This window comes from Oxyura jamaicensis, chromosome 11 (assembly GCF_011077185.1).
Source record: "Oxyura jamaicensis isolate SHBP4307 breed ruddy duck chromosome 11, BPBGC_Ojam_1.0, whole genome shotgun sequence".
Taxonomy (NCBI): Eukaryota; Metazoa; Chordata; class Aves; order Anseriformes; family Anatidae; genus Oxyura; species Oxyura jamaicensis.
In genome coordinates, this window is record NC_048903.1 from 3,472,408 (window position 1) to 3,594,303 (window position 121,896).

At 45.7% G+C, this 121,896-nt stretch overlaps 1 protein-coding gene and 1 long non-coding RNA gene across 2 annotated transcripts; one reads left to right on the forward strand and one right to left on the reverse strand.

The window, feature by feature from the left end:
• Positions 1 to 27,542: 27,542 nt before the first annotated feature.
• IRX6 (iroquois homeobox 6) lies at positions 27,543 to 31,343 on the reverse strand. Its single transcript, XM_035337127.1, is given in 6 exon segments — positions 27,543 to 28,204; positions 28,330 to 28,987; positions 29,069 to 29,353; positions 29,451 to 29,563; positions 30,082 to 30,303; positions 31,189 to 31,343. Coding segments are annotated over 5 exon segments (750 nt in total). The 5' UTR covers positions 31,258 to 31,343; the 3' UTR covers positions 27,543 to 28,204; positions 28,330 to 28,926.
• A 7,039-nt stretch (positions 31,344 to 38,382) lies between these two features.
• Positions 38,383 to 121,344, forward strand: LOC118172930. The gene is made up of 3 exons (XR_004753907.1): positions 38,383 to 38,583; positions 117,871 to 117,937; positions 121,258 to 121,344. It is a non-coding gene; the product is annotated as an uncharacterized LOC118172930 (long non-coding RNA).
• The last annotated feature ends 552 nt before the right edge of the window (positions 121,345 to 121,896 follow it).

Sequence of the window (121,896 nt, forward strand, 5' to 3'; positions counted from 1 at the left end):
TCAGATAACTCCAAGAGGAATAGTAGGAACAAAAAAGCCTAACAGCAGCCCGAACTTAGTTATCCACGGGTTAACTGTCTGAGTTTCAGACCAATGGTACTACAGACACAGAGGCATCTGAACTGGCTCTCTAAAGAGCCAGGTCGTGTCCGACCGGGCTGGACATCCATGGCGTGAGCACAACCATCCTGCTGCCGGTGGTGAGCTGCAGCTAATTAAGCCCTGCTGGACCTGAGCTCAACGTAGCGAGGCACTGGGTTGTCTCTGCTCCATGAGCTGCACCGTGTCCCTTAATAGCTATTTTTTCTACTTTTCCCCATTTCACGCTCTGTCCTAGCATCCCTTGTTTCCATGGATAACGGAGCCTGATCAGATTGTTTCATCTGAGGTCCTTAAAGTAGTTATTAATGGCAGCAGTGACTCTAGAGACCTCATGGTCTCACATTTTCTGCTTAGAAAGCATCCAGACAGACAGTTTCATATCTGCCTTTGTCAGTATTTGCTGTACCAGCCCATGGGCAGCGTGGGCTGCCCACCACTGCCAGGGCTGGGACGTGGTGGGCTCCTGTCCCGGCCGGTGCCTGCTGGGCTTCTGCCCCGGTCACTGCCACAGGAACTGCTGCACGAAGCTGGCGGCTGCAGTCTGTGCTTCTGCGGCTTTCCCATATTTCATGTGCCCCTATGTTTTCATCTGACATTTCTTTTTGGAAAATATTTGTGGCAGAGTGTTATGGAGGGGAGCCTATGTTACATCAGAGGCTCTGGTGGGTTTATGCCCACCATTTATTTCCTGCTATTCCTGTATTATTATTATTTTTTTTTTACAAAAGAAAAGCAAGGTGACTGTGTAAAGGAAGAAAAAGGTCTTGAGCAGAATTGAAATGTGCCAGTTCAGAGTCACCTACCCAAATATTTGAGAGGCAGGAAACATGCTTAGAGGATCAGCGGGGCTGTGATGCTGCCAGGAAGGTGCGACTTAGAAAAACTTGGTTTTGATAACCCAGGCTGCAGCACAGTTAGTTTCAGAGATACCATATCATTGTCTCGTTAGCTTCTGATAGCGATGCGAGAGAATGGTCTGCTGACAGTCGGTCAGGTCTTCTCTCCGATCTTCCTGATGCTCCCTTTTATCAGCAAGCACCGCAGCATTTCTTTTTCTGCGGCCTGATCCAATACTTGCTGAAGACCATGGAAAAATTCCTGGGATCTATATACTGCTGGGCCAAAAGCATGGGTTTTAGAGCCCACTGCCTCTGGTTCTTTAGATGCTGAAATGAGTTTTGTCAGCAAATGATGGGTGCCTCCCTGGTCTGGGTGTTGGGTTCCTCGCTGCTGGAAATCAGCAGAGCTCCAGCTTTGCCATAAAATGTCCTGAGATGGGTATGGCTTGGGTTGTTTTTAGAAATGATATTTTATTAATGAGAAAATATTAGAGAGTCTTTAATGAGTAGACTTAGTTTAAGTAAGTGTACAGAGCGGGGGGGGGAGGGGGGAGATAACCTGCAGCTGTTTCTGCAATGAATGTGATTCTAGGATTTTAAAGGTCTGTACGGCTTACTGAGAATAGTAGATGCACCCTAGCAGCAATGTATGCATCGTATTCAGCTGTGTCTTACTGGCTTGGCTGCCTGTTTTTGAGGCACTGTATCAACAACGGAGAGACTGCTGCCGTATTGCTGGCATGGCACATCAGGTATTAAAGACAATTAATGGGCTTTAACTCCCCAAATTACTTGAAAGCCGTTCAGAAGAAATCCAGTGAATAATTTTCAGTCTCTGGAATGGAAATGTCACAGTTTTGTGCTTTGGTAAATAACCGGTTCACAGAGATGTCTTACTTATCACTGTGGTATGCTTATTCATTAAGGGCTAATTGCAGAGGTCTCTAAATGAAACACCGCAAACCACATTCCACTCCAGTGCCAGTTTGTTTAAAGTCTGCAAAGCTTTATTATTAGCACGATTTAATTATGAAAATGGCAACCATGGAGAATTCTGAACACATTCTTTCCCTTGATCATTAGTTACAGGGCAAAAATGAAACACTTTCAACAATGAAGGGTTCATATTTCAAGCTTATACAGTAGCTGCTAAAAGGCTATACTCAGAAAATCAATTTTATTAAAGTCCTTCAAGCACTAAAGGGACTTCCATGCAACTAAGCAATTTTAAAAACATGTCCACAAGCAGTGACTTTTTGATTCATGTTTTTAGCAGGGTTATATTTTCACTGTTTTCAATATTGTCCCCCAAAGCAGGGTCAGAAATGGTTTGAGGGGGGGAGAAGAGGTGAGCAAAGCATGTTCTGACATAGCCGGGACTTGCATCCTTTACCTTGAGGTACTTAAAGGAGGGAGGACTATCAACTGGAGCTGGGAAGCCTGGCATGCTCCTAGCTAAAACTGATCAAAGTCACTAGTGTTTTCTCCTTTTTCAGCCTGCTTTTGCAGCCCAGGAAATTAAGTTGGGGGTACTACTAAAAACCAGTGTAGACTGTTTTTTTTTGGTTGGTTGGTTGGTTGTTTTTAAATAAGCTGTGACTTGAGCTAAAAATAACAGGAAAATACTTTTATAGAGATAAAAGGGAATGACATGGATGGTGAAAGGATGAAAAGAGTTCACGTGTTGCTCTGATCCTGAGCAGATGAGAGTGGATGAGAGCTGTGTATGTATTTCAGGGCAGCACGGGACCAATGGAGAATGACTGCAAGTCCACTCAAGTCACTGAGTTATAAAGTAAATTATTGTCCTGATCCACAGCCCTTTGACTTCCATGCATCAAAACTCCCCCAGTTAATAGATATTCCTGGCCAAGGGTAAGAAGGTGACAATCTCCCAACTGGGGATGTCGGCCCCCAACATCTCAGGGGACAAAATAATCTTTGTACTTACATGTGTGTGTGTGGATAGCTGAGTTAGTTTTTTAAATGTAAATAGGTAGCGCATTGGTTGCCCACAAGACAAAAAATGCCATAATCTAAAACTATAAATAAAACTTTGCTAATGAAGTAAAAGACACAGGCAATAAGAAGTGAGAGCAAAAGAAATAGGTGCCTTGGAAGTTTTGTCTCTGCTACTAAGGGACAATGGTCTGAAACAACTGTTTACCTATGTAAATAGTTTCCATTGTACATTTACTGAGAGCAAACAAACAAACCAAAACCACCACAAAGCCTCAAGGCAGAATACCTCAGGCCCCCAAAACTGTGGCTGTATTTGTAATACAGGGGCAGGATTTTCAAGTGCACCGCGTTTGGCCTAGTGAACTTTCCATTTAACATCATCAGCTCCGTGGGAACAAACAGAAGCAAGCTGGTGGTGAATTAGAGGAATTATGCACAAGTCTGTGCTTGTATAGATGTCCAGTATTCCAGACAGTCCCCACTGCAGCCATCGAGGTCAGTCCAACACATTTTACCAATTTTAACGTGTGAATTAATCCAAATTCCCCACGTACTTCAGGAAAGTCATTAAATTCTTTTTTTTTTTCTATTTTTATGTGATGGGATTGTTAGACCTTAAGCCGCTGGTGACAGCAATAAATACCCTTCATTAGGTATGAGTAATTATGACAGGCTATTCTATTTCTGTGTACGAAAGATCATTTCCTTCTGGGAACCGTAAGGAATGTAATTGATGGGTGAAAAAAAAGGTTCTTGGTAAACTTAAAATGCATAAATCTGATTTTTTGACCCCAGTGTTGGTTGTGGTTCTCAGGAACATAAAACTATGCACCAATATTGTCTGTTTTTGCCAGATCTGCAGATGCTGTTGGGGACACCCCAGTGTCAGCGCTGGTGCCGATGGCCACGGCGTTGCCCTCCCTGTCCCTGCCACCTGCGCCCCTGGGGAGTGCTCAGCTCCTTCAGGAGCGATAAGCAGAGGCTTTCAGGGCTCAGCCCTGGCCCCCTCTGGGTGTGTGCGGCTCCCCTGGGCTGCCAGCAGCGTTTTGGCATTGCTGGTGGCAGGGGGCAAGAAGGGGCACAGCATGAGGTGCCCGTCCCTTAGGCACAGTGCGAGGTGCCCATCCTGTCCTGCTGCCCGTGAAGCCCCTCTCGAGGTAGCAGCTGGCTGCGGGGCCTTATCCCATCCAGCCCAAGCCTTTCTATGTCTCTGAGGTTGTTCAGGACACAGAAATCCTCTGCCCTTCTCCTTCCTCCCCCCACCCTCACTGTCTGGCTGCCCCTGTCTTTGACTGCATGCTTTCCTCGGCTAATTTATGTGAGCGCTGGCGGCTCGTGCCACCTTCCCCTTCCCCTTGTTGATGTTATTGACCATCTGGGGCTGTGACAAACAACTGAACGATATCAATACCAATTTATTGCATACTCTAATTAATGAATTTACCCTGTGACCCAGCGTGTGCTCAGGGTAAGCCTGCAGAGCCGTACCCACAGACCAAGGGGCTGGCTTCACAAAGAGCTTCCTATAAGCTCCTCTTAACATTTCAGAAGACCAAGGAACACAAAAACCTCACAAATTTCCACAGTTCTGTTGATTTCATGAGTGGAAATTCAGAACAAACCACTTGGGTTATTGGTAGGTGCTCTAACAAGGACCACAACCTACAAAAAACGATTCCGTCTGGCTACAACTTAATTTTCGCTTCACTTGAGGAACAAGCAGGTGAACTACTGTGAATATACAAATGGTGAGTTTAAAATAAAATGCTGCAACTGGGACAACTTTGACATGGTAGCAAATGGGAAAAAAAAAAAAAAAAAAAAAAAAAAAGCTGATAAATCACAGTAAACTCCACAGCTGGAGCTGAAGAAGCTCTTAGAGCTGCAAGGGGTTGTCCCCACTTACCCAAACATGCTGCACCTGCCCTCGCCCTCCCCCAGGTAAGGTTTTGCTATCCTGTTATAAACGCTTCTCTTTCCCTGCCTCAGTCTGGTCTCAGTCATGCTTGTGCAGCCATCCTGGGGCTGAGCCCTGCTGTGGCACCATGGGGCAGGGGGAGCTGGGGGCCTGGCAAGTGCTGCCTGGTTGCTGCTTGCTGTGTGAACAGGGCCGTGCATGGGTGCAGCGGTGCTCTTCCTTCTCTGCTTTCTTTCTCACCTGCCCAGGAGGAAAAACCCCAATGCAGGGCAGGCTCAGCCCTGCTGTTGCTGGCAGATTAAGAGCAGGGAAGGAGATTGCTGGCGCTTGATTCCTGCACAGGTCAGCTGAGTTTTATATGTGTGAGTGGACATGGATGGATGCCTACGTTCTGCCATGGGAGGGAAAGTTTGGGCTTGATTTGCGCTCGCTTTACCCTCAAGAGCAGCACCACTAGTTCTGGGCCCTATTACGCCTTTCATCACGTTCCCATTGAATATTTTTTGGTTAATCCTTTCTGTAGGTATTTCATTGTCTTAGTGGAAAGGAAATTCAATAGAGTTTGATTTTTTTTTTTTTTTATAATGTTATTTTTACCTGAACTTTCAAACTCACAGTACTCACGTGGATTAGAAATTAGGCAAAGTGAGTTCACCTAGGGGTTGCCTGCATGCGTTCTGCACAAATGAAAGCCCTGACCCTGCAAATGCACTCCTGTCAGGAGTCCTTGATCTCATGGTAGTCCTTGGGAGTGCTCGGATTAGCAAAGAATTGCAGGATTAAGTCTTAGCAGTTCATTTGAAATATAAGACATTTGTTGCTTAATCTTGCAAAACAAGGCTCTCAAGTTTTCTTTTTCTTTAAAACAATATAAATATTCATTGAGTCATGAAACTCAATGGCCTCTTTCAGGAGGTTCCTCTAACCATGTGAAACAGAGGCAGCTGCATAAAAGCTGGGATGATTTTTAATCTCCTCCCACCGATACAGCAGTGGAATTATTTGCCGAGTGATAAATACATGATCCATTTGTGAAATGCCTAAAGGCTACCTGTGGAAAACCAAATAACAAATTCCCACGTGGGGCCCTGTGGCTGTGCTCTCAGAAAGGTTGAGCACATCGTTTCGGGTGGAATTGGCACCCGAGCAGGGCCAGCTGGGAGCCCAAGGGGATTGCCAGGGCCCCACAGCCGGACTGCGGGCCGTGCGATGGGACGGGCTCTGGTGTGTCTTTAAATGGATGAACTACCCATGTATTTGAGAGCTGTGGGGCTCTCATGTAAACAGTTATGAAACCATTATTTCTTCATTGTGTTTGTTTTTTATGTGTAATATGAGAAATTTGGGCTTCATCGTTGTAAGGGCTTGACTGAGATTGATAAAGCAGAGCGCTTTGCAGCCTGACACTCCATCCTTCATTCGTGTCACCACTCTGCTTCGGTTTTGTTTCCCAGATCTGTCAGAGTTAAATCCAGACCATCAGTTATAACTTTGAAGTTCCTGGCTTTTCTTACAACACTACATGGCTCTTTTTTTCCCCCTGTATATTGATCTGTGGTCCAACCTCTGAAAGAGAGCTCAGGAGGCTGCAGAGGGAGCCACGCCGGGACGCAGCGAGGGAGCTGCAGAGCTGGGGGCTGCTGCCCTGCACCTGCAGGGATGTGCTGGGTGCCCGTGAAGCACCCAGAGCACCAGGCAAGGCCAGAAAGCTGCCAGCAGGGACCGATAGCAAAAGTGGCATCACACAGCACTAATCGATTTAGGAAGCAGTCGACATATTCTGGGTGCCTAGCCAAGGTGTGTCGGGTGCGATCATGTTATTTAACTTTCCAGCGCCGTCATACTGTACATATAAGGCTGCTCCGGGCCTGCCCTACTGGAAAATAAACCTCAGCACAACATGAAAATACATCAAAAAGTTAATATAGAGCAGCAAGCTGGCACCGGGTGGGCTTTTATAAAGCCCCTGCTTGAGGCTCAGCTCCTTGCTAGGACTGAGTGAGCCCTGAAAGACAGAAAAGATGAAAGAAAAGATGCATTAGTAAATAAAATAATACTAAAGAAAGAGTTTTATTTGAACTTATATTGGTAAATTGTTTTCTTTTGCTAATCGAAGACGTTTGGTTAATAGACATACTGGTGTTATGCCATAATGTTCTGCTTGGTCCCAATCTTGCCTTACCGTGAGAGTATCCTGAAAATACCCCCACGCAGGTTCAGAATTCTCTGACATGGCTGAAGTTTACTCAGCGTCAGACAAATCAAAATAACACCCTGTAGGTCCAGCAGTAAAGCAAACATGCCAAGAGGCTTCTGCTCCCTGCTTTAAAAGCTTTCAGGATTTTAGCTATGAAAACAGTTTATGCAAAGCACGCCCAGCGAGCCGAGCTGGCGGGAGGCAGGGTATCGGAAGTGCCGTTGTACGTAGCGTGACGGTGGCAGACGGTGCTTTTAGCCTGAGTGGTTGCAAGTCTGTATGGCTTGCAATACCCTTAGTAGTAATTTAAAGTACTATTAACTACAGTTAATTTAAATTAATAAGTTAATTTAAACTAAACAGCCAGTTGCTGAATTCAGTTTATGAATCTCATCACCTGTTGTTAACAAACAATATAAATGGTGAGTGGTGTATCTGAGTATCAGGTCAGTTGTTACTACAGAGCAAACTTACTTGGTTGCCATAAGCAAACTGGCTGTGACTGTTCTCTGGCTGTGCTCTATCAAAAGTAGCATCCCCAGTACCTGCACTTTTAACACCATGTTGTTCTCACCAGCTGGATTAGTGGAATTTGTCGTGTCATCTTTAGGCCTCCATTTCTCACGTTCAGTGTTCCTGGTGCAGGAGTGCTGCTGAAAACCCACCTCAATTTTGCCTTTCCTGTGCAACACCAACGTCAGCCAGTAAATATGTGGCTGCCTGTAGCAGAGCTTGGGCATGTAGCACTGTGTGGACACTTTCCCATTTTTCATGGCTTTTTTTTTTTTTAAATAATTTTATTTTTAAAGCTTCTGTTGACTATTTTCAAAAGAAGACAGATTCCAGAATGAATCAGCGGAGCCATTTCCAAAGAGCCCTTGATGGTGCTGGTTCAGTCCCGTTCCCTGACCTCTGTCCCTGGGAGGACATGCTGTGTTATTGCTGCTTTGCTGAAGCCCCAGGCTCAAGGTTTCAGCATCAGCAAGCAGGAGTGGCTCTGCTTGCATTTCTCTTGATTTACATGAGGGTAACTGAGCCCGGCATCTTTTTTTCAAAGACTAGCCGTGCCTTTAAAGTGGTCTCCCTGCCAGAGTGCAACATGAAACGTGCACTTGCTGCCTGCTCTCTAAGTTTATGCTGGGAGTTAGCAACTTTGCATGCTTTTGCAACAGCTACAGCTGCTCCCATATCCCGATCCCATGGTGCTGTGGCAGGGACTGTACCCGTGCCTCGCCCAGAAGCCAGAATCCTTACTATTTCACTAACACCTTAACTGAATTAAGGGATTTACGTATCGCAATGGCACTAACTCCACGCGTGGCATTGCTTGGGAGCAGTTACTGCTGGCTACTACCAGCGTTACCAGCAGTACTTGGCTCCCCACAGCCCTGCCTTGCCCAACCTGCGTGCGCAAACGGGTCACGGGTACCGTCGAAGCGCTCTTTATCCTCTATTCCCCTCACCATATCCCCGGTGCGTGCAGCAGACGGGTGCCGCTGGGTGCCGCTGGGTGCCGGTGCCGCGCCTCCAAGAGCCGCTAGGGCGCAGCCTGGCTCCGCCACCGGCGGCCCCGGCGCGTTCGTGCTTTAATGAGCGAGAAACAAGGGCAGCGGCGGAGAGGATATTGCATTCTTCCACAAAGGGCTGCTCGGCTTTCTTTTATACACTTTTTTCTCTCTTCCCTGCGCCAGCGGAACGGGCCTGTTATTTTAAATTACTCTCCCCGCTTTCCTCCCCTTCCCCCCCTTTAGTTAAATGAATGTATTGATTAGAGCCCATTAGTGCGTAATCAATTGTTAATTTGACTCATCTTACAAATCATGTTTATCTCTGTCAATGAAAAAATGTATATATTTCGGGTCTCATGGCTGCAAGATGACAAAAAGCCAGGGATCCAGAACTAAGGCTGCGGATGAAAAGACACAGACAGCGATGCCCTGCAGTACCAAACAAGACAAAACTAGGCACAGGTTGTAAGCAGGTCATTAGAGAAGAGATGGAGTAACTAGGATGAGTAGGCAAGCGTTGAGGGAAATGAGATTTATTTTTTTAATTCTTTCATTTATTTTTCCTCTTTGCCAAATGGACGACCCTGGACATTGTGATATCTCTGAAATACGGCAGGCGTACTGCTTGGTGCAGCCGCAGGCTGGCACCCATCCCTTCGGATGTGTCCGGATGCAGAGCCACGCTCCTTCCCGCGGGTGCTGAGTGCTCCTGCTCCGGCCACCCCAAGGGCCTTCTGTGCAGCTGCAGGTTTTCTTTGACCTAGCAAGACCAAAAGATTTTAAATATTGACATTATTTTTGAATACTGAGCCCAGAAGGCATATGATGCTTTTTCAAAGGCTAGTGGAGGAGCTATCAACATTCAGGCAATAATCTGAGAGCTTTATATGGGCAGGATCCATGCAGATACCAACTAATCCCCTCCACTGAGGCAAGTATAGCCAGCATTATTATCCCTGTGGCACGGATCAGAAAATTGAGATGAGTAGTTAGCAAAAGGGCATAAATTTGTGTCAAAGTTACTATAAGAAGCCCATACCAGGAGAGCTTTTCATATAATGGGTAGTAACTGATAAAAATTTAGCTGAAGTCTTGGGGTTTGCATCTTTTTAAAATCTTTATTTTGGACGCTGGAGCTAGACTTGCTGGTGGGTTGTTCTTGGTGGTCTTTCCCCTTGTATTTATAGTAAACGATGTGTAAAATCGCTGAAAATGCAGCGATGACTGAAGGGGAAGAGAGGAATGCTATGGGTGAGATCTGTTGAATTGTGTTGAGCAGAAAGTCCCTTTTCCTAAAAGCCTGAAGTATTTTCCAAACAAGGTATTTTGAGATAACATTTCCACTTCAGAGTCTAACAAGCTCAATTAAAATACTCCTAAAAGGACATGAAGGCCTTGGATGAGTAGGGTGAACCTATTCCTACACAAACCTTTTTTAATTCTTTCCCTTCAGCATTCTTCAGCCCAGACAGGAGAAAAGGAAAAATAAAAATAAAAATCAATTCTTCTCACAGCTCTCCTATAGATGGCTTCATTTTTCTCCAAGTACGTTTTAGCAGCAGCCTCTGTGATCATCTAGCGCTGGGTAGATACAATCCATATGTTTCTCCTTTTAGGAAATATGACTCTTATATAACAGCTAAAAAGTAAAGGCCAGGAAGATTTGCAGAACCGTATAGCTTATTAGCCCGTAATCCATATTGGAAAGGACATTTGTACAGAACAAGCTCTGCTGTGCATGTGCGCATGCAGGCCGATCGGTCTCTAGCAAGTCTGCATAGCTGAAATTTCTCACCAAGAGAAGTTGCTCAGGAAGCGGATATAGGACATGAAGGGCCAAATAAAACTGGGAAAAAAATGCTTTTTCAGTTCAGCCCTGCAAAAAAATTCGCTAATGCAATCTGAAAAAACAGCACGTTCCTCGGACATGAACCTAAACGGAGACGTTGGATCACGTCTGCTGGTGTCTGGGGAAGCTTGGTGGAGAGGTGGGATGGGAATGGTGTACAAGTTGATGGATTTTGCAGAGCTCAGGCAAGGTTTTCCTTGCTGGGTGCACTGACGTGCCTCTGGGTACAGCTCTGGTGCCTGTGGGCAGCCAGCTGGGCGACGCCGGCCCGTGGCAGGCAAGAGCCAACGGTCCCCGTTAGAAACTGCTGGTTCTTACCTAGCACAAAGTTGTGCACGAGAGAAAATGCAAGAGTCTCCGCTGCGGTTTGTCGGAGGTGCCAGCATACCTGTGCTACGGCATTCAGCCTGGTAACCCCACGCTGCAGCTCGGAGACGTCCTTGTCAAGCTCTTCATGGCAAGGTCTTCAATTAGTGCTTGCGGAGCACGGCAATACCGCGGCACCGTGCTACTGCTACTAATGAAAATAAACCCGGACTTGTGTTCCTTGGTCTGTTGACATTTACAGCCGTGAAGCCTGAGCCGGGCTGGGAGTTGCTGCTCCCGTGCGGGTGAAATTTGGGTGCGGCAAGGTGCTGCCAGGTGTCCCCTTGCTTCAGACCCGTGGCACGAGGTGATGGGGCAGCGGCTGCCGCGCTGGCTGTGCCATGGGGCTGCCCTTGCTGGAGGAAACCTCGGGGCTTAAACAATGCTCCTGGATTGTAGTTATTTGTTTCTACACTTAAACAGACAAATAACGTAACACCAGAAAGCTTAATTTGTGTAAAATGTGGGAGAAGGGGGGGAGAAAGGAAAAGTTTCACAGACTAAAAGAAGTGCAAAAATATTTGTGCTGTATTTTAGTCTTTTGGCTTTCTTTTTGGCTTTGTCTTGTGGCATTAGCAGGTAGGCCCTACCAATTTTGCTGGCATGCGATTGTAACCCAGGAATGCTTTTTGGCAGAGGCGCAATTAGAAACAAACCTCACGTGTTCTGCAGTGCCCTCCAGTGCCATGGGGCACAGGAACAGAGTGTGTGGCTTTGTCAGGACTCCAGGAAACCACGAAGAAACAGATTACCATCAAAATAGGAGAAATAAATTAAAAAATAATAATAATTAAAAAATGTTGCAGATGTGGTGTGGTAGGGGAGTGTAGTACAAAGCCCTCCTTGCTACTTGGAGCAGGTGGCAGAGCCCTTGGTGTGGTGGGAAACAAGTGCATCTTAGGGCATCTTCAGAGGCAGGCTTCCAGGGTTTCAAGGGAAGCTGATGCTCCTGCTCTTACCTGTCCACGTTCAGGGACGGAAACAAATAGCATGCTGCTGCCCTCCCCCTGGCAGGGTGGGAACGCTGCACGTGCAGCCCATCAAATTCAGCGCAGGCAGGTTTTCGTTTCCAAGCCCATGTGTTGGGAGATGATGGATGGGGAGACGGATGTCTCTGTAATGAGGGTTTCATTAGGAATATTTTGAAATGTGCAGCATGGCTTTTCATTTCCCAACAAGAAGTGTCATCCGCTTGCTTGAAGCTCTTGGGCCCAGTATGGGTGATATTGCCCAAGGAAGTGGTTGCATAACCACTCAATATATTGATTTAATATAAAGTTATATTTGCTCCCGTGTTAATGCAAAGCATCAGAAAACCGGAACGACACAATAAACTGCAAAAATAAAAATGGGAAGGGGTTATTATAAGGAGATTAGGGGTGACTGATCAGCGGCATCATTGGTTCACAAGTATTCAAAAAGATTTGTAATGGGCTTGGCTTTGGCGTCTTGATGCCCTGCTGCCCCCTGCCTATGAACAGTCCAGTGACCAAAGTGTGCTGACGAATGCTTACAGAAGGCCAGTTTCCAAGCTTGCACACGTGGGTGTGCAAGCAGCACTTGAAATGAAGACACAGGTGAACTCATGAAAGAAACTCAGTGGTTTATCAAGTGGTTTTTATTTGCACAATGGCAACAAAACATTTTAAATGTTCAAGGTCAGTTTGAGTACAGAATGTTTAGAAGCTTCTCATAATAAAAACAAATAAATAAAATCCAGTACTTGCATGTGTTGATGGAGAGCATCAGGAAGCCCGTCACGAGGGACTTTAAGCCAAACTTGTGCCAGGAAAGCTGGATGGCCTGTGGGGTTGCTTGTATGTTCAGGAGGGCAAGCAGGGAGTGGGGAAATGGAGCTGAGGGATGCTGTGCCCCAGAAGCAGGCAGAGCAGTGCTGGGAGGTCTCATCCAGGTGGGGTGTGCTGATGGCAGCTGGATGAGCAGGAGGAGAACCTCTGTAAAATAACCCAGCAGCTTTCCTGTGATTATCAGCCCGGCTTTGTTAGCTGCTTTTCACCTTACCTTCTCTCCTCAGCTTCCTGAGGGATTTTATTTTAACTTCAGTTTTCACCTATGTGTGCTATATAAAAGTGTCTTGATCTCTGCAAGGTTCTCTCTGTGCTGCTGTAAATGTTTCGCCCTCCACGTGCAAGAAGGACTTTGGGGCCCTGGCATCGCCTGGTGTCAGGATGTGATGGTTCAAGTAGCACTGTGCGATTCCCTGGTGGTGCTTCGCGTAGTCCTCGGTGCAGGTAGGAAAGAGGCAGGCTTCTAGGAGAAACCCAGCAGCACCACTTCTCTCTGCCCCATCACCTGCTCCCTGTTAAAAATTCATTATGCACTAGCACTAAAGGGACAAATTAAACCCACCCCGACAGCTTTAGGTTGTGCAGTTGAGGGCTGAACCCAGCGGTGGAGAGCTGGGCTTTCCTGCGGCTGGCCGTGCTGCTGGGTGCATGGAGAGCCTCTTGATGCCATCCTGGTGCCCGTGCTTAGGGTCACTGTGGCTGTTTTCGTCTAGTTCTTTGGTGGAGGAGCAGACCCAGCCTCTCCTTGCTTAATCATTGAGTTGACAGAGTGCTTCCCAGTAATGCTGCCTGAATTTGACCCCACAATTTGGGGGCTTCTCTGTAGGATTGTCTCCACTGGACGCTGCTGTACGCTAGGAGAAAAGTGGCCAAGTATTTGATACTAATCTTAGAGATGTTTCATTTTGGGCTTTCACTGAAAGTTGATTAAATGTAGCGTGTCATCCCGTTCCTGTCTCAAGAAGCAATAAGCTGTGCTGCTGGCACGAGAAGATCTTATCGCAGAGCCTCTTCCACCGCCGTGGCAGCGCCGTACCCAAGCGCTCGTTCCACCTGAGGGTACAGGAGTTACCACAGGACCGGACAGATAACAGAGGCCGGCAGACTTACCTCAATTAGTCTGTAGTAAACAGGGGCTTGCAACAGAGAAGTGGCTTCGTGGGGCAGGATGAGAGGGTGTATGGGGCAGGGTTAGGTAAATAGTAGCTGAAACTTCTGTGTGATGAGCGTCCCTTCCCTTGTAGCAGGGTGCCTGAGCCGGCCCTGCAGTCCCACAGTTAGCATGGAAAGGTTTCACTGCGTTGTAAAGAGCTGCAAATCTGGTATGGGGATGAAGATGGATCATACGAATAGCCTTTTAAAGGAAGGAGAACAAGTGGAAATATCATAAAGCTCCTTTATAGCTGTATAGGTACATTTGCACTGGCAAGATAATAATGGCATAGCCATATTTTGGGGCTTTGCACCTCTAACTGAAAATAGCAACGCTGCTAGAAGCAGGTGTGCAGAGCTGCCAGGGCTCGGGGAGGCTGATCCCAAATGGGGGCTATGGCTCGGTCCTCACCCGAGCCCTCTTCTCCCCCAGAACCTGGCTTTGTAGCCGATGCTGTGGCTATAATAGCCACGTTCCCTGTGGCTATACAAATGTGGCTTTACAAAATGTTAAAATAAAAGGAAATTTCCCTGAAAGACTGGAATCCTGACAAAAGAGAGAGCACCACCCGAGATGGTGCCGCTGTGGTCAGTTTAGGGGCTGTATGTTCATGAGCTCTGTGAGATGCATGCTCTGTATTCAAGCTCTGATAAGGTGGATTGCTGACAGGGAAAGCCACAGGCTGCTTCAGACTCAATAGTTACTTGTTTCCTTGTACTAATACGGATCCAGTAAGTTTTTAAAAAGTGAAATTTATCCTCTCCTGTAGGAACCAAATGGGTGGAGAGCTGGACGTGAGATCAGAGCGCTCAGGAGCAGGTGGCAACTAGAGCTCTAGGAAAAGGGGCACCCTCTTTTCTCTTCCTAAATGCCTGGGGGATGCTTGCCTCTGCATCTCCACACATGAAATGGACCTGCTTAGTTGTGGTTTATTTTATTTCAAAGCCTGTTAGGGTGTTGTATGCTGTATGCTGAAAACACAAAGTGAAATGTGTGGAACTTGCTGAGGTTATCCCTGGTGCTGTGTTCCCTTCTGGTACTGCACTGCTCGCGGCGCTGGCACCACCAGCTCTAGCTGCTCGCCAAGCTCAAAACCTAAATTTGACTCACTTTTCTGATGAAAGCAAGTAAAGTAGGCAGGTTAGGGGTCCTGTGGTGCTCCAGTGGGCAGGTCTTGCTTCTTTGTAGCACAAAACTTGGGTTAAGTCATTTTGAGGGGAAAAACAGAAGGTGAGCTCCCTGCGGGCTGTGCTGCCAGTGAGTGCACCTGCGGGATACAGCCGGTGTGCTGAGCCAGCACGGGATGGTCTGCCTGCTGCCCGACAGCAGCAGATTGAAATATTTGGTTGACTGTGCACTAGCTCATTCCCAAGGGTGCGATAGGATGGTGCCCTGCCATGGGAATTCCTTGCTCCCGGAGTTTTCGCAAGAGAAGAGCAGCACAGAGGGGTCACCCAGCCTGTCCCTGCCTTGGCTGGTTGGACAGAGCAGCTCCAGGATGGCAGTCCCTGTGGCAGCTTTCTGAAGGGAGCTTTGGACATCCTGAAGGCTGCCAGAGACAGTGGGTTTGAGATTCCCTTGCACTTGTTAGAGCTCCTCGAGTCATCACGCCTCCTCCAAGCGCAGCCTCCCCATCCCCAGTCCTGTGCTTCCTCCCCTGCTATCGCACAGCTCCGAGAGACCAAGAAAACCGGGCTGGCATCAGGAGCTGCTGGAGGGCAATAATAAAATAAAAGTGAGGGTATTCCTGGTCTGCAGACACATCCGGAGCTTGCTCGGAAAAGGCTTGCCCCGTTTCCTAGGCGTGTTGTTCAAGTGGGTGCCGGAGGATTGCTCCCTGCAGGACACTGGCTGGTGTACGAGGAACCAAGAGAAGCCCGTGACTCTTGGTGGGTTGTGCTGTAACTCAGAATAATGCCAGATGTTTCATTATGTATCAGCTGGCTATAAAACTGCTTCTCTGAGCCATTGAACAAAGACAGTTGACAAAAGAAAAATTAATGTTGTGTCTTTGATCTCATGTTTTAAATTTGTCTTTTATAAATAATGATGGGTTCTGGTTAAAAACACTCTAACAATTTGTTAAATATGCAAATGTCTGAAGTTTCTTAGCAACAGAACAAATAAGTGTTTTTCTTCTAATATAATATGTATGCTAGTTTAGTAAGCACACAATAAGTTAATTAGGCTGCGGTTAGGTATTATTTGTAAATGTCATATTAGCATGCTGTTTTGTTTCTTTGTTGCAACCAAAAGCCTCAAACTCACTGATGTCACTTATTGCATGTTGGGTTTTTTTTTTCCTCCGGTTTTGAAACGAGTTTATTTTTTAACACACTTGCGGGCAGAATAATGATTTATGAAGTTGTGTGTTTGTTATTGTTGTGCTTGGTTGTAATGTCTCATTGTCTTTACGTTGTTAGCAATGTCAGAGATTTTTACAGGGAAATCAAGGAAAGTACACATTACATGTGTAATAAAGCTGCCGCAGTTTACTATGATTAATGCTGTTACGATGAATACCGAATGAATTAATAATGATGGGGCCACTTAATTTTAAGATGTTGGCATTTGTCTAAATGCTGCTCGGAGAGAGGGTGGAGGCGCTTGGCACGGCAGGAACTGGATGAAGCAGTCATGCTGCTGCCAGCATCCTAGCAGCTTGTTTCTCTCCAACAGTTACGGTCAGCTCCACCAGACTGGCTGCCAAGCAGGCTTATATAAATCCAGGGAACCTTTTCCTCTACCTGTAGAATTTCACTGTATGGTCTTGTGTTTTCCCTCTCCTCTAAGAAAACGTTGTTTCAACAGCTGTGCTGCCTGCAGGGGCTTGCTTGAGCTGATGGGGGGAACCACGGGCGGTCACCCCCTGTTCCGTGCATGGACCGACTGCTGCAGGACCGATTGGACGATTTTGTGGAGGAAGGGGAAAGGAGCACCCCAGCAAAGGTGAAATAGGATTGTCACGTCAGTGAGAAAGGGGAAAGTGCTTTGAAGGCAGCGGTTGTGGACCCTAAGGTCTTGAGGTCTCAGGAATATTTGGCAGTGTTTCCCCTTTTAGTCTTTGTTGTACATGGGAGAAAATTCTGGTAGTAGCACAGTTATTTTAGACCTATTTTGAAACGTGAACAGAAACCCTATAGCAAACCCTAGGCGGTGAGGACTCTTCCACTTCGGTGCTGCAAACTTGAAATCTTTCAGAGTTTGTAGTTTGGAGTATTTCAGCCCACTGGCCCTGCACTGTAATGAACATTTGACATTTTTGGCATGCTCTCGACACCTGTGTGTTCGGTGACCCATTCCATGCACCCCCCAGCAGTGATGTGGCACTGTATGGGTGGCTGAGTTACTGCAGTACTTGTCACTGGAGCCATCGCTCCTCCTTTGCATTCCTGTGTCGCTTTGGTCCTTCCCTCCTGTTTGGTCAGTGGCAGTGCTGTAGGAAGCATCTGGACCCCTTCTCTCTTTTTATTTTCACGCAAGGGAAACTTTCTCAAAGCCATTACTGATGTGCAGTAGCAGAAACAAGTGGATCTTAACCTAAGAGCCTTTTGGGCTACTTGTCCCAAATATGACTTATGGGGTTTTTGTTGCTCTTGTGGCTTGCCTACGCTGGCCAGGTGCGATGGTGTCGCTGGGCGCAGCTCTCGCAGCAGTGTTATCACATTTGGATCCCGACCAGCTTGTGACAAACTTCATTACTGCAGCATCCTGGGGAGATGAAGGGGATTCGACTTCTGGGTCTTGCAAAAATTTCATCGCATCAGCAAAGCAGCAATTGTACAGGGAGAAAATAGTCTGAACACCTAGATCTACAGGCTGTCTGTAGAACGCGGTGTGGTTTTGTCTTTTCACTGAGCACCCCCAGCTTGGAGCTGAATGAAGGCAGGCCAGGCAGTTTATTTTGTAGGGATTCTGGAGCACGTTGAATGGCGGATCTCCTCCTCAGTCAGTCTGCTCCATGTATTAATTATCTCCACCAGTAATTTTTTCAGAGGCTTTCATTTTCGGAAGAACCCGACGCCTGTGTTGCACATCGGCTGTCGGTTGCATTTCCCCCAGGGGTCCTAGCAGGGCCACCCGCAGCAGCCGGGCCGTGTTTCTGCCCGGACGACCCACGTGGGCTGAGTCCCTGCCCCCTGGGCACCAGGACACACGGACGGCTGCGGTCCTCACCACTCTGACAGCGCTTCTGAGCAGGGCAGCGGAGGGGAGCTCTGTAAAGAGGACTCATCCTGGGGCTGGACAACAGTAATGGCCTGAAGAAGTGCACAAGGACCCTCTCTGCCGTGTGGACACTTCCAGCTGCTACCAGACCTTGTGGGAAGAGGTAGGGGACAAGAGCAGGATGCGGCCCGGCTCACAAGCAGCTCTGCGGCCCCGCATACAAATGAGCAGCGCAGGAATGCACACGTGCGTTTGGTTAATATCCTAAAACCCAGCTTAATGAAAAATCCAAGTTCCATCATAAACCGCCCGCTTGCTAACTTAATGAGACGGTAACCCGGCTGTCCCTGCCAGCTCGAGGACCTTTATGGGGCTTCAGCTGGGCTGGGCGTTTTGGCCAACCGGGTTTTGTTGTTCCCTCGTTAGGGATGAGGGCTCTGTCTGAGGTGGCAGCACACCTCCAGGAGGGCGTCCCAGAGTTTGCAGTCCTCAACATTTCAGTCTTCAAACAGAACCCGCTCGTGCAAGGCAAACCTCATGTCCTGCTAGAGCTGTGCCTGGCACCGTGGAGCTAAAGTTTTCCAGCATGTGCTCATTAAGCTCAGGTAGACAGCGAGCAAGCACTGCACGTGCTAATGAAGAGGTGACGCTAACGAGCTCGGAGGCTGCCACAGGACCGCGCTCTCCTGCCGCCTCCAGCAGTGCACGTAGGGAAGCCCCCGTGGTGGAGAGGCGCCGAGCCGGCAGGACGGAGTGTGCGTGGTCCTGCTGGACGGACGGACGGACGGACGCGTGGCAGACGCCGTGCTATTGTTATCCTGTCCCTGTGCCATTGGCTGCGCACGGAGCCTTTTGTCTGCCGCAGCCAATGGGGAGGGGCCCGGCCACAAAAGAACAGTTTGGTTCAGGCGCTCCCGTGTTTTATGAATAAATTGGATTCTCCTTACGGCATTATTAACCTGCTGTATCCTGACGGGCTTAGGGGAGATTATCGTGCGCTTGAACAAATCAGCATCCCCAGATCCACACAAATACTGGGTTTTAACAAAAATATACTGTGATTAAGGCGCACAGCGGATCAAGTGCAGCCCCGACTTACACCAGGTGCAATCTCATTGATATCTGTGGGTTAAAAAGCAATTTTTACAACTTAAAGCAATCAGAAATCAGCTTAGCGTACAGACGTACCAGACCAAAATAAGGCCCAAGAGACTGTACGCTAAGCTGATTTCTGATTGCTTTAATTTTTTTAAACTTTTATCAAAGATTAATGGTCAATTATCTGGCAATCTGATTTTCTGGTACAGATTCCATTTGCATAATTTCATAGACACTTAAAATATGACCAGACTCTAATCATTTTGAAATGGGTTGAGGCATGGCTTGGTATGACTGATCAGAATCAGCCACAATCCCTGGAAATGCATGTTATTGCTGCAGTAACGAGGGGGGTTTAATAGGCTCTCGTCTGAGCAGTAAACAATCGGTTTCGATCTTTTTTTGTTCACTGCATGGCTAAATATGACTCCGGGGCTAATGGGCAGAAGTACGCATTCCCATCTTGCTTTCCTTCGGGTTTTTCATTATGTGCTTGAGCACCGCCGTTTCCACAGATATTCCTGCCATTTATTTGCATTTGCTGCAGCCCTTGCAAAAATGTCCATCAAACTGCACGCGCAGGTTTCCCGTGTCAAGTGGAAAATCCTTTGCAATATTTGCCCTCCGGAGGAATCTTTCCTTAACTCAGATGAGCGCTGAGTGCCGGTGTTTTGTAATGTACATGCAGGTTGCTGTATGAGAAGTCAAAAAAAAGAACAGTAAGTCTCAAAAAGTTGATAGCAAGCTATTTTCAGGCAAGGAAGGGCAGTCAGATTCCCCACGTCTGCATCCTGTGAAGGTAGTGGGCCAGATAATGCTCTGGCAGCTGGATGAAGCTGCTGGAAGGCGTCTTCTAGAGACACCCGGTCTTGATTTGGAGGTGTCAAAAACTGGAGAATTTACCACCCCCTTTGATCATCCCATCGAGCGTTTAATTACTCCTCTGTTACAATGTGTTCCTTATTTTGCAGATCCTCTTGCTTTAGCCCCAGCCTGCTGGGATTTTCTCAGGTACCTGGCCACGACGCCCCGTGCTACCTCTGCCTCCTTTTCAGCCCAGCCAAACCCATCCAGTTCCTCCAGGAGCCGTCAGAGCGGCTCTCACGGTGCATCCACGCCGCCTTTAATCCGCTCCACTTAGCAACAGAAGCAACTGAGGCAGCAAAAGGACGGGGCTGAAGCTGCCGCGTGGTGGGCGGGCTCGTGCAGTGAGTGCTGCAACCTGCTGCAGCGCTGACATCTCCCCGGCACTGCCAGGCCAAAGGAGACAAAACCCTACCCCGCGTTCTCAGCCCTGCATCGCTCGGCTCTGCTGTTCATGTGGGGACTGCCCGACGAGGAGGGGATGTGGGTCCCCTGGTTTCTTTCCCGCTGGAATATCCGCAGCTGATGTGGCTAGGGAACATCAAAAAGGACGCAGCAAATTGGTGAGGAGTGCCAGAGTCATAAATCCTGAATTGGCTGAATTCATCCGTGAGACAGCTTCTGCCTGGGAGCAGCGAGCTGTCTGCTGGGCAGCGCTCGTACCCTCTAAATCCTTTTCACCTCCTTGGACACTTCTTGGGAGGGAAGTTTAAATAGGCCCAGTCCTTTCCATTCCATTTTATCCATAGATACTATTTTTTATATATATGAAAGTAAATGCAGGTGTTTTCACCCATCTTTTGCTCTTTTCAGAGGTCACAGTGCTCATTACTCCTCTGTCCCATAGGTACGATTTGCACATTCATAGAGAAGCGGGTCAAGGTAAAACTGATGTCACCGGAAGACATGAATAAACTTGGGGCTTTTTCTTCGGTGGTGCTTTTTAAATCCTGGTTTGATTTTTAAATCAGGTGAGCTTCTGAACATCAGGAGCGCGGTGGCAGAACCCTGGGGCAGGTGCCAGCATGAAACAAAAAGAGATGAGAGGACTCAAATTGAAACAAATAGTAAAACAATGGTTTTCTGGTTATCAAAAACAATACGAGTGGGTGTGCGTAAGTAAAACTCCATTCGCTCACTTCTTTCCACCAGGGACCCCCTTACAGAGCTTTCTCCTGGCTGTATTAATTTATTTTGTTGTTTTGCAGCATCTCTTTGGGGGTGGGTTGTTTTTTTTTTGTGCAGCACCATTTCTTTGTACTGCTGATGTTTCCTCCCAAAACATAAACAAAAGGAAGAGAAAAGCCTTACGGGAAAATGTCCTCTGAATTATAAAGACACTTGGAATTTCTTCTCAGGTTTTGGAACTGCCTGATAAAATTAAATATATTTATCCATCTAATACTAAACTACCGCGGAGTGCATCTTGAAGTTTAATAGAAATTCATCTGTTCTCTTTGTCCTCCATTTAACTCCACAAGATCTTTCTGCAAAGATGCAAGTGAGTAATGTGGATCTGGATCTTAATGTATAATGTCTTAAATTTTGGATATTCGGGGCCAGCTACCAACGTTTTATGGTGGTGGTCAGGTTTCTGAGAAAGAGGCTCTGAAGATTTTGGTCTGATCCTGGCCAAGTCCCCTCTGGTGGAAGTCTCGCTTATATGAAGCAGACAGGAGTGGGTGAAGTTCACGTTCACTTATTCACTGTCTTGTGTTTTTTGTTATTGTTGTTTGTTTCTAATTTTAAAATACAATGAAGTGAAATACAGCTATGGAATATTGTTGTAATCTTTGCAGCAGAGAGACAAAAACCCCAACTGCAACCCTGACGCATGTGAGCGCTTGCAGCCTTTCCGTTCTGTGTTTTGCAAACTGTCCCTTTCATTCCATCACGAGAAAGCTTCACAGGACTTTGACTTTATAAAAATGCCTACTTAGAGTAAGCACAGGTGTATGTTTAGGTTACCACCCCACAAACTTTATGTGTTAAAGACTCAAACCTGTGTCCGAGCAGCTGCTGCCAACACTGCCTCAGCTGGACATGGGGACAGAAGTGTGACCGGTTCCGAGATGTGTGTCTGCAACATACGCCAGTGCTCGGGGGGATTCCCGTGTGGCTCTGTTAAAGAACAGGGGTTTCTTTTTGCTTCTCACTTATGCAAGTAAAAGGTGAACAGGAAAAGACATCAATAAGAGTTAAGTGGCGATATGAAGTCAGTTTTATTGCCAGGTCACTCAGTCCCCAACAAATCAAGTAGGAAAAATGTGTCATTTATCAATATAATAAACAGGTATGTCATTCACAAAGCCAAACAGCTCTCTTGAAACCCTCCCTCTGAGCAGACAACCACATCCTTTGCAGGACACTGAGCAGGACCTCTCTGCAGTGCTCTGCAGGCAGTGCCGCTGGGCACAGAGCTGCCCGTGCAGGATTTTAGTGTGCTGTGAGCCCGCAGGAGCGTGGCAGCTCGTGGATTGCCTCTCCGGGCAACAGACAGAGGGAAAGGGATGGGTTTTCTCTCCGCTTTACACAGGGTAGAACTGTGATCTGGGGTTTGGGCTAATAACCAGAACTAGCAGAGTCTTGTGGACACGTTGGTGTAGAAGGAAAATGGGAGAGCTCTGCAGCAGATTTCATTACACCTCCTGGTTTGGGGAGCTTTGTTTCTTGCTCTCCTCCATATTTCCCCAACCTTCTGCCTCAAATAATTTTTGTTGAAAAATCATTTTAGTCCTTTCAAGTATTTTCCATCCCACTATTGCATATCACAGGCTCTTATAAAAACGTCTCCCGGGTGTGTTTTAAACTGTGCACATCACTGCAGGGATGTGTGGGATCAGTCCCAGCGACAGCGGGTAGGAGGGAAAAGCCCCGCACAGCAGCGAGGCGTAGACCACCACGGCGTGCAGGACTTCACAGGTAGCAGCACAAACAGAGCTAATTCTGTAAGGCCACCTGCAGGTGCCATCACTGGGCTGTGGCAGCCTGCCCCGGTCCGCTCGGAGACTCGCACGTGGGGCACGTGGCTTTACAAGATGTGGGATGACAGCGTCACTGCTGCATCCCCCAGCCCTAAAGGTGTCACGTGTGAGCCTTTGCACGGGAAACCAATCCTAACGCCACCCTGAGTGGGGCTGGAAGGGGTGCAGCGCTTGGTCAGCCCCAGGATTCGGGGTGAAAAGCGAACTGGAGACCGTCTCCGTTATTAACTCGGAGTTGTGCTCCAAGTTCAATTGCCCCCAAGACTACACTCCCACACTGTAATTACATCTGATTCATTTATGGAGTACCATGTATTATATTTGTAGCCTGAGTTTTAAATGTGTGTGGAGAGAAAGTGAGGTTATATTATTGCTGTAATTGAGAGGAACTAGGACAGGTCTTATTAATTTCCTGCCACAGAATACTGAGTAAGCCAATATTTTATGGGAAAGTTCAGGGGGAAGAGTAATATATGTTACATTTCTGAATTCCACAGGATACTGGGAGAGTTTTACTGGCAATTCATTTTTCTATGGGTAAACTGTAATCCTTGATAGGCAGATGTGCCCCAAATGCAGTGCCTCCAGTAAGGGCACGGTGAGTGGAAGCAGGAGGTGCGTCAGCTCCGCAGTGAGGAACGGGAAATGGGAACTCCTGCCCATACAGGCTCCCCTTCCCTCAGCTGAGGCAGCTAGCACTGCTGGGGCTAAATTACTCTGGGCACTGAAGGTTCACAGAAATATTTAGTGTAGGATTATCTGATTAAAAAATCGCTTGTTTGGTTTGAGGACTTACTTCCCTTCGAGGACATACCTTATCCTGGTCTGTGGGGACTTCTACATCCCATTATTTTCTCTCATTCCCTCATTGCACTGTGTTGTTTTAAGTCTCCTGCTACCTCTGTTTCTGTGCAATACCAAGTACAGATTAAAAAATAAACTAGAAAGAAAAGCACTTGAGGTCTGCTGGATGCCCCGGTCTCACAGCCCTTGGCAAACGAGCTCAGGTAGTTGGAGGGCGAGCATCTCGGCACCGCCCATGTCCCTGCGCTGGGTGGCCGTGGTGGCAGCAAGAAGAGTGGGAGGGATGGGCCCTGTGGTGGAGACCTGCCTCAGTTTCTGCACATTTTGGTTTTCTAGGCAGGTCACTGGGAAGATTGCTGTGCTGCTCTTGGCTTTGTACACTCTGGGGGTGATGGGGGCTTCACTGGGTCAGGTGCAAATACACCCGTGTGATGGAAACCTGCTGGTGCGATGGGCGCAGTGACAGCTCTGTGCATTTTTTCTTTTCTTTTAAGTGGTAATGTCACGGAAAGACTTCGCTGATGCTGAAGTCAAGGTAGTAACACCAGTGTAAAAGCTGTAAATAGGAGTCCGTGGCACAGCCTTGCCCTCCAGCAGCACAGTTTCTCACCTTGCTGTGGGAGGGAATTGCTGCTGTGAGACCACGAGACGAGCAGCCGCGGAGCTGCCAAGCACCCGGGCAGAGAAATGAGATTTAACCAGGAAGCGCCAATCCCTGGCAGGCTGCTGACTCAGCTCCTCCTTGGCCGGTCCCTCGTGTGCCTAACCCATTAACACCGTGCCTCACATGATTTGCGCAGGGAGAACCCAAAGGCAGTGATGTGCAGGTCACATTTGGCTGTCACCTCCGGGGAGCAACAGCGGGATCAGCTGCGGCAGCAGGAGCTGCTCGCGTCGGGGCTGCTGGAGGAGCGTGCGGCGCTCACTGAGCAGCTGGCTGCCGAGGCACCTTGGAGGTGTTGTGTGTGGCTGACGGGTGCGCTGAGCAGCCAGGAGAGAATTTGACTTGAGTGGCTCATCTGAGCCAGCTGGAGGACATGGGTGTAAGGGCTTGGGACTGTAGCATCACATTGGATTTAAAGCAAGTCTGAAGTCCTGTTTACCTTAATTTGGTTCCTTAAGCTCAGCTGGACAGTCACGCAGGAGGGAAATATTGCCTTCGTGCTTCGCCACAGCACTTGTGCTGGTGCACGAGGCTGCCCTGCTGAAGGGCAGAGCTGGAGTGCGGTCGTCCTCGTAGTCCCCAGACCTGCATGGGTTAAGATTTAAGGGACAGTGCCTGTGTGCTACGTGAGCTCTTACTACCCGGACGCTGTATGGAAAAGGGCAGATAGCATCTAAAGCTCTAGGCAGGTGGCAAGGAGCAAAAGAAAATTAGAATCTTCTGCTTGCTTTTCTCGAGGTTTTCTCCTCAGGCCTCTGAGCAGACCCAAAGTTACCGAGTTGTCACTGACGGCACGGGGGAGCACACCTGGATGGCATCAGAGCAGTGGGCTGCGGTATTTTCTTTTCTTTAGATGAAAAACCCAGCTTGTGGATTCAGGCTAAAAAAAAAAGTATTCATCCTGCTAAGTAGATTGAAAGAGAATCCAGATTAAATAAATCATTAAATCATTCCCGAATGTTATCCACCTGTTCTGGCCTGTAATTTATTTTCAGATGAATAGTAGGTTAAAAAAAAAAAAAAAAAAAAAGTAATACAATGACAAAAATGACTTTCCCCTAGCAGATGCTTTGGTCCAGAAATGGCACCTGGCCTGCTCACGCTGCTCAAGAGATTGTTGTGAAATACCTGCTCCTCGCCATTGCTTCGTGGCTGCAGTAGCTGCGTAGCTGTAAAACTTCTGCTGGAGCCACCTTCAAAGGGGATCTCCGAGGGCTGTACTGCTGCCAGGCCGGGAGACATCATCCCTTCAGGACAGAATGGGAAGTCCTGTGCTGTGTCAGACTTCTTGGGAAGTCTGGGAAGCATGAGTCGAGCTGGCTTGGAAGCATCGCCCAAAGCTCCCTCACCGTGACCCAGTGGAGCTGCCGGGTTCCTCCTGTCCCGCAGCACGGTACAGCCAGCTCTGTCCTGCTGTCCTGGGGCAGCTCCGTCCCTCGGGGGCAGGAGGAACAACTCTTGCTTTGTGGGGCTGGTCAAGCACCAGTGGTGCTAAGGGGTGATGCTCTGTTGAAGTGCCGCTCTCCAGATGTGCTGGTGCAGGAGCAGAGGAAGGTTTCCTCTCCCCCATTCCCGAAAGGGGCTGGAAAGGGCCCGGGAGCAGTGAGCTGGGTGCCCGGCCCCCCAACACCCACCCACGATCCCGTGGAGAAGCAGATGGGGGAGCAGGGGGGACAAGTGCTGGGAGCAGGTGCCTGAGAACTGGAGATGGCGAGGGTGGGGACTCACAGCACGGGGGCTTTGGGGCCTGGGGGGCATTCCCCTATTCCCCTATTCGCGTGTTCCCCGGCCCTTCCCAACCTCCTCGCCCAGCCGCAGCCTTCCCCGGGGCCGGGCCGCCGAGGGGGTCACGGCGGGGCCGCAGGAAGCCGGGGGGGGGGGGGGGGGGGGGGGGGCGGCGGGGACACGACACGACGACACGGGATGGGAGCCGCTCCGTCTCGGCCGCACAAAGCCGCCCTTTGAGCGGCCCCCCCGGTCCTGGGGGGCCCCTAATTGTCTTGGAGAAAAGTTCATTAGCGGGAGCAGCGGAGTGTGCGCGGCCCCGGCCCCTGCGCGCCCCGGCCGGCCGCTAATTGGGGGCGGCCCCGCTGTTCTCCCGGCCCCGGCTCTGGGGTTTTAATCAAAAGGGTTTTCGGAAGATGCCCGCCGGAGATTACAGGGGGAGAGCTTTGCGATACGTATCTTGATGGCGCGACAGATTGCAGGGTGTCCTGGCCGGGCGGGATAATCCGCAGCGTGCTCGCTTGGCCTTTAATGAAAGGGGAGACAAGGGAATAAAAAAAGGAAAATACCCCAAAGTCGAAGGAATTAATAATAATAATAATAATAATAACAACCAGTGATAGGACCCGCGGGAATAGTGTTAAGCTGAGGCAGGGGAGGTTTAGGCTGGGCATCAGGAAGAGGTTCTTCACCAAGAGAGTGGTCGCACACTGGAACAGGCTCCCCAGTGAAGCAGTCACTGCACCGAGCCTGTCTGAATTTAAGAAGCGATTGGGCTGTGCACTGAGTCACATGGTCTGGAATTTTGGGTAGACCTGTGCGGTGCCAGGAGTTGGACTTGATCCTTATGGGTCCCTTCCAACTCGGGATCTTCTATGATTCTCTGATAATAATAAAGTCTTGGGCACCCGGAGGTTCCCTTCGAGCTGCCGTATGCAGACCCCGAAGCCGGCAGGGGCTGGCGAGGTTTCTCCTCCCGTGGGCAGGTGCCGAGGCCGCCTCTGCTGGAGCCTCCCCGGGAGCCTCCCCCGGGGCAAAGGGAGCCAGAGGGAGCCGGGGAGGCTGCGAGGCCACGCGTTGGGAGGCTGCGCCTTGCTCCCGGGCCGGGCGGTACCTGGCCCTGCGGAGGCAGGGGAGGGGAAGCAAAGTCTCCCCGCAAGAACCCTCCGGAAGGCCCTAATGCTCTTTATGACAAGCCCTAAATCCTTCAAATCCCCCTTGAAATAACGTTTAGCTTTTCGCAGCTTAATTTCCCCTAGCCCAAGCTGGAGGGGCACGGCACCAGGCAGAGGCGATGCTCGCCCACCGCCAACCGGGGCACCCCGTTACCCCGGTCCTGGGCACCCCACTACCCCTGGGACCGGGCATCCTGTTACCCCCAGTCCTGGGCACCCCATTACCCCTGGGACTGGGCACCCCGTTACTCTGGGCACCCTATTACCACCAGTACCGGGCACTCTGTTACTCCGGGCACCCCACTACTCCGGGCACCCCGTTCCTGGTGACCATAGAGGAGTCCACGCGGTAGTCAAGATTGATTTCCCTGATTTATTAAGGCAGAATTCATCGGACTCTATTGACCACAAATGACTTAATGTAAATGTTGACCCTGGTGAACTTGGAAATAGCAGGTATCGGGTTGATCTATAGATGACCTCTTAATTACCACAGTTATTAATTTAAATTATTGCCACTGCTTCTAGACACGGGAACAAAGAAACATTCTTTCCTCATCCCTGCGTGGTTTATTAGTCTGAACACAAAGTGTTTGACGACACTTTTAATTAAACAGCGATGAAGCAGAGATCCGCTTTCCCTTTCTCGCCTGTCCTGTAAAGTGCAGCGCTGCTCCTCGCCGGGGCTGGGGGGGCCGGGACGGGGAAACGGGGGGGTTAAATGAAAGTAGGAGGTGTGGGAGGGGGAGAAAAAAAATAAACCGAAAGCACAACGACGACAGCACGACATGGGGAAGGAGAGGAGCGCAGCCCCGGCTTGGCACCGCCGCCCCGGCCGGGCGCGCACGGTGCCCGCTAGCCCCCCTTGGGGCGGGGAAGGGCCGAGCCGAGCCGGGCCAGGCAGGGCCAAGCAGGGCCGAGCCGGGCCGAGCCGGGTCAGACAGGGCCAAGGCCGTTCCACTCCTCCATGCCGCCTGCAGCCGGGACCCCGCCGGCGGCGCTCGGGAAGGGGCAGGCGGCCCTGCGGGAGGGAGAAGTGGGGGTGAGCGACCCCCGGAGGAGGGAAAACGGAGGGGGGGGGGGGGGGGGGGATGGGGGGGGGGGGGGGCTGCACCGGGAGCGGGGCAGGGCACCACCGGCACCTACCTCACCTCTTGAGCACCGGCCTGAAAGCCGTCCGCAGCCGCTCCCGGCGCCTTCCCCGCACGCAGCCTGCACAGACACAAGCAGCTCGGGGGAACGGGGGGGGGGGCGCGGCCCGGCTCGGCCCGGCTCGGCCCGGCCCCTTCACCAGGCTCCCGGGCACGGGCTCAGGCCGCGCCGCCTCCCCCGGGCCCCCCGGCTCCGCCGCTGCGGGTACTTTGGGGTCCCCCCGGGCCCCCCGGTTCCCCGGCGCGGCGGAGAGCCGCGGGGAGGTGCTGCAGCCCCACGGGGGAGCCCCGCAGCGCTTTTGGGGTCGGGGGCAGCTCCGGCGCCCCGCCGCCACCCTCGGGGCTGCCCCTGCGTACAGCCGTGCGCGCCAGCGACCAGATGCGGGGCTTCTCCGCGGGCGCGTAGGGGGGCGGCGGGGGCGGGGGTGGCGGGGGGGTGGCCAGGGGGGTGTCCGCAGCCGGGCCCCTGGGGCAGGGGAGGGCTCGGAAGGGGCCGGGCAGGCTGCAGTCGCTCCGCGGGGCCAGGCTGGGGGCTTCCAGCAAGGAGCCGGGCCGGCTCTTGTCCGCCTTGCGCGTCTCCTGCTCCTCGTCTTCATCCTCCTCCTCCTCCTCGTCGTCCTCCTCCAGGTCGCTGAGCCTGCAGCTCCGCCGCTCTGCCCAAGCACACAGCGGGAGGGGGGTCAGGGAGCACAGGGGGGGGGCCGGGGCCGCTGCCCCCCGCTCCCGGCTCCTACCTGCGCCCGCGCCCCCCGCCGGGCTCCCCTTCCTCTCGTCCCCCCCCCCGGGGTTTGGGGGCCCAGGTCATCTTGTTTTCCTTCTTGAGCCTCCGCCGCGCGTTGGCGAACCAGGTGGAGACCTGGGTGAGGGTCATCTTGGTGATGATGGCCAGCATGATCTTCTCGCCCTTGGTGGGGTAGGGGTTCTTGCGGTGCTCGTACAGCCACGTCTTCAGGGTGCTGGTGGTCTCCCGGGTGGCGTTCTTGCGCCTGGCCGAGCCGCCCAAGTCCCCCGTCCCGTACCTGACGGGGAGAGGGGAAAGGGAGATAACGGGGGGTGCCCGGTGCCCCCCCCCCCCCCCCGCCGGCCCCCCCCCCCCCCCCCCCGGAGGGCCGTTACCTGTCGTACGGGTACTGCCCCAGGGCCGGCTCGTAGGGGTAGTAGGCGGCGGGCTGTGCCATCCCCGAGGGCAGGGGGCCGCTGGTGCCGTCCTTCAGCTCGTACTGGGGGTTCTGCGAGGCGAGGGGAGCGCTGGGCGGCCGGACCGACGGGGGAGCCCCAAATGGGGGGGGGGACCCCCGACGGGTGGGAGGGGGGAGAGACGGATGGACGGGGAGATACGGATAGTGGAGAGCCACGGATGAAGGGAGCCCCAAATGGAGGGGAGCCATGAACGGGGGGAACCACGGATGAGGAGTAACCCCAGATGGAGGGGGGGGGGCGGATGGTGGGGAGCTACGGAGAATCCCACGCGGAGGGGAGCCCTGGATGGTGGGAGCCCCAAACGGAGGGGAGCCCCGGATAGGGAAAGCCACAGATTGGGGAGCCGCAAATGGAAGGGGAGACACGGATGGGGGGGAGTCTGGGGATGGAGGAGTAACCCCAGATGGAGGGGGATCCCCGGATGGGGGGGAGCCCCAAATGGAAGAGGAGCCCTTGATGGAGGGGGAACCCCAGATGGAGGGGGAGCACCGTCCGCCCCCCGCCCGGCCCCGCTCGCCCCCCCGGCCCTCCTGTCCCCCCCACTCACCAGCGCGGTGTAGATGGCCGCGGGCTCGGCGCTGTAGGGCAGGTAGTTGCCGTAGCCCTGGCCGCCGGGGTACGGGGCGCCGTACATGCCCAGCAGCCGGCCCTCGTACGGGGCGCAGCACAGGGAGGCGGCGGCGGCGGAGGCCGGGGCCGAGGCCGCATCCGGCCCGGGGCGGGGGGCGGCCTCGCAGCAGGTCGTGCTGGGGCTGCCCGGCACCAGGAACTGAGGAGGGGAGAGAGCAGGGGGGCGCTGAGAGCCGCTGAAAGCGGGGAGCCCCGTCGGGGGACGGCTGGAGCCGCCTGGGGGTGGTTTGGGGGGTTCCCGCGGGGGGTAGTGTGAGAACCCGAGGCCGGCTCGGGGGAAGGGCGAGCCCCCGGGACGGCGGCACACGAGGAAAAAAAGCGCTGGGAACTTGGCGGAGATGCTGGCCCCCGAAAATGGCAGCGGATCCGCACGGCTCCCTCCCGGCCGGCTCGCAGCGGGGGCGAGGCGAGAAGTTGGGGTCCGGTTAATGCGGGAGGGGCGAGGCGCTGCGAGGTGCCGCCGGAGGCAGTCGGAGCCCCTGGATTTCAGCCTCTGAGCGGGGGGCAGCAACTCCCCGAGCACGGCAGGCACACCTCAGAGAAACCCCAAATAAATCGGGGTTCGACGTGCCCCTAAAACCCGACGGGGGTGGGAAGGACCCTCCGGAGTCCCCACCCGCCGGGGAAGGATGGAGGCAGGCGGGGAGCGCCGAGTCGAGCCGAGCCGCCTCCGGCGCTGGGAGCCGGGGTTTTGGGGTTTCTTTGGGTTTTTGCGCTTCAAACTGCACGGTGGAAGGGAAGCGGAGGGTCGGAGGTGGGGGGGGAAGGGAGGGATCGCCTGAGCGCCTTTTTGCTGGGCAAACTGCGAGTTATTTGTTTAAACCTAGCACGACACAAACGAGACAGAAACACACGCACATTTTTTTTTAAAAAGCCTCCAGATGTGCCCTTTTTTTTTAAAAAAAAAGGCTCGAAGTAAGGGGAAAAGGGAAGAAGAAAAAAAAAAAAAAAGGGAGGGGGAACAAGACATCTGGACAGCAGCAGCGGAACGGGAACAAAAGTGAGTGCTGCTCACTCGCCTTACCTGCGCGGTGGTGCTGTAGGGGTATCCGAACTGGGAGAAGGACATAGCCGCTCCTTATTTTTGGACCATAGGCAATATTTTCCCCCCAAGATCGATTGTAACTAAACCCCGCTTCGCGATGCACCTTCTCACACACACATTTCCACGTATGGCTTTTTTTTTTTTTTTTTTTTCATAATTTATCTTTTTTTGCACTTAAACCCCCCCGACATCTGGGGGGGGGGGGGGGCGGGGGGGGGGGGGTTGGTGCCTGGATAAAAAATAAAATAATACAAAAAAGAAGCTACCCCCCACTTCCCATCTCTCGCAATAAATATGTTTGGATAGAGAGAGTTGAAAAAGCCACCCCACATGTATAGAGGGTTTAAGTGCAAAGGGGCTTTTTTTTTTCGCTTTTTTTTTTGCCTTTTTTTTTTTTTCCTCTCCGAAGCAAGGGGGGAGGGTGTGGGGGGCGGAAAATCGCGTGGGGCTGGCAGGGTGCGGAGCGCCTTGTGTTATTTTCTGCTCGGCGGGGCCGGGGGGGGGCAGCGGCGGGGCTGACGTCACGGGAGGGCTGCGGGGCGCGGGGGGGTCGCGCTCCTTCTGCTTTTTTTTTTTTTTTTTTTTTTTTTTTTATAAGGCAATGCGAATTGGGCTTGGGGGAGATGGGCTGGGATGAGGGAGAGGAGAGGAGACGAGAGCCGCCGGGCCGGTTGTGGCGCGCCCCGCTTTGCTGCTGTCCTGCCCTTCGCGGCGCTGGGGGGCGGAGGGGGGCTCGGCACGGGGCGACATGGCACGGCACGGCATGGCATGGCACGGCACGGCATGGCACGGCACGGCACGGCATGGCATGGCATGGCATGGCACGGCACAAAATGCCCCGAAATGGCACCGCCGGGAGCCCCGCGGGTGGCGGCGGCGGGTGGCTGGGAGCTGGTGGATGGAGGGAGGGATGGATGGAGGGAGGGATGGAGGGAAGGATGGGGGGAAAGGGTGGAAGATTAAAGGATGGATGGAGGGGTGGCTAGATGGAGGGATGGCTGCCCACGACGCTAATCGCCCCAGTTACCAAATGGCCATGCCCTCGTTTAACCAGCGGCTTGCACATCGCTAGTTTGCCTTCGAGCCGAGATCCCCGGGAGCTAAACGGGGATTTCCCCCCCAGCCCTGCTGCGGGGGCTGCCGCGGGTTCCTTTCAGTAGCGATTAAAACGGAAAAACGAAAAACAAAACAACTTTTCCCCGGCTCTCTCGTCCCGAGGCGGGGACCGCGCCCTGGAGGCAGCCGCCCCGGTGCCCCTGTCCCGGCCCGGCCCGGCCCGGCTCGGCCCCGGCCCCGTTCCCCGACGGGTGGCGCTGCCGAGCCGTGAGCCAGGCGCAGCGGAGCGGCCCGGCCCGGCCCGGCCCGGCCCGGCTCGGCTCGGCCGGGGGCTGCCCCGACGGAGCGGGCGCCCTCGGGGCTCCCACGCGGGGAACGGGGCCGTTGCCCCCTGCCACCCCCCCGACCCCCGCAACCGGGTGCTAATTATTTAATTGCGAGAATCCCTACGGGTGAAGCGGTGCCAGTTATGAAGGAATAAAACCGCTTGTTCTAAAGCACTTAATTCAGCAAAAAATATTATTATTACTATTATTTCATGTTAACATTTTTTTAAGCCGTTGTTTGCTGAAAAAACGAAGAGAGGCTCCGTGCCCCCCTACCTGCCTCCACCGAGACCCCCCAGCCGAGTGGGCATCGGGGGATGGCTGTGGGGGGTGCCCACAGCCCTGGCTGCAAGTGAGCCCCTGCCCCTGCCCCAAGGGGTGGCACAGCCCAGCCTCACAGCGTGGCCTCCTGCACCCCAGCAGCCTCCTCTTGCTCCCACGCTGCCCCGTGGAGATGTCTCTGCAGCCAGCTTGGCACCCACCGTGCCCCAGAGCCGCCCGGGTGACCCCTGCCATTCACCCTGGGACACAGGGTGCTGCGTATGGTAATGGAGGCGAGCCCCACCGTCCTCCCCAGCTCCTGAGGAGGCCGCAGCCTCCATCTCTGTGTGCTCCTCACTGAGCGCCCCGGCTCGTCTGATGCTGCGATCCACAGCTACTGGCAGGAACCTCGGTTACCTTCTGTCTGGGGAAGCTGCGTGTGCTTCACTGCTTTTATTGCAGGGAGACAGCTTCAACACCCAATTTCCATTCTGCTCGTACGCTGCCTCATGGAGAAGCGTAACTGATGCTGCACGAGTTCGCTGCTGATTTTTCTCTTTGCTTTATCTAAACCTGTGTCATCCCTGTCCCCACCATCACACACCCACAACACACGTTGCCTTTACCAAGTCATCCCAGCGAGGACTTTGTGACTACAAACACAGGCAGAACCGGAGCGCGATCCCTCCAACTTTGGTTCTTGTAAGAGCTTAAACATCCGTGTTTCCCCGAGTGGCTCCTCTTGCAGTAAGGCAGGGATTCAGATGCAGCCCACAATGTGATTTTTGGTGCTTTTAAAACCACCATCGTTTGGTTTAGCTCTGGCACTGCTTCGTTCGGGAGGTAATTGCGCGGGGTGGAAGTAGCGGTACGTGCTTTGCGCCGACACAAATGCAGCTGCCGGGGACTGTGCATGAAATAATAGGTTAATTGAAATAAGCGTTAGGGTGTCATTTCTGGAAAGGAAGAATAACGTTCCAAGAGGGGTAGGAACAAAGCAGCTTCAAAAACACGGAGCAGAACTGTGGCTGAGAAGAAAGTCTCTTTATATTTTAGAATATGGGGGGATTTTTTTGGCTGCACTGTTTTTGTACTGAGAAAATGAAAATTCTTCAAGTCCATGCATGAATAAACAAGTACAGCTGGGCAGCCTAATACATAATTTATACTGATCAGTCACTGCAGATTTAACTGAATAAAGCCAAAACGAACACTAATTGTTTTGACAAACTAAAATAGTGTATATGATGGTTTATTGTGAAGCTTGCTGGTTGCTGTCCTTATCTCGGTGGCTATTGTCAAGACCGATTTCTGCATGAGAGGCAGAAAAAGACTAAACAAATTAGGACAATATTAAGATTAATATCTTGTTGAAGATAAAGCATTTTAATTGCTTAACATACAAGCAGGAAATAGAAAGAACTGTCTTCAGGACAGACGGGAGAATTGGCACAGTGCAGCACGGGCCGTACGCTGATTTAGGAGCGAGGTGTAATTGCAGAGATAATGGGCGCTACCTTGACAGCTGAAGGCGAAACCCGAGAGGGAACAGAATTTTTTTTTTTTTTTTTGGATCGCTTTTGAAATACAGCAGGAATAACTTTGGTTGCCGCTGTCCACTTGTCTTCCAGAAGGGAACATCCAGAAAGATGTCACCGGGCTGCCAGAGAGTTACCTATGTGGGCCAGCTCAGCCAAGCAGCTGCCCCGTGTCGCTCTGTTGGTGGTGTCTGCGAAGGGTTTTCTTCGTGATGGAGAAAATCTGTGAAAAATCCAGCACTGTGAAAATCCCTGTGTACCACGGGAGGGGAAGGAGGACGATAACTGACGGGGCAATGGGGCAGTGTAGCTGGCCTTGGGCTGAACCTTGCTCTGCTTCTCCAACCCTCTCCTTTAGGTGGGCAGCTAAATAAAAGCCATTTACAATTTCATCAGGAAATTAAGAGAGAGGTGAGGGCAGTAAAAATACTGACAGGGATGCCCGCACACCACTCCTTCACGCAGCCCGTCCCTGTGCCACGCCAGGCCCTGCTGCCTCGCCTTCCCAGCCCCAGCTCCCCCTTCATGGCACCCCGTGGACCCCCAGCACGTCAGATCCTCGCTGTGTTCGCTGTAAAACCGGGAGCTGGGCCTATGGGCAGCCGCAGGCCTTCCCCCTGCTCCTGGGTCCGTGGCCATCGCTAAACCCAGCTCCCGCCTCATGGCTGGCCACTGAGGAACTCCTTTTGGAAGAGCACTCTGGGGCAGGGTCATCCAGAGCATCTGTACCCACTTTTTTGGGTGTTAAACAGTTTCTCTAAACAGTGATACCACCCACTGGGGACGTGTCCGTACGTACACGGGAGGGCTTCACCCCTGAGGACGTGCATGCTCGCTCAGCTGCGGGCTGCGTGATGGCGGCGGGAGCTAGGCCGCGTCGCTGCTCTCCGTCAGGCTGACCCCTCTGTGGACTCGGGTCCCAGTAAAATCATCAGGAATAATTTTGAATACCTATTTTTTAGAGTGATTCCCCTTCTGCCACAATTTTGGGCTCGCCAGGTGCCATTAAGCAACACAATGTGTTTGGGTTTTCGTGCCCTTTGTATCAGCTGTCCGTTTGGGTGAGTCTGTGTGGTTCTAAGCCGAGGGCTTTTAATTCAGCATTACCGCAGGTATCATTTGTCATTTTTGTTCTGTGGCAGTGAATGGCTGTTTTATTCCATTTCCTAGTCTGCTCGCTGTGATTTCCAGGATCTGTGTTTTAATTAGAGCACGGGTTACATGCAGCGGTGCCTTATTTTCCGTGAGTTATCACTGATGTAGGCGCACCGTTAAACGCGGGCAGCAGAATCGCTTCCTTATTTACTTCCACGTGTAATTTACCAGACCCCAGCAGTGTTTGCTGCATGTTGGAAAGAGCTTGGAGCTCTTTCCAAAACCCCAGACCGCTTAACCTGAGACCCCCGTCTGACCAGCCTCCCCTCTCCATTAAAGCAGGAGCGAGGCAGGGCCTCCGCTGGCCTCCGCTCCCAGCCTCGCCCGGCTCAGCCCTGCTGCTGCCGCCCCTCCGGCACCCTCACGGGGCCTGGGACCACTTGTGAGTTCACACACAGGCAGCGCTAATCTACGATAAATCTTACAAAATCAATAAAAATATGGGAAGTATATCATTTTTAAAGAAAAAGCACACGAGACGTAGCCATTAAGGGCACAGCCATTCTAATACCTGTGTCTGGTTGAAACTGCAATTAAAAACATTCCAATAATAAATCTACTCTCAGTCTCGCTTAATGCTTTTAACTTTCTTGAAAGTTCAAGCTGGTATCCAAAAAATGTGCCAGGACTTTCACAGTGTATTTTATAGACTCATAAATAAATATGGCAATTAATCTAAGCTATATTTCTTTCGTATCTGATGACAATTTATTATGACACTCACTCGTTCAGTGCACAAAAACTCTAATGCACTTAAAATCGGATTTCAAACCAAACGTTTTATGGGAAAATATAGTATTGATCATCCATTTAAAGATATCATGTGATGATTCATAACCTGCTATAAAAAGGATCTTATGAGGACATTCAGAGTGAGTCTGGCAGACCGTTCTCACCACACAATCAAACTTACGAGCTCTGTAGTTTTCAGTGATGTTTTATGTTTGTGTTTAGAGTTTTCACCTATAACTTTATGGTTGTTTAGATGGGTAGCAGCTTTAAAATAAAGCATTTTGCGTATCTAAGTGAACATTAAATACGTAGGGACTAATTTGTTAAATATATACTGGTACTTTTTCTCCTTTTACACAAATTCACAAAATTCATTCCTTTCATGGATCATTTCCACTACTTGGGGTGTATTAATTGGGCAGTTTGAGCAATAGAGATCTGCTGCCATGTCCTTTAATCAAATGTGCTTCTTGTGTGACCGAGGCGTCAAATACTGGGTTTCAAATACTGTTCGTTGCTGGGTTTGGGCTAGCACAAACCCACCCTCTGCAGCGCCTTCTGCTCCCGCATGTCAGCAGCGCCCGTCTGCAGCCTCCCGTTCGGTCCATTGCTGGAGATGTTTCCAAAGTTGGAAATCTCTAGCAAATTCATGCCAAACTTGCTACCTTCCCATGGGGGCTGGAGCAGAGCAGCCCATGGGCCATCAGCGACCGTATCCTACAGGTACTTTTGCAGCAGCTGACAACAACCATGTTTCATCTCACCCTCCGAGATTCTGCATATAATGATGTTTTCCTGTTTCAGTGGCCCATAGTTATTGCCAGACTAATGATTTTCTAGATACGTTTCTTTAATGCCAGAGGCTTTGGGTGGTGACACCAATGCTTGGAGAGACAGCAGAAAGAAATAAGTAGCGAAGGCTGAAGCACTTGGTTAAAGAAGAGTCTCATTTATAAATCAATTTTAATAACATATTTAAAAGCTCTCACATTTGCCTTTAATGTGTTTCCATTTCCCCCTTGGTCATTAATATTTAAAATATTTTTCTTTACTGATCTTTTTTCTATTGTGTCCTTTCTAACTTTTTCTCTTTAATCTGCAAACAGTGAGTTTTTGAGAAATGCATAATCCATGAGAAATCCAGATAATTTGATACAAGAATCTTCAATCCCATGAAAGAAACTTCAGAGGAGCTGAGTAATTTTCTAAAAGTTATTCCAAACACTTCAGCTCATAAAAGGGTGCGTGCTTTCCTTAGTTGACTTTCAAAGCGAGGAGGTTCCATTATTGCTATTAGGAAATACTAATCAGCAATGACCTTTTTTTTTGTAGATATATCTGTGGATATAATTTTTCAGCAGGCCTGTCATTGGGGTGTCTTCATTCCTGGGGTGACTTAAGGGTGTGAAATTTGCTACAAATCCACAGAATCTGTGTGCCAAGGGCTTATTCTTCGGTCCTACCCACCTCTCAGTGAAGATCACCTCTTCAAAAGTGCTTAAAAAAGGAAAAAAAGAAAACAGAAAGGAGAGAATCTACAGAGGAGTTAAGTGGTTTCCTAAGTGGGTTTGCATAAAAACTTGAGCCACGCTTTGAGGGATTCCTCGCACACTGAATGCCACATGCTGGGATCTAGCAGCAAGACTCTGCCAGCATCTCACACACCCGTCCTCCTAATCCTCCTCTTGTTGTTATTCGGGAGTCTGCAGGAGCAGGGCTGCTCCACGTGGGCTTAAAACAGCATCGGGAGCAGGCCAGCAGGGCACCGGCTTGTGTGTGGGGTCTGCCACTGTGCTAGTCTTTGCTTCGGAGATGTGTGCGATACAAAAAAGGAGCCAGGGTTTTCCCTGTGGGTTTTGTAAATAAGGTTAAAAGGCAGATGTGATTTGAGTGACTGCAGCCACAGGTGGGTCTGGGACATGGCCCTGCTCCCCTTCTGTTTGCCCCCAGGTGAGGGCAATTCCTCCTCTATTTAATGATTAAACAGAGGGGTGCCTCAAGGCTTTATTTTGGTGGGGTTGTTGCACCTTGGGTTGAAGTGCAGGTGGGAGCAGGGTGCTGGGGCTGTAGGACTGAGGTGGGTGAGATGTGGCTGGTGCCCCTGGCCCCCTTTGTGCTGGGGGAGCTGCTTGGAGAGGGAAGGGGCTGCAGAGGGTGGGCATGAGAGGAGCATGGAGGGAATCTCTTAAGGGGCAGGGAGGAAACCTCCTGAGGGGCATGGTGTGGGGCAGGAGTTGCTGCCCCGCTTGGCCAAGGCACGTGTGGCTTCAGCAGCATGCCCTATTGGAGGGAAGGCAGGTGCAGAGGTAAGTGTGTTGTAAATCCTTCAGAGGAAAAAGGGATGGGGGGACCCAGAAAATGATCCCTTTGTACATAATGGGAAGGCTTTGTGGACAATGAAGTAGCATAGCTTGCTGTGGAACAGAACTATGCCTGCTCCCCTGAGCCACTGGCAAGGTTTTTAGGTGTTTAACAACGTGATCTATATTTTTTTTAATTACTTTTACTACTTTTAGTCACTGACTTACTGTGCTGGGAAGAGTTTACCATTGTTTTGTGCTGGGTTTTACATGTCTATAAATATAGATACATGTTATTCCTAGCCCATTATTCATCTATTAATTCTTCATGATTTGGAAAGGGGACACGAAGCAAAGTATGCAGAAATGTAACCCTGATGGGAATCTGCCATGCTTATTATTCCCAGGGGAGAGGCTAATGTGAAGGTGTTGTGTGAGTGTTTCAGTATCTCCTGGGGAAGGGCTGTGGCTACCTTGGCTCTTTTGGCCACTTTGTGCTCTCTTTTTGTCTCCTCATCTCCCTCTGCACTGGATGTGTCCCAGGTTTGGGGCTGGGTCATGCAGCAGCTGCCTTCTGTCCCTGTGCCCTGGGTCAGCTGTGACATACAAACCCTTGGCAGCAGCGAGCAAAGCTGAATATTGTGCCATGATTCAAGTAGTGTTTTTTAATAAGTGTTAAGTTAATTCTGTTCAGAAGGGCTAAATGCTATGAGCAGGCTGTATGCCCTCAGCCCCTCGGATCAGAAAGCCTCCTGCAGGACGTGGCCCTGCCTGAGCCGGGCCTTGGGCCTCGTCACCTCCAGGGCTCCCTTCCCACCTCAGCCCTGCTCTGCTTCTGGGAACAGGCGTGGTCGCAGCTGGAAAAAACAAATCCAGACCTTGCAATTAAAAAAACAAACAAACAAAAAACCACAACAAACTAATTGTAGGCATAGTGAGTGAGGAAATGTCTCAAAGTGGTGCAGGAGGGATGTCCCTGCAGCACTGAAGCATGGTCCTTTTTAAGACAGCATCGGTTGTCTTAAACTGCTCTGCCTCCCCACAGCTGCGTTCCATTTGTGCCTTAGTCCTTCTTCAGCCTACTTGTGTGATGAAGCTGGGCTGAGCTGTTAGTGTTGAGGATGAGGAGTAAAAGGGAGGGTGCTTTGGAAGCTCTCTGTTACCAGATACAAAAAAAGAAAGTATCTTGCATAAACCAGATCTGGTCACTGATCTGTGTACTGTGGTGTGAAATCTGTACACCCTCACAAGCCTGGGGTGGAGACCTTGTGTCCTAGCCCAGGGGTGTTGACCATGGACCCATGCCCAGGGCAGGAAGCTGCCTTGTAGTTGCAGAGCCGACTGCGCTTTGCACCCATGAGAGCTGCTGTTAGGTCAGCGTAAACCCAGATCCTTCCAGTGAGCGTAATTATGCAGATGTCACCCCTGCTATTAGCACTCTTACCCTAATAGCTCTAGCATATATTTTACAAATGAAGTGACTGTCACATCTCATTATGCTCCTTGCTGACCCATTGCTTGGAGATGCTGTTGTCACTGGTGGGGGCTGGCTGTCCCCGCTGCTGCTGGGCACTTTCCCACCATCCAAGCGACCTGACCCAGCACAGCTCAGCTCCTTGAGAGCCTTGTGAAATCCACGGAGAGTCCTCTCAGTGTTCATGAGAGTTGTGGCTGCCCCCAAGCGTTTTATTCCTCCTCTTCTGTTTGCCTGCGAATGGCACTTGTTCTCACTGAACTCCAGCAGCCTGGTTTCCTTTTTGGATTTTTTTTTTCCATGGGACATTTAATTATTAAACCAGGAAGCAAGGAGTGTTTTGGGAAAGGTGTGGGGAAGTGGAGCAGGTGACTGAGATTCATGGGGTTGGCATTAGCCTAGAACTGCTTCAGTTAACTGTAGGCTTGACCATTAACTCAGTGGCGAGGTGTGGGGCTTTTGAACCATGCTGGCAAAAAAATAAAAAAATAAAAAAAATAAACCCCTGGGTTGTGCTGTTCTTCACCTCTCCCAGTGGAGCTGGGCTAGTGGAGGCTTTTCTGGGACCTCGGTAGGGCTGTAAGGAGGGGAGACATGGCTGAGCTTCAGGTCTAAGTCACGAGTGAGTTTGGGGCAGCCGAGCCTGTGTGGGACTGCAGGGACTTCCCTGAGGCTGTCTGTAAATGTTCCCTGGCCCAACCAATGCAGCTTTCACTTTAAACCCACGTAAACCCTCTGGATGTGTATTCAACCTGACTCTGATTCAGCTTAGCTTGCTAACCGACTCTACCAAGAGCTAATCTGTTCAAATGCATCTGCAGTTGGATTTCTGCATCAATTCGATGAGGTCAATTTAGAATTGATTCCCTGAAGCCATTTCGGGGCTTCCCCTATCGACAGCTCGGGGAAGCACTGAGCACCAGCCAGGCACCGACCCTCTCCGTACCACAGGATCTCCACTGCTGCCTCGGTGCCTAAGCTTGTAAGTCAGGAGGCAGAAATGGAAGAACCCCGAGAAAAGAAGCTGGGGTGAATAAGGGTCCTTTTCATGAATCCAGGCTGCCGTTGAGAAGCACATCAAGCTGGTGGTAGATAAATATTTTTCTGGAGTCAAGAACAGAGAAGCATGTGATGTTTCAATTACCGGTGTTCATATTTAAATGTAAATAAGTGGCTTCTTTATAATTCAACAAACCTTATAATTATGATCTTATTATGATATTTTCGTAGCACTTGCAGCAACATATGGCACTTCAATAAGCAAGCAAGGCAAGAAACAGAATTAAGACTTTCTGTGATGTTTGTTTGTGTATTTGTGGCTCCGTTATAACCCCTTTGTGTTTTAAATACCTCATTTCTTAATTTAGCAGTTTATATAATTGGAATGAATTTACATGGAACAAACTCGAGCCTTGTGGTTTGGTTTCCGCGCACATCCTCGATCTGATGCAGGAGTTTTGTGCTGACAAACTCAACTCCAGGCAACTCGATAACGGCAAAGAGCATTGCTGAAGCTAAATGATCATTAAGGACTGCACAGGTCAGCGCCTTATTAGTGCAAATTATTTTAGCTCTTGCAAGTGCTGCTGTTGAGAGCTCTGCGCTGATCAGGTTTCAGACTGATGGGTGCTGAGGCTATCAAACATCCATTTGGCTTGTAATGGCTGTGGTACCCGTGCCTTGCTTTGTAAGGCGTGTGCAATGGCAAGCCTTGAGCTGCAGGCAGTGCTCGGTCCCTGACCTGGCTCCTCTCAGCAGGAGTTTAATCCTCAATGCTCAGTGAGGCACTGGGCTCACCGACCCATGCGGCAGTCTGTGATATTTCCACAGCTTGCTCCTTCCTGAATTGCCCAGGTGTGTGGTGGTGGCAGGGCCCCCAGGCGAGGGATGGCCCCCAGGCGAGGGACAGCCCCCAGGGCAGGGTTTCAGGCTTCTGCTGTATCTCAGGTTTGTGCTGCCGGGGTTCTGGCGGCTTCTCAACACTGCATCCGTTTTGGTTGCTGCTGAGCAAGGATCTGGGGTTTGAGTTGTGAGTGGATGGATGGATAGAGAGGGAGGGAGTCCAAGTGGACCTTAAAGGTAGCCCAGCTGCAATGAGGCATATATCCTGTGGTGCAAGTGATTGGGGTGGCAAAACAAAACACTCCCAGAGCCTCTCCAAGTCCCTATTCCATAATATACATCCTAAAGGAGCATCGGGTGTTACAGCTGAAAGAACTCATCATTCACACTGAATTTTAGGTGTAGCTGCCTTCTTGCACTGAGCTAGCAGTTTATTCACCTTCTGCTCCGTATTCTGTAATAGCCTTCAGAAGTAAATCAGTGTCACTGCCTGAAACCTCGAGGCCCGTTTGTGTCTGTGTGGCCCTTGATTTTGGGAGGGAGGAAGCTGAGGCTTTTGAATGGGTCCCTCCCTGCGAGGTGCAGCGCCCTGCGAAGTGCTGGCTCAAGGAAACCGTCTCTGCAGTTGCTGTTGTTTGTGTCAAGGCGAGTGTTGTACACAATATATGAAGTGTAGTGTAAATAATTTAACTAGCCTTTGAACATGGAAATAGCAACATGATAAAGTAGCAAAACATAACAGGTTCCCAGCCAAACACATCACTGACTAGTTAGCCTAGCTTAAACAAACAATTTTTTTTCCTCTGGTGCAACTGATTTAAATGCAAGGAAAGGGCTGCAGAAAGCTGTGTTTGCAGATTAACAGCACGCTGGTTATTTGCAGCTGCAATAACTTCCCCCCTGACAGCTGGTTTGGGAGCCTGTGCCCGGGAGAGGTGCTTCTGCCTGGGGCCCTGCTCCACACACGGCAGCGGTGGCACCAGGCAGGGGTTTTGGAAGGTCCCAGGTCATGCTTGGGGCTGGGGTGGCCCCACTGCCTTCAAGCTACTCCAGGTCTGCTCTTCCACGTGCTTCACTTAGTGATGTGCAAGATTTAGGGAAAATCACATTTTCTCAAAACATCCAACATTAATTTTTATACCCGAGTAACATTGCTCCAGAGAAATGAGCTGTGTTTGCGCTGCAGTCTCTACCTCTGTTTCCATCATGCAGAAAGCTGAATCAAAAAACCTCTGTGCTGTCACACCAAGGGTTGTTGAAATGAGAACCCCATTTCTGAGCAAACCTGTGGGTCTGACACTTGAGTTGGTCCTCACCAGAGCAGAGAGGTGAGTAGTAACACACAGAAAAGAGGAGCTCCTCTTCTGATCCGGAGATGCGTGGGTTTAAACCCCTGCTGAGCGCTCCTCTATTGAATATCTCTTGCTCGAGCTGTTGCCAGCTTTCCTTGTGTATTATCCTAAAAGAGGCCTGAGGCACAAGATTATCTTTTCTTGCACATCTTATTTTAGGCAGCAGCAGCAGCATGTAAGTGAGGCAAATTTGCTATTGGAACTATCAATAAAACATAGTTTGTATGTTAAATTAGTAATCATGAAAAAAGCTCCCAAGGCTTTTATGGCTCCCACTTTTTTCAATTATCACAAAGCCAGTACAAAATCCCAGCACGGGATTCAGTGCGATGCCCTATTCTGAAAAACTTTGTAGTACCTTTCCTTATGAAGCAGTATTTTCTGGGATGTTGGGTAAAAATTGGGGAGACTTTTAAAAAATGATGCTTTGGGTAGATTAACTGTAACTTTCTTTTTAAAATTTATTTTAATGCTTTGGGGCTCGTTTTTAACTCGTGAAAAGTTCAGGCTAGAAACTTAATTAGTTTGGTTTGGCTGAGCCTACTGAGGATAAGGATGTCTGGGTATATTTTGGAGGAAAATATGAGGGTTAAAGACCTGTTTTGGTGTGTAAAAATTTATTGTCTATAAGTTAAATGGTCATAAATAGAAATTGAGTTGTTTCTGGCTCAGTCTGCTGGAACTAAATGAGCTGAGGGAGAAGGAAGTGCCCAGGAGAGGCCCCTGAGGTAGGTGTAAAGCTAGAGATGGCACCAAGGCCTGCTCCTCCCGCACCTTCATGCCTCAGGCCCAGTTCAAGAGCAAGGCTGCTTAGATATTGGACCAAATGAAGCTGTGTTGGTTTCCACAGTGCAGAGGTAGGTCTGTGCAGCGTCCTCCTGGCTGGCCCCTGATGCGTGTGGTGGGATGGGTGCTCTGTGATGTGTGCTACCTGGGGGGGGGTGCGAAGCCCAGCTGTGGGCATGGTTATTTTGGCTTGTGGTTGGTGTCTTCTCACCTCTGCCTGCTTTGCTGCTGCTGGGCAGACCCCGTGAGGAAATGACTAACTTATCAATGGGGCTGGGGATGAGCAGAGGACTACAGGTACTCGATTCCACAACAGCTCCAGGTCTGATCAGGCCATCTGGGGCAGCAGGTGTATGGTTTTGTTATGGGCACGTCTTCACCTCACCTCCTGGGTAGTACCGCATATCAGAAATGCCATAGGGAGTGACTCTGGGGGCAGCCTGTCTGGCCCTGCTGCTCACAGCAGGTTTCGGTGGGAACAAGGGCAATGGGAACAAGCAGCTAAACCTCACTGGGTACTCGAGAGAAGCTCTTCTGCCTTTTATTGACCACTGTGGCCTTGTGTAACTGGTCAGCAGGAGCAGCTGACTGTCTGCTATGGAGGAAACTTCAGGCATCTTATTGATTCGGCCCAGGATCTTATCTGTGTATTTATTGGCCGGCAGAGAGGTACAGAAATACTAGTGCTCTGTTTTAATACAACCTCAGCTGTTTGCTGATCAGCAGTGACTATTTAAATTGACCAATCTACCTCACCCTGGCTGGAGATCAAGGGATCAGCACTTAATTTCATTCCTTGAATAAAGATTTTTATATGTATATATATCTCCACATGGAAATATCAGAACATGAAAGGTTAAATCAATATGGAGTTTTACATTGCTTAAAGGGCATTTGCATCAAAGCAGCCATGAATGCAATTCACTTGTTTAATGAATTTTTTATGCTTATTTAATGAATTTCACAAAGGTTTGGTGTTTTTCATAAAATGGATAAGGACTTCCAGTTTTATGAAATAATAAAAATGGAACTGAAGTTATGAAATGAGCAATCTCATTAGTTAGGCATGATATATTCATATGAAAGTGTACATGTTTCTGAATTATTGCAAGCAGCTCTATTGCTTGAGCTGTAACTCGTTATAATAGTATTGCAAATATGCCTTTAGTTAAGGTATCAAAAAGTGACAGAAAGAAATTAGATTTTGATTGCTAATAATGATTTAATTAATACTTATTGTATTTAGCATACTATAGATGCGCTCTTTCTTTAGAAACTGTGTGCTTGTATTCTTTGGTGGGAGATATTTGGTGAAATACACTACTGTTCCTAGCCCCTTTTTTACTAGGTTTCTAGCTGAAATTTGTTTGCGGAGCCTTAACAGCTGTTTTATTATGCTGATAAACAGAGGAAAATATTGCAGTGGCCTGCCAGTAGTCAGAATGAGCCCAACTGTGCACCTCTCCCTGGTGCTTCTGGAGTTTCATGTGCTCTTGGGTAGCATGACCTTGTTTAAAAGTTCTCCCAGCCTGATGATGCTTCAGGGCTAGGAGGAGATGGTGTGACTACCTGATTTAAGTCAGGGTCTGGGTGGCCACGTGGCGGTGCTTGCAGGTGGGACGGCATGCTCCTCTCCAGCAGGAGCGGTGCTGAGGCTGGTGCTTGCCCTCCTGGTTGGGAACTGTCCTCTTTATTAAACTAGTGTTTGGAAGCTGTTGTCCTCATTTCAAGTGCATTGTGTTACCTTTGAGCTCAGCAGGTTGCCCATGGGCACCGAATCATGAGCCCAGGCTGCTGTGCTGCTGTGTGACCGATTCCCACTGACCCTGTCTCTGTGCTACCTCCTGCTGGGTCCCAGCACCCTGGGAAGGAAATGTCCACAGGTACATTAACCAGCCCAGGAGCCTTCACTGAGCTAGGGCTGTGGGTGATACCTGAGCATTTCCTCCATCCCCCCTCCAGCTGTTAGCCAAACTTTTCCCCTGCCTTCTTGATGTTTTGGCATGATGTGTGGCCACTCAACCCAAAACAGCTGCTGTGGTGTGCCAGGTCCCGCTGCCCTGGCCCTGCTGTTTGCAGCCCTCGAGCTCTGCCAAGGCAGCAGGCAGTAACAAGAGATAAAGCAGGACTTCCCAAGTGAATGACCTCACCTTACGAGTCCAGCACGGTGAATGTCTGCTGAGCGATCTCCTTACCTAGCTGCATTAAGGCACAACAAGGCAGGGCGAGAGGTAGGATGATGGTCCATCAGCAATGGTTGTTAGAAGAAAAGGAGCAATGAGATGCCTTTTCACCTATCAGGTGTTATCCTCCTCTTTGGCATGCTTTGAAGCTTCCTTATGATTGTGCAATTAGCCAGACAGATACGTACAGGGGAAAAGAGCCGCCTTTGCATCCAGCCCAGCTCCATCACCTCCAGCAGGATATAAGCGTGGGGCCGTCCAGGAGCAGCTCAGTGGCATTTTACTCCCGAAGGCACTGTTACAACAGCGGCAGGGGCAGGGCAGACCTGGGGGGACTCCCCAAACCCCACAGCAAAGCTGTCCTTGAGGCAGGGTTGGTGCTGAGGGCTCCTGAGGCCATGGAAGTGGCTTGAGGTGGGTCTGGAGGGGGGCTTTGGGAGCTGGCCTGGGGCTGAGTCAGCCTAATTACAGAGCACCCATTGTGGGCAGCAGCAGTGGGGAGACTCAGAGCGTTGGACCTGGTTTAATAACCAGCTGGTATTTAATTTGTGGTGTGAAATAACATCTCTTATTATATCTAACATAAATATTTACTTGAGAGATTTGACTAAAACAACATTGCTTGCCTTCAAAGACTATCAGTTTCTAATCCATGGCTGACAAAGAAAGCTTTGAGTGCTTAAATTCATTTCTAGAAATTAAATTACAATTTTCAACACTGAAGCTTGTGTGATTCCAGACACTTTTCCTTTCCTTTTATTGTGTTTGACAGCAACTAGACTCTCAAGGTAAGTGGTGGAGCGTAGTCCTATGTAAATGGAAAACATAAAATGAAAACTGGGGGGAAGAAAAACATTTAAAGTAGGAAATTAGACCAGTTATTGAGTTCCACGCTATGGTTAATGAGTGTGCAGAAAGAAAACATCTTCTTGGCCTAGTGAGCTGGAGCATTACAACTGTTGCAACACTTCTTCTGTTTTTGGAAGGAAATAAGTAATAACCTCGACACATGGGAAGTCTTCAGTTTGCATTTTTTAATGCCTCAGGGGAGTGCAGTGTTTCTGGTTTAAAATCTGTTAAAATTTTCTTTAAAAGGTAGGTTTTGTTCTGAAACCAAAACAGAAATTAACATATTAAGCATATATGTAGGTCAGGAGAGTATGGGAGAGGGCTCGGCTGCTCCACCAGGACATGCTTTTTTCAGAATTGCCCAGCTGAGGTTAAGGACTGTGAGAGGAAAGACTGAAAATTACTGTCCCTTGCTGAAACACATTCAGGGTACTCAGGATTTGTGCTGTGCTGCCCAGGTGTAATTAACAGCAGGCTGTAATTATGGAGCTGGGGGCTGCTGTGGGGCAGCACTGCCCTGTGAGACCTTGTGCTCTGGCTGTAGCTCCTACGTGTCCTCCAGCAGCGAGCTTCAGCATCATCTCCTGGGGCCTGCAGCATCCCGTCCCGAGCCCCTTGCCCACAGCGATAAGCCGATGCCCTCACCTTTACCTGGCCCTTTCCCCCATAGGGCTTGTAGGGAAATACCCAGGCTAAGTTGTGCTGAGCCCAACTGAGACTCGCTTGTTTAAGGTACGTAGCAGAACATGGTGTTGTTGAAAGGTATCGAACTGCTGTGGATTCAGCCAAGGTATCGGGCTGTTTGGCCTGAATTAGTGAATGTTGCTTCTCACCTAGGTGAATTCGGGCCAGGATGCTGCTAACAGGGCTGTGCGGCTCCTCAAGTACCATAGCGAGCTCTGTATGAGGTGCTGTGTGTATCTGTGTGCTGCCACATTGTGCAGTTTAGCAATACTCTTGCATGCTTCACATGCACTATTTAAATCCCCTTCAAGTGAAGGTTGAGGTATTTTCCTTTAAATTAATCTCCTGATGCTGTTACTGAGCTCGCTCTTGAAAGGCGTGAGCAAGCTGATCAATACTTTATCTTTTCCAGGCTAATAAGTTCATTATTATTGACACCGTGTGGCTGGCTTCCTTCAGTCTGAAAAATGAATGTCCTGAGCAGAAGTAATTGGGGGATCTTTTAATGATGCTTTTGTCGGGAAATATCTCGGGGCCAGGCTGGAGTTTGTGGTCAGAACTGCAGAGGGGATGGGATGGCCAAGCTCTGCCGGGGACAAATGGTGGTGGATGGGGTGAGGCTCTTGTTGCAGTCCCTGCCTCAGGTTGTGGGGATCCTGTGCCTGCCTGCATCCTTTCCCTTCTCTCCATTCTTCTGGCCAGAAACTTCACCTGGGTCCTGAAGCTAAGCTCCCGAAGATGTGCAGCATTCTGCAAAGCAGCCAGCTGGTGCCGAGCTGGCATTAAAACCCCTGTCCCCTCTCTCCACAACCTGTTCTGCTGATGTCTTTCACCCTGTGCACATGGGTGCTGCTTTGTGCCGCCCCGAGCAGTCAGTTTGCGTGCTGCCCTTGCTGCCTCCCAAGCCTGAGAGCTGCTCTCAAACTTCTGTTACCTTTTTTTGTTTCCCTGAGTTGTGGAGCTTAATTTTAAGTGCTTCAAATCTGGACCAAGATTAAATAATTTGGGTCAGGGCATGGTCTCAGATGCCCTCCAGGAAACACAGTCAGTGGTTAACCTAATCAGCTCCTGTAATTCCCCCAAATTCAGCTGAAACAGCACTTCTCCCCGAGAAGGAAACCTGAAGCCTAATAACAAGCATCCTGATTCTTTTGACTTGGCATTTGGGAATCGTTGTGTCTCAGATGATCCAGACCCAAACCCAGGAGCTGTGTCAGGGCTTTGGGCAGCGCTGGTCCTGGGCAGCTGCTGGGGCACTTGGGGTGTACTGGGACGCCTGCCCCTTGGGGCCCAGCAGCAGCTGAGCAGGTTCTTGGGGCTAAAATAGCTCAGGAATTGCTTTTGCTGATTTAAATAGCACTGTGTGAAGGTTTAGGAACTAAATGGTAAAAAATTAAAGCAAACAAAACCTTACTGGTCCTCAATGAGGCTTGGTTTTTATTTTAATGTATGTGTACACAATACATGCATACACTTGGTAATGCCTCTGGAACTCAGAGCCTTCCCCAGCTGGGACTCTTCCAGGCTTGTCCTCTGCATGGCCCAGTGGTGCTGTTCTATGTGGTCAGCTCCCCAGGCCTGAAGATGTGGGTGGGACAGCCCCAAAGGTACAGGAGGGACTGGGCACCTTCTTCTCTTTGTGTCTTGGGAGTTCTTCCTCATCTCAGGACTTCTTGTATCGCTGTGTATGCACCTTATGAAGAAAGTCATGGGAGAAAGGCCCAAAGCAGCTTGTTCTGGGAGGCTGGAGAGGGCGGGAGTTGTGCTGTAACCACGTCACTGGCAGAGAGCAGCTCTCTGCTTCCTTGGTGTCATAGCCCCTTGCAGAGATGCTTTGTCCATGTGCAGTGACCGGGCTCCTGGTTGCATCCAGCGCCTGCGGGAGGAAAGGAGCCTGGTGGGGCCCCAGATGTCAACCCCTGGGCTGCTACATACTTCTCTGCTTGGGGGAGAGGCCAAGCGTTTGCAATGTTAGAATGTAAAACGTAAAAGCACTTGGTTGTCACATGCCATTAGCTGTTCAAAGCATGACATCTCAGGAAACACTTCATCGTAATCCTCCAAATGAAGAAATCTGAAGTGAGCTCCAAACTCGTTGTTTGGTTTGGGTATCGCCTTACAGGGTCACATCATGCACTCGGAGTTGTACCAATGCTCAAATTGGTTTAAACTGCAGGCAGACAGCTCAAGTCCTGAAAAATCAACTTTCATGTTTTCTTTACTTTTTTTATTTGCAAGTAAAACTTAGGAGCAATGCCTAGGTGACAAAGCTTGTCCAGATTCTGCTCCAGCTGATTTCCCTGAGGCACCTTTTCTCAACAGCACAGTTAGTTCAGCTTTACCAAGTGAGTTTGTTTTCCTGCAGCCAGAAGAGTACCGGGAAAAGCTGTGTCCAAAGTCTGCATTGGCTGCATGGACTTCTGCCGCTGCACCGAGCTGTGCTGTGCTCCAGGAGGAAAAGCTTGGACCCGAGATGCTGTGTAAAGCAGAGAGTTGTTCCAGGGCACTGGGCTTTTTTCCTGAGCGGTATTTTGGTGTTCTCACTCTGTTACGTGGCGCAGCACCAGGGGCGTTTGGTATGTGAGGACTGGCAGCCACAGCTCACCAAGGCAGCCAGTGAAAACAGCTCCGTGGCCATCCTGATATCTAACTGTTTTCGTTCTCTGTTAGCGGAACAGAAATTACATGGTGTTGTGTTGAGCAAAGTTTATTCTGCTGCAATGCTCAAAGGCCCCGTTAAGCTGTCAGATTGGTCTGCTCTGTCCCTGATTTTGCTCCGCCAAAATTTAACATGGTTTCAGTTCTCAAAGCCAAACCTTTCCAGATTGACCTCTGTCTCCACCCAGGTTAATGCCCTTCAGAAGGATTTTTGTGACTTCAAGATGTCATGATTGTCCCTCTGGGAGTGAGGGACTTGTTTTTCATCTTTTTTTTTTTTTTTTTTTTTAACAGTATGGTCCATACAAGTCCCCGTGGACCTCCAGGGCGTTAGTTTGCCCCGAATTCTGGCAGGAGGGGTGTACATGGCTGCTGGGCTGTAAGGAACAACTGCTGTGCTGCCCAGCTGATGTGACTCAGACTAAATCCAAGGCTGGGTGAGAGTCCTTGTGCAGATAAATTCATAGCAGTCTTCGTAAGTTATACATGGGTACTAGTGGACCTGACAGTGATTTTAATGACACTGGTGATAATGAGGAATGCAAGATAACTGGTCATCAGGGACAGCTCTTTTTTTGAGGTCTGTACAGCTGAGGATTATTTGTACTTCTAACAGTAATTTTTCCCATTACTACTTTTTTGAGGGAAAACACTGCAATTCCATCACAGATGGGATCAGGGACACTTTGGATTCACTTTCATGACACTCCTCTAATTTTTTTCACACTACCATTACTGATGTTTGCTTGTTAGATTACTTCTTGCGCTGTCCTGAGCGGCTGTGACCTGCCCTTTCCTCTGGTCGTGACCCAAGCCCAAACCAGGTTTCCATGTCAGCAGATGTGTCGCCAGGTAGTGTACTGTAGGTATTCCTCGTCCTGCTCCTGCTGCAGCATCCTGCTGGGGCTGAGCCTCTGCAGTCCATCTTCATGTGATGGAGCCCCCCCTAGAAAGGGGGAAGAGGGGAAACGGTTGTCTTACAGTACCTGTGATAGTGCTAAGTGGTGTGTAATGGATGGCACCGCGAGGCATCTGCTTCTGCTTGCTTCACTATTAGAGGCCAAAGAAAGGATGGGCAAAGGGATGAAGACAAATATGAGTTGTTACAACATTTGCCTTAAATTTGTCAGTCCCTTGTATAACATCTGCATGTTGTTTTGCTTCCTTCCCTGCCACTTTAGAGAACGCCAATCAGTGAGGAGCAGATAGCTCAGTTCATAAAGCAGCGCTTCTGTAAGCTGTGTGCTGTTGGGGAATGTGCTTCTGGTGGATTTGTTCCACGAAATGCAAGGGAAGGATTCATGAGTACATAAAATAACAGCCTAATCAAAGAAATAAACAAGAACAAGTCTGTAATCTTCACAAAATTGGGGGAAAAAAGTGCTTCTGATGGACTTGCTCCTACTGTTTTCTTTGTAGCTGTTTCCAGAGCTCAGACCATCTGTTCCTTGTTGTAGGTTGTTAAGTGAAATGTGCTGCCAATACAAATAGCTCTGCTTGATGTTTGTTTGCATAAATTGTTTTGAAAGCTTCATGACGAATTTTAAGGATTACTTACAGGGGTAGGACTCTGTGGAGGAGGAAATATAAATTTGATGATGCATGTTGGAATCCATTAATTTGTTTGGAATTTCTTATGAAAGAGAACATCCTATGCAGTTGTTGACGGGGGCAGGGAAACAATTTCATCTTGAGCCCAGAAGGTTGTGGGGACGATATGCTAACTTTGCCACATCGCGGCAAACGTGATCAGTCTGCTCGTGTCTTTCTGAGCTGAGTTGCCTTTACTTACCTAAGCTCTTCTCAGTGTTTCCTACTTGCAAGGCTCCTGAGCAGCGACATCTGGGTTTTCTCTGGTTTGGGAAATCGGGAGCTGGTTTTCTGAACCTTTTGGATATCAGGCAGTTGTGTGGGTCTTGAAATGAGTGACAAAGGGATGCAAGTGGAGGGGAGTTACACCTACTGCATGGTTTATTGCAGCTTCTGGGCTCACCTGGTGTCTGCAGCACTGTTGTGCCACACGCCCACAGCACACAGGGTGATAATCCCTTCTCCCAAAGCTGATCTCAGGGCTGACAGAAGGTGAGGGATGAAAGGTGCATAAGGAGAGACAGAGGACTCGATCCAAGCCACCCAAGTCGGTGGCAGAGCTTGCACAGCCAGACTCCATCCTGGCCCATGTGCATGATGGTGCTGCTTGGCTGGGAGCTGCCTGCAAGTGTCCTGCAGAAGCTCCTTGCTCTTGTATTCCTCCCCTTCAAGACTTAATTCTGGTTATCTTTGGCTTCATTGTTGAGAAGCATTGATTAGTTGGAAACCAGTTTCCATTGGACCTCTGGATGTGGATTCTGAATGCCTGGGCGGTCAGATGTTCCTCTTGTCTCTATGAACAGTCAGATGTTCCTCTTGTCTTTATGAAACTACATGGAAACCACAACTGCACATGCGTGCTCCTTTGCTGCTCATCACAGCTTCGCAGTGGTAATTCTCTGGTTTTAAGTGAATTGACCTGGCTGCTTTCATCTTCAGGTAATGCAGCCCCAGTTTATAATTCAGACCAGGAGCTTATGGAGATTTAGAAAGAGGCCCAGAGCTTTGCTTTACTGTGCCAGTTAAAGCATTTATACTGATGACAGTTAAATTGTTGAGGGCTCTGTTATTCATTTACATCACAGACACTAAGGTCCTCTGACGACCTACTGCAAATGTAAGCCAGATGTACCTAAACATATCTATTGTACATTTTACTTCATTTCAAACACTTCTCCTGACTTTCAACTCAAACCTTCTGTCTGTCTTGTCATGCTACAGTGTTTAATGATATTTTATTGCATTAGTTCACAAAACCCTTGAGTTTTTCAGTTGTCCTAAGCTAATGGACTGGATCTGTACCCATTTGCTAATACAAGATCTTTTTTAGTAGGTAGCAGAGCTATTAAACATAAATCAAGGTTTCCGATAAAATATTAGGTTTCTGCTGCATCTTACAAAAGGATAGCGTGCAGTTTTACCTGATTATTATATCTTACAAGCTATAGTTAAAGCTTGTTTGGGGATTTACTGCGTTCCATACCCAGTAATTTCATACAAATCCATAATGATTATTTTGTATGTTCCTTTCATTTAGCTCATAAAAGAAACCACATAGTTTGCTAGCTGCAGAAACAAGAGCCATCCCCTATTATTTCATCTGGAAGGATGCATTAAGAACTGGTGTTTTTAAAGGTATTTCTTCATTACTTAACCTGTGTAACAAAAAAAAAAATCAAGCAGGCAGTAAGGTGGTATCCTGCCTTAAGACACAGCCTGCCTGGTTTGCTACAGGGGAAAAAACAACACTTCAGTAGCATTATAATTTTTGTTCTTCTGAAAAATAGGTTAAAATAGTATAAACTTAAGGGAGATTTAAAATCTTCTCATACTAAAATCTTCTCATACCTTTGGGAATGAAACGAATGGGTGTTTCCTATTCACCTTTGGAGCAGGGTCTCTACCTTTTTGGTAGAAAAAGGTTGCTGCTTTGGCATGGTCTCTGGTCCCAGCTGTGGAAAGCACTTGAGCAGAGACTTGCCTTACTGCTGTTCTTGCTGCATCCCTCCCCAGCCAGGGTGTCTCCACTCCCTGCTGCTATTTTTAAGTATGTGCTCCAGTCCTTCTGAAGCAAATGTGATTGTGGTTAGGCCATCCCAAAGTAGTGCTCTCAATAGGAAGATGCTGACAGATGCTCCTGGTGCACACGCTGAGTAGGATGTAATGGGTAATTGCACCTTTATTTTTTATTATAGCAAGCTAAGAAATAGGCATCACAACTTGGTATCACTTATACTGGTGTAAATCTGGAGGAACTTTGCAAAAGCCTTTTAGAGCTGGTTTATAACCACCTAATGTAAAACAGCACAGCGTGGCTTGTTTCTTGGCCAGAAGGTCAATGCAGTTGACTGGAGCTGCTTGGGAACTTCTGATAAAAGGCTTATTTGGAAATGCTGTTGTGATCAAACGGTTTTAATGGGGGGAAAAAAACCTGTCCAATGAAAGTGAGATCCAAGTTAAAGGAGAGCAAGATGGGACTGGATACTTGAAGTAGTCACAAGGCTGTCCCCTGGGGTATGGGGGTCCCAGGTTCAAGTTCTCCCAGTGGGACTATCACAGGTCAGGCTTGTGGTTGGGCTTGTGGTTATAATGGGGTGAATGTGCCACATTCAGGGATGGAAGGATGAAATGTTTTGAAGCTTTGTACTGGAATGCAATGTGGAGTAGAAACCAGCTTGGAAACCTCAAACATTTCCTCGTGAAACAGTTGTTGTTTCTTAGCTTGCAGTACAACTGTTTTACTTCTTCAGGTTTCAGTTTCCTTGGATTCAGAGGCAGTGTTAGCAGCACTACCTCCTGCAGTCACTTACTGCTGCCTATCCACTGTTTCTGAACAAAGCAGTACATGAAACTGGGAACTCCAGAAAGTTCATCTCTTGGGCTGTTACAAAGGAGCAGGGAGATGATCACGCTTTACTGTAGGTTTTACAGAGCTGTTTCACAGTCCAAGTTAGGTCTGATGTTTGCATTTAAGTAGGTTTTTATTGAGCAAGCTTGCAAACACATCTTTGTGGTGGTTGGAGTCAGGCTCGTGATAACAGATGCCTTTATACTAGGTGATACCATGAGTGACCTTAGGCTCTGTTTCTCCAAAGAAAAACAATGTTAATTGTTGACTGTACATTATCATTTAAAATACAATGCTGTCCAAACACAGGAGACATGTCATTCTGTATCGCTGAGAAAACAGAAGCGAGCAATGGTTGCTGTGTTTGCTAATCAGTGGATAGAAGTGGTTTTTCTTTCAACATTTCCTCAACCAAAAAAAACCCCCACATCTAAGCTTCATAAGTAAACCACTAGAAATAACACTGTGAGAAATGTGATCATTTTAATGAGAATTTAGGAGACAGAATAAGTATTGTAGCTCGAGGTCACTCAGACTGTCGCTGAAGTGTGCTGCTGCCTGTGTGGTGAGTCTCAGCTTGTGATCCAAGGCATCTCCTACAGCTGGTAGGCTGCTGGGGCGTTCCTCCCCAAAGAGATGCTGACTTGGGGTCCATTTCCTTGGCTCTGGGGATGCCCCCAGCTCTCCACTGGATGTCAGTGTTCCCCAGGAATGCAGCTCCTGGAGCACTTATCTGGCAGTAAAAAAAAAAAAAAGGAAAGGGGGTAAGTAAAGAAAATTGAAGACCAAAACAACTTTGACTCCTAAGAAAAGTAGTTTAGAAAGGACAGTCTTGTGACAGTTCAAATCAGCCTTAATTATTACACAAACCTCAGCAGAAAAATTGTTTGCAGTAAAAGGCGTCTTATGTGACTTCCGGGCTCACATGCCAAAGGTTGGATTTAGTTTCAGAAAAAACAAATGAACATTCTTCACTCATCTCCCCACAGCCCTGATATTTTGATATGCTGCAGAGTAAGTGACTGTTTTTGTCTCTGACAGTTTTTTCTTCTTTCAATAGCCACAAAAAATATTTTTTCAAATCGGTGAAAGCATGAGCATGTCACTATATGATTGATTGCTTGCTGGGTTTCAGCCTTTGATAATTAGGCTCAACACAATGTCTCCTCTTCACTAGAGAATGGTATTGTGCCAGATTCAAACAACACATGAAAAATTGCAATCAGAAAATAAAAACCTTTTAAAAACCAACTGCTGCCATCTGTTGCGTGGTTCAGAAGGGAATGCAACAGTGGAAGAGGCACAGAGGGTTGGCAAACAGCAGGGGAAGTGGGAAGCTCCTCCATGGCCACCTCCTTCCCAGCTCACAGAAGGGCCTCCAAGTGAAGCTGTTGTGACCTTGGTCCTCTTTTTTTCCCTCTGTAACTGAAACAGTCATAAAGGGGGAATTTCAACGGGATTTTGCTGAACAACCAGGTGGGATTTCTAGCACGTGTCCAGCTTTAGCTTTCCAGATTCTAGCTGTGAATGTGTTGAGTGGGAAGACGTAGGCCTGTGTCGTAGTGAGAACACATTGCCTCTCAGCAAAGGGGCTGACTTCTAAATTGAAGTCCAGAAGATGTTTCTGGCCCTGGTATGGGGTATATTTGAGCCCTCTTCCCAGTTCAAAATGTGACCCCCAAACCTGAAGTACATCTTCCTCCCATACTTGCCTAGCAATGTTAAAAAGCCTCGTCTTTGCCAACAAAACTGACTTCTCCCAGGCTGTAGAGTGGTTAGCTTCCCCTTGTCCACGAGATGAGCTGAGCCCTGAGCCTGGTGGCCACAGCAGATTGAAGAAAGGGTTTCTGGGTGAAATTGGACAAACCTGGACAAAATTGGCTTATAGACAAAATGGAGGCTGCTTCTCAGATTGTCATACAGTAAGCCATTTCTTCAACCAAAAGCAGCAGCAAGATGTACTTGTTAGAAGCTCTATAACCTCTGAGCTCCCAGAAAGCTGAACTGGAGGGCTGAGTGAAAAACCCTTCTGAAATTTGGTTGCTTTAACACTAGTCATGGTTGTTAGTGCTGTCCAAGTAAGCTCCTGCATTGTCTTCCGTAAGCTCCTACGGGCTCCCATGTAAAAAGCCAAATATTTGCTTTGGTTTTGTCTCTGACTTTGTTTCATTGCATTTCACTGCCTAAACTGTCATAATATAGTGGGTCATGAGTTAAGGTATTTAATGTCTCAAAGGTAGGCAAACAAAAACTGTGTGAAAGTAGGTTACTGTTAAGATGTTTTTTCTTATGAATGTAAACAACTGGTGCCCATGCGACCATGATGAATTTTAGCAGAGGCCATGGTGCTAAAAGTAGGGTCGTACAACAGCCGGTGGAGTCACAGCCTGAGCCATTCTGAGTTACAGCAAGAAGACTGGACCTTGTGGTGTTTAGGTAGGATGCAAAGTCATTTGAGTTGCTCTTTTTAGGCTTCTAGATTAAATTATCATCTGCAAGCGAAGAACAGCAAACAGAATAAATACAGCAAGGGGGATACTTCCCTGTAGCTTTAGCAGTGGATTGTCTGACACTTAAGGCAGCTTTTGCAGATTGCTAAAATATTTTGTGAATTGGATGCAGCTGTGGGAGCTGCTTGATACGGAGCTGAAAGCTGACCTATCCAGCAGGGCCTGTATGCTTGTGATGAAACATGCTGAGAGGCTCCTTCCTCCCCCTAGCTTGTCTGAGGTGTCGATACCTGTAAAGCTCTGAATGTGCCAGAAATTAAGGAAAATAAACCTAGAGAACTAGGCTGCCTCTACTCAGCTGCAGTAATGAGCTGAAGGCTCCAACCCACGAAGGAGCAGAGCGCTGTGGCCTGCCCGACTGCTGGGATGGATGCAGCACGCAGCCTGCCGAGAGGCCAGGCCCCCACATTCCCTGCCAACATACAGCGGTGGGAAATCACTGCTAATCACTGCTGGGCTGCTAATTTCGTATGTGATTCTTTGTAAGTGTAATCTTTGCCATTCATTCCTACAATGTGTTTTCTTTCCTCGTGGCTACCTCACCGTGTTTATTTGATCGCACTGAGAACCCCCATCTTATCTGGGCTTCAACTTCTCCCTTTTGAAAGAGATAACGGAGGAAGAGGGGCTCAGAGCAGGGAGGGAGAGTGCTTTTGTGGGTAAATATCCTATTTGCATCTGCACAGTTAGTCACAGTTGAATATTAAAACCCTTGTTATTTGGAATATTAAAGCAGCACCTTGTTATTTTCAGCAGCCTTTACAATGTGAGACTGAAATGCTGTTTAATTTTTACTGGAGCTATAGTTCTGGTGTTTTTTCCTCCAAGAAAGATACTCAAGTTGCTCCACACTGGGAGGTTTACTGAGTTCACATAATGCATACATGAATTAGAAACAAATAGGCTTAATTTCCTCAGGTCTTTCTCGACTGTTAATGGTTAAGCCTTGCTAGGGGATTGTGCTTCTTTCTTTACCAGTTCTCTCTTCACCTAGAACAACATTTTTACTTCATACAGTCACTCAGGAAAAAAAAAAAACTTGCTTTGTAAGTGACCCTTGACTGTATTGGCTCTCGTGGTTGACCCTAGGTTAAAGGATACCAAGATAGCTCGAGCCTGCTTTTTGTCAGCGTTTCCACTCTACAGGAACTCCTGGAGATGCCTTGGTGGGAATCCAGTGATAAAACCGGAGCTCATTTCTCACAGAAAGGAAAACAAAACCGAGGAAAGAATGTTTCCTGCTACTCTTTGGTCAGTCGATAAGCTTAATTGGCCAGGCCTGCCTGCTGTACATTGATTGTACCTGCTAATAAAAGAGCTATTGATTGGCACTTTATTTAGCACTGGCTTGCATGGACTATAGCTCCTGCTAATGTTATTACTACATCAACCTTTTCCTGTTCCCCAGCTCTTTAGCACCATAAATTATGTCAAATGCCACCAGTGTTTTCAGTGTTCTTGGACTTTTGGACAGTTGCCTTTACATTTTTGACCTCCTTAGTACACAGTGTGTCATCCCTAATAGGTGTGAAAACGTTTAATAGGATGCAGGCGGAATGGAGATGCTGTGTTGGTATGGAAAAGGGCTGTAATTGTTATGCCTACATTTTATGTTTTAATTGGATCTCAGAAATCAAATAAATTGATATTTTGACATCTATTTAACATGACTGTGATTAGTGAGCAGTGGTGGCAGATTAATGGAGACAAATACCTGTATTTGGAAACTTGCACTATCTTCATGACCTCGTTATTACCAGTAGAGGTTGGCATACAGGCTCCTGTCTATGTAGAAAGCCCTGAATACAGTAAAGATGGGGATTAGCTAAACAGACTAAAAGCCAACATCTCCAGCACGTGGTCATAAAACAGCCATTGATAGGACCCAGCACAACAGGCCCTGCCACAGTTTGAGTTCTGCCTGAGCTACTCTGCTGCCCAGTGGTGTCTTCTGAAGAAAATGTCTGAGATGAGCAAGAACTCATCACTAGTGTCAGCACTAGTGGTTTACGTTCTGCAATAATAGCCAGCCTTGGGAGAGACTGCTTGGGAAGCCTGTCCTCTGGTGTTGTGGTGGGAACTGGAAGGTGGTGTGGTCCCCAACCCCTGGTCTTGTTCTGCTTTTCCAAAGAGAATAACTCACTTTTATGGACTGAAACAGTAATATACTTTCACTTTTTGCTTTCCTGTACTTTAACCAGGCATACAGATACTTGTATGCATCATGGCTGGTCGGGGTTGCAGGCTTGCAAGTAGCTCTTAGGAAACTTTCCCTGAAGTATGTGCCAGTAGAGAATGATGGTGTCAGGAGCCATCATGCATGCCCGTGTCTGGTAGTTCACAAACCGAGTTGGGCTATAAAGGAGTTCACCGGTCTTTTTATGTGTTTATTAGAAAAAAACAGTAACCTTGCTAGCAACTATTTTCCAAACATCCATTTCAAAAGTAGGATTGGTGTGTTTTGCAGGAGAGTGGAATGAGTTGAAAGAAAGTTTTACCATGCTTAAAAAAAAAGTCTGATTTATTCTCTGGAATACTTGCTTTCTCCACTGCTTTAGTTTATAACATTTAAGTTTTACTTTGTATGAAGAATCATTAAAATCTATATGCAGGTGTACTGATAGCTATGTTGTATTTAGTTTAAAAGCCTCAATTTTGAGAGAAACAAAGTAATGCATTCTGAAATGCGGACCCTTTAGTTTACACCTGAATGTATTTCTGGCATAAGAGCATGTGCACTGGTGCATGCTGTAGGAGTTTCTTGCAGACAGCTAAGAAATTAGAGCCACTGAATAGTGTCATAGACCTGCATTGCAAACCACCTTCACTTCAGATATAGGATCCCTGCTAAAATACTAAGGGAAAGATTTGGTCAACCTAAAAGCTGGGAGGGAGGCATGGCTATGACTGATACTCAAACATTTTCATTTTGCCCCCCTTGCCCATCAAATTATCCTTCAGATGAAAAACTTCCTTGCATTTAATTAAATGTTGGAGATTTGTTTTTCTCATATCAAAGGCCTTCTATCATTTGTTTCTACAACTTTTTAAAGAACCTTTGTATTCAGTGGCTTTTCAAAAGAAAGTTTAGATTTCAAAAATAGGACTAGATGAGATCCAGGAGAAAATAGCATTTACTTCCCAGCTCTAGAGGTTTAATCTCAAACACCAGCATGTAAGGGTCGTGACTGTAGGCAGGAAAGCCCAGGACCTTGGTTTCAGTGTAAATATGAATTTTGTAGAGTGGTGCTAATTTATAGCAGGGGAGGCTCCAGCTCTGAACTTGTGCAGACCTGACCTCCCTTGTGACTTAGTCTTACAGCTTCCCTCTTCCTTCTCCCGTTATAACAGAGATGATGAGGAGGAACAAAGTCTCACAGTGTTAAAGCTGAAGCTTACTGTACGTAAAGGGAAAAAAAAAGAACAGAAGCCTTAATGTGTGTGCTCTCTGTATACTTGTTGTGTGTGCAGTTTATTATGCTAGCTGCTTGCTGAGTTCCCTCGCAGGGCAGAGATGAGTGTCATGGTGATGCCGGCTGTGGTTGCACTGCTGGGCTCTCCTGAAATAGCACCAGTGTGGAAAGAGCCCATGCTGTGCAGCACAGGGGGACCGGGCTGCTGCTGGAGACCTGCAGCAGTTGTGGGAACTCTGCTCTGCCTGCACACACCGCAGCTGGCGGCAGCTTGGGGTCCTGCCAGCCTGGCTCCCTCTTGCAGGGCGAGGCTCTCCAGGATTCCCCTGCCAAGCTCCAGCTGCCTACTGGAGCAGCGAAAGCCAGGGTTAAAATGAGGACTGCACAATATGAAAGTGCAGCGTGCCCTGCTGTTATAACAGGGCTGCAGCTACTGCAGACAGGAGTGACATCCCTGTGTGTGAGCACTGATGAGATGCATATAGGAAATGCTCTGAGAAATTCCTGTAACAGTTCAGGGCAAATCCATGGAATAAGACCCTTAACGGGGAAGCTTAGGGAAATGAGGGTGTGCCTGCCAGTAGAATGATGTTGACACATGAATCTAGACTTCAAAGAATCCAGACCTCAAAATGTGAATGTGAGTGGCTGGGTTGGAAGCTGAGGCCAGTCTTCTGCTGTCGTGCTGTTCTTGCACTGAGCATGGCTCCTGGGGGAAGGCACCGTTCTTTAACTGGTACAAGTTAAAAATCGGTGACTAATTGGGAATTATTGTTCAAGGCTCAAAATGCAACTTTACCAGTTGCGTTCAGATATACCAGGGTGTGTTTGACAGTGCTTCATACCTCACAGCACTCCCAAGGCAAGTATTAATTGCCCCATAAAACACGCTCTGTCGTGTCTTGCAGCTCAATGTGTTACATGTCTGTGCAAACTTGTTTTATAGCCCTAACAGCCCACTACTGTTTCTGAGAAATGTTTTCCTTTTAATGGGGGAAAGAAAAACAACATTTAAAAGTATTATAACGGTGACAAGGAAGAAAGAATGCGATAGAATTTCCACTGGCCAGAAAAGCCCTTGTGGATTAAGCACCTGCTATTAATGGGTGCACGTATATCATTCATATTAAGGAGTCTTCTGTCTGGAGACCAAATCCATCTCCTCTAACTTGAGGGGTTACCTGATACCTGGGGCAAACATTGTCTTAGCTTGGCCTGGGGCAGGAGCAGGAGGCTGGGTGCAGCTGCAGCCTGTCCCAGGGCTCAGCGGTGCTGGGCTTGGTGCTGAGAGCCTCATGGTCTTGTTGCAAGGGAAAGCCACTTGCTGTGGGTCTGACTGTTACTCATCTAAAATGTTTCCACAGTAATTATAGCAATTGCGAACAACAAAGTAGACCCTTTGGGGACAATTTTAATTGTCCTCTCCCCGTTCCCACTCCCACATCTCCAGGAATGAGATGAGCGTGCCAGCAGGCAGATCGCAGCCTTGCCTTGGGTTTACACATGGCACAGCTTCACTGAGGTCAGGAAGGATGATTTCCAACGTCTAATCAGAAGCATGTGGCTGAGTCCGTGTGGAGCCAGGGCCCAAATAAATGAGAATATCCCTGTGTGTGTCCTACTGCGAATCCATCCTTCCTCTTAGGTACCTGTGCTGCACTGCAAGTTTCCTTCTGTGCTGAATGGGAAGAAAGGCTCTTACCTGCAAGATTACCTGAGGTTAACTATCCCCTCCCTTCTCAAAACTGCTTTTGAGGTTAATCCTTATGACTGGGGCTAGCTTACTTCATCCCGTTCCTACCTGGTTGTCTTAGACCCATAACAGTGAGCAGGCCTGGGGCCATGCCCCCGTATGGGGCTTGGAACGTGCTGCTTCTCTCTAAAAGGTATTTTTAGCCTGTTCCCCCATGCAATAAGTAGTTAATACTGGATTTAGTACCTGCTGTGCTGTGAGCTATTACCTTTGTGATATGGGAGCATTTTATGGCCACTTTTCACTCCATACCGCTGGCAGAATGATTTCATGATGTGTATAGATGTTGAAGATTCAGACCTCAGATTTGTCGATGTGTTGCCAAGTATCTAGCATAGGCACCCAATTAAACTGTGATTTAGTTTTTCTTGGTGTGTGCTTTACTAAATCTGGATGATTTTTCAGCTTTTAGCTCAAAAGTGAGGAAAGATCCAAAGATATTTAATTGACAAGTCTCTGGCAAGGAGACCCAACTGAAGCTTACTCATTAAAAATGGCAAAAACCTAAGTTTCTCTGTGAAAACTAAACCGAAGGACTTACTGAGATTTGGGCCAGAGCTTGTGTTCCTGCGTATGCTATGTAACATACACAGCTTCTGTGCCTAATAAACGTGGTATTTTCAGGCCCTGCTGCTGCACAGTAGTTGAGCAGGAAATTGTCTTTATTTGCAAGTAATGTGATGTGAAGTGAAGGGATACTCTAATTTACGAATAAGTAAATCTTGCCTTTACAAGACTTAATCCCATTACGTATAAATAGTTTTCAATTTACAGTTGTAAAATCAGTTGAAGTTAGAACCTAATTCATAAACATTTTGAAGATTTATGATATGTTCCCGTTGTGTTCTCTTCAGGACAATAAGGAGCATGCCTCCCTCGCCCATGTAAATTACCTGCAGGGAAATCCATTTTTGTGATTTATCTGTCCTCGCTACCCTCGCTCGCAGGCTAATGTATCTGAGAGCTTCAGTGCAGAACAGTCCTTTAAATCAAGGGAAAATAAGGAGGTTTGTTAGAGCGGATTAAGCAGAAGTTTAGGGGGGCAGTTGCACGGAAATGTGTGTTGCATGCTTGCTGCTTCCAAGAGCCCAACTTTCAGGGCGGGCTGGGTGCTCAGCACCATGGGGCAAGGGGTGGGAGGCTCACCCTGGTGCACCCACGGGAAGCACAGGAAGGTGGCTGCTTCCGAGGTGCTGTAACCAGCGTGTCAGAGGCTAAAGTAGGCCCAACAGAGAGGCTTGAGGAGGAAGACTATGCAGTTTAACACTAGTACTGCAAGGAAGCTTCTGCTTTCTGTCAGAGCAACGAGATTAAAAATCACCCAATGTAAAGCATGGATTCAAATCATGCGGCTAGCAGATCTTCCAGGTGAGCTCACACAAGGAAGGGAGTGTGGCATGCTTTGTAAGAACTGTGGTGCATTGTATTTCTGGTGTGTACAATGTCTAGTTCTTCCAAAAAGGTTGTTTTATTATCCTGGGTAGTTGTATTTAAGCTTCAGTTTCCTGCCTGGGTCTTACCTCCAATTCCCAGGTCACATTCAGGCAGTAAATGCTGTTAGGGGCAGCAGCTGCCTGCCTTGCTGAAGCTGCAGGAGGGACCAGCATCTTGGCAATAATATTAAAATATTAAGTATTCCTTGTGTGTGTGTGTTTTTTTTTTTTTTTTTCCCTTTCCTTGAAGAAATGCTGTGAGGCTATTGGTTGAGCAATTTCCCTGATACTCCTTGGCATGATACTCCTGGTCAGGCTGAGAGCCTGAAATGTAATAATATTGAGGCTTTCTTTTTTTTATCACCATTAAGGCCAAGCTGGGGAGAAAGGCAGAAGAGACCTCAGTTTTTGGAGCCCCTCTAAAATAGGGGTACTTGCCAAAGCCATGAAGCTCCAGTGTGCAGCCTCAGCAGCCTCAGCCTGAAGGTACGGGGAGTTCCCTTGGCCCAGGGTCAAGGACTTCAGTGTGCCTGTGAAAGGCAGACAGGAGTATAAGGCTAAGCCCTGATGAGAGCCTGAAGCTACAGGGACCCCATGTCTGTGAAGCATATGGGCTGCAAAGTATGTGGGAATGTTTGGTTGTGAGACAGACCAAGTCAATTTTTCATGGGAACATCAGTGGGAGTAGCAGGATTCAATATTCATTTAAAAAATTAGGCATAAGGTGGAAATATCGTTGATCTGTGCTTGCTCAGTGTGGAAGAAACTATGCAATTGTAGTAGCCTTTTTAATGTACGTCTGCCTTGTGTGAACTTGTGCAAGAGCAAATAGGTGTCCAAGCAAAGTATAGGTATTTGGGGTTGGGGAGCTTAGCACAATAACTTTAAACTCCCAGTGGTGAGTCAGCTGTGGCTTTATGCCCTGGCTGTAAGAACTGCATCTGTTCATTAGGCGTGCGATTGTGTATGCAGGTTATCAGGAAAAATGGAGCTAAAGCTTTTGGCTGCATGTACAATAACACAAGGTTCTGATAATGCAAGTGATTCTGTGAAATTCTGGTTAAAAAAACAACTCTTCAGTTTCTTACTATTTACCTCTGTATTGCGGTTATGTTTGAGAATATATGAAGGCACATAAAGCAAACAGATGCTTCTCAATACAAGAATAATTTATCTGTTAAGTACTTGTAAATAATAGCAACATAATTCCAATAAATTAATTTACCAGGTAAATTAGTGTATTTACCTGGTAAATTAATTTATATTTATACTTTTATATACACTAATATTTATTAGTGTATTTGTGACTGTAGTCACAGTCCAGTGTAGCAATTGAGGCTGCAGTGTCCTGGGTGCTGATCTAGTCAAAAATAACTTTTAAAATCTGATGTTACAGTGTAAGTAAACTTAAGTATGTTCCTTCTCAGACAAAGTATTTGCAGTCGTGATGGCTGATGACTTGGGTAGCACTTACAGTGAAGGGAAAACAACATTACAGAAAGAGGAATGATACCAAGTGATTTGCATGGGGTTTGACATGAAGGAAAAGAGAAGGCACACTTGAAATAAGCTTTAATGTGAAGGTTGCAGTGATTAATCATGGCAGTGGTTTTGGAGAAGAGTTGTATTAAGGTGTAAGATGGAAATCTCTGCTTACTGGGGGTCTGGGAGGAGCTGTCCCTGGGTACAGCCTGGTGCAGCTTCTGTGTTTCTTCATCATCAGTACCAAGTGCCCAGGTCTAACCCATAGTGGTAATTTTCAAGAATGCTTTTGTGTGTAACAACACAGGTGGCTGCATGCAGGGGTTAAAATATTTAGAGTGTCAATTTGAAAAAGTTAATGACTCCTGAATGTAATTGGAGATAAGATGTTTAGTAGGAATGTTTTTCCCCCCAGTGGATGAATTTGGTAGGAGAAGTGAGCAGCTCACAGATATTCATATGCTTATGAATGAAAATATCGCCTGATTTGAGAGGACTCAACGTTTAAATGACCGGTGTGATCTTTTAATATTGATTAAGGTAAATACTCCACTGATAGCATTGGTCAATAGCGTGTGTGTAAATCAGCGTGTGATGTTTTTACTGTACGCTTAATGTTTCTCTGAGTTATGTGCCTCTGGTTCTGAAACAATGAACTGGAGGCTGGAAATCATTTTGGTCCTGACAAAAAGTGCTGCCTTTCTTAAAACATTTACATTTTAGGTAATTGGCTGCAGCACCTGACAGCACCGCTGTAGCCTAATTGAAGCCGCGTCTCAGCAGTGCCACCATAAAGCACACTTTCTGGAGTTCATAACCAGGGCAAATTTGGGGGGAGTGGGGAGGGCGCCAAGTTTTTAAAGCTGCAACATGATACGTAAAGTCTCAGTAACTGGATCACTTTGAAAACATCTCTTTTAAATAAATCACGTCACATTTAGGAAAATGTTTAGCTCTAAAAAATGTTTGGCTAGAAGTCCAGATCCAGTCAGGGCAGCTTGATCTGAGCCAAACTCATGAATACCAGCCCATGTTCATGAATATTTAATGGGTGGGAACTAATATAATTCACATGGTTTTGCTGCTTTCAGCTCCCTAGACCAGCTTCCACATTCTTGCCCAGAGCATCGGTGCCTCCACAGTGGAAATATCGTGTCTCATGTCTCACGACGCTACCGCATCCATCACTTAGCCACTCATACATTCCTTGCAGTGTTACACAAACCGATTGCCCTGAATATCGGTGTTTTGGTATCTGTCTGGAGCTGCTGGACACGTTTTGGGCTGGGCTTTGACCTCTGCCGGCACAGGGCTTGTTGTTTAGTCTCCTGGTTGTGCATCAGCAATATCACCATGGGGGGGAGGGGGATAAAAAAGACTTCCTGATTCTTTAAGGAAGTTTCAGTCTTTCTTTAACTCACCACAAAACGGTACCTCTGAGATCTTGGTAAATTAAAACACTACCTCTTAGATCTTGGTAAATTAGTACCTGAAAACAGGTAAATATACCAAAATAGACGGGATACTCGAACCCCAGCAAATCTGAGGCAGCTTGCTATTCATCTCTTATTTTATTTGTGTTTGGTGGCCTATTCATCTGATCTGGCTCTCCGTGGAATTGTAGTTTGATGACACTAATGATTTCAGAGGAATAAATTTTTTCACTGGAGAGAAAAATATAGCACAGCCAATTTGGGTGATGGCACCAGTGATTCAGTGGTTTAAATACTAATAAAAAATGAAATATCTTAGCAAGGGTTAATTGGAGGACTTTTATTTTTCAAGCCCACTTAGCTATAAGTAATTAAAATGTAGAGAAACCAACATAATTGAGGCTATCAGCATTGGTGAGGGTTAAAAAATAAAAATGCTGTGTCAGTTTCTGTCCTCGGAGAGCCTGTAGCACCCTCAGGCACCATATCCACAGTCATTCCAGGCAAGTAAATAACAAAGAGAAAAATATCTTAGGCCATTGCCTGGAGAGGGGCTTAAAAATATTAAGGAAAGACAAGAACAATAAACAGTCCTCGTAGCTCTCCCTGAAGCAGGAGCAGGAAGGCTGTCAGGAATAGCTTTAAAAGTAAAAATGCAGCAAAATGGGAACTTCTGGGCATGAATGAGCTTAGCTCTGGTGATGTTCGGTGACACACATCAAAGCATATCTTCTATGTGTAAATTTGCCTGACACATTTTTAAAGTCTCCGTGGGGTATTTGCTGCTGTTATCAGTTAAACCTGAGAACCCTAATTATATTACATCTGAAATTTGAAGGCCTGTTTTATGCAGGAGGTCAGCACAGGCGCTAATGGTCCCTGCTGGCCTTCACGGTTATGAGTGCAGCGAGTTAAGGGTCTCATCCCGCAGCCACGCAGGCAGCTGTGTGCATTAACGTACAGTAGGTGGCTTCAATAACATTAACCATAGGGCCCGGTAAAGTTATCTCCAAATATTTGGAAATTCAAACCTTAAGTATCTCTCGCTATTTCTTTAAACTGAAATATTTACTTCTAAAATACAAAGCTACAAAAAAAATTACATATGTTTTTTGTAAGGGCTGGTTTTAAGTTACGCCTCGATTCTCCTGATCATGTCTGTTTAGACATGTGCTGCTAATGCAGCATGAAGCCATGTAATGAAGATGTCTTTGGCCTAGAGAGAAACTTTCCGTCTGCTGCAACGTGAATCCCCAGCTCTCCTCCTTGTTTTACAGCCCCGTAGCAAAGGCATTTGTACCCTGTCATCTCACACGTTGTACCTACAACTTCCAGCAGTTACTAAAGGAAGAGGCGGTTTTGATGGTGGCTCATATTTTTCACATCTAATTCTCTGTTGCTCCCATCCCAATAAAAAACATGAGACTTGGACTAATATTTCACTCGCGTACCTTGGATCTGCTCCATAAGGGGGCTGACACTGTTTCAGCTTCCTCTGTCACCTGAGGATGTTACTAATGACTAGGGGGTTGTAAGATGTGCCTTCCCCTTGATGCCTCTTCCACGTTAACTGCTTTGATGCATCAGTGTCAGGAAGTAATGTCAAAAAACAATCTTCTTAAAAGCCTATTGTAGGGGTTGAAAGGAAACTCAAAACAACAGTACAGAAAAGTTGAATAGAAGATCTTACCTTCTCTGGTTCAATTTAATATGCAATCAGAACTGAGCTGATTTAATGCCTTTCTTGTTTATAAGGGTATGAAACTAAGTTACTGGTTCTCTTACAAAGATTAAATTAATACTGGATGTAAACCCTAATGTATTCTCTACCTTAGATTTTCTTGGTAGTTGTATGTATTTCTGTCTTTTCTGAATAAAGCTCTAATAATTGTGGGTAGATCAAAAGTCGCTTTGGGTTGTAATTTCTCTCCAGTCTCACAAGCTAAGCAGAGTGGATTGGATATGGGTTCTCCAAGGAAAACCAAAATGAGACAGTAAAGAGTACCAAAGATGACTTTCCTGGCATGGCCCTTCCTCTGGTGCTTGCCATAGGTAAAAGCTTGTGCTTAGTAAATGCTTTACTGGTAGAGCTCCTTCAGGCTAGGGAGCTAGCTGCTATGGCAAGGAACTAAGGAAGGTGCTTTTTGTTAGACACATGTATGATGCTGGAGAGTATTTCTAACTTCTAACTGGGTGATGATAGCATTGTGATCAGACCACACAAAACACCTGGGGGTACTGGCATGTTGAACCTAACCTCAGTAAACCTAGCCCTATTGGAGACATCCCTGAAAATATGCCTGATGGCAGAAGCAAGTGTTTGTGGATCACTGGAATCCAACCCACAAGTAGCCATTACGCTGGGGAGTCCAAAATGGGGACACTGAAGATTGCACCATTCCTTTATGGAACCTATAATGGGTAAAGGAGGTTAAATATAAAATGAGGAAAGCATCCTCGTTAGAAAAAGCTCCAGAAAAAGAAAGAACTTAAAACCAGTCGCCTACGTTCAGATAGAAAAGACTTCAAATTTGACAATTGAGATCGTGGAAATTGAGATTCCTCATGATCTGAAAAGTCACTTAAAAAGCAAGACTATGATGAAGACCCTCTTAAAAATAAACTCTTAGGACACAGGGAAATTCCTGAGTATCCAGCACGTTTATGTTGTGTTTTACATACAGGAGAGACAACTATTCTATATAATCTTAGATGCAACGTTTTTTTTAGACTTGTTATTCCTTTTATTAACCTTTGTCCTGGTTTCAGTTAGGACCTAACTGAAGACCTAATGAGAAATCAAAGGTATCCTGTAAAGGTCAATAGTATCAGAATGGTCAATACCCCAGTAATGCAACAAAACCATTAAACTCACTGTTCATTACGGATATGCATGCAGAATATCTAAGAGGCTGTTGAGTCCATGATACTCACTTATCAGTAATCTCTGATACTTGACTTTAAAAAGTGTTTTTCATAGGCAGAGAGGAAGCTGTGTGGTGTGCTTAAAACAGATTTCCACTTGTAAACTCATGAGGGATGACTGGCTGCTCTTTCCCTCTGCTTTGGCTTTCCTTGTCCGCCATCCATCTGAAAAGGAACAGGAGGGAACTTGTACAGAAGTTCTGACTCCGTAATACTAAAACTGCATGCATGCTGATGCTGTGGCTGCGTGGCTCTGAACTCAAGCTGCTCCACCAGTGCCACTAGTGGACAGTCGGATGAGTAGTTTGTGAGTAGCTTTTAGGGGAGAAAATGGGTGAAAAGAGGAGTTAGAGTGGAAGCTGCAGAACCTCGCAGACATCTTGGTACCAAATTTCCACTTCCACACTCATGGCAAGTGGTTTTTGTTAGGTGTATGAATGGGTTTACAGGCCCTGAGCTGAGCTCCAGTGATGAGTGCTTACAGGAAGAGCCTCAAGGGCTTTGCACAAACTTTCATGGGAGCTTCTGGGCTTTCCTGGAGATAGCTGGGGTAACCAGTAGTTCCTATGCACTGACTGGACCCAGGCAGTGTGCGGGAGCAAGTCTCCTTGGTAGGGATGTGGGCTTGCACCAGGGTAAAGGGAGGTGAGGTCTCATGGGTGTGAGACAGAGGTTAAGAAGTACTGCAGAAGGCTAACAAAACTCAAGTCAGAAAGCAACTTGCACCAGGGAAAGTGGCTCAAGCTGCTTGGTCTCTGAGCTTTGGCTTGGTTCCACTATCTAAGCCTAAATAATTTGTGATGGAAAGACAAAAGCTCCTTTGGCTTTCATGTTACACTGCACCTTCTGAATTTTTTAAAGATTGAGTCCTAGCTGTTTTATATATGGATGGTTTTGCATTTAATGAGGTGCTGCTAATTTTCAGTTTAGTCTATTTATTCTTCCTTATGAGGAGCAGAAGCAGCTTCTAATTCCCCTTGAGACTGCTCATGTAGAGTACCTGCACCCACCCATGTATCCTCATAAATTGTTTCCTGAACTAAAATGAGCTCTCAGTATTCATTTACTTGCTTTTGGCAGATTTAAGTGGGAATATAAATCTGCATCTGCTTTTTGATTCACAAATGCATTTTATTCCATAAAGAATTCATGTGGCCACATATGAAAACTGCACCTCTGTTTCTGCTAAGTTATAGCCTTCCCCTTCTGTCAGAACGTCTCTCTCCCCTGCCCCCATTTGCCTGCTCCCGTGTTGCTAAATAACAGTAGTTTTAGTACTGCCAGAACAGAATATTCACTAGCAATTCTCAATTCTGACATCCTAAAGCCCTAGAGTCATATTTCAGGCCTGGATGGCACTTAAAGGCCCATAATCTTTTGCTGAATGGGTTTTGCAATACGCAAGCTGAGGCAAATTATTCAGTTTAAGGACCTGAGCTGCTTCGGGAATTCAGGGCTGGAATGTGGCGTGCGCCACTGTCTTTATTTATTTATTTAGAAGATGTTTGAGCAGGAAAACCTGCAGGGATGGAACACTTCACATATCGTTAGTTCCTGGCACCGTGGCCTTGGAAAAGGGAATGCAGCCATGGCACCATGCGAGGCATTCAAGCACGGTGTTGAAACCTCACCTGGAAAACGTCAGGGGTGGGGAGAGGAAGATCCACAGATCGTAGCTGATAATGATGCTTTGGTTTGTTTGTCACAGAAAACATTAATGGAGGAAAATGAATGTTTGTGGGCTGGTGCATTCCTGGCAGTTTTCCCTATATGACTTAGGGATGGCTCCTTCCAGGTTCACTGGTGCTATTGAAAAGAAAACATGGTAGCAGGGTGAATGTAACCATGCTCTCTGCACCAAAAACAGTCACAGCTGAAGGATGAGGCCTTCATTCTTCCCAACAAATTTGCTAGTCTATTATCGGGATAGATCTCAGTAGAGTTAAGAATTTTATACTGTAACTAATAAAAGATTCCCAATGGTGCTCCAGTAACTACATTTAAGGATTCCCCTCATGAGCTGATTCTGCGATACAATGAGATACACGAATATGTATACTAGCATTGCTGCCTCCTAGATAAAATATGAAATAAGTCTTTGCCTATGGCAGGGCAGAAAATTTCTTTAAATCTCAGTAAAAAAAAAAAAAGAAAAAGAAAAAAGGAGATACATGCTTTGTATATTAACTTGTGTAAGTATATTAAAATATAGTTACTCTTTATTTCCTTGATTTTTAGAACTTAGTCTGTTTCTGTATATAGTTTTATGATGATGAACCTGGTAACTTAACTTCTTCCTCTTATTTTCCCTTGTGAATTTTGCGGAGCAGTATTCTGGGGTTAACACATTGCCTGTTGCTCAAGGATGCTGCCCCTCTTACAACATGCACTTACAGGATTGCATTTACAGGTGGTGCATTTACAGGTTCTGTTAGGAGCTCAGCCCTGAGCATCCAGATCTCTGAGTATGTTAATATCTTTTATTTCCTCTGCTAAATTATCTCTGTGCTGTAAGAAACTATTGCATCAAAAGCAAAATACTGGAGTATTTCAGGGGTGGGCTTAGGAGAGTGGAGTCCAAATGGTCCTCCAAATCCAAATACATGATTAAAATTTGATAAACTTAAAGTTACCAAGATTAATTTTAAGTTTACCATTGATTATCAGGTTACCAAAAACCCAAGTAATAGATGAAAACAAAAGCACCAGGTATTGTAAAGGCAGGAAGGTGGCAATCCTTTTGGTACGTGTTCTTATTCAACTTGTATTGATTTAGACAGGAAATGCCTGAAATTATTTACAGAATAAATTCTGGCCCTTAAATGAAATTCTTTTTGCATTTTAAAAGACGTTTAGGAGAAAATATTTATCTCTAGCATGAATATGAACAATAGAAGGCAGATGACTATCCAGCGACCACTGAGATTTAAGTGTAAGAGGCCCAATACATGGGAGGATTTGCCATTGTGCAATTGTGCTGTTTTGTATCACACCAGAATCCAGTGCAAATTTCAAATCCCTTCGGCATGCAAGCTTTGTAGCTTAGTAATGCTATTCAATCACATTACATACATCTATTTCATATGCTCAGTTGTTTCTTCTGTTCCAGGAATTACCTGAAATTACAGGAGAAATCATTCTTTCTAGCCTTATTACTCATCTTTGTAGTGTTGCATCCATTCAGTGCCCTCACTCCTGTTGGTGTTGCTGCTAGCATGTGCTGGATTTCATCAGCCTACTCAGGGAACAACTCCTTGGCACATGCTGCTGCTGCTTTCTGGCAATGCCAATGTAGTTTAACTTCAGCAACCTGAAGGACCAGTTGTGCCAACAGTTTGAAGGCATAGCTCTCATTGAACATGAAGTATTTAAGCTCATATGGCTTTCTACCCCCTGGTAAGAAAGTGTTGGCAGCTTTCACCTTGGAGCGCAGATCATCTACTCCTTTTTCCCTGAAGTTTGCACAAGCTAGGCTAGCGATGCCTGAGGTACCTTCTCTGTGTAGTGGCTCAGAGTTGCTTCTTGCCAGATGATAAGGCTTCTGGAAAGGGAAACTTTATCACTTTTTTTTTTTTTTTTTTTTTTTTTTTTTTCCTTCCCTGTGTGTAATCTGCCTCTGTAAACAGTTTTTTGGCAGTCTGGAGCAGTTTAGATGGGATAACCGCAATTAAGATGTTGCTGTCAGAAAACGAACTTGACTTTGCTTATTTGTTTCAAAAGTACATGCCTTTTGCATTTTATTTATTTATTTTTGGCTGTAGTTCTAGTGGAATTCAATGTTGTTTAACAAAGAAAGTAAGAAAACTGTCAGCACCAACCAGGCTTATGTCCTGCATGCTGGTGCTGTGTGGGTCTGAGCACACAACTCTGTGGAAGCCGTAGCCAAGGCCTGCAAATCCCAGAACTGCTGGGCTCGTGTTTCAGTCTATCTTGGTCTGTCAGAGAGGTTTGGTTAAAATTCCTCTGTAAATTATTGGTTGAAAGAATATAACCCTCATCACAGAAATCAGGATTACACTCGACACATTGCAGGCAAGCGCTGTGGTTATACTTCTTGTCCTGGACAGGGACAAGAAACTATAGGCATCCACTTAATGCCTATCACATCTAGGTGTGTGGTACCAGCCAAGAGCAAAGCAAGGGACAAGGCAGGCATAAGCCAAACTGTTTTTTTTAAAAAAATAAAAATAAAAATCTGGCTGTTTATTTACTTGAGCCTGTCAGATTGTCAGGTGCTTGAAAGAGTGCTTAAGGTCTTGGCCCTCAATTTAATGGGTTTCCTAACAAAGGCAGCGGTCTGATTATGACTGGTATGCTCATGAAGTTGCAAGACTGGAGAAATCGGTCAGGACCCTGGCTATCTGGGCCCATGATTTTTATCGAGTTGGCTGTCTTCAGGCATATCTTATTGCCAAGCACTTCACTCTACTCAGACGTAATTCACTGTTGATGTATACATATGTCATAGCATCTAACTAATCTCCTTTTGCTCTGGAATAGGCAGTGCTGGTGATACCAATTTAGATATACAAATGCGACTCTTGTGGGCTGTGTTGTCTACATAAAAAATTGGTATGTGTATTATTGGACATATTATTCTTGGCGTTTTGGCATGGATCACTGCCTCCAGAAATATTTTGTAGGTTTTATGTGCTTTTACACTGCTAAGCTGTATTATATTTCCTGTATTTGCATTGGCCTAAATGGATTGAATTTAGCTAAAACCTTGGATTTTGTTCAGCTTTCTGGTAGAAATTTATTTTTATTGTATAGCCAGTTACATACAAAGTCTTGAGAAACAGAGGGTGTGGAGAATCGGTTGCTTGTTTGCTTAGAGTATCCCAAAAAGAACACAGCATTACAGGGCTTTGCAGTAGCCTAGGCCCAAAGCCATAAAAGTACTGAAGATGAGAATTACAAGCGTTGTAATGAAGCCTTTCTATTTAACTCAAGCTTGGAGCTTCTGAGAACCTCTAAAATGCTTGCCATTTACATGAGAAGTCCCAACCAAGGTGAATTCAATGGTTCGTGGCTTTAAAAAACCATCAGCGTGCTTTGGCATCCGGGGCAGCAAGGCCCAGCTAGCCTGTGGAGTCACCGGGGCCTGGAGAGATGCGAGGGCTTGCTGGCTGCTAGGTATGTTTCAGAAATCTGGTGGATTTCAGAAATCTGGTGGGTGTACTTGCTATGTACTTCAGATGGACACTCAGACTTTGCTGAAATTAGTTGGGAGACTCCTGAATTTGGGGCAGATCTCAGGCCATGGCCTACATGCTTGTGGGTCTGGGTCTCAGTGCCTGTCTTGATAAAGTAAAAGCTGTACTTAAAAAACAAACAAACAAACAAAAAACCCTACACACAACAAAAGTAACCAACCTCCCCACCAAACATAAGGCCTAATAAAATTCCTATTGAAAAAGAAAAAAAAAAAAAAAAGGAAAACTTAAGGAAGTGATGAAAGACAGTTATCTAGAAAATTAGTCATACTACAGGTGATCTTCAGTGACTTCTAAGCAATGTCGCTGAAGTCATTTGTTTTTAACTTTTTTTCTCAAAGAGGTAAAGTGTCTTTATACTTTGAGATCCCTTATCTACCATGTTAGGATCTATTTGAGAAGAATTACTTCATTTGATTATATAGAACTCGTTAGCTCCACCAAATTTAACTTCAAACTGTTTCTCTTCCAGGTGGTTGTCTGCATGTGGGAGTTCACCTGCATTTGTCCAAGGTGTGTTTTCATAGGCAATGAAGTTTTGAGGAGTCATTTTCTTCAGGTTTGATGCATCTCAGTTGCTTATATGAACTGGTTCCCAAGGTGGAAGGTAGATGGATTGGATAGAGAAAGATCTGACCACAGTACAAAAAGTAATTTTCTTATCTTAGAAGAATGCCATTATTGTTCATTCCCAAAACATATCTGCTGTCATGTCAGCAGGGCCAAGTGTACCTCTAGTAACATTTAGAGATGGTCTTGGCTGCTCTCTGAGGTGTCCAAATTGAAACTGGAACTGCAAAGGTCTGTGAAAGACTAACGAAATTATTTGGGGATTATGAACGTAGTAGACCACAATTAAGGTCCATGCAGCCAATTTCTAAGTTTTTTTTGGTTCAGATTGAGGGTAATTGTGTGAAAGATGTCTTAATATTTTCACTTTTAGGAAACTAAAAATATTAATAGTTTAAAACAAAACAAAAAGAAAAACAACAACAACAAAACACTTTAGGCCTAACCTCTTGGTTGATACTGTGTCCCTTTCTGCTGGAAAAAAAAATATGGAATTTTACTAATTTGTTGAAATTCATTTTTTAGCCCCTTGCATGTTTCTGATTCAGTTTCTTGTGCTCAGATCAACCTTCTACAGTATATATCTGTTATGTAATTTCAAGTGTAGTAATTAGATGACTAACTAAAGCTGATTTATATTTTTATAGTCAGATTAATTCCATATGAGAGTTTCAAATCAGAGTTAGAGTTGATACCTGTGTTGTAGATGTCTCCTCCATTGTTAGAGGAAAGTTGGTAATATTTTGGGTAAATAGAGGGTAAAAGGAATATGCAGATTAGCATGGGCATGAGAACCCAGCTCAGGCAGACTGTGATGTCTTTGCAAGCCAGAGAGATGTAAGGAGCTATTGAATCTGAACCTCCATCTCTTTTCACAGGAACCTTTCTCCCACTGTGATATGGAGATCATGCACTTTCTGCGTTCAGTATTCTCTTTGGTAGTAGAATAATAAATTATATAAAAGGTAGTTTCCCTTTATTAGGTATAAAATTGGATCCAGTCTTCCTTCTGCAGTGTAGACTTGAGTTCATCTGCTAAGGAAAAGGATGGGCATTGTTGGTTTTTTGTTTGTTTGTTCCCAACAGATGGCTCACAGGTTTTCCATTCCAAATGTAAGTTTTATCCTAAGGATGATAAATCTTATCAGAGAAATACTTGCGTGTGGGTGAAAATGTTATTCATGAAGTCCATACATCTGAAAGACTAGGAGATTAGTCATCACCAAAATACACCTGTTCAGTATTGGGGATGCAATTGTCCTATAACCCAGATGCTTCAAACAGGGGAAGAAAAACTATTTTACTGAAGTGGGCAAGACAACCTGCCACTTCTCTTATCCAAGACAAGGGAACGATGAGAAGTTTTAGTAAGAGGAAAACATTACATACATTGCTTGTTTTCATGTTTTTTCTTGCTCCATAATCATCTTTTAATATTACGATTGATGTGGAAGATAAAATTGCATTATTAAAATCATGGTGGTAGGTTGGCCCTCAGCTGGTGATAGATTTATTAACCAGTAGAACTTGTGTGCGTTTGTACATTACCAAGACTAGTAAAAGAATGACTGAGAGGGTGTTTGCCATCATAGTTCAAAGGCATCCACTTGACCGAGTTGTCCACAAAAATAGCTTCAGGCATTTAATGAGAAGCACCCTAACATGCAAATATAACCTCTTAGACCCCTTTCCACCAAGGCATACAAATGTGTTCTCAGATGCAAGGCTTGGAGTTCTAGAGAGACGACAGTAAAGAATACTGAACATAAAATAAAATGGAATACTTGGAAATCTTTTGCACACATTTATTATTCCAGTTTCTGGTTTTGGTCTTCCCATTATGTGCCATGACAGGAATCAAATCACTGAAAACATTTTGGTCTCTGTTTCTCACTTAGTAACATAAATAAGATGGCCATAAATCAACAGGGCTACCTGGAATGTGAAGAAATCTTTATTTACAGAGATGGTAGTCTGCAATTACTCAGTTCAGCATAAAATATTTTCATAGTTGGTCTCATTAATCTAATTCCATATGTCAGAGTCACAGCATCATCTGGAATATTCCACATGATTAGTGACATTTTATTAAACTCTATTCTGAAGTTGAAAATGGTGATTTGAAATACCTTAGTTATAGGAATTGGGCTTAGAATGCATATGTCTGTCTTTGCTTGTGCATGTGTATTAGAGGGATAGAGTGAGCCATCAAAAAAAGGAAAGCAAATTACTTGAGGAGCTACATCTCCTTTCAATGAATAGTAATTTAAAGACAGGACCTCTCTAGGAGCTTTAGAAATTAGGCCACTGAATCTGTTTTGATCTGGATTCTTTACAGCCAACAAAAGGGTTAACTGCCTGGAAGAAGGTGGGCATTGCGAAGCACATTTTGCCTGTGAGATAAAGATCATATGAAAATTTACATGTTAATGGAACATTTAAGGGAAAAAATTGCTCTTTGTCAATTGATTGTATAAATATTTTATCTAGTGTAATATTAGAGGAAGGCAAGCGTGAAGGCATTCAGTTTGAATAGTTTTTGAGAAGAAAATTAGGACATTATTGTTGAAGAAATAATATAAAATAGGGAGTTACAAGCACTTGATCTAAACTGTAAAAACCTTTCATGCACTCTGGCAGAAAGAGCAGATTAAATCCATAATGAAATGGGTAACTTTAGGCCTGCATAAATTTCCAAGCAGTCTCAGTTTCCCAGGAATCTCTCTCTGCTAGATTAATGGCTAGCAGCCTGCCACATAATGAAGTAGTTTGCCTTGGCAATGTGCTCATGAATTTATTATGGTGTCCACAAGTGTGCTATATGGCCTAGACATCTTTATAAATCCTGGATTTAGAACTGCAGCGATGAGCCATTTCGGTCCTAATGGTGAGGTTGATTTATCACTGTGGTCCTTCACTCCACCCTCCCACCCCCTCCCTGACAGTTATAAAAGGAAAATACAGGTCATATCATTGATGGAAATGAAATGTGAAGGTAATTAGATAATGCCAAATGGATATGGGAAAAGGTGCACTGCTGAAATTTTAAATATGTTGGTAATTTTTTCCTTGGAGCAATTATATCAGGTTGATTTATTTTTACAGTTTATAATCACTTAACTACCTGTGGCTGATTTTAACCAGAGCTTGTGCCTTTGGAGACAAGAAGTAGAGTTTTCAGTCCATGATTGTTTATTGTAAATTCATTTATCTCAAAATACCTAATTTATTATGCAATTTACACAAGTCACAGCTCATTGCTGATGGGGAATAATGATTACCCACTTGGTTCCTCGTAAACTGTTCTCTGTGGCTTTATAAAATAATAAACAGCCAAAGCTGCAAGGATTTAAAGAGTTCTCTATATTGAAATTAAAGCCTTTTTTTTTTTTTTCTTTCAAAGACACCAAGAACAGTAGAACACAAAACAAATCGTATAGAGATGTTAAAAATCAATGCATGAGTAGTCCAGAAATTAGTATATTGGATATTAATTACTTTTAGTTGTACTACAGAGGGCTCAGGGCTTTTATTAGGAATTTGGATGTTTCTGAAAGAAACAGCGATGCAAAGTTCTGAGCAAACCAAGGCAGTGGAGCATCGAAAGCAAAGGCACTACCATGCTGTAAGTGTCTGTTGTGGACCAAAAGGAATAGATCCAGCCTGGGATTTTCAAAGGGACCTAGAGGAGATGAGGCAGCACTGCAGTTCCAACGCAACTCTGGTGCAGCACTGCCACGTTTTTTGGCAACCCTTGGGCTACTGTAAACTGAAACTCCCAAACAGGGCTGAAAATGGGGCTGTTGTGAAACAGCAGTCAGAGATCTCTCTTCCCCCTTTAGCCTTTTTCCTCTCCCAGATCCATATTGATGGCGTTACTTGAAGTTGTGGCATGGGGTTGGAGTAGTGTGGTTGGCCAAGCTGGGATTTTGAGTTGTTGAATTAAATTGTTTTATTTTTTTGTGTGTGTGATCAAGTGTTTTCTGTAACGTAGAAGTTAAAGTGCAGTGCTAAAGAGCTAGAGACACAGGCAATTTCAGAAGGGATGTTTTGCTTGTAATAAGACACAAGCTCATACATTCATTTTGGACTGCATACAAAGATCCCTCCAGTCAGCAGCACAGTTTTTCATTATCAGCTGCTTGTGGAACAGAGCCATGGAAACTCCACCGGAATGGTCCAGCCCTCCTCTGTCTCATCTTACCCCCTCAGACGTAGCAGTAACAGCTGAAATGCCTGGTGGGAGCCCATCACCTAAGGGAACATTTTGGTACTTCTTGGGTTGGTAAGGACTTGTGTCACTGAGGCAGGAGAAGGAGTCTGCTTTGTCTGAATGGGATCAAATCCAAAGGATTATATTCTGCCAGCATCTTGGAGTTGTGCAGAACAACTGTTTAGCTCTTCAAAGAGATGCAATTTGTCTGTTGTGCCTTGAACTCAGGAAAGGGAGAGCTGCCAGATCTCCCTGCGCTCTGCCTTTGCCTGGTGCATCCCCCTCTCTTGGGCAACTGAGTTGTTTCTGGTCAGCCTACACCAGCAAGCCTGGGTTAAAACAAAACTGAGGTCGGGGAGCCTGCACAGCCTCTGAAATGTAGCAGTGTTACTGTGCTCAGAGCAGGGCCCTTCTTTCTGGGACTAATGATGAGTAAAAGAGGAGAAAAGAGCCTGCCTTGCTGCTTTTAAAATCCTTTTGCATTCAAAAATCATATAGGAAATGACAAATTCAAAGTGATGCTTTGAATCTAAGCTTCTACATACATTTTTTTTCCAGTATGCCCATTCAGTGCTGAATTTCTCCCAGAGAGGAGAAAGGAAGGTGAGGATCGCCTCTGTCTGCCTGTTCCTCCTCCCAGATGCGCAGATGTGTGTGCATGGGTCCCTGCGTGTACCCAGCTACCCGAAGTAATGGTGTTTCAAGCTGTCGTTCACCTACAGTGGTGCATGCAAGGTAGAAAAGAGGCTTTGATGAAGCTTTAATCTGAAAACACCAGAATGTAAAACATTTCCTATGCAGAGGCAGGTATGGAGCCAAAACTTTCAGGTTGGCTCCACCTGTCATCCTTTTGCGACACAGATGCTTCTACTTGAGTATTCTTTAACTGCGCAGCTTTAAGGAGATGAATAGCTTGCATGGCGTACAAATACCTCTTGCTGCTGGAGCTCATGATGGAAGGAGGGCTGTTAGAGCTGTAGATAGGTGGGTTGGGACACCCAGTTCTCACTGAAAGTTCAGTGGGACCCAGGGGACTTTACAGCCTGCCAGCAATTTCTCTTAAAAATATTCCTTGCTGGCTAGTGATGGTGAGTTCTTATGACAATGCCGTAACATCTACTTGCACTGAATTGTACTTCAGTTCCCTGAAAATGCAGTTAACGTGAAACTTTTCAGTTGGGTTGTGGATTGTTTTTTGTTGCCTGGTGACTTTTCAGAAAAGAAAATTGGAAATGCTTCTACAACTGAAGTTATTGTTATTTTTATCCCTGGGGGAGAGTGGAACTTTACTTTCAAATGTGGTTTAAGTAAAGATGTTTTGGTGTAAAAGATGAGAATACAATTGTTGTGATGGTCTTCTGCAGCAACGGGGATTAGATTTCTAGCTGAAGGATAAAACTCTTGAAGTTTAGAAGGAGTTTAAAATACAAGTTTTCAGTGTAAGATGAAAAATTTGAATACATAAGAACTCTTTATCAAAATAGGTTTTTTTTTTTTTTTTTTTTTTTTTTTTTTTTTTTTTAGAACAGTTTTGCATGTTTTGTTGTGTAAATGAGTTACTCACAAATTCTCAGCATCAAACATCCAAGGCTGGAAGTAAAAATCCTGCCTGTTCCTGGAGGAAATTTGATAATGATGCGTATTTGATCAAATACTTGTTTTATAAGTTTCCAGACGTTCACACATCCATTTGAGCGTGGTTTGGGCTGGCAGCGCTCCATGCACCGGCTCAGGTAGGCTGCCACAATTACTCGCTCCTTGCCCACAAGTAAATTGTCACCTTTCTCGCACATCCAGTCCCAGCTCATTGCAAGTGCTGTTGGTTTTGGCACAAAACATGCTGGCTTCTCTTGGGAGCTGTGGCTGGTCATCGTGTGCCCTGACTCCTGGGCCTGTCCTATAGCCCTTATTTATCCCATGGAAGTCCTCTGAGCCAAAAATGTTTGCTGCTCCCCTTGTTTATGGACAGGGCTCTTCAGCTGGGCAATGGCAGCACTGGTTGTGATGCATGTCCTTGTGCTGTATTATTTAGCACTTGATTTTTTCCAGGATAAGATTTCCAGGCAGAAAATGGTGCCTGGCGTCCAGGGGAGAACAACCAAGGAGCTTGATTTTTTTATATCTTCAGTAGCAGTTTTCTTTAATTAATGTCTCCTGTAATTCCATGTATTCTGGTGGTAGTATGCAGTCCTATTAAGTCCATTTTAGTTGAAGCTTCTCGAGTAATCTATTATGTATTGGTTCTAAGGCAGCTAAATAACTCTTGAAAACATCTGCTGCCTGTATCTTAGTTTTTCAGGGACTACAGTAATAATGTCAAAAAATTTCATTTAACTGAAGTTTAAGATTTAAAAGATAAGTACTGTTCAGTTGACTAATCAAATAGTCATAAAATCTCTTTTCTGAACTATAATTACATTTATTCAGTTCTGGGCTTGATTTATTTTTTATTTTAATTGTCAGCCCTGCTACACCATGATGCTAATAGAAATGTTATTGCAGCCAATATGGGCTAAAATGATGTCTGATGATTATTAATGAGAGCAATAAGAAGGTATCTTCATATAAAGTCAGCATTAAAGGAGTAATTCATTTTACCTGATATAATTGGATTGTAGCATTTAAATAGCCTGGGACTTCCTCTTAATTGTGATTAGTTGTAGCTTCTTCCTTTTAGTACAGTATTTAACTCTTCCTCCACCGCTCCTTCTGTTTCTTTTATGAAGTAATTAAATGTGAATTGCTAGGTGCCTTTTAATAAATGTATCCACGGATTTAGTAGCTGGTAAATGGCGTAGCTGACTGTTCGAAATACTTATGCACAGTACCCGTAGCTGGGGCGTGAAGCTATCACTTCACAATGATGTTTTATATGGCACATAATTATACAAATGCAGCAATTGTTGCTTTGGTTGCAAGAGTCACAGCAGGTGTCCATGTTGGGAGGGATTGTAAAGCTGAATTTTAAGAGAATCAAATGAAAGGAGGGTAATTATCTTTATTTTACCAAGGGATAAGCAGAGTCCACAAAGGCTTGTCAGAACAGTGCTCACAAATGAGCTGGTCTGAGCCGGCAGCATGCCAGGCTGAGCCCTGGCTTTCTCCTCCAAGATGTTGCCTTTGGGGTGGCCACCCCGTTTATTATGGGAGAGGAACCCTGTTCTCCCATACTGCCCAGTTTTGCTGTCTCAGAAAAACTACCTGCTCAAGGTGGGTTAGGTCTAGCCATTCATTGCCCAATTTCTGGTGGATAATTTGCAGATTGAGCCCTTTTCCAAAAAAAAAGAATGCGTTTTGCCACCACAGCCACAAGGAGCATGGTAGGATGAGGGGGAGCACATCTGTAGTACTCCAGGTCCACAGGTTTTAAGGATTTGAAACCAAACCTTCTTTCACCCTTCTATTAATTTAACTAGGTTTTGAAGAGCTCCAGTGATTCAGGATTTAAAATGATGGCCACCTGGGAGCTGTGATCTAAAAGTTAGCCTGTATTTATGACACACTACTGTAAGAAATGAGCATCTATCAGGAGAATAGTAACGCTGATACATAGGAGGGCTCTCCGAGGACAAGTTAGAGCCATTTATCCCTTACTGCGAAACGCGCATATTTCTTACTTACGCCTACCCGGGCACCTGCAGAGACTCTGAGTCTGGCTGCTGCCGGTAGCTCCCAGCTAATATACATTGATTTACTTTTACTCTGGAGTGCACGAGGATAGATCAGAACCTGCTGATCCATCTTCTGCGGTCTCCACTATGCGTATACCTCACCTGACTCCTACAGTGGCCAGGCAGTAAGGCCATATCCCACTCCTCTCTCCTCTTTTGCAACCCTTACGCTGTTTTTCCACATTAAAGGGATGTAATTTGGAAATGTTTACATATGCATGTGTTTTCATGCATATTAGTTTGTATATACCATGCAAGATTTTCACGTGTGAGGGAAAAGTACGGCTTGCTCAACGTCAGCAGTGGCTCGAGGTGCTGCACAGCCGAGGACAGGTTTCTGCTTTAAGCAGGGTCGCCACCTGAGGCCCTGTGCGTGCCCTGTTACTTTGCAGCCACATCGAGTGGCAGCTGTTTTGTGCCTATGGTGCAGATGAAAGCAGTTGGTTTCTCTAACACAACTAACGTCAATTCTGTTAGCAGTGAGCCTGCTCCAAACTCCGTTTTGGTGGCTTTACCCCACAGTGGCAACAGACACAGAAACTGTCCCCTGTGCTCTGTGTTTATTGCAGAAGTTTTGCTGGTGAGAGATAGGAGCAAGGACTCTTCAAGTATGCCTGGTTTTGAATTTTGGTGAAAAATAATTACTGGACTTCAGAAATGCCCAGGATAAGTAATGAGCTAAATACGGCTGCCACTAACCTATTCCAAAGGCTATAACGTGCTAAAAGGAACTGCAGAATTAACCCAAGTTCTTTGAAGGACTGTTAACGTTACTGACACTTGTGCATTCCGTCCAGAATTTTGGGAGTACAAGAATCAGGAAGGGATTGAGCTGATGGATATTTGGGTGTTCAGAAATCGCTGAGAGTGACCAGAGAGCCAAACGTGGGCTGGTCGAGCTCCTCTGAGCAACTGTGCCAGCACAGCCTTGTCCTGGTGCACAAATATCCCCATCTCTGCTGCCCTTGTAAGAGTAAAAACTGATGGTCGTGTTGGAACACACCACTCTATTGGCAAAAACATCTTAAACTTTTAAAATTCTGTTTTATTTCTTCACCAACTAAATAAGATCGTTACTTCCTAAGCTCTTGTGAAAGCACAACAGATTTCTTTCTCTTCTAATTCGAGTACAAGACCGTCTCATTTTTCTTACGCCCCGTTTGCTCACCCTGCATAATAAATGGTAACATAGGTGGGGCTCTGCATCATCAAAGACAACATGCTCTGTGAAATACCACGTGTATAAAATATATATATCATCTCCCTCGGAATATGACTGCCTCTTTTCTCCCTTTTCCGCTCTTTGTCAGGTACACACTGCGTATTAACGCAAGGCTTCAACAATAACAGATTGTTTCTGCTTCATTTGGCCCTGCCCGCGTTATCCCGTGTTATGAAGCACACGCACGTCTTTTAATCTGCCGGTAACGTTTTCGTCGCCTCTGCCCCACTCTCGGTGGTACGGTGGCTCCCAGCCCGGGGTGCTTCCCCCTGTAATTGCGGGTCAGGGAGCAGGGCCCTCGCCGCCCTCCTCCTTTCCCCTCTATGTAAATGGGAGCGCGCCGGCTGCGCGGGGGGGACCCGCTCTCCCTGCAGGGCTCCTTCTGCAGCAGATGCATTGCCAATCCTCTTATTGTACAGATATTGATCCCACCTCCCCATAATGAACTGGAACAACAACTCTATTATTCGCAGGTACCCGATTGGCTGAGGATAATATGAAATTAGCTGGCGTGCATCGGGCCTGTCAGTATCGATTTCCCTACCCAGATTACTTGTTACAAAAGAATAGAGCTGTCTGCACCGTAATTGAACAAGTTAACTCCTTGTCTCATAAAATGTAAGCCCATATTGATTGCCTACTGTAGTATGCAGAAGGAGGAAAGTTATAATGGTATTTAATCGCCATGGTGCTGAGAGCCCCCCCCCCTTTTTTTTTTGCGAACCAAGTGACAGCTGCTGAGAAAAGGCTCGAGGCTCCCTTGCAACCAGGGAAAGCAGCAGGATTTCTCGGAGTGATACATAATGAGGGGCAGCCGTGAATAAAGAGAGCTGCTTGCCGCGGTCGCCTTGCTCGTAGCACTTCTGCCACTGCTAAACGTAGTCATTTTTATTGTAATTGCTTTGCGGATGAGTGGCAGGGCCTTCTCGGGTGCCTGGTGGTTTCCTTCGGAGCTGCTGCACCTTCAAAACATGTTTTAGGTGTGCGCTCCCCTCAGGGATCAAGAAATACAGCTCCCACCACGTTTGGTGGGCGTGGGGCTGCGTCATTGGTCCGGCTGGGTGAGGAAGGGGATGGCCCTGGGTATTTTGGGGAACCGCTGGGCATCTCTGCCCTCAGGATGGGGTTGGAGGTGTGAGGCCCGAGGGTAGCCCCACTCTGTGTCCGTTTGCTGTTTCCAGGACTGCCTGGTTCTTGTGCCGCGAGATTTTCCAGCGCAGTTACTTGTTTCCGTTTGTCTCCAGCACTTTATTTGCAGTTTTGTGTTTAAAGTCACTTCTCCACATGCTGATAGCTTTCTACTGGTCTCATTTTTGTTGCTCTTGCTGTTCCCTTGAGTTCTGTTTCTGTTGTCTTTTCTTCCAGAAGTGCAACAAGAACTAATACGACATGTAAACGCACTACGCTGCTAATTTTTGCAATAGCATTGTATTTCCTCCTCTCTGCTTTAACCCAGTAAACCTGACAACAGCCCCCTGGCAGTCCTACAAGCTATGCCTTTCTGACCTCATTGAACTTGCTCTCCTGGACCTCAAAGCATTGCTGGATCATTGTGAACTGGTGCTTTTCCCATACATTTAAGGGAAGCAGCAGCGGGCCTTCACCTGCTTTGGCTTCCACTAAGCTTTCCCCTCGGCTAGACTGGCTGGATTTTTCAGAGGTGCCACAGAAGTTTCTCATTCCTCCCTTTCCAACTTCAGTTTTTCATGATGCAGAATTTATTAGGTGGCATTTGATGGGGATACAAATGTGTGAATAAAGGCGTTAGCTTTGCTGGGATTTATTGTAGTTCACCTTATCTCAGCCAGAGAGGGATTAGAAGGGATTGTGCACCTTGCAGATGATTCTGTTCTCCAGAAAAACTGCACAGGGCTGGAGAAGGATCCTAAACAGAAGTAGAAGAGATCACAAAAGGGAGAGAAACCAAAGAACCAGCGATGTAAAGCTGAGTGTGAGGGGGGAGCTGCTCCAAGACACACAACCCAGGTGTGCAGCGTGGGGCGGGATGTATTGATGCTGGGTTTCAGATACTCCTGCAGAGCCTCTAGGAAGAGAATCCAGATGAAGAAACAGAGGCTAAAAGGCTTGTGCTGGCTGAGGAAGCAAAGCAGAGTGCACAGGCCATGTCATTCCTTCAGAAAGCAAAGAATGTGATCATAATTGCCAAAGTGAAGGAAATACACTCATTTTTGCCTGGATTAGAGCTCGGCATGACATGAGAAGTTTGCAGTTTGGCCTGCAGATGTTATTCATTTCATCCAAAATTTATGTGTCAAAATGTTTTAAGAAAATTTACAGGAGAGGTGTATTTCTGTTCTCAAGTATATTAAAGAAAAAAGCATGGATACTAGTCCAGAAGGCTTTTGCACACATCTCTGAATCCTGCATTCATTTTACTGCCTTCAAACTCGCCTTTGTAGGCCGAACGCATCCCTCAACGCGAGGCCATGCAGACAGTCTCTGACAGTACGGTCACGGCTGCTACTGGGTGTGGGGCTTTTGCCCTTTAATGAACCTTTCCATGCCTTCTTTTTAGCAGCTTTCATAGAGTCATGGAATCATTCAGGTTGGAAAAGCCCTCCAAGATCCTATGGTCCAACCTTTAAGCTAGAACTGGAGTCCAGCACTAAACCATGCTACCAAGTTCTACACCTCCACGTTTCTCGAAGCCCTCCAGGGATGGTGACTCAGCCACTTCCCTGGGCAGCCTATCCCAACGCCTAACAACCCTTTCAGTAAAGAAATTTTTCCTAATGTCCAACCTAAATCTCCCCTGGCACAACTTGAGGCCATTTCCCCTTGTCTCATCACTTCCATTCCTTCCCATTCCTAACATTTGAAATGGCATCACCAAATGGTTCCAGAAATTCCCAGAAGCAGTTGCAGGCGCTTCCTGCTTCAGTCTCCAGTCTGCTGTTCTAGACATCAAGAAACGGTAACAAACACTCTGATAATTGTGTTGATGCTTTCCTTCAGATGCAACATCTTTCCAGAGAGAGAGTGCTTTTGTATTGCTATTTGTCCGTTTTAATTTCTTTACAGAAAATTGCTGATTCTGGGGAAAATCAGTCTGCTCTGTTCAAAGCCAAGGTCACACACTCATGGCAGTTATAGTGTGAGCACAAAATGTGTCATTCTGTGGAAAAGGATCCATCTTTTCAGGGTTCATGCTCACGTGCCAAGGTCTGCTGCGTATTGGGTGTATTACAAACAGTGGTAGAGAAACTGTGCGAGTGTGCAAATGCTGGTTCCTTTCTGCTTATTTATTGATATTGTGACTTAGTGGGATCCTGTTACCAGCACCCATACTTCAACAGATCTATCAGAGATGTACAAGACGCTCAGCAAGCCTGTGCTGGAAAGCTTCAGACATTTTTGCCTTGTACTCAGGGTGTGTGCATCCCTACCTTTTGCTCTGGCTGCTGCAGTACGTAACCGAATGGGATCCAGTCGGTGGCTGGAACTGCTTGGTGTTACTACAGTGCAAATAATAAATAACAATAAACGAAGGAAAAAAAACATCGAGGCTAGGACATGACCTTAGTGCAACTTAATAAATAATGCATATGAAATCTGCCAATCAAAAAGAAAAAGAAAAAGGAAAAAAAAAAACACAACACAGTGTGCAAGTAATTATTTGGGCTGTAGACTAATAAACTGTATTCTGCCTTCACTCATACTTGTTTTGCTCGTGTGCACTTGCAGTGCCTGAATTCCTATCGCTGCCTTTGTACCAAAGTAAGGAAGTGTGGGAGGGAGCTTTACAAGTTGTTGTTTTTTTGTTATTGTCTGTTACTGCGAAGTGTGAATCTACGCAAATGGCAGCTGCTGTACATACAGAAAAGATCCGAAATATGATGGTAGCATGTAAAAAAATCATATTACCCTGAGGTAATATATCATCAAATAACGTTCTTTTTATTTTTCCCTATTTCTAAAGCTAGTTTTTATAGTTTTATTATACTCCATGACGGTTTTTATGCACTGACGTTTCTGTCCACAAGAAGTGGTAAGCATAAAGCTTTCACAGTATGGTTTCTCTACAAGGAGATTTCAGAACTCCCTGACAGCGTGATGAGCTTTCCCCATGCGCTGGCGCTGCTAGATGCTGCTTGTGCTACCCCTAGGACAGATCCCCGACCTCAGGAGCTCTGTACTGCTCAGGCAGGGACAGCAAAACTGCAGAGAAAATTTCAGGCTTGTACTGCATTAACATTTCTGGTACCATAAACATGCTGGACCTGGTGGGAATCGGACCGATTTGATGTAAGCACTGGGCACTGGTGTTCAGAGACAACAGAGCCAGTGCAAAATGCTTTTATTTACAGCCCAAAGCAGCTAAAGGAGATTCTGCCTTTTCTTCTTCCAAAGTTGCGCAAGCAAGGTGGCACTTTGTGGTCTTCTTTTGGCTCAGGGGGTGGATTAGAGTATCTTCAGGCTGCTCTGAGGACAAATTGTCACTGTCAAATGAATTAAGTTGAGATATTTGTTTGCTTCATTATTGTTCAGAATAATTTTCTGCAAAGTTGTGTTGTGCACCTGTGATCCAGTCACTGCTGTCTCCCGTCGTGCCACCTGCCTAGCTGCCTTTGGTAGGCTTTGTTTCCACTGAAGCAGTTTGAATTTGCAGCGTTTCCTTCAGCCAGTTGTTCAGTAATTTTTCTCCCACAGCACTCAAAAAATTATACTGTCCTCCTATTCATACCTAAATGCCTTTTGTTCTTTGGAAAGCATTTTTTTCATTGAAGTACAAATTCAATTTTATTTTTTTTATTTGCTATAGAAAAATCACTTGGATTCAATCCTGTTTGTGTATGTGTCTGCTTTGGCTTTGGGGAGTGATAGGAGAGGGAAGGGATACGAAAAAGGCATGCAGAGTTTAGAAGGACATAGAAATATTTAATATACAGGCTGAGGGTAATAACAAAGAAAGGATCTGTCAGGCAAACAGCTTGTGTTAAGAAGAATTATAACACTGAGAACCCCTCAGGGTAGCAGTTCTCTCTCATTCCCTTATATATCAGCTCCTTCAGACTGCTAGAGCCCCGGAGAAGCTGTTTTGTTATCTGTGTGTGCTGAGTGTCCAGAGCTGTAGGGAGCCCGACTGGAGCCTTTGGGTGCTACAACCAGAAATAGCAGGAGGGAGCCGGCCCTCTCTGCAGATAATCTTGATACACTGCTTATGGGTTTACCCTGCACTTGTGAAATCAATGAAAGTTTAACAGCTGACAGGAGATAAAAATCCACTGTAATTAGGTTTGTGAAAAAAATGATCTTTGAAATTAAGGTTGCTTTCCAAAATGGAACTGAGTTGGGAAATGCTGCATTAACCTTTTAAAAACCTGCATCCTGTTGAATCACTCTGGATTTCGGCATTGTTATGTCAGATTACTACTGGATACACCAACCCCCCCCCGAGTCGGGTTTTGGTGTAGGGCTGAAAGCAGTAGGTATCACAGCGAGTGTTTCTTCATACCCAGGACACATCCCCATCACATCATTTCAGCATCCTTTCTTTTGTTCTTGTATTCAGATCCAGCCTTGGTTCCTCCACTTGCTACTACTCGATAAATAGTTCATCGTTCAGCAGAATGGGAAGGTTTTTGCCTCCCTGAAACTTTGCTGGATACGAGAACAGAGAAGGGAGACCCCGGAGTTTGCTGTAATGGCTTCTGTGCAGAATGCCCTGGTTTTGTTCCGCGTTAGGCATGTGAGGGAAGCCATGGTCGCATTTGCTGTTCCCAATTAGGAAAGCAATAGAGATTAAAAATAGAGAGAAAATAAAAAGAGAGTGAAGAGTTCTGCAATAATCTTACAGACAGGCTGCCTTAATAAACACCCCGAGGTGAGGACCAATTCAAGTAGTGATTGAAGTCAGCGATACAACACCCATTGACTTCTTGCCATCAGAGCTGGGAAGTGAAGGTGGAGCGGAACGTGGGCACAGAATGTGTCTGTAATATCGGTTTCCTTTTTCAGTTGCCTTCCTCTGCTTAAAAAGCCTACAACTTTTATTTTAAAAGCACCGTTTGAATGGAGGTCGTACATCTGTCCCTTGCACATCTCTCTCATTCAAACGTTTGTACGTATCTGCACCTCGACAGCCCCAGAGCAGCAGTATGGGATGGTTCTGGATTTTTAATTGCTTTTCAGACATGCCCTGCCCTCACAGCCCCTGACGATCTCAGCTTTTTGGTAATTTGTGTGTGTACGTCTTACTTTCGCCAGCAGGATTTCTTATGCTCTCCCAGTTCTGATTTTATGCAACGGGGTTTCCAGTCTCTGTGACAGGCAAGCTCCCTATTTACTCTGCCTATTGTGAGTGCTCAGATCTATGTGCAATTGTATATCAAATAACCTTGCCCCTAAGCAGATGAGTATTTATTTCAGTCAGTTACCCCTTATAATTACTATATTGAACCTAGTTGTCTATAAAATGGATGGTTTGCTTATACAGTTTACCAAAATAGTTCATTAGGGGTTAAACAAAATGAAATCCCATTTGCAAAGAGTATAATAAATTGTTTCATCTGTGAATTTAGCTGTTCTCCCTAATGCAGACATGGATGTTACAGTGGTTCTCCCTTGATAGGGTTATGGGTTAATGAAATGCTTTTTCTGTTGCTTATTTTCCTCTCTTCTGTGCTGAGTGATAAGTAGCTAACCAACGAAGCTTGTAATTACAATCTTACAGAAACCGGGCCGATCTGTATATAAATCTCACCATCCAATTACAAGATGTAATAATTTTGCACTCAAGCTGGTAATGAGGTCTAATACTTGTGCATGTGATAATCCCCTCTGGATGCCGGCTTGATCAGATGTTGGCTTTGTAATTAGACGGGCAGAAAATCATTATTTCATGTTCAGGAAAAAATTAGGTTGGTGGGAAGTTAATTTTCTCTCCGCTCTCTGAAGCGTAGACAAGAATTTAATGATTTAATCATGATTGTTAGCTCTTTTGCAATCAATTTGTAATGATTGTGTAGCAACTCTCTTCAAGGGAAACTGCATCAGGGAGGAGTATGCAAACAACTGTCTAGGAGAGCTGATTATAAATAGTATCACATGTCTCCAAAGCCCATTAAAATCTTCTTAGTGGTGACGTACCGATTCTCACGTTGCTTCTGGGCAGCCTCAAGAAAGGGGACCCGGGTTGGGTTGACTTGGCCATGCGTGCTGGTGCCTCTGGGCCATTGGGCTGCCCCCAAGTGCTGGTGGAAAGCAGAACATGTGCAGTGCTAAAGCCGTGATGGGGAGCGGGCTGTGGTAGCCACCCTTGTGCATCACCGGCCCAAGACAAAGCTCTATGTATATATACATATCTTTTCTCAAATATTATATGGGTTTCCGTAAAGCGTGACTAAGGAGAATCTTGGTTGCTTAACGTGAAATGAATAGCAGAGAGAAACAGGGGATCTTAGCTCTAGCTGGGAAGAAGGAACTTGGATTTGGGCTGTCAGAGTTCCCAGAAGAGATGCTACAGGCAGCCCATGACCAACTGTGCCTTGCATAGCTGAGCATAGTTGGTGTATCAGCTCAGTGAAAATAATTTGCTTTTTCCTTTGGGAGGTCAGAAATTCAAGGAGTGCGTAGTACTCCAGGAGTGGACTGGGGCGAGTTTAGTGAATGGGAAATTCACCAAAAATTTAGGAAACCCTGTAAGCAAAATATTTTAATAATTCCCAAACTATTATTAATGAATTTGGGAATTCAGAAGACAGAAAGAGGAGGGGAAAACAGGTCGGGTACCATGCCAAATGCCAGGAGAGTTGCTCAGAGGAAAAAAATGTGCTCTAGATGAGCTGCATTTGTCTGGATCAGGGGACTGAGATGGAAAACACCTTGAAACTTTTACTTTCTTAGAACTTTGTGTTCTGACCCCCATCTTTTGTTATGCCAGCATGCACCAGCAAACAGCCCTGAGGAGAGCATCTCCTGCTCTCCTGCACCTGGGTGTTGGTGTGTGGCCCAGGAATGTCCGTGAGCTGCGGGCTGCTCCTCCCAGGTGGAGGATACTGACTTCAGCCTGAACCACATTTTTCGGTTGTTGATTTTTGCGTATCATGCTAGTTTTGCCAGATGTGCCAGACTGCACTTCAGATGCACGGCAATATGGTGATGAAAAATATAAAGTATTTTCTGGGGAAGTGCCCCTTCTCAGTCCACAGTGTATCCTTCTGACCAAAATTTTCAGTGGTTGGCAACAAATTTCATTTTTATGTCATTCCGCTTTGGCAAGAGAGGACTCATAATAATGGTCAAATAATGTTTAATTCCCTGATGCTGGTACTTGATGATGCGCTTTTAGTCATATTTCTTCTGGGACTGCAGCCTTTTCAGCTGCAATCATTATTATTTCGGATAAGGGTCAGCGAGGCTAAGCAGCTGTTGGTGATCTAATTACAGGGGTTTGCAGGAAAGCATTTCAGGTTTGTCTCACCAGTTCAAACCCATGCAAATCACTGGTACTTCTGCCATGCTCTCAAATAAAATCATAGCAAGGAAACCAAAGAATTACCTTCAAAGACTGTATCTCTGTTAGTGTTGTTAGCTGAGCCTTCCTGTGCGGGAGTAGAACAACTGCTGGTATTTTCAGTGTTTGGAAAACAGGGATTTTCTTTGAAAATAAATAATTGCACCGAGGATTATATTTGTTATAAGATCTAAGCAACGCCACGAAGATAGCCTTCCTCTTTCTTAGTACTTGTGTTGTTTTGTTTGTGAGCTTGACGCGTAGGGGAGAGGGCTCGGGGAAGGAGAGGGAAGGCAGATAGTGCTTCCCTCATAAAATATACAGTGGGCTCTGCGTACTGAAGTGTCTCTCTGAATCTTTCTATGGCTCTTTTTTGACTGACTGGCTAAATTACAGTTTCATTGTTCTAAATCCCCGAGGACTTTTCCAGAGATGTTGTAGCTAAAGCTGCATGTGTTGGGAAGCTCTTCCTACCTGTCGCTACCAGCGGCAGACCCAACTAATTTACCTATTTTAGTGACCCTCTCAAGGAGCAATGCAATTACCTTTGGAAAAGCAGGGTTGTTGGGGCAGAAATAGGGCATTTTCCAATATTTGTGTTATGTAAAGGCCTGGCCTTTGAGCCGCAGTGTGGTCGGAAAGCAGATGGCAGGAAAAGAAGTGCAGAAGGAGGAGTTCCCTTCCCTTACGGCACTCTGGGAGCTGCTGGCACAGGCGGCGGATGTTTTGAGGCTCAGCTGCTTTTCAAGGAGAGTTGCTCTTTCTGAGTCTTTGCTGTGTTCTGTCCGCACACGTGCAATTGTATGGATGCAAAATTTCCTGAGCTATAATTCCCTATGAAGTCACTTGCGGAAACAAAATGTGCTTACGCTATCAAAGTGCCGGCTGATATCTGCGAAGTTGGGCACTTTGGGGGAAATAAATCTCCAGGGCAGGTTTTCAAAGCCGAGAAGCTAAGGTCCATCACATATCATGACTGTGCAGACCTTCCCCAGTTTATTGCCCCTTTCAGAACCGAGGTCACCTCGCGGCATGTCTGGAGCTGCAGGCCACTGACACCATATGGTGCTCCCTGGCTTGCACTCGCACAGCCAGCTCCTGGGGAGGGGATAACGTCACAGAGAGCCTCCTGCCCTCTCTTGGTCCCTTCCCTCCTGTTACAGAATAGCAGGAGGGCAGTTGGGCTGTTTTACCTTGGCTTTACCTGCTGTGGAGAGGTGGGCTCCTGCTTCTGTGCCATTAGGGCTACATAGGGATCCCACTGCGACGCATCTTCAGTGCCATTATTACGGCATTAGAGCTGATGCTTCTCTCATAGCGAGCTTCCTGGGAATGTCAGGGAAATGCTGTGGGCCTCGTACTTCATGATATCAGCATTTGTTTGATGTATTTTTCAAGCATTGTTTGGTTTCAGACACAATGATGGGGTTTAGCTCTTTAAAAGACCTAGAACAGCAACAATTGTACCTGGACAGACAGCAGAACTTCCCTAATTCCTGCTAATGACTGTAGGAGACTTGTTTTATGCTAGTACTTCATGATGTTCAAGTAAATGGCAGTAGTATATTTTGTGATAATAATGAAGTCTTAGTAATGCGAGATTGCTTTACGGCTGCTTTTAAATCTTTGCTGAGAAGTAGGGAGAGATGCCTCTTGCACCAAATCCCACAGTTGGCTGGCAAAACGTGGTTTATTCGGCAGTCTGAAAGGAGAAGAAGGGGGCTTCCCAAGCCACTTGGCAATTCCCCATTTCATGCCCCCACCCCCCCAGCAGTCCCTAGACTCAGCTGAGGATGAAGATGGGGAGCTGGGAACTCCGCCACACGAAGGCTCTCCCTTCCCTCCTGAGTGTTCATTTTAGGAACGTTTGTTTTGGCCCATTTAGCCGTGCTGTGCCGTGCCGTGCCGTGCCATGAAGGCACTGCCGTAATTGGAGGCTACGAGGGAAAACTGTGGGTGCAGCCAATTGCCATTGTAAACCACCGCAATATTGCAACTGAAAATGGGTTTTAAAGTATTTTCCTTTCATTTCCATGATTATTCCTACACAAAGCTGTTTTCTGGCAGTCTGTTGTGTAGCTGTGGTAGTAGTCCTGGGCTGATTTTTTCTCCTTTCTCTGCAGTTGGGCTCACAGCTTTTCGTGGCGGGGCCCCGTAGCTTTGTGGTCATCTCCTCTTCAGAGCTGACTGAGCGCCGTGCTCTCCTCCGCAAGGCTTTGAAGGTTTTTGGCGTCACTTGTTCGTAGGCTGCGTGTTAGGGTCAAGCTTTTGAGTCTCCTAATCACTCAGTTCTGGCATAGTCCCATTGCCACTAAAGCCTCTTTTCATGCCTATTTAATGCCTCAGAAGTGCTTTCAAGTGGTCTTTGATAAATCATAGTAAGTGTTATTCCAGTCGCTCAATAGCAGTACCTGCTAGAATCTTTTTTAGCTCCCAAGGCAGCCATTCCCTCTTGCCTTATTTTACCAGTGACAGTAATTCATTCCACTTGAGCTGACTAGCTTATTTCACATTTATTTGCACATTATGAGCAGTGTCACTCTACTTACCCTCCAGACAGTAAATGGTTTGAAAAATGCAACTGTAACAAATATTAGGCATGGGGAGGGGAACAGGAAAATTGAACCTTTGCATTCTGAGCCCAAATAAAAACATAATGAATAAATAATATTTTGAAATTATCTCAATCATCGGGTGTATGCAAAATCAAAGGTGCTGCATAAACTTGCATTATCCCTTTGAGAATACATTTCTCTTTCCCGCCAGCTAGTTTAGCTTCCCCAGCGTGGAGTTAAATAAAATATTACCCATCAGGTCAGGAAAATAATTAGTCCAGCATTATTGCCTCCTTCCTAAGCAATCAAACTTGACCCACATGTATTATGCATGCTTGCACCCTGCCCATCGGAGAAGCGGGATGTATATAAACACCGACGAGTTTGGGCTCCATGTTTGCATACCAAGACAGTGCTCCTGCTCCCCTCTATGGAGGAGGCAAGTTGAAAAATTATCAGAGCAAAAGCAAGCCATTTTTTTGTGTCCTGGAGTAATTTTTTTCAAGTAATCTTTTGCTGGCTGTGGCAAGTAGCTATGAAAATGCCATAAGTTAATGCGACGGCGAGTTTTTCCCCTGTACGTGACGAATTGCAGAAGTACAAATACTGGTGATGCTCTCAGCAGTACAGAAATGCGTTGTGTTTTGTGATGGGGGCAGACAGAAGAACGTCAGACAGGAGGGAAACACGCTCAGAATCTTCCAGGGCCTGGGAAGTCCTTGGAAAGAAATTAGTACAGGATTGTCTTGTGGGACTCGAGGGAGGGAAGGTTATTTGCCTAAGGTCCCAGTTCTAGGAGTCAATGAAAATGCAAGATTCTTCCTTTTCATTTGTTTACAGCCAGATTGCTAGCATTCAGCTTCTAAAACCAAGCAGTTAAAGTCCCGATTTATTATTAATTGGATGTGCTGGTGGTAGCATTGTGTTTTGGCTAACAGAGCCCAGCCTGTTAACCTCTGAGCGTTGCAGCGATGGCAGCAGAAAGGAGGCGTTCAGACGCAGGAGCAAATGGGGGAACGGCAGAGGCGCAGGGAAGCCTTGGCTCAGCGCTGAGCTCTGGAGGTTGAACCCTTTCAAGGAAAGGTGTTTTCCCTCTGCACAAGTTGTGAGCCCCTTCGTTTTCTGCAGCCATCTCAGGTTGTCTTTGTGCTTGCAGATCAGGTGTGCTGTGAAAATCCTTCTCTCTAGGGATGCAGCAGGATGCTGGATGTGCGTTAAACCTGCTCTTTAAAGTACTGAAACATTTCCCAAAGTGTTTGAGGGGCAGGTTTGAGGTCCTGAGACACTTTCAGGTTTATTCAGTATAGTTTTCTGCATCTGTCCAAATGCAGCATCTCTGTAGCTCCTTTGAACACGTGTAGCTGGATGGCAGCCAGGCTCAAACTTTGAACTTGCCAGGCTAGACTGCGTTGCACTGAAACATCCTGGAAAAGCCATCTGTACTTGACCAGGGATCACGCGGACACTACAGACCTCTGCCCATCTCTGTGTTGTTAAATGTCAAGGCTTTAAATGAACCATAGACAACCTTACTCGAGAGCATTTTGTGTTTTCTGTGTTCACGTGAGCTAATGTCGTATTTTTCAGTAGTTGTGTGGATTAGCAAGAATACGGGATTTCATACAGGGTGTTCTCGTTTCATGATGCTCTGTGCAGCAGCGTGTGGCAGGCAGGTGTTAGATCAGTGGTGACATTTGGGGAATCAGGTGGCCGCTTACCATATTCTTTGCATTTTCATTGCCAGCTCGTTGTAGATGGACTGGCAATTGTTAAAAACCTGGTAATGTAAGGAAGCATCGACAGTACGATCCCAGTGGGTTGTTTCTGGCTTTCTGTCCCTGCTGGCAGTGGTGCCATCCCTTTCTGTCCCTGCAGGTCCTCTGTACTCCCACCAAAAGCCACGTGTCACCTGTCCTTGTGGCTCTAGGGCGTTCCCTTCAGTTTGAGGATTTCAGGAACTGTTTCTTTGTGGTTGCCTGGTAATTCAACAGGGCTGGATCTTTGAATCAGGTAGGATTTATGGCTTGTGTATCTTCTGTCCTATCTGTCCTGCTGCGTGCCCGGGGAGGGAAGGCAGGCCCCTGCGTCCTCAGCTGGAAGCAATGTTAGGAAGGGAAATGCGCTTAAAGACTGCGATGTGCCCATTTGCAGCGGGAACGAAGCAGGAGACGACATCTGCCAATAAATGCCTAAAATCTATATTGGATGTAATTATGTTTCCAGGAGTTTAATTCTAAAACACCAGGCAAATGGGTGGGGATTTAGCAAAGCGGCAGGATTTGGTTTGTTCAAATCCCATAGGCACTGCTGAAATGCCTGCGGCGAGGGAGCAAGGAGAAGGGTGAGCGTGGAGCGGCTCGGTCCTGAGCGTGAGGGCTGCAGCCTGGCTGCACGGGTGGAGGCAGGCCTGCGAGTATCAGCGCTGCACTGACTTCTGTGCTCCTCTTGGAGACAAATGTTGCCTTTCATGCGAGTCTGTGATGCGCTGATTATTCATGGCCCTGCACGTTTTGGTGGAGATGCGTATCTTCAGGTGTATGCTAATGCTGGTGCGGAATCCAAAAGCTGATGAAACTGAAAGGCTGCACGTCGGAGCAAACTGCAGGGCTTTGCAGCCTCAGGAGAGGCTTGACTTCACTTTCATAAATCCTTCACTGTGGCACACAAGCTTCTCGGCTGTCATCGAGTATGCTCTGTTTTGGAACATACAAGCAAACATCCACACAAATATATGAAACGTTTCTTTTGGCTATTTCCCCCATGGTTTAATTTTTCACAGCTCTGTAAAATCTCTTGTGCCAATTCTGTTTTCCTAACTTTTATTGTACGTTAAAAGCAGAGATTTGAATAATTGCTTAAAAAAAATCTCTCCTAGTCCTTTTTAAGGCAAAATCTTTGGTTGTTAATGACAGCACAGGGAGCTGTTACGACTCTTGGATTTAAGTTTAGAAACTTTTCCTTCTAATAGTTTATATTTTAAAAGCAGAGGGAATGACTGCTGCTTCCCTTTCTTTTCACTGTTAGTTCTTTTCTCCACTTTCCTCTTCCCACCTCTGAAGTGTTTATTCTCATGCAGAAATTACAGTAGCTGTTACAAACCCTGTGAGCCTACCAAAGCTATGAGGCCCGGATCCCAGCACTCTTTTCCTCTCCTCTTTTCTCCCTTACATATCCCCATGCAGTTTGTACGCTATTTGTTAATTCCTCTTTGATTGTCTGTGGACGTCTTTTGAACTCCGTAATCACGAAAATGCCGGAGCTTCCCTACATAACTTAGTATTGCATCCATGTCCCGAGCCACTGCATCAGGTGTTGTAGGCATCTAGACGCACTGGTCCTCTTTGTTTGAACTCTTTTCCCCTAACGCGGTTCAGCCCTGTTGGTCTCTTGTTTCTCCAAAGCAGGCTGAGCCACTGGCTCAATCTATAGGAAAGAGTGACAGGTACAAACACAAAAAATAATTAGCTTCTTGTTTGCTGTTTCCAAATGTAATACCACACTTCAAACAAGACGCTGCTATTCCATAGATCACAGTGATTGAGTGCAGATTAAATTGTAGTCTTATTATTTATCTCTAGTCGGTCCCCGGATGAGCCAAGCTCTGCACACTGAAAAGACAAAGTCTTTGCTGTGAGTTTGGTACGTACTGAAGTTAGACAAGTAGACAGAGATAGAGGAGAAAAGGAAAAGATGGAGAATAGTGAAATTATTTGTAAATTAATGTGATGAGCATGGTAATGTTGCTTTTGCAATAAGGACAAAGTAAGAACCTGCCCCATGAATTCGGATGTCACACCGGTGACCACAGCTTTGGTTTGACGGCTGTAGCCTGCAATCCTTCCGGTATGGAAATGATGGGGTGAGAAGCTGACAAACGAGCAGACAGCTGGGTCTTGAGCTGAGATGTAGATTAAATCCTCCTCTGTGGAAAATAATTTGCGAGGCAGAGTGAGAGATTCATGAGGGTGAACACAGAGAGGGTACTGTGTCTCATCAGTGCCCCTCAAAATATACTAGCGCCTCTCTGCTTTCTCCTTAGTGCTCTGCTTTTTCTAATACACCCTTACCCTTTATCTACCACTTTTCACACAGATATTTACCCTCCTGCACAACCTCTGATGCCAGCACATCTTCATCCTTCAAGGTATTTGTTGCTATGAAACGTTTCTTCCTTCTGTTATAAAATAAGCAAAGAAAAGGTGAAAGACTTGGGAAGGAATATGCTTCCTTCTGCAGCGGACGTCACTCCTTTCCACTTGGTGCAAAACCAGATGAGCAAAGACAATTGTGTGAAGGGATCACTGCAGAAATTCCAAGTAATCCTTGAGATTTTTGAAATTCCAAAGCCTAGTGAAAACATTTTGAAGAACAAAGTAACTTTTTTTTTTTTTTTTTTTTTTTTTGTACATAGATGTAAAGGCATTTTCCAGATGTGATAGGAATCTAAAAATATGTTACTGTTTTCTACTGTGGTGTGTTCTACTGTGACATCCCTTTTGCACACCTCAACAGAAATCTCCTTAGGATTCAATCTAAACTACTATTTATTCAAATTAATATTCCTTTTTTAAAATTTCTTTTGTCTATAATTAAATAACATAAGGGGAATGGCACGCCTGATTTATTTATTTTCTTTCTCTTTCTTCCTTTTTGGTTCCCAGCCTAGCTGCTTATGTAGTCCTTTATAATTGTATTATCTGACCGTTCAAAGACAGTGATGAAGAATGACAAAGAGAGAAAGGAATGCTCAAAATCCAGATGCCTAAATAAGTTTTCTGGAGAACACCATGAAGGCTCTATTGCGCTATACACAGCAGAGATGGAAGGGATGTGTCCCCACCTTTACCCAAAAACGCTATGGACTTTTCTGCAGGTCACATGCTGACATAATAAAAACTAAAAATATTCAAAGGTACAAAAACATTGCTCGTAAAGTCTCTACTTCTGTAACAATTCAAATAATTGCCTCACTAATGTTTGAGTACCAGTACAGTCAGACAGCATCATCTGACTCCTGCACTTCTGGCCTGAGAGAAAGGGTTCCTGCTGCGTTCGTGTGTGCTGTGCCCTTCGGATGCTGACAGCTGGGCTCGAGCAGTGCAAGGGCACCAAAAATATTGGGCAGTACACAGGGCAGGGGAAGACCACTGACCTCATTTTGCTCGTGGCTTCGTCTCCGTTCCAAACCCTCCTGGTGCATTATCTGAGCAAGTCTTAGGGAAGAAAAATATTAATGCGCTCTTATTCGGTGCTGTTCTATTACCTATTCATCAAAAATATTGCTTTTGTGCATTTTTCATTATAAGATTCAACATTACCAATGTTAATAAAGAGAGAACTCCTTTTCTTTTCTTAGAAATAGAATATGTAAAGACATTGCCTCTTTGATGTTTCTAAGCCAATACAATATGTATTTGAATGAGGATAAAAGTCATTCTTTTAACAGAAGATCATCCAAGTCATTTCTGATGAAACTCAAGAGGAGCTTTTTTTTTTTTTTTAAGAGATACTTAGAAATTAAGATTAAAAAAAGGGAGCACCTCTTCAGAAGTACCAGCTAATGGCAGTAAGTCCTGTATTTGCTGGTATTTGTCAAGCCCCTGTTTCATGCAGGCCTTTAGGGACATAGCTCAGCCTTCCTCACCGGGCTGGGCTGCTTGAACTGAAGGGACTGTGCCGTCACAGGCAGGTGTTTTGTGAGATGCTGAACAGGTGAGATGCTCAGCTGAACAGGCAGCAGGCTGGAATCAGGCAATGCCTTCCCACATTCCCCATCCTGCCAGGGAAGCTCGTGTCACGGCTTCGTTTCCTTGGCTGGGAGTGTTTGCTGTGGATTTTCCATAGCGGATGGGGCAGTATATGGCCTTCTCTTTAAGGGCTGCTGTAAGTTCGATCCTGTAACTTCCCCAGGGCCTCTGAAGCCTCGGCACTGGGATGCTTGTCAAATACCTTCCCAGCACCCAGCTGTCAGGATGTTGCATTGAGTGAGCGGTGGAAAAATGCTGCCAGAGCCCCGCAGCAATACCTAACCGGAGCGAGGCGCCCCGTGCAAAGGAACTGCTGTTGCACCACAACTTGCTCCTGTTCAGGTGCAAACCTGTCCACAGACACAGGCAGGGGCTTGGGTCACTTTCTCGCTTTGCAGTGCTCAAGAGCAGATGCAAGCTGTGTAAAACCGGCTTCCTGGGAGAGCTGCAGCATCAGCTGGGGCTGAATTTTAGATGGATCCAGATCCTGGGCTGCAGTGAGAGAGCTCGGGCTTCTGCCGGCTGTCAGAGTGCCTGGGGACAGCTGCAGGCTTTTCAGAACAGGGAAATTGATTTTGCAGGGCTGGTGCTTTGGTTTGCTGTTTTTGGGTTTGTTTTTTCCTTAAGTTTGAGACGAACTTATGAAAATGGATGTATTGCTATCAAGAGAATAAAGCTTTCTTTTCTCTCAGAGCAGATATGTTTTCCGAGGTGGACTAGATGTCAGTGGCCAGACATAACCCCTTTCCTCTTATCCCCTGCTCACAGCAAGCTGCACGTGTTTTCAGGAAGCCTGAACGTGTAGAAACATCTCCCCGAAATCCACAGGGCTCCCAGGCTGGGTTTGCTGGCAGGCCGTGGTGGTGTGCAGGCTTCCTCGTTCTTCGACTGCCTCTTCGTCCACAAAGTTACCAGTGAACTGGGAAGCGTGCTGCCCCAGTGGTGTCCAAAAATCTGCAGAATGGGAAAATAGATCTGTTTCCCCTCCTAAACCTTCAAATTTGGATAATGCCAGGCATGCAGACTTCATCTGGGGAAGTTTAGATATCAAACTTAATTGTTCTGAATATTTATCAAGGAAATGTGTTGCTGCTACGGCTCCAAAGAGAAACAGCCTCCTATTCTGCATCTTGCATAAATCAAACATGCCTGCCATGTGTTAAATTATTACATTATAAACCATGTTGTAATTACAAAACTTTAGTTGTTCCATTTATGGTCTCTATGGTTTATTGTGGTATTGGTTGGACTTGAAAGCTGAGGTTCTGAATTTATGAAGTCATCTAAAATATTATATTCCCCATCCCTTTCTCCAGCTGATCAAATGACTAAATCAATTGCTGGGGCGATGCCAATGGTATTAGGATCAATAGCACTGTGAAATTTATTGTACATTTTTGTTGCTGTATAAAATTAGATTGCAGAGTTTATGAATGTTTATTCTTCTGAGCACAGGATTTCTGGTTTGCCTGAAAAACACATTACAGTGCTTTGGTCTCTCCTTGTTAGATAAACATCTCGGTAACGATGCTTTGAAGGTATTCTCTTTAAAAAAGTATTAATAGGTCTGGTTTTGTCGTTGGTGTTGTTGTTAAGTTGCATCCAAATGAATTTTGATTCAATATTAGATCTCTTCCAGGCCAGACTCTACAGAGCTGCCACTCAATGTGCACGGGAGGAGAGGGATCTTTTAAAAACGTGTGCAATGCTTGCGTTCGGTGAAGGATTGGTAATTTGTCAGGAAGGGCGCCGATAGTTCTAAAACCAGCTTTAGTAGAAAAGACCCAGTGAAGTCTTCATTCCTCCTGCGTGTAGGGGCTGTGCGTCTCCTAGAAGGATAACTGCAGCCAGTTACTGCATCTGCTGGCTGGGTCAGGGGGTTGGTATTCTAGAGGAACGTTTTAATCCTGGGCTGGCAGAGAACCTCAGGCAAGGCATTTCAAGTCACTCTGGAAAACAAAGATAAATGCACATCCACTACAGAGCTCCCTTGGCTAACGTGAGCAAAAAGAGGTGCATGGCGATCAGATGTTATAACCGGCTAACACCTACCGGCTGCTGGTCAAGCACCTCGCACAGTCTGAGTGTGCTGGTGGCTCCCTTGTCTTTCCTCTGCCAGTCTGCGGAGGCAGGCTGCAGTGGCAGAAGGGTGCTCCAAATTTCATTCAGCACGTGGTTTTCAAGCGGGCAATGCCCCTTTCATGGAAGTGTTTTAAAAATGCACGAACGTGACGCTATCTGTCCTCACTAGCAGTAAATAAAGCAAGCACTTTTTACACTAGAGTACCAAATTTTGTTAGGGGCCACAGGGACTTAGAGCTGTTATTTCAGCCAGCAGTGGACTTGAGTAATTTTTCCTTTCACACAATAAAAGACCTCGGCCAGGTGCAGATCTGGACTAACTTTTGCTGAAGTGTGTTCCACTTACACAAAATGATACTAGTATTACCTGTTGACTTATCAGTGGCAGTGGGTTTTGCAGTAAACCTGCATCACTTGTCCATATTGGCTCCTGGTACTCCCGCACGTGGTTAGTTGCACAGAGCACGGCCACGAGTGGCACGGTTGCTTCAGTTCCCAGCTGGGCTTCAGTCGATGCAGGGTGGCTGAGCTTTGACAGGGAAAACTCTATCACGTGTCAGCAAGAGAACATATCTGAACCTCCTGCCGTGCCCTGCAGAGGACGGCTGGGCCGGTGGCCGTGGCTTCAGGCAGGAGCCCAGCCTGATTTCTCTGCAGCCCCCCAAACAAACCTGTCTGCCCTGCCCTCAGCTACCAGCCAGGCAGGGGAGAAATCTCTCTTCTCCATTATTCCTGAGCTAATATTCCTTGCAAATGTATTTTGTGACTGCTAAAAAATTCCAAGTCTCTCCAATACTTCAATAATTTAGAGCAGTTAAGCTTCATAGAGCCTCATCTCTTTCATGGGATTTAAAATTCCTTCCCTTTGTGGCGTTAACCTGAAGACAAGTGTGCATGTCTTTTCGTTTTGGCTAAAAAATAAGTCTGGGAGGAGGGGAAAGGAAGAATGGATAGATGCTATATTGAAAAAAAAAAAAAAAAAAAAAAAGAAGTGCTTTGTGTGAAAATCTTTCCATGTAGCTCTCAATTCATACTTCATAAAAACTTTTCAGAGATGCTCGGAGTGTCTTTACAGCTAACATGCTTAGTTATCATTATGTAAATGTAAATAGCAGTTCCATTGGAGGGGGAAAATGGGCAATTTCTATTAGCTGTGACAGTAACATAAAGGGACAATGCTAGGGGTTTTGGTCTTTCTGGAATGTAATATCTTTATTTTTAAAATTGCATTGAAAACTCTTGCTGAAATATTTATGTAGCACATATTGCATAAGGGAAAGAACCAGAAAAAGGAGTTCTTGGGAGCCAGTTCTTAAAGCAGGGGATGTAAATTTCCATTTATCTCTCAACAATGAAGCTTACTTTTCAGAGGTGATATCTGTTAAATCCAGCTAGAGCTCCACCTTGCTGAAATCTGATTTTTAAAAAGCTTTATTTGAAAGCATTAGCTTTGCCATTCATTGGGATGAAGGGCAGTGAGCCATCCAGGAACAGCAAGTAACAAGGGTGACAAGAGCATTTGTCTCCAGTGTGGGGCACAGGGGACTTGAACCTGAGTTCCTGAGTTTCTTACACCCCAAAGTATTCCTTTCCTTTCCCTCCGTACTCCCCTAAAAAACAAATCTCAAAAAGAAAAAAGAACAGACCTTGAAACCTCTGCATTTTTTTTTAGTAGGAAAAAAAAAAAAAAAAGTGACTCATGACCTACTGTGGTTCCTTCCTGTTTTTTTTGTTTTGTTTTGTTTTGTTTTGCTTAAATTTTTGATAGTGCATTTGCTTGTCTATAGGTAACATTCTAAAAAAGACACCTTACGTTTAAGTGCCTAAATGCCATTTTCCAGCTGTAGTTACCTATGTGGGACCCCCAGTTGAACTGGGAGTCCCCCAGAAAACAGAACTGTCATGGCAAAACATCTAAGCCAGCACTGAGAGAGCCAGCTTGCAGCCTCCAGGGCCCTCAGCGAGCTCCACTGGAGCACATCTCAGATGCTATTTCAGTCAAATTGCTCCCCAAAACGGGCTGGGCTGGAAGCTGGTTCCCGCGCCTGTCCTCTTGGTGCTTGCAGGTCGTCCTGCTGCAGTTGCCACATCCAACTCGATCTTCAGTCACCTGTGGTGCCTCCAGGGTGGGCACTGACAGGACGTGGGCCGTGAGCATCTTTTCATCGTTGGCACGTGGCTGTGCCATTGCCTTACCCGCAGTTCCAGGGTGCTGGAGCGCAGAGCACAAACGTCACGGTAGCAGAAAACCAATGTATTACACGATAAAGATGAGTTTACTGATGGAGCCCAGGTTCGTGCAGAGCTGTGGGGATAGCTCCTCCATGATGTACCAGTAAGTATTCTACAATGTAATAATTTAAAACCATTAGCAGCATGTTGTTGTCGTCTTTCATTTTAATTGTCTTATGTCTTCTGCTGTGTGTTTGTTAGCACTGGCACATATGCCAGACTTTAAAGAGCCTATTGTGGAATGTTTGTCACAAACAACCAGGACTAAAAGGCTTGAGGGCATGAAATAAACATGCATTTACATTAAAAAATAATTGCCAAAGGGTTTCGCTTCGTGTTCTTCTTTGTCATGGAGGAAAGATGAACTCTGCTCTGCACTTGGCAGGAGGAGAAGCTCCCAGGCAGTTGTATTCGGAGTTGCCGAGGTGCTGGGGTGCACCCTGCACCACCCACCTCTCCTGCTCCAGTGGTTTCAATGCAAGGCAAACTCGTTAGGCCAGGAATCCTTTGCTTCAGCTGCCTGACATATGGTACCACATAATCTCCGTTTCGTTTTGACAGTGCCAAAACCCAACAGCCTTGAACAGCAGCCTTGAAATGTAATAGGATGAGCGCACAACACCACAACAAAGCTGCTGTGTGGGGTGTGTAAATCTGTCCATCAGTTAGCAGATTCCTTGTCATGTTTGTTTTCAAGCAGATTCTCTTCTGATCACCAAAGGGTTGGTCAGACGGCTGTTGTGTGATTTCTGCTCCAGAATTAGACCCTTGTTTTTGGCTGTCAGGGTGCTGCCTGTGCAGAACTGCTGTTTCCAGCATCCCAGTGCTGCCTTGCTGACCTCTTCCTCACTCTGTAGGGAAGCACAAGTTAACAGAAAGATTACAGTAAATTTGTTCTATGGTAAACTTACATCAGGAGAAGAAGCAGAAGGCACTTCCACAAACCAGTAATGAGTGCATGTCACTACAGCAGGGCTCGTATATCACCGGGAATGACAAAGTGGTTGGAAGTGCGTACGAACATCAAAGGCCCCTTGTTTATTCAAGGTCACAGACAGATGGGATCTGGTGTATGGCAAGCCTATATGAAAGCTATGGTTGTGAGGAAAGGGGAATGGACGAAACCAAAATTGGAACAAGATGTAGCCATAAAGGCAGAGCCTTCATGAAAAAAAAAAAAAAAAAGATTATTTGATCAGCACAAATAAACCAAACCCTTTTTATCCCAATTAAAAGGGGTGTTATTGGGAAATTGGGATTTTTGACCTTTTTTCCCTCCCTCAGAAATAACTAATTTCACTTTTGGTGACTGGGAAGCTTCTCTCTCTCTCATTTTCTCTTGTTTTGTTTAGAGGTTGCTCTGGTTTGCATCTTCTACAGAATGAGCCAAGTCTGCTTTTTAAGATGATGCAACTTCTCCGTTGCATTTTTCCTCCTGTGAGTTGGCATTCTGATTGCATAGATAATATTTTATTGGAAATTCCTGTTTCTGAGAATCCTACCCTTGAATCTATTCTCAATATTCTCATTGTAAACATACTGAACAACTGCCTCAGATGTTTTAATTGCAAAATAATACATTCAGTTTAGGTTTTCATCACCACAGAAATATTGCAGTGGACTCCTTTATCCTCCCTTTCCTCCTCCTGCAATTACAGCCCTGCACTCGACCCAGCAATTAAAAACAAGTTAGCTTTTTTGTGGAACATCCAGGCATAAAGTCCTTTTTCCACCTCACCTTTATTTCCAGAAGAGAAGCACAGCCAGATTCTCAAAACGATTTTAATAATCTCTTTGTGGTTGAGCAACTTAATGGTTTGGCGTAGATTTGCTCCAGCACAAGTGTCAATAATTATAAAGTTTTGTTTTCCCAACATTTACCAGTCTCCTGCCATGGGGAAAGCTTTACTGTGCTCGACTCATTGTTCATCATAATTCATGGTTTTCCCTCTTTTTTCTCCCTTTTTAAAATGTGGCTTAAAGTTTGTTTCAGATCCCTAAATGTACTCCGTTCACCCCACCCACAAAGGAGTAAAGGGGAAAAAGGGAGAAGAGGGGAGAGTGAAGGCATCCATCTACCTGTGTGTGGTCAGGTCTAAGCCAACTGCGTTACTGATATCTGCAAAAACAGCTTTGCATGCAGGAAATCATTTCCTGTACAATTTTCAGAGCGAATCCAAAAATCTAGCCCCAGCCCTCAGATTTTCTTATAGATACAAATCACTGTTGTTGACTTAAATATTTCCAGATAGTTTTACAGCTACTGAGTCATGCTCTAACCCGTTCCTCCAACAACCCATGCTCCTACTGCTGGCTGGGAATACTGTACTGTTTGTAGATGTTCCCAATTTGAGCTTTCCTATGTTTAGCAAATACTTCCCATAAACTTGTCAGGCCCCTAATTAATGCACTGGACCACTAGGCATGTCAAACAAATTACATCATTTTTTGTATATGTCGCAGTTTCCACATTTATTATCTGGGTTTAATAATTGCTGAACTCAAAGTTATTTTGATTAATGCAGAGTTCGAACCCAGTTTACTGGCACTCCTCTCTGTTTTGGGGAAGAGACAAAGTCTCAAAACAAATGGTAGTGGATTATAAAATTGATGAGAATTGAGTTTTTTTAATGAGGCTTGAAAAGTCTCAGGGAAATAATCTGTACCATAATTAATTTGCAGTTCGAGTCTCCTTCTCTCTATGCTGTTAGCAGGAAAGAAAAAGCAAAGAGGACGAGGTACAGTGTAAAACAAAGTGGATGATTTCCTTTAGTTTTCCTATTGAGAAGTAGTGGAAGGTACAGAAACAGGAAGACCTCATTAGAGGTTTAGTTGACTTGAGATTTCCATGAGAATGGAGATTTCCTGAGTTAATAATCCAGTCCAGCTTCCCGGTGAAATACCCTTTCTCCAGCTGAACTCCACTTCAGCTGCAGGCTTTTGGAAGCAAGAATTTTTATTCGTGTAGTGCTTCAACACTTCATTGTGTTTTCCACAAGAGTTCCAGAGACAGGAAACACTCTGGTTCCTGCAGGATGGATGCTGCTGAACTTGCACTGCTACATGCAGACTTCCACATGGCTGGAAGACCTGGGACCTTCAGTGCCTTCTGAGCCACTTGCAAGCAGTCTTCCTCCACAAAGTCCTTTGGGGTCTCCACCATTTATGGCTTATTCCCATGGGTTATAAGTCAGGTGGCTTTCCAAGCACTCTGCTGCAAGGGTTACTCTGCAGGGCCGTTATTGTCCCTTTGGCTCTGGGAAGTGGGGAGGTGTAACTGGGGCACTGCTGAGCTCCCTCCTAGGGGAGCGGTGGCACTACCAGAAGAGGGCCAGTGTGGTATCCCTCCTTCAGTCCCGTCCCATCTAAATCTGTAAAATACACTGAATCATGGCTGATGACTGGGTAAATCTTGTGCTGAGTCTCTACACAGAGGGTGAATTTCAGCCTTATGCAATAGATCTCCATGGATCTAACATATCTTTTAAGCTGTGCTTTCATATTACAGAAAGCCTTCTCGTCTCTTTCAAGAAATACAGCTATTTTTTTCCAAGTTATGAGTGCTTTTTTCTTCTTATATTCTATGGCTGCTGAGTGATTCATTTCCCAAATGTTTACAGAGAACATCTAGTGGAAAAGGGGATCATGACTTTTTAAAATACCTATTTAAAGAAGATGTCTCAATAGGGCTGTGTAATCCAGCGCAGCTTCTCTCTCGTGGCCAGAGCCCACGGCAGAGTTGAATCAGTCTCAGTCAATCGGAGCGAAGGATTTTTTTGGCAGATGTGTTTGACTATATTAATTCTGAATACTTTTTTATTACAGTGTAGCAGATTTTAATTGAAATAGCCAGATGGATTATTTTATTTTTACTCACCTTTAGGACTGTTGTAGAACAATCTAAATTATTGCAGTCTCATTATTTTAATTTATGAATATTATTTAACCATTTTGTGAATACGTAACAGTAATATAATTTTACGATTAAGATACTAGAAAATTCATCTTGTCTGCAGTCGTACATTCTTTAAATTAAACATGCCAAATGTAAAAAAAAAAAAAAAGTTTAAAAATAGAAATGAATTTTCTCAGAAGTTTTTAATGTTAGTTTATAGGCTTTGCAAATAACACTGCACGTATGGAAGCTGTGAATTTTAAATCCTGAAATTTCTTTGGATCTTATTTATTCCACTCAAGTGTTATTGCATCCAAAGTTTAGAAGGGGGTGTGGAGGGGAATAGAGAGGTTGTTTTTTAAAATTTTGAGTCATTAGAGTAACAATCCTTTTAGGTTTTGATTTGGGCCATATTGTAGAGATTTTTGGTCAGGAAGGGTTCTTCTTCCCAGACAGACCTGTTCTTTTTTTCTGTGTCAAAAGAAAATCCTCCTTCTGGTGGAAGGAGATTTATGTATCCATGGCCACATCTTGGCCTCCCTTGAGCCAATTTTGACAATATGGCTCTTGTGCAATTTTTGCAATTGTATTCAAATGGTACCAGACTCTGATCTGAAAGTACAAGGATCCATATGGTACACATGTGTGCTGCTACGGATGTCTGTGCAGAATATAACATGCAAGCTAGTTCAGCAGGTAACGCGTGCATCCAAGTTTTGTTGTATTCGTACACAAGTGGAATTATTTTCTCATATTAAGGTGTCTTTCTGATAGGATGAAATGCTTGAGATACAGAATCTCGCTGCAGATGAGCTGTGTAACGTACAAATATTTGTGGCGTCCCTGTTTCTTCCAATTACTTTCATTCCATATTTAACCAGTAATAAATAATAGGTGTGTGTGCTGCCAGCCCTGTTCCATCAGTCTGAGCTTCAGAATGAAAGCTGGGTTCTTCACAAGAAGTCACCATTATTCAATAAGCTATGAAAAAAAAGAAATGTTTAGAACTCCGAGCCAGAATAGAATCCAAAGCAATGTTTTACGGCTGCACTGGCTTCGCAGAATTCAGGTGAGTGGAAAATAATAAAAAGCTGTTCCTGTCACTAGCAGCAAAGAATTATAGCTCTGAAATGGATTTCTTGCATAAGATAATTATATCCTAATCACAGCTGTGCTTTTCGAAGTCGTGCCAATTTCACAACATTCATCATTAAACACCTGGGTTTGTGTTGGGATAGTGTTTTTCTATGTTGTATTTTACATATTTGATGAATACTGTAAGATTTCCTCTCCAAAAAAATATATATTTCATTTAAGCCAGCTGAGTTTAATGCCCAAAAGCTGTCCGATTGGTAGCCTCAAGGTATAAGGTTGCCCATACTGATCCCAATTATTTTCTATTGAAGCATTCCATAGATGTCAATGGATTTAAATCCGGCTCCATATGCAATATATATGTATGTATCTACACAACAAAAGGAAACATGGATGAATATTTCAGGGGTTTGTGAAGCTTAATCAGGTCTGTACCATGAAGTACGTATTTCAGTGCACTACAGTATTGGGTTTTACATTAGGAAATTGGAAAACTGGTTGTAATTATTAGCAAATGAAAGGCGTTTGCAAAATAGGGTTGATGCTGAGCTCTTGTCCATGTGTGTAGATTTTGCTGTGTGTGGAGCCAGGAAAGTACATTGCTGTAAAGGTGTTGCTAAAATAAAGCCCTGTTTAAATCCCTCTCAATATGAGCCAGTTTAAGTGAAGAGACTAGAATATGGGAGGCCCACTGAAATGGCACTTGAATAAAAAAAATAAAAAAGCAGCAATATTTATCATTTTTTTGTAGTTCAAGTTTGATTTTAGACATATTTAGTAAGAAATAGATATCAGGAGGAGATTTTTCACCGAGAGGGTGGTCGCATACTGGAACAGGTTCCCCAGTGAAGCAGTCACTGCACCGAGCCTGTCTGAATTTAAGAAACGTTTGGACTGTGCGCTAAGTCACATGGCCTGAACTTCTGGGTAGACCTGTGCGGTGCCAGGAGTTGGACTTGGTGATCCTTATGGGTCCCTTCCAACTCGGAATATTCTGTGATTCTCTGATTCTATAAATAAAATGCTTTTAATGCTGAAATGTTAAAATGGTTTTAAAAGCCAAAACCTATATTGCATTTCTTTCCTGACCTTCAGTGAGGTTTCCAATTCATCTGGGTGTTTTCTAATGGGCTTTTCTTTGCTGATCATCTCTATTGTTTCTCCTTGGCAGCGTTAGTTAACACAGCCGCTCTTCCCATGTAAATGACATACTAACCCCCTGTATTTGCAGACAAGAAATTCGGGTAGACGCATTAAAGCTGATTTAGTGAAAGACCTAAAGAAAGTATAGTGCAGAGATGGGAATAAAATCACAGTATTTCAGTCTGACCTTGCTATTGCAGCTCCATAAGCCCTGTCTATATGTAGTACATGTAGTGGAAATTACTTAAAGGGTGTAAGTCACCCTCTTAATAGGCAAAGGCAGTTCTGAAAGAGGCTCAGGTGAAGCAGAGCCATCCTGTAACAGTATGTATGCGGTTCCTTGTCCAAATCAGAACAGAGAATAGTGACCGAGTCTCCAGATGTACATGTACGGTGCCAGAGCTCCTTTGTCTTCCAGTACTTCTCAGATAAAATATATAATAAGAAAACTCATGCAGTTGTTGACCTTTAAATGTACATTATAGTCTTTCATTTCATGGTTTTAAATAGCTATTTCTTATTATAATTTAATACATGTTATGCCTACAAACCTGGAAAAATTGGCTTGTTCCATCAATTTCAAAGGAACACAAAGTACACTCTGTACTCCGCTGTAAAAGTTTTATTAAACTTGATAGCATTTAAAATAGTCTTTGAGAATTGCTGACACAATGATTCTGGGTTCTTCTTGGCTCATGTATAGCCTCAGCAGTGCTTGCAATGAGCAGCTTATTTGCTGAACTGGTAATTATTGCTGTAGTCACACCGATCCTTGGCCACGATGCCTTTTTTGGTCTCAGTGCATTGGATTCAGGAGAAGGGTAAAGATCATCTCGAGGAACAGTTAGCCCCAAGGGAATCCCACAGAGTAGATAAGAGCATTTAAACTGTTCTGCAGCTGTTGAATGACAGGAATATTTTGTAGGGAAGTGGTGCTGGGATGGATGTGTTGGTATGAAAGTCAAGTCAGGCTCATAGCTGTCAGCTAAACCCACCTGTAAGGCAAGATGAACGGACCTTTGGATGGATATCGTCTTGTATTAACGTAGAAAAGAAAGCCCTACTGATACTGCAGAGGAACGGATCTTTATCTAATAACATAAAATGACTTCAGTTTTCAGTGTGAGGGTTGCAAATGGCAATTCCTTTATGAATAGGGAAAGATAGTTTTTGGGAGCAAGCTCCATGCTCTGATAAACATTTGTGTCAAATCCAAAGAAATCTGGAATTTGCACGAGTTATGACAGTGACACCAGCTAGCCTGAAAAAAAACCTTCTTCTCTTCAATGGTGTCTAATACTTACCTTGCTACATGCCTTTTTTGGTGCTGGGGGGACCTGCTGATGCTGTTAAGGGTTCGTGTGCCTGGTCCAAACCTGTAAGTGCAGCTCTGGGTTTTACAGCCTGGTAGGGCCTCAGTGATTTCTGCCAGCTGCAGGAAGCTCTGCGAAAGGAGAAAAATGTAAGACCCTTCCTCTGAAATTATCCAATGGTAAATCAGGGCTGGAGAGCATCTCTTCTGAAGCAAAAGGGATATCTAATATATAAAAGGTTTACATGAAGCTTGTATACTGATTTCTCTGGGTAGAGCTTGTACCTGCACTGGGGTGGGGTGGGGAAAGGGCCCGGATTATTCTGTGTAATTTAAACTGTTAATTTTCATGGCATTTTTTCCCCTCTTTCTCTCCCCTAAACAAGGAATCAAGCCTTTTAATACTAGCCAAGGTATAAATATTCTATGCTAAGGCAGTGATGAAAGAGGAGGAGACATGGTGATAATCATCCCTGGGGAATTTTTGAAGAATGGAAATTCCAGCCTGACTGCGTTTGACCCATTTGACAATGTTCTTTTAAGAACATTGTTTTAAAAGCCTGATTATAAATAGTAGCTAGGCAATATGAAATGAAAGTACGCATTAGAAGACAATGTTGGACTTGCATAATTTTTAAGCTATCATTTTAGCTTGGATCTGTGGGACATGGGGCTCATAATGGACGTGCCTGAGATTTTGAGAGTCCTGCTGCAGTCCGTCCAAGCCAAACAGCATAATTTAATGATTGATGGAATTTTTGGGGTGGAAAGAAGCATGGAAGCCGGCTTTTAACTATAGCCCTGTGGTAACATATCGATGTGCGGTGATACAGCACCCAGGGGGACTCTAAAAACCCCTGAATTAATAAAGCTGCACGAGGTGAGAAAAGCCTTGTAACAAACCAACAAAAGTGTCGTTGGGGGCAAGGGAGACAAGAAAAACCCAAGAACTCCTCTCTCCTTCGCTGACAGAGCATAGGAGGCAGCCAAATGGTCATGTATTCTGTGCATTCCTTTTATTTTTCATTTGTTTCCTCGGTCAGCGCGCCGCAAAGAACAGCAGTGACGGACAGAGCCACAAACCCATAATGACTGCATGTATTACAAAAATACGGACAGTGCTTACAGGAAAGTGACACAGCAGATTTTGAATGTGTGGTAATGTTAAAAATGTCTCTGTTTATTCTGGTTCCCACACTTTGGGGAGTTGCAGGCGTATGCTTTTCCCTTGGCATGAATCTGACAGAACACTTAGTGCCTACTGAAGGCTAAGTCAAGTATAGCAGCGGGGCCAGGCCCTGAGGCCGAAGTAGCAGACTTCATCATCCATCATCCCCTGACAGATGATTTTCTGGCCCTCTATTATATGGGCAGAAAATGTCCACACAATGCACAGTAAAGAAAGATACCAGGAGAGAGAATCTCCTTTGGAAAACATTTTTGTTCTTGCTCGTGACCAAATTCCAATTGTTACTAAAAGCATTCGATTAGCTTATATAGGGGAAAAGTTGGGGAACCAAAATACTACATTTGTGGGAACAATTTCCTGTAAGCAGGTTTCCTTGGATCACCCAAGGTTGGGTATTTTTGTAAAAATGGAAACGCACACAAAAAAATCAGTCCCAAACAATTAAAGATGAGGGGGTTGTTTAGTCAAAGATAAATTCCTGTATTTTTATGGATGGGAAGAATTTTTAGTGAAACTGTTGGGAGGTTGAGGTATCCCCTGTGAGCTGAGCATGTTAGAACGGGGTGCTTGCAGCTCTGCCCTACTGTATTCAGCGAGGGAGGGGGGTTACAGCAGGGATTGGTGTGCTCAAAACCAGCTGTCAGCATGTAGGCTGGCTATGGACACCGCAAAAATGTTTGGATCTGACCCGCACCACCTCTACATTCTGTATTTCTTCACCTCACACAGCAAAAGCACTTTCAAAAGTGTTAAATCTTTGTGAATTTTGAAAGGGAGTTATCTAAGGACCAAGACAGATTTATCTAATACATGTAATGGTTGTTTACTGATTTTTGGGCACCATGATGATGACAATGTTTTTGTATGTTGAAGAAAAGTCTAAGAAATTCAGCAATAGTCTTCTGCAACATCTCTGGGTGCTTGTGTGGAGCCACCAGCTAGCCCAAATCACTGTGTACTTGCCGAAGTGTGCTATCGACACTTTGGGGAACGGAAGGGTTTTTTTGGCATTTGCTGTGTCTGTCATAGAAAATTCAAATCAGATCCTCAATATTGGCTTTTCCTATCCAGGTCATCCAAACCACTAAAAAGTCATGAGCTGCGGAAGGAAATTCTAACAGTTCTCATGTGGTCATTGCTAGAGAAATCATTTCCTTCGGCATCCATATGTTCAGCATATTTGCCTTGTTCTATCTGGTGAAGTTGTGGCATGGCTTTTAGGGAGAGGAAGAGACAAAAAAATCTTGCAGAGAAAACTTTTGGGCTAACCTATTTTGGAAAGTGTTACTGAATCATTAAAGTGAGCAGAACACTCAGCTTGCTGTGGGTATGGAAGCAGGGAATTAGGGAATTCTGCTTCTTCCTCGCCTTCTCACCCACTCTGTTTCTCCATTTCGCAGCTGAGGCTGGAGAGCTTCCTTCTTTGTCATCTTACCTTTCCAGCCGACATACACGTCTCACAAAAGGAGTTCCCTCACCAGAAGTGATGTTTCCGAAGTCTCAGCTAAAGCCAAGTAAACAAAACCACCAGCTGCTTCCCCAAACCCTGCCAAGGGTGGTGCTTTGGTCCCATCCTGCCCGTGCGACATAGCAAATATTCTGATGGTTTTGAGCACAACAAATGGACTGTTCCAGTGTGCGGCATTTAGAGGTGCCTTTTTTTCTACTTTCACATCTACCAAACTATGATGGGCAAAACATCAGCTAAGGTGTATAGTACAAACAGATCTCACCGACTTCCTTAGGTTTGCTGTATTTTAATAGGCATGGCATGCATCGAATTCAAGTTGTGCATTTCTGCTGGGCTGAGGAAGCAATTTAAAGTACAAGTCTGAATTTGGCTGCAAACAGAATACTCCTCTGTGTAGCTTCTTCTTTTCCTCCCCCTGTATTTATCAGCTTGTTACAACGGTTGTAGTTGATGTGATCAAAAATATCCTCAGTATGTATGCACTCGGTGCCCTGTGTCCGAGTCCCCAATGCTGCTGGGTGGCTGCACCTCAGTAAGGGGGCCCTAACCTGATCCAAGACAGCCCAGCTTTGAGCATGGGTTGGACCAGGTGACCGCAGGGTCTCTTGGCCTAAGTTATTTTAATATCCTGCCATTTGGAGTTGGCTCCCTGCGTACTGCCCTCAGCTAGCAAGATCTCCTAAAGGCAGACTGCTCTGCCCAGAGAAGCCCCATGGCCTTGGGGGGTGTCGATCCACCCTGGTTACTTCTCAGCAGGAGGAGTATGCCCTCTGGTTCCCATTTTGCCAGCTTTTATGGCTCTTTCTGGGTGTGGTGTGGGGTTCTGCCATGATGATTACCCCGGTAGGTACTCATTGCTGCTGTGGTTGAGTAGTTGGCTCTGCAGAAGGGATGACTAGATGCTTTGAAGAAGCTTGCTGTGTGTGCTGGCATGTTAGGAGGGCATAATAATAATGTAGGTCTTACTACACTGCTTTGTGTGATGCCTGGTCATGAAACCAGGCCATCAGGGGTGATCCTAAGCCTTGGGTCATCTGGAGAAAGCAAGCTGAGAGCCTGGGCTGAGCTGTGGGCAGAGATGGCCTGTGTCAGTGTGCTTTGTTTGAGCACTGGAAGAACGATCCTAAGGCAGCTGTACAGCCTCTTCGGTGCTCCGGTGTCTGAACCTGGAGACTGAACTGCCGTGGAAAGGAGGGAGGACCTGTGAGATGGAGGTAGAAGGAGATTTTGGCTTAAAGCAGGCTGATGGTCAGTAATTAGCCCTAGCTGAGAAGCTTCTGATTCTGCCTTGCACTGGCCTTCATCAGCCTTCCCTGTGACTGCAAGCTGATTTGAGATGTTTTCTGCTTGCAGCCTTGGAAGTAGGCCTTTTTATAAAAAAACTGTTTTTTTATGATTGTTTCCAACTAAAATGCATCATGTGCACACACAGTCACATATCCTTTCTCAAGTGCAGAAAAGCCTGAGAGGTAAGGCCCAAAACATGTGAGGAGCCCTTTTCAGGGAGCAGAGGGTCAGGAGAAAAGGACTGTTCCTGGCAGTAGTCTGAAGAAAGGGAGGTCTAAAACACCATCACTTTGTGTTTCGTTTTGACTATCTGGGGATATTTTTCTTTAAAACATGGTATATACCTAATGTCATTGTATATTTGTAATGTAGCAGGAAAGTGCTGGTAAGCCCATACCTAGCTGCAGTCACTGTAACACAGTGGAACCAATCTCTTCCGAAATTGAATGAAGGTTGGGGATGCCAACACCTCCAGCTTCAAGGATAGAGGTGCTGGTCAAACACCTAATCCAAAATTAATTGCAATTGTGGGTGAATAATTATTATCACTCGGGGAAAAAAGATAGTAGTTCACTGAATGCATTTTATACTCTTTCCTCTCACCCCCCCAGCGAAGTTAACGTTTTTTCATTCACTGTTGGCAAAGATGAAAGTATCATCCATTAAACACACAATTAAAAAAGTTGAGTTTAATTTTCACAGGTTTCTGAGAAGAGAGCCAGAAATCAAAACTGGATCCTGTCACCCCTGATCAACTCCTGATGGAAAGGTAAGAAATCCTTTTTCTTTTTTTTTCCCTAGACTTTGGGCTTTGTCCCTTCTTCACTTCAGAGCTGCTCAGTTTTATTTCTAAGGCTCACTATGCCATCTTACAGACAACTCTTTCCTAGAATTTGAATATCCATCCCTGATTTATTTTTCGCATGTGTAAAGAAAAAGGAGTTCAGTCAAATATTTTGATTAGCAGAAACTGGAGAAAGTTCTACACGTAGAAGAGATACTGTCACCCATGTATTCAGTTACTGGTGCACAAATGACTTGGGGTGAGGCTAGTGAGAGCATTTATGGAAGACGATGCAAGGCTCACACACATTTTTACACAGCTCGGTTGGGAGTATTCAAATTGTGGTTTGTTCTGGGATTAGTGTCTGGTGTCAGGTTTGTACCACATGTGGGTTGAAACAGGATGAGTGAAAATGGACTAGTTCTAAATTGCTAGCGCTGTCACTTTTTGCATGTAATTTTACTTTATTTATTTTTATTTCTGGCTTATTAGCACAAATATTCCTGAGCACAATCCATATCAGCTATTTATATTCATAAACTTATTCCTATTTGTTCCAGCAGTCTCAGCCAAGAACATCCCAGAATCGACATTTTAAAAATCCTTTTGTTTATGGGAAATTTTACACATTGGATTTTCCAAACGCTCAACTGGGGAGTGATCACTGCAAACATCTGAGAATACTTTAGCTATCCTAATTCTCTCATGATGTCTTACTAATATGCAAAGAGGGAACAACTGCTTGTTTTATAAACTACTCTGCCAGGTTTCTTCAAAAGTTGTTACAGCCCCAAATATTCTAAGCAGACATTTGTATCTTAAATACATTTTGTTTTGCTTTTTCCCAGCAAAAGCTAATATTTTCCTTTCCTGGGATGTCTCAGGACTAGCTTTTTGAAGCATATAAGGCCTGTTGTGGGGACAACTGAAATGGAGCGCAGGCTTACTGCATGTCTTCTGCAGTGGAGTGAATTTTACCCTACTTCAGTCTCTCTTTATGCATAAGTAGATATAAGCTGATCACCAAATTTGGAGTTCTGCTTTGTCTTTTAGTTGTGGTTAAAATAAATGCTACTGAATTTTCAAAGTTCAGATGTTCATTAAAATGCATTCAGCACTGCCCCTGGGATCATACCTAAAGTACTTGTAGGCAAGCAGTATTAATATACAATTTGCAAAGCAATAACCCGTATCTCAAGTGAAAATGAAGCACTGTGAAGCTAAGGGGTAAATAATAAATACTGATCAACAGGGACTGTGGAAAATCACTGTTGGAAAATGGTAAATCCCAAGGTTTTAGTTGTTTTGCTCTTACTTATTAACTCATGTAGAGTTCTGCTGTTTTCTGCTGGTGCCCCGGGGGAAAGGTCTTTGTCGCTTTAGATCACAAAGTTTTCCAAATGTTCCTAACACATTCTGTCCTGTTCACCCAGACTTACTAAAAATAAAGACATCTTTGGCAAACAATAGAGGCAATAAAGGAGAGGCTGCTGCCAATTATTATTGGCAATTATTGATCACAATAATAATGGCTTGGTAGATGCTGCAGGAAAATAGCAACAAGAGGTATTCATTCTTTTATTGCTTCATGGTATTCTGATACTGATCACTTGAAATGCCTGGGAAAACAGGCAGGCTTTCTGGCGCTACCAGTTTAGAGCAAGTCTTCCAAACCTCTTCATTACTCCTGGCAAGGACTCTGGTCCAGGAAAACAGAGAAGTTTTGGACTGTATGTAAGTACCCACAAGCTTAAAATTAAGCCCAGGTAAAAGTGCTTCCTGGAACTTTGGTTAGGGGACTCGTTTTGATCAATGAATAAATCTCTGACTCCCAGCAGAGACGCTCCAGTGCAGGAATGATGCCAGTGTTAGCAATCACAGTGCCTCTGCTGAAGTGGTGATTGCTATCTGACCTGCCTAGGAAAAGGTGATGTGAGCCAGTGCGTTCAGAGAAACCATTGTTCTGATCTTACAGCACAGAGAAGTCGCTAGGACAAAGGATTGCTAAATATCACTACCCACCCTCTGAACAATATCACAGTGGATGGCTGGGAACCACCCTGACAGTAGGGAGCGAAATTTTATAGGGAATTCAGTTCTAAAAATGGACAAACAATTGAAATATAAGACAGCTATCTCACTGTATAAATAATGTGAACCATCCAGGCCAAATAGAAATAATTACAGTGACATCACTGGAAAAAAGAGCTGATGAAGAAAGTATGTAAAAATACCAACAGCAATTAAGGCAAGAGGCTTAAAGGCTGACTAATTGTCCAAAGACAGAGTGCCATGTGTATTTCTTACAGAGGCAGTCTAAATATACAGGGTAATTTAGTGGACAGAAATTAAATTTATATGTGGTAGGATTTTTTCCACACTCTTATTTTTTTAGTAGTGAAAGTGGCTTAGATAATGCATTATCCATGTACAATTAAAACAGTAAAATTTTGATGTATTCATCTCAACTCTTATACTTTATTATTAATTGGAAATACTTAGATACTAAAGTTATGGTAGCCTTACAGTCTAAATTAGTACTAAGGGAGGTGCGAATTTCACAGAGAGATGTGTCAGTGTGACATCCCAAAATTTTAGGAGAGAGCGAGAAGCTCCTCAGGGCTTCAGCATGCTGTAACTTTGAGGGGAGAGTGAGGAGTCAGGACTGGGAAGGAAATATTCTAGCGCTCCAAGCAGGTGGATGAACTGAAAACTGTGGTTGGAACGGATGGCACCAAGTTTGGTGGGGTTTGCCTCCTTCCATCTGAAGGTTGGCATTTTGGGAAGGGATGGATGAGCAGGTCTTCTTCGTATGTCGTGCTCAGGTATTTACAGATGTGCTGTGTCTTACCAGCTGGCACCTGCATACAAATCGTGTTGCTTATTCTTCAAACATTTACACATGGGAGCAGTCTCACTGAAAACCAGGATTATATATTTACTGTGAGGGAGAACGCCTGTGCCATTGGCCCCCTCTGTGAGCTGCATGCTCAGCGCTTGCACTGATTTTAGGAAACTTATGGCTCAGATAGTAGCTCTTAGCATTCCTCAGCCAAGTTCAATTGTTTGAACCATGGAGTTGCCTGTGTGTTCAAAAGAATTGCCTTGGTGTATGTCCAAATGCTTGGTATTTGACCCCCAACCACAATTACTTTACTACTAATAATAAAAATATTAATGGTTGAGTATAATACTGCATGGGAAAAAAGAAAACAGTGCTCACACAAGAAAACGTATGCTGTTCAGTATTTTGGATAATAAGGGTGCTCAGAAATATTTCCACCTTACTTGCATTTGTCTTCTAGTCAAGAAAAGGAAATGAACTTCAAGAAAGTGGACCAAAATTCTCTTCCCAGTCACATTTCCTGGAAGAGAAGAACGAGCAGTATGTATAAAGTAGGGAACAAGCTACGAGGCCAGCCAAGCTCGCCTCCTGTGGATAGTTAATCCATAGCTATAAAATTATATTGTTCTATGCGTTAGTCTTAAATGACTTGTACATATGTCCATTGTTGTCAGCCTAGAAAGTATAGTTGTGAAACTTTGGTTCCAAGCATTTAAACATTTTGTCATGTGAAATGAACCAAAAGCAGCCCAGTTTCTTCAGCAGTTGCACTAAACCCTAGAAGGCTAGGTTAGAAAAGAGCATCTTCTAAGCATTCTGCACAGGGAAGCGGCAGGAAAAGGTTGTAAAAGTGTTTAACACTTGCTGCTCTGTCTATTGTTTGGAAGGCCTGCTTGCTGCTTATAATGTCTGATCTGTGCATTGATGTTATTCACTGCATAATCACCCACTGACTTAGATGAACACCTACAGCCACCTTTCAGCAAATAATTTAAGTGCTTGGGCTGTTTTTTTTTTTTTGTTTCTTTCTTTGTTTTTAAGGACAGGGGCTAAAGTATACAACGAGTGTGAGTTCATGGAAATCAGGTGTTATATCTGA